Below are 121,271 nucleotides of genomic sequence, written 5' to 3'. Positions count from 1 at the left end.
AAAAAGCCCAAAGCACTTCTACATATACTCACATGTTCTCTGGTTGCTGCACCAATTCCTAGCACTGTTAAGGCCGGCAAGGAAATAAACATTCAAGACTTGCTTCTGGTTTACCGAATTCCCAGTGGAGTTACTCAGTAGCACAAAGGATAGAATAACATCACAGTGTTTTCTATATGTTTTATAGAAAATGTTACACATGTTCTAAAACTTTTTATTGATTTTTTTTTTCTGCTTTCTCCTGTCCACAAGCAATGTAAAGAATTATATAACAGGGTGTGTGCAGCAGTAAAGAAATACACACACAGTAGATCTGGGCTTTAACAGTGCTGCTAAGTATAGCATGTTGGGAATACAAATTCTGAACCAAACTTCCAATTTCACTGGAAAGCACACATTTAGAAAAAAAAAAGTCCATTCCCATTCATACTAAATGTTGGCTGCCTTCCTTATGCAAGCATTGCAGTCCTTTCACATATTTTTCTAGAAAGGAGCTATTTATTTAAACTTAAAGGAATACAGGTGCAGAATATGTATTAAAATCCTGTAGCAAATACATTTAATAGTATTCTGAATCACTAGTTCAAACTGAACTCTGAATATATGAAGGAACAGTACCAGCATTACATCAGTACTGGCGTCACTGTAGTATTATTGAAATAAAATATTAAACCTCCAAGCTTTGAAATAGTTGCATGTCCCATCTGGATATGTATATGCTCATCTGGAAAAGTTGGCTCCTTAATACCTGAGGGTTTAAACTCAGCTGGTTCCATGACCCGCTCTATTGCTTCCTTTATTTCCCATTTTTGCTTTGCATTCAGCATCTGGGATAAGAAAAATAATAAATAGAATGAGGGTTTCTAGAGAGTTATTTTTCCTGACAAACTGCAAAATTTTTATGAAGTGGTAGAAATTCAGGGAATAGAAAGCAAATGAAAAGTTGGAATTGCTGTTCTGTCTGTATTGTACTTTTGGCTATGCTTATGCAGTGTTGCAATGACTGTGTCAATATCCAGACTAGGTTCAAACTAAGCAGATCAGGACCTGTAGGAAGTAAAGCAGTCTTCTGTGGGAATGAGTATATCTTTGGCAGCATATATTTAAGTAAAGCACCCTAAAACATGGATATGGCTGCCTGAAATTTTCAGCAGAAAAGCTTCCTGACAAAAAAAAAAGTGCAATGGTTTAAATAAGATGAGTTTTTGAAGCAGCATTTCTCTCCCACACAAGGGAAATTTTTTTCTATAAAAAATGATTCATCTGAAAATTACATCATAATTCCTCTGCAGGCTCTTCAGGTCTTTGCCATTCTATATTGACAGAGTTCCTGGTTCAGCATTCCATGATTTATGGCATCCCATGAAAGCTTTGTGCTGCACTGCAGCACTCAGGGTAGCTCAGCAGTGAACATGTGTCAGTGAACATGTGGAGCAAAGAATCTGACCCATAGCAGTCAACAGAGTAACCTTTCAAAATAAAAATTAGTGACTTCCATCTGCTTTTTCATTTTCACTCAAATATTTTAGTTTGAATAAGTTCTATTCCAGCTTATTTTTGGCCAAATATTCGTTAAAAATTATTAACAGGCTTTACTCTGGAAACCTCTCTGGGTGTAAAAGCCACTTTAAATCTTCTACAAGACAATCCTGGTAGTGGGGCTCCCCTGCAGACTCAAATTTCTGGCACAGAAATACAGGTTAGAATTCATAGTAATAAATCTACTTCAGCCATATCCAATACTGCTATTTGTTGAAATACCTCAACATTTGTTGATATCATTATTCAGGATTTGAAGAAGGAAAAACCCAATATTTGTCAATAAATGCATGTAAGAGATATTTCACCTAATGGTTTTAAATAGTAAATAAACATAGTATAGCAGCAAAAATTGATATTCACAGTTATTTTGTCTGGCCAATAATTTCTTGTAGAGATCTCAATCTGTAAATATCATCCTCTAGATGATCACCCACTTTTACTTTGATATGCATACTTGGAACATGAAATAGATCACTTCTGAATGATTAATGGGGCCATAAACTGGAACCCATAAAGTAGATTTTACAATTATAGCATGACTGTCTTACAGAAGGAACTTCCTTGTTACTTCTCCTCCCTTGTGAGTAAGCTTCATCCTACTCTGAAAATGAAGCGGCGATGGCGTTTTGTAAGTCAGCGGAAACACGTTAATCTTCACTTGTGACCAGCCCTCAGCTTTCCCGCACCACTCCTGTTTTCCTGCAATGCAGCATTATGCAGCAGTGGAAGGGGGGAGTGTCTGGGAGAGATACAGAAGCAAAGTCATCACTGCCCATGTCACAGACCTGCAAGAGTTAGACTAAGCCTGGTTTGTCCTTTCAACGCAGAAGACACAGAAGTAGAACACTCAATTGAAGCATTTACTGTACATTATCCAGCCTTCTCTCAAGGCCTGTGTGTGCAACTGCAAGCAAAGTTAGATCAATAAATTATACATCTCCAAATAACTCCACCACACTGCATCCAGAATAATATTAATTTACATGTAATTAGAATAAGCTTTTTATTTCTTCCTCACAAGTAGCTAGAAGAAACCATCAGAAAATGAGATCAGATATATCAGTAACTTACAGCTGAACCAAACTCCTCATCCCAGCTAACTGTTACAAATAATAAATTTTTCTAATCCAGGTATGAGCATCCCGTAACTTGGCAACAGTATTTCTAGGTATACCAAGGTGTATATTTTATGAAGGAAAAACACCAGCTATATCAACTTGATCTGACACCAATGAACTGAGACAGGGAGTCAAGCACATGCAGCTCTCTCTGGCAATAGGCATGCTGTTTATGAAGGACGCCAAGGCTCCTCTGCTCCTGACAGTTCCCGAGTATCCCTCAAAGTGATGGCAACCAGAATTTCTAGATTAAACCAGAATTTATTAAATTTTGAGGTATGTTGACTCTGAAGAAGATATCCCTTTTTTCATCCATGAAGTTACCCCAGGATAAGGGTACTGTGCTTCTCAATGTATCTATCCAAGCACGGATTTCATGTACTTTCATTAACACTCCTAATGATCATACTTTTGGTTAGTTCATAGCATTCCTCTGATAATCCCTATGTGCATAAGCCCCTTGCATAAACCAACAACAGCTGCAGCTATGCAAACTCACTGTTACACAGAATATACCAACAAAGAAATTTCCATTTCTATGTTAGTTCCATGGATATATCTTCATTCATAAACACTCTGCCTAACTGGGAAAATCACTGAAATGCTATTAAGCCCACTTTTTTACCTCCCCAAATGGTAATGATAGATTTTCAGTCAATCCAGAAAAACTTGTAAGTGTTTAGGAGCAAGCAGTGAGAATTGATCATCATCTGTTAGCATTTCCCACATCACATACTATTTAAAATTTTATGGCTGTAAAATTGAACACTGAAGCCTGTTTTAACTGCTGGTCTGAGTTGCCCAGCCAGGAATAGGATCCTGAATAAGCCAGATATCCATACTTTAACATTTTCTGTTCTGAAGCAGATAATAATTACAAGTGAGGCTGTGTTTTAGTCAACAGCATATTATTAAATAATGCATCAAAGAATGTTATTTGGGTAAACTGAAGGATTGGATATGGTTTTACTAATTTATTTTTACCAAAACCTGGCATTTTAATCAAATGGATCAATTGGGCTAAATAAACCCTTCCCTCTTCTCCCTAGCTATCTTATTGCAAGAGAACAGCAGAGCAGATAAATCCTTGGAAGATGCAGAGATCAGCACAAGCTCGTTGCTAACCCAATGCAAAGAGTTATATGGCAAAACATCACCACTATGGCACAAATCTAATGTTTGACATTGCACTCCTGGGACACACAAGAAGATGCCAGCAAACAGCAGGCTTCATCTCACACAGTCCCCTTCCCACTCTCTAAGAGATGCAAAGTAACTGTTTTCATCAGGTACAGATGTATTTAAGCTCACACCTTTCTTTTTCTCCCAAGCAGACTGTTTTGGAGTTTTTCTGCAGGGGAACAAGAATGAATGTCAAATTACACTGAACTGGATCAAATTCTCCTCACACTCCAGGTTTCATCATTACTGTTGTTCCTCCAGCCTGTCAGTCTCACAGGCTGATGGTGTGTTCCTGACAGAGTTACTCCCATCAAAACTGATGAAACAAATCCAGGATTAGGAAAATGAAGGGTACCAAAACTCCAGCTTTGAAGGAAAGATGACTTACCACAAGCTTCCTCCTCTGGTAGCACACCAGTAATCTATCTGTATTCCCTGCAGAATAGCAAATGCTGGCAGCCTCCTTCAAGCATAACATATAAAATAAAAAAACCCATAGCATGATAAAACAGTATGATGAAAAAAGATTAAGTAATGCTAGTCACTTGAGGATTGGCTGTCAATCTTTTCCCCATTTTTCTGAAGCAAGCAGGGAGTTGAAACACCAGATATTCTAAACCTTCACAGCCCCCTCCCTCATCAGCTTGTGTTGCACTGCCAAATGTGTTTGCCTAATTTCATGGCTGTGAGTAGTTGATAATAAGCCCTTTTCAGCTTCTTTTTAAACTCTATCCAAGCAGGAGTAAAAGATTAAACAGGAAAGCCAAGTCACACTATCTTGGCTGTCAAATTAAAACAGAGAAGCCCCCCTATTCTCATAGCTCCTGTTCTCAGAAAAGGAAATACCTAGTAATTTTAGAGCAGGACCTTTTAGATCTTAATACTGAAGGGAATTCCCCCCCGCAAATGACTGATCACTTCAGCAAACAAATCAACACATGAAGGCCAAGCGTTTACTAGCAGACCATGGTAGCACAGGCAATTAAATTACCAAGTTTGTAGTTTTCAGTAAGGAGTTGTTTTTGTGAAAATGCCCCCAGCCATTAAAAAAGCAAAAACAAATTCCCAATTATCCCAATTAGACTTAAATAAAAGCAGCTTCTTGTCCAAACCCTAAACAAAGACCTACAGATTAAAGCACATTCTTTAAGTGCACAGCTTCCTGTCGCTGTAGACATCAGTCCCCACTGCTGGCTGTGACTTGAGAGAGGGCAAAGACCAGCTGTAGAGCTTCCCCAGGAGAGGGGCTAGTTTGCATCTCTGCTCGAGAGCAGACACTGGAAAAGGGCATGTTGGGAGGGAAGGACTTCTCTGGGCAGAAAGCAGCACTCCCTGCCAGTGACACAGCTTCTGTCTGAAATGAGCTGTAAGACCATTTCAGTTTCGACACCAACTAAAACATTTACTCTTCTAAAAGGGCCCATTTCCTTTAGACTTTCTGACCATGTCGACCTGTAACTTTCACATAAACTTGAAAAGAAAACAAATTAAATAACTGGAACCACAGTGATGCCATAACATGCAGATGCTTTTTTCTTTATGATGAAATGTCACACAATGCAAGTAACATTTACATTTGGCATGCAAAATTAGTTCCTGACACCAGACCAAAATGGTTCTCAGCACCAAGCAAGAACATTTGACACTTTCTCCTGAAAATCATTAAGGATTGAGCATCCTTCTTAGCCTGGTTTCATTATGGAAGCAATGTTGGTAGAGTGATTGTTAAAAAAGGTGTGGAGAGATAATGACTGTGGGTTTGTGGGAGTCTGTAATTCATGAGGACATGAAAGCTTTGCCCACTGAATTTCTTTCCTTTATTACAGATTACAACAAACACTACAAAAGTTGCCAGTGGAAAACATATCTAAAGTTAATAAAATGAATATGAATGAATATATATAAAGTTATTACAAATTAATATCTGCCATCAATAATATATATTATCAAAAAAGAGCATGGTATCAATTAATAACAACATGAATCAGTACTGTGGTACAACCAATGGCAGCAGCAGCCAAGTACTTATATACCATTTTAGATTACTATTTTAGGTTACTAAAGCAGACTTATCAATTATATAACAGCAGATATTTTTATGATTACTTATATTGATATTTATGCTGTTGATATGAAGTCAATTCAACGAATTTCAAAAGCAGCAAAACCATCTCAAAAGGTGGGAACAGTCTGGGGGACCAATCCTTCCTGAAAGAGAGGAAGAAAGACCTAGACATTAACAGAGCTGGTAGAGTCCCATTTCCAAAATGATCTATATCACAGACTTTTTTTAGCCAGGTGTCCCTGGGGAGAGCCCAAGTGTTCATGAAAGGTTGTGTGGGATTCAACCAAGAAGTTCTCAGGCTCATTTCTGGATAAACATAGAGTGATTTAATAGCACATAATAATAAGAGGGAGTGGGGCATTCAGCAGACAGCAGATCCTGTTTAATTTCTATTTTTTCACAGTTGGGGATGCTGGTTTTGGTTCTTTCAGAGTTATTCTTTTTCTCAGACTGTTTTCCACCTTCACATGACAAATTGTTGTTACAGTCTCCTTTTTTGGTGCTTATCAGTGGTATCTCTGGATGTTTCTGGTTTCTAGGTACCTCAGCTGCACTTCAAAGAGGCCAGCTGCCCTTTTCAAGGAGGTTTTTCTCTAGTTCACAGAGCTGGTCCCCAGGCTTGCAATTCCAGGCAGTTCTCTCTATATCAGTTTTTTTGGAGCAGACATATCTTTTGTTCACTAATTTTCCTTTCTAACCAGTCTGTCTTTATGATGCATCACTGCCTAAAAAAGCTGTTTTTAATAAATAGTAACATGTCAAGTATGAAAGATTTGGCTCCCAGATCAACAGCATATTCTGTAGGGAAGCAGCTAAAAGGTGAAAATCTCTGATTATAATATGTGAGGAAGAAAGATGAAATCAAGAGAAGGGTATATGAAGAAACAGGACTCAGCAAAAATATTTTCTTTCAGAAATGCCAGAGTTCCACAAAATTACTCTGTAATGTTCCAACCAATTCCACCACTAAGCACTGTGCTACAACCTTCCACCCTGCAAAAATTAAGCAGGGGCAGAGTCTCCAAGAACTCAGCAATGACTGTATTTTATTTGATATTTTAAGGCCAATCATATGTATAGATTATTTCAAAATCAAGACCACATGCAAATGAGAGCAACCAGGATCTCTCTGAGTGAATGAGCATTTTTACACTGAGGTCCTATGAGTGTCACCTTTTCCTCTTGTTTGGCCCACAGAGCTTTCAGGACAGCAGCTACAGCCAAGTGGACAGTGCCCTTCTCTGGTCCAATCTACTGAGCAAAAAAATGTAGAGCCCTCAGTGTCATTCACAGTGGTTTGATACTCACAGTTTCTGTTAAATGATATTTTGTTCCCCATGGTTTAAAAGACTGCACTGTTGATAACACAGCAAGGGAAAAAAAGTCACTGATACTGGGAAAAAAAACAAAACAAAACAAAACAAAAACAACAAAACAACCAAAACAATTAATATTGGTTAAAAATTACAAAAAAAGAGAAGGTGCAGAAATGTGCAATTTGTATCAAATACCCCTCTGGAATTCTGACTAGTCGCTTTCATACTGGCTTGCCTGAGAACCACGTGTTCCTAATTTCTAAGAACGCAAATGGAACTATTTTATGAAAATTCACAACTTACATGTTTGTTACCATCCTTTTCACAATGGCACCCTAAAATGTGTCTTACAGCAGAGTTGTCTGTTGCTGGTAAGTTGCCTGTTGCTCTCTGGAGAAGACTTCAAAGTTGTTGACAATTTCTATTGACCACATGAATAAAGAAAGGCTTGACAGCACATATGACTGCCAAGCATAGCCAAATTTACTGCCTCATTACATCCAAATGCCTGTAACAGAAGGGCTGTGGGTCCTTTCCTCAGCTGGTACTTTGAGAATTAACCTTTTCAGACAGTCTGTAAATTTGAAGTAGCAGCATGGCACCATTCATTTTGCGCCCAGACGTGGGTGGCCACTGTCAGTTTAGTTGAGTGGCCATGTTTCATCTTACACTTCCTGTTTCCAGATGCTTACCCCTTCCTCAAAAAAAAAAAAAAAAAAAAAAGAAGAAAGGGCTTTCAAGATGAAAGTTATTTTGTATCACCTCCCCACTCCACTGGCAGTCCAAAACACTGTTAAGGGGACAGAGGCCATCAGATTCCCTTATCCTGTGAGGAAAACAGCATTTCTTCAAATTATGCAGCCTTTACAAACCATCTCTTTCCAGCCACTGATGCATCTCCCTGAGTTGTTTTGGTACTTGCAGTCACATTCAAGTTCTCGTTTCCTCATAAGGCATTCTGTTTCTGGCAGTGAAGTAGTGGCAGTTGTGCTCCAGCTGTTTCAAGTCCCCAACACTCAGGGCTACATCAGAATTGTGTTTTTTCCAGTCCCACATACCACTACTCAATGTCAACATTTATTCTGAGCAGAGGGTTTTGCCAGGGTAAACCACATGCCAATCTTCTTCAGCAAACTGCAGTGTCAGAGAAAGGACAGAGAGCACATGAGCCTTGTGCCAACCATCATTTTCTTCAGCAGCGAGGAATAAACAGTCTTGAGAGTTAAGAGGCAATGATTCCAGTTCTGTGAGTTCTCCCCTGCTAGGGATACTTGCTTGAGGTATGAGCAACCAATGCCTGAAACAGTTTTGTGAGAACTCCTTTGCGTGATTCTGGCTAAGACACTTTCCTTGCCTGTTCCTCTGCTGTTCCCACCCGCATTGTGGGAACCACATCCCATCCCACTTTTCTTGGATGTGATGAATCATGTACTACAGTGCCTGAGGTCATTTATGTATCTAGGCAGGTTGTACTACGCACATTTCACCCATGACAACGGGGAGGGTTTTCGGCATCTTATAACAAACCAGGTGATACACAGACTCCAGTCTTAGGCTGACTAAAGACAATGGTTTGTTCCTAAAGAAGCTTAAAATAACTGAGTATGTACTTGCTAGATTCTAAGTAGGTAAAAAAAACCAAACCCAACAAATGAGACATTTCTGTGAGAAATAATTGCAAAGGTAGATTGAAGGAGGAAAAGGCATGATATCATCAAGTCAGAGGTTTTGTGGGTGTTCAGCTGAGTGCTTAGAGGGTTTTGATATATTTGAAGTGTCAGTGAAATAGACTGGAATGAATGGCAAAGAAAGAAGTGCTCATTTTATGGTCTAGGGCTGAAAGGGCACTGCTGCAAACCAGTGATGTCTGGAACCTACACCGAGGTACAAGAAGGGAGCTCATGAATGTGCTCACTGGGCAGTGCTTTTGGAACAGTCACAGAAGCTGTGTCCTGTCCAAACTGCCTAAAAAAAACCTCCTGCCCCCCTGGCGGTGTGTCTGAGATGTGGCAGCTCAGTGACCTGGGAAGGCAGATCCCATTGACAGTCACTGCCTTTCTCAGAGGCCAAGGTCCAGCACTCCCCACACGTGGGCTGTCTGAAAGGTGGCTATCTGCATACCAGGGCCTCCTGGGCAAGCCTCAGGCTAGAGATCCATGCTCCATGCTCTCTGCAAGGTGTAATTGGTACAGCAATTTTTGTGGCAGCCAAATTGCTGTGCAGGACAGACCCACAGGGTTTTTTACAAGTTTCTCTCTCTCTCTTGTATTTTGGGTTTTTTTCCTATTGCTCAGGTGTCCATTGTGAACAATAATGGGAAATTACTGCAGCTTTTCTTCTCCAACCTCAAGACCAGGGGTCAAAGTTGGTAGGTGATGCTAAAAGTTGCCCATGTTAAAGGAAATGTTCAGTCAACCAAATGCTGGATTCTAGCTGCTGCTTGATCACAGTCTTCAACTTGACCCTGGATGAGTCAAAACACCACTCTTCTCCTTGGTAAAGGATCATGACAGAGATAATGACACTGATCTCATTTGTATGAGAGTGTGTAAGAAATGCTATGTATTAGGCAGTAAGGGCTGTTGGGCAAGATGGTAAATGTCTTGGAAACCCCTGGGAGAGATGCTGCCACTCAGTAGGTTTCTGTTTATTGCCTGGCATAACAGTGTCTGTCTTGGAACAAAGAGCAAATGAAGCCCAAGCTATTTTGTCAATAGATCAAGAGCATTTCCACAAGATAGGCTGACCTTTCATAGTGGATATGTATCCCACTATCCTCCTGACTGCTCTTTGTCATCCCCAGGTTACAAAAAGGGTCATTCCTTCCTACTTTACTGATCAATTGAACTCAGGGACATATCTATTGCTAAGTATGTACACACTTGCTCTTCAGAACACTTAGGAGCAGTCTGAAAAGGATGGGGCCATTCTAATGACAGTGGCGCCAGAGCTCATATTTAGCCTACTTGTAATCTGCTCATTGTAACCTTTAACTCATTGAGGCAATTGATTGACCTTCACTTCCATGTGAAAAATAAAAAATCCTCTCCTTGCAAATGGCAATTCATTGATAAAGATATCAAGAAAATTCAATGGAGAGATTTTGATGCAGTCACTTTAACTAGTAACACTAGACTAAAATGTAAAATGGAAATTGTTTCTCTTGTACTTCTAGTCTTTTAGCAGAATGGAATAATATACATTTATGATAGTCATAAGCCTCTTTGAAAGACAGAAATGAAGAAGGTAATACAGAACAAAATCAAAACTCCAGTGAAAGGGGCACAGATGTAACCTTGCTTTTATAGAGCTGCTTAATTTGCCAGGCACTGTACTTAAAAAAGAGAAAACATTAACCTGTGGATTCTCATATGTGTCCATGCTATTACTGCACAGCCACAATGGAGAAATAAAAGCTGATTGGTTGCAAACACCCAGGCCAGAACTGAGAGGAGAGGAAGGTGGATAGAAACATGTAAGGAACCCAAGTCATCTAGTCACCAGCTTTCACTCTCAGGAATGTGAACCAACACTCTTGCCTTTTTCTGGGAATTCTCCAGAAGGACAGAATCACTTGGCAGGACTGACCAGGGGCTGCAATTTAAGATGGTCATTCCCTTTAGCACAGCACACCATGAGTATCTCCCTGAGTGGCATTTTCTACACTTGCTGGAGAAGCAGGGAAAAGTCCTCACTGATCTCATGAAGAAACAGTCAAATGATTAGATGTTCTCTTCACATGTGGTACTTTTATCGTAGGAGTCATACTGAACTGAGATTTATCATATTTTGATTTTGAAAGAGCAGAAATCCTTCCTTATCCTTCCTTACCCTTCCTTACTTCAGCAAATACACCCCTGGCACTGCCAAACACTGAAGCCAAGAGAAGGATCAACAGCCATTTAGCCCCTGGAAGACTGCCCCAAATGTGAATAAATGTCTGTATGTGTGTGTGGGGGGGGTGGGTATTGAATGAATGGTGAATCCAGCAGCTGGCACCTGTGGAGGTGCAGGAAAAAAAGGTGCATCGTTAGCACGCCTGGGATGGATTTTCAAGAGCAAAGGTAAAAATTCACAGATTTATCCATTTCCCAGTATGTACTTACCAGCAGCCTCAGCTAGAGACTCAATAACCTAGCAGCAGGGCACAAAGGAAGTGCTCCCACTGGCAGTAGCTTTTTGATTAAAGAAAGGAATGCTTTCACAGCAGTCAGCTTTCCAGTTGGTACATGACTAATTAATCAAGACTGCTTGTACTCAGGTATCCCTTTTAGATTTCCAGTCTGTTTCTGGACCCTGCTGAGTTTAACTGGGTATCTGTCCTGTCTTTAAGAACAAAACAAAAACAACACAATGGCCAACACGTTTCTCCTTGCCTATAGTAAATTAAATACTAAGAGAAAATGTTCAGTGCTCTGCAAAAATACACAAAAAAGAAATACTTTAATACCCCAACAACAGTGGTTGTTACAATTTGACAAAATCTATGCCTTTAAAGAGAATGCTAAAAAAACATTATCAATGTACTGCCTACAAAAAGCACATTTGCATGCATAACAAAGAAGGAAAATAAGCTCAAAGAGTAGGACTAGAGAAAAACATGGGTCCCATGGCTAATGTCTGAACTCTGTGAAGTTCCTAGTTACATGGAGAGGAGGGAAACCTGACAGAAAATCCTGCATCCACATACATTCACTGGGAAAGGAATGCTAAGCTACCTCCCAGAGTCTGCTGTGCTGTCTGTTTGGGATCCAGGGGCCAGTAACTCTCTCGTCAGGCTCTCAGTATCTTGTTTTTGTTTTGTTTTGTTTTTTTTTTTTTTTTTTTTTTTTTTTTTTTTTGTTGGGTTTTTTTTTTTTTTTATTTCCTAAGAGCTCATCAAGGTTCATTCTTAGATATTTCTGAGAGCAAAGCAATGCTTGGGACTCCCCAACTAATATGAAGCAAATGTGCTAGAAACCAGGCAGGGTGGGCTGCCCAGAGCCACCAGAGAGAACTGAAGCAGCACTTGGCATTAGCCTTGCTCCATTTCCACTGTGCACAAGGGAACAGATGCTCTTCAGTTCCCCTGCATTTCTACCTCCTTTTCAAAATATGGCAGAGACAAGAACGTATGACATCTGCCATGCCACAGCACTCAGCCTGCTTCCCTCTGCCCAGTGATGAAGTATGGTACCTCAGCTGCTAGCCTCCATCCTTCTATCCCACTCACCCCCTTTACCTCCCCTATGCTAACAGAGAAAGAAATAGGGAAGCTGTTTCTGTTTCTGTAGCTAACACTCTGTGTCACTAGGAAAAAGTGCCGAGAAAATAATCTGGTCCTTGAGGAAATGCTAAAGTCTGCAGCTGAGGGCGAAGTTCTTTTGTGGGTTCTGCTTCCAACTCTCAACACCCTAGCAGTCTCTCACAGCTGACACCCAGCTAGCCAGGATTCTTGATCGGAACCCAAGTTTTACACTCCAGGCTGTTACATCGGAAATAGATACAACCACCTCATTTCCTTCTCCTGACTCTTCTCACCCTATCTTGGAAAGATGTCTGTCAGAGATGTATATTTAGGGGGATGCTCCCAGCCCCACACTGACAGTCACTCTCCTGCAGTGCCTGGAAGGTCAAAGGCAGTTTTGTTCCTGTACTACAATGAGGTTGAAGTGCAAGCAAGATGTGTGTCTATGAAGGTGTCTCTTTCAGACATTTGCACAGAGCCCAAGTACCTACTGCACAAGGCAATAATTATTGGGTGAATCACAGTTCTGGACTGAGGCACTTATCCACCCAGACCTGCTTCTGGTGCCCAGATCAGTTGTTCCAATCCAGCCCTACATTCCTTAAGCCAGGTGTGAGGAATTGAGTCTCCTGCTTGCAATGTACTGCTTAGCTTATGTTGAGTGCTCCTGTGGCTTAAACCCAACGTGACTGCGTAGCTCTAAGTCGTGTCAGGGGAATGTTGCCACAAATACAAACATTTACAGCATCTCCACGGAAAACTTAAAAACTGAGAAGTTTATTGAACAGTTGAAAATAAATAACAAAAGTGGGGGCTCATTAAGTTTACTTTTTTATACTCATTTATACTCACTCCAGCTGCAGAAAACGTGTTTTAGAATAAGCATTAGTGTTGTAGATGAGTGTGGGTAAGACAGCATTCTGCTTTGTTTCTGCCCATCAGCAAACTATAGAAGTCTTTCTTTAAACAAAACAAAAAAACCCCAACCAACCAAAATAACCCACCAAACTCAACAAAACCCCCTCCAATCCTTTCCAAGGCTACTTTTCAGTTGTAATGGCTACTCACAAGCCTAGTGAAATGAAAATTCAGTGGTTGCACAGATAAGAACACATAAGGCTCTTATCATAATGCTTTATGCTAAAGTAGGAATGTACTTTTATCTAAATAGTAGGATCGTACACATGTTTATGTTTGGAAGTTTACTCAAAAACACTATGAAAATATTCTTAAAATACTACAGAGCTTGAAACAATGCACGACAGAAACAGTCTGCAGGCCTAGCATGCAGAATGGGAATCACACAGTTTGGATGGACAACAGGGAGAAGTACAGATTACCAGAAATTACATGATTGTTCTCATTAAAAATAGTAAAACATTAATTACATTACAGGAGATACTAAAAATACAGTAAACGTTGCAATTTGTAGGTTCTGTAAGAATGGTTTTAGTGCTGCGTTAGTTATTATTGAAACTCAAACAGTACTAGCTCCTTGAATTAGAGTGGCACTGCATATACATGCCAGAATCTGCACTTTGAGTCGTACTGGTTGTTGAGACAGGTAACATTCAATGAGGTTAAGATAAAACATTGGCTATCACAAGAACAAATGTATAAAATTCCCTGAAAAATTAGGCAGAAGTGAACAGTGGCTGCTAATCCCAGAGAAAGCAAGAGGGAGGATATGTGCTTGCCTTACAGCATGACAGTGACTGCCAGCTGAGAGTTTAAGTTGGACTTGCTCTCACAAGAATCTGAAGTCCATCTGTCTGTCCACCAGAGGGGTTGTTTTAAGCCCAGGCAGAATTATTCTAACCCATTTCTGCCAAGGACCTGTGAACCAGTCTAGAAAATGTCTCTGTTTTAACAGCAATAATGCACAATGAACTCACAATCCTGCATGGAAGTACAATTTGCAGAGCATAAAAAGAACCTCATGAATGTTTTATTCCCGTCCTCCTCCCCTCAACGTGAAGGCAACTCTGCTTTTGTCCCCCTCCCACCTTCTCCCCTCCCCCACCTCAAATAAGCAGATGCAATCAACATGAAATTTATTTTGAACCAATTCTGCAAAACAGTTCAACAATGCCATACTTTATAAAAATACTTAGTTACATAATTAAACTTATTACTATTTATATAAAAAGTGTGAATGTGAATTTTAAACTCTGTTAGGGTAAGAACCACATCAAGGTCTTCAGGTGAAACAAATAAATTTTCATAAACATACAAACTCTTTTGGAGAAGTTTTATAATACACAACCATTTACAATGAACACGTTCATTAAGTTAGTGTTTTATTCCTTTACTATACAAGTGTTATTACAATGAACTGTTCCATTCAGTAATTAAAAATCCATACAATGCCAGTGTCATTTTTGGCATTTTTTGTTATGACTGTATTAATACATAAACTCATATGATTGTGTTATTAATTTTAAAATATTTAGAAAAATTAAAATTTAATCATATTTTTTGGGTTTTTTGAGTATTTTGTGTATGTGTTTTTTTGTTTTGTTTTTGTTTTTCTTACAGAAAGCCCTTTTAAAATTTGATAACCACAGATGTACAGTTGATGAGCAATGATGAGGGAAAATGAAAAATGATGGCACTGTTCCTACAAAGATCTGTTTGGTAGTTGGATTCAATGTAGTGTAAACCCATGAATGTTAAGTTTAGTACCAGAACTATATTACCAGCTTTTCTGAATTCATTTGTTGGATAGCTTTACAATGATAATATGAATTCCAAGCTAGTAACTAAGTAAGAGTGTTTCAAAATTAAAGTATATAAGCTTGATCAGAAATTCAAGAACCTCATGCAAATTGTTGAGTAAAAGACTTGACGTTATTGCTTGATATGTCAGTAGCCAAAGAAAATAAATCTAGATGTAGTGTCAGCTGGGCTGAATACCAGCAAATTTTATTACTTGGACAATATTAAATATATTTTATCCCTTTATTTTTTAAACTTTCACATTTTCTTTCATTTATTTTTAGTTAAATAATTCTGTAGGAAGGGCAGAAGTGGGAAGAGCAACTGTGTGTGTGCCTTAATAGCCAAGAAAAGCAAAAGTGCAATCAAATCCCTGAACTAGTGACTAGCCACAGATAGCACTTGTGGCACCCACCCTTGTTAACACTCACAAGCCACATACAACAGTACCAAACCTGTCTCTGAAAAAGGATTAAAAAGTGGCCATTTACCAGCTTCAGTCTTGCTTTCCTGGTGAACTCTGTAACTTTGTTCAGGTAGTCTTCCCATACAAAAGCTCACTGTTCCACTGGAGCTTAAAAGATTAAAGGCTTTCCCCCCGTGATTGTATTACATAGCTTCAAGTTCAAATATCATCATACTTTATCAACACAATTTTATAAAATATTACCTCATTTTCTAGTTACCTTCATTATTCTTAATTAGCTATGCAGAAAGAAAAAAGGAAAAATCTCTCATGCTACTTTCCAGTTATATTAACACAAGTATTAACACAGTGCATTATGCTCTCTAATCTCACTATTGAGGTCTACCATTTAGATCAAGTTTCTCATTCACTGTTCCAATTTTTCTCCTTTTACCTGCCTACCCTAATTAAGTCCATGAAAGTGGAAGCTTAAAGATGAGACTACAAGTCAAATACAGTTGTACCATCTTTTGTTTTGCGGGGGTGGGGACACACACATGTAGTTTTAAACACAGGGAGTTTTACTGAACTGGAATAGAACTGTTGGTCCCACAAAGTTCTTCTGCTTTAAAAAGGCCTTACCCCAAGATCACTAATTCCAGACAATTCCCTCATTAGTAGAATGATAAGCAAATACTGGGAGAATAAAGGATTTGAAACATTGGTTTTTCTGCTATTGTTCACACCAACACTCATTTTTTCTGCCCCGTATTTTCAGTAAGCTTCCTTTGGACCCTGAAAATAAGTTGGGAAAGAGGAAAAAATAAAAAATATGTCATTGGTAAATCAGAGTATAACACTTTAAAAGTGGTTTTGTGCAACTGCATTATGAAATTCCAGTTTGCCATTAAGAGCATGCAAAGTAGCGAAGATTTTCTTTCCTGTGATTCCTTAGAGACTTCAGGAATTCTTTGCAAGTCTTTTACATTTGGCAGATTTGTGCATGTTATATAGACTGTTGGCTTATAAATTGTCTCCAGGCTGGTACTGTGGTTCTGTAGCAGTAAAGTAGTCCTCCAAGAAAGACTGTATATACTCAAATGTTGGTCTCTCATCAGGGTCCTTCTTCCAACACAGTTTCATTAATTCGTGGAGGGACTCTGGGCAGCCTTGTGGACAAGGCATCCTGTACCCACGTTCCACTTGTTCCAGAACTTCTCGATTCACCATTCCTAAAAGGAAAGCATATTAGCTCTGAATGATATTATGCAAAGAACAGTTTTCCAAAGTTTTCCAAGAACCTCTGCAGCTGCAATGCATGTGGTTCTACCAGGACAGAATTTTTAATGAACATGCTTTATAGTGGATGAATTTTTTACATTTTGCATTAAATACACTTTTTGAAAATTATTTCAGTACACTGGTAATTTCTCAACATATAGTCCTTTCCCCTTTCTCCCTTTCCCATTGCCTTGGACCTGTCCTTTCAGAGCGGAGACTCAAGCCCAAACAGCTTCTCTCTGCCTTAGGTTCCACTCAAGGACCACTTAATTTGAAATTAGGCCAAGAAAAAGGCTTTATATATCCCTAACAGAACTGCATTGCACATTCCAGATCCATCAAAATATTTGCTGAAAAATGTTTAGTTTCAAAAACCGGTTCAGCAGGTTCAGTGTAGTGATGCTCTCTGCAGTGTGGGAAAATGTCAAAAGTAGAAATATCAGGAAGAGACAGATAGAAAACATAAGGATACCCACTAATCTGAAATAAACTCAGTCATGTTTAGAAGTGCTATTATCTTAAAACATTTTTAAATATACAATATTTAATCTGAAAATAAACCAAAGTATCTTTGTGAAAAAAGGAACCAGTGAGGTGTGACTAAGTTTTTGTCTCTGCTTGTCAACTGTGGGCTCTGAATGAAGGGAAAAAGTACAAAAGGTAACTTGAGAGGCAGAGAATACAACAAAGAAAACAAAAATCTATTTAATCGCCCTGTTACCTGGATATGGCACTCTTCCCTTAGTTACCAACTCTGTCAGTAGAATTCCAAATGACCACACATCCGACTTGATTGTAAACCGACCATACAACGCTGCTTCTGGAGCGGTCCATTTAATTGGAAATTTAGCTCCTACAAACATTGGAAAGACAGATTCTCAATTTTCCCTTGCTAATCCACAATTTGCTTTCACTTCAAAATATTTTGAAAAGAATAATACACTAAAAATATTTTTATACTTTGCTTTACTGATAAAATTCAAGGTGGTATACTATTTTAATATTTCTCAAATTAGGACAGCAATTATTGGCTACAATATACATAAGCAATAAAGATATCTGAGTCTTACTTATACGCTTCAAAAAGTGAAACTGATGAACAACTTCTCTGGAATCTCATCTGTCTTCAAACTGTAGCATGTTTTATCCCCCAAAAATAATTAAAAGTGCTTTTTGAAAACACAAACAAACTGCCACATAACTTTGAACAAAGGAAGTTTACTAGGATTACATTTAGGTGAGGGGCTCACCTAAACAGAGCTGTGAAAGCACACTTCCATGCATGATCTTTATCCATTAACACAGAACACACAGGCATGTTCTGCTAAATGTAATAGTTCTAAGCAATTGAAAGGCAACTGGTCTTATTAAATAAATTAACTGGCCTTACCTTGTCTTGCAGTGTACTCATTGTCCTCTATTAATCTTGCTAAACCAAAATCTGCTATTTTACACACAAGATTGTCTCCTACAAGAATGTTAGCTGCCCGGAGGTCCCTGTGGATGTAGTTCATTCTTTCAATGTAAGCCATGCCATCCGCAATCTCAAAAAGAAAAATGTTATAAAAGCTTATTTTTCATGACTATAGACATTTCTCCCAAGCATTAAGCTGCACCCCCTTATTTTAGCCCGATTCCCATTGTGTAAGTATAGGAATTACAGCATAGCAACCAAGAGCTTGGCGCTGATTAGCGTGTCTGGCTGTTCAGTACCTGCTAATTGCAAACCACACTGTTTCCTTTCTGACAAATTACAAACCCACAATAGAAGGTGTAACACAGAGCAGCATACAACAGCCAAAGCATTTGATATTTATGTTTAGTTGATATGTGATAACTCTTCTCTGAGCACAAAATACAGTTTTTTTGGTACCTGAGCAGCCATGTCGACCAGCTGTGGGAGTTTTAAGTATTTCCCTTCCCCTTCTTTAAGGAAGTCTAGCAAGCTGCCTGTAAAACATAACATATTTTAGAGAAAAAAGGGAAAAAACAAAATCATTAACTTGACCTGAAAAACACAAATGAGATTTTCTTTTTAAACATTACAATTGACATATTTATCTCATGAAATCTGTATTTGAAAATCCATAATTTACTAGGATATGTGACCCAATGATCATGCCCATAGTTACCTATGCACTGGTAACTAGTTAGTGCAATTCTATCCAAGTGGTTTGGAATCCACTTCAATGATGCAAATAACTAAATAATAACAAAACAGACTACTGTTTCTGGCAATACACTGGAATTTTTCCAGTGTTGTTGGTATTAGTGCTCCTCCTAGCTGGACTTTCTTCTCTTGTGAGATTTATAATTACAGAACAAAAAAACCTCTATCCCTTACATTTTTTTGCCAGCTCAAATCATGTATTAGAGAAATTATTCTGAAATTACTGCTTTTATTTTGTTGCTTTTTCTTTCTTACAGGGAAAACGATCTTCCATTCTTTACAATACCTTATTTTCTCCCATTTATATAATGCAATTGTACCCAGAACATTACACTGAGCAGTATCTGAAATCAGTTCCAAGGACCTGAGCTTCTGTTAAGATTCCAACCTCTACTTGTGCAGAAAAGCTTTGTCTCTACATAAGGTTTCCCCTACAGGTGGCATTATGTCACATGAAGTAAGAATAGGACCCCTTTCCTAAGAAACTGGTGAAGACTGGTAACTAATCACTCTTGTCACCGTCCAAATTACAGTAACAAAATTACAAATGTGGCCAAGGTGGAGAAAGAAATTACTTGACTGCATATCCTGAAGTGGATTCATAGCAGTTCACAGCAGTAACTCTCAATTAGATTTCTCCAACATAACTTTAGTGACTTGCTGTATTTTTGCACAGTGAAAGTAAAAATGTGGCACGCCAGACCCACACTGCTGCTGCTGTTTGCTGTGTGTGTTTGCACTGACATTGGCTCAGGGGATCAAAGGACGGAAGAGGAGCAAAGATTTCACACTGATTTCTAGTAACCTGTCCACACTGTAAAAAACATTTGGATACTTTGCAGTTTGTACCTACTTCTTTTCCTTGTGAAAGAGGAAATAAAAATAAATTGTTCTAGTAGCTTAGAACAAGGAAATTCTATGGGTTTTGTAACATGAGAATTTTGTCAAAGGAAAGCTATAAAGAGAAGCTTCCAAAAGCACTCTGAATCCATAATTTATACAAATTACAATTCTGCTTTTGCAAGGTAACCAGTTCTGGTAGTGAACTTTGCTTTTCTTTAGGCAGTTATAAATACTTTTTTCCTTACTGCCTTGCTGAAATCTGCTTTCTTAACAATGAAAACTGACTTTGCATAGCTGTCTAGTATTATTTAGGAACAAAAATGCAGAAGTTTTTACATTTCCTGTTCATTTTTATCTTTTTGATCTTGTACAACCCTTTAAAAAACCCATACAAACAGAAAAAAAGTAAACCCATACATTTGTAGTGCAGTACTGAACATAACTAGCCACTCCCTTGCTTCTGCATCTTATGAGGATAGCAAAATTTCTCCATGAGTTCAACAGAAGTCTGCATTTTACAAAAAATGCAATAATTGATTTGGAAATCTGCTGCTTCTTAACAGTCATATGCTTATGATGTTTATTTCTACATTCTGCCTAAATCTCTAAATCTCTGTTTCAGCAGCAGGGGGAGGGAGAAATGACATAGAGCAAAGGAAGAAGGATCAAAGACTGAAAACAAGGGGATAAAGGAGGGAGTCTGGAAAAAAAAAAAGCTCAACCTTTTTAAAATTATTACACTGCTGGGAAAGAAACACTAAAAAACCCAAAGCTCAACCTGTTTTGTTGTTAGCAACAACAGGCAGGCATAATCTCATAATAATACTCCCAGCTATGTCATTCCATTTAAATGTGATGGACAGTACACACTAAAAATGAGGAGAAAAAACCCCCCAGTCTTGTACTTGGAAGATTAGAAAGGGTGACACAGATGTGCAAAAGAATCATGCCTCTGCCCATAATCTAAATCAGAACTGCTCCAACTAGGTCAAGCGTCGCTCATTTTAATTTAATCAAAATTAACAATTATACTCCAGTTAGCTTATACGTAACATTAATTAAACATCTGATTTGTTGCTGAGGTCTTAAATAACCTTTTAAATGTAGTATTTCTAACTATTCTGTCCCACACCTTTTGTCATGAATTCAGTGACAATGTAGATTGGTTCCTCAGAAACGACTGCGTACAGCGGAACGAGCTTGTCGTGTCGTAGTTTCTTCATGATCTGAGCCTCCTGCAGGAAAGCTTCTGGCATCATTGTACCAGGTTTTAGTGTCTTGATTGCTACTTTTGTGGTTCCATTCCACGTTCCTACAGAAACAGATCAGGTTTTATTCCCCACTGTAATACTGAAGACATTTTCTGCGGAAACTTTTTTTGCTTCTGTTTTCTTAGCTAACAGAATAATTATAAACTAGAACTATACTGAATATTAATTTTACCATTACATGCATGATCACAACTGGTATTTTCCACCTTCATTTCTCTATAATATTATCTCTTCAGATCCTGATACCAATTTACTTAAAATACTATTAAAACATTCACAGGAATAAGTGAAATGTGTCACATTAAGCTCTTACCCATCCACACTTCACCAAAACATCCTTGGCCCAACTTAACTTCCAGCCTCAAAGATTCTCTAGGAATTTCCCAAGCATCTTTTGCTAGTCCCTGTGTTTGTGGTTTCACAGTGGGACACACAGTTGTTAGCTTATGACACAGCCCATCGGCATGCTCTAGAAAACAGAAAAAATAGTCCAATAGCTTCACAGATAAGCAAGGGTAACACTGTAACAAAAGTTAACTTCTTAATCTTGATAAAAACCAACTAGTCCATTTACTTTTTGTTGAAATCAGAAAGAAATTTTATAGTTGTGAATTTTAAGAATAAGCTATGGAAGCAGTTCTTCTTCCTCACAGTAGGCACAGGCTGACATTGGGACACTGGAACTTGGGCTTACCTCTGTAGTGTTTCACCAGTTTCTGCAGAGATTCAAATTGTGCTCTGGTTGTGATATAGTATCCACCATTGTCAAGTTTCCTGATTTTGTAGTGTTTTACATTATCACCTCTGACTTCATCCCAGTCACGTATAGAAAGGGAATAAGCACCTAGGAAAAAAGTCACATCTGGTTCTTCATCAAACTATAAAAAAGTATTTAATGTTACCTCCCAAGTGTCATGGCACACATATATGATGTGCACATTCATTTGTATCATGGGACAGGCATAAAAATGTTCACCTTGGGGAACACAGGGGAGAGCAGGGAATGGGAGAGAGAAGAGATACACAGACACGTACATACCTTTAGTGGTTTCACTCTCTCTTACTAAGAAAATACCACGCTGGTTCCCAGGATTTAAAAGTAGCCTTTCTGCATCCTTCCTGCCCATCTTACCAAAATACCACCTAGAAAATTTAAAAGGAAATGTTAAATAAAAGCTTCCTATGCTTTGCTACTCATATAAGCAAATGATTTAGAAATCTCAAGCACTGACTGGACTACTAATACTCCAAAACAGTTGCTGGGCTACAAGTATCCCAAAGCAGCTACAGATCAACAAAAGCAATGACATCCATATAGACAAAAGATTAAGGTGACCTATTTCTGTATGAGTCTCATTTCTGTTATTTACAAAATACATGTAAAGAGGCCTGTATCTGCAAACACTGCGGTTTTCTGCTGGTTTAACAATGGACATTGTTAAACCAGTTAACTGTTCTTAACATTGAAAGGAACACCCTCCTCAGGCTAAGTTTCAGGCCAAGATGAATCAGATTACACACTTTGGTAGCACATTCAAAACTTTAGCAGCTGAAATTCCCTTCTTTAAAAAGTTTTGGCTTTATGTTAGAAAACAATATTTAATGCAAAGTGAGTGTGTATAAATATCATTTGATGACAGGTTCATTCAGGTCGGAAGGACTCTTGGAGTTCTGTGGTCCAGCCTCCTGCTGCAGGCAGGGTCTGCAGCGACATCACACCTAATTGTTCAGGATGTAGTCTACTTCAGGCTTGAAAACCCTGAAGGACAGACCACCAACCTGGGCAACCTGTACCCCTTCCTGGCTGTCCTCAGGATCAAAAGGTTTCTTATATTCAGCTGGAAACTCTCCTGTTCCAATTTCTGCTGCCTCCCATCTTTCTCTACCTCAGCAGAGACAGCACTTTCCTATTGATCACTTAGGAACAACCCTAAGGTAGGGTCATTTACTTCTCTGTGATTAACATTCCAAATTGCAGAATCATTCTGATACCAAAGAGAACACAGATGTTTTAAAAGACTTGCATTTTTTCTTGCCTTCAGCTCTTTCAAAAAAGGAGTTTTTCCTCTACACTCACACAGCGTGCTCATCCTGGTGAGTAGCCTGCACACAGTGCTGTTCTGAGCCAGTGATAATTTTAAGATCCATCTTCATATGAATCCCCAGACTTTGGAATAAGACTTATTTCTAACTACATTTTATTTTTATTAGATGCTTCAGAAGTTACAAAGTGATGTAAAGTGCAAATTTCAAACATTTTTGTCTGTCACTATCTTATTGACAAGTTAATTTGGCTTCATGAGTGATGGGAAAAGCAGTACTGGGAACTGCTGCAAAACAATGGCTTTGTGGGTGAAACATTTTCTGGGGAAAAAATGCAGATAAAGAGGGATCACTTTGTTGGCCACAAACAGAATGGCCTGTGCAATCACATGGGAATTTGAAACTTATTCTTCCATTTTGTTGTATTTATTTGCAGTTTGAGTGTTGAAAGAGATGTGCAAAGTTAGAAATGGATATGAGAGTAAACACACAGGAGACATTTGGATGTAACCTAAAATCTTACAGAAGCAAACTTGAATCCTAGTTCATAACTTCACATAAAAATGCCTCTTCCCCAGACTACAACAATTTACAAACTATATTATAAAGTGCTGTTATATTTCACTACCTATAAAATACCAGTAGGGTTGAATTGCTTTCTTTTTTAGAGACAATTAAATATTTATATTATGGTGTAATTAAAAAAAAGCACACAAACAATATGGATCCTGTCATGAGCAGTTTCTGCTATAAATGCCTCCAGGCTTAGAAAAGGCCACAGACAAAATTTTAGCAACTTGGGGTTCTATATGGCAATTGCACTTACATCTCTAATTGCAGTCACTACAGAAAATCTACAAACTCTGTCAAAGCACAGGGCTAAGAAACTTTAAGCAAATGAACTGTATTCCAAATGCTGTGGGGATATTTGATATAATTAATACTGGTTCTTTAAAATAAACAGTTTTTAAAAGCTTCCTCATTCATCACCCTTTACTCTCACCTCTAGTCATCATATAAACCTATGACAAATCCCACCACTTTGTTCTAGCCAGTGTTTAGGAGCCATACTTTCTTTGTAAGGGCTGTCATTTCCATTTTACCACCACATAATGACATAAGACTTTATGACATAGTTTCAAGAAAAAAGAAATATTTGACTTTTTTCCCCCCAAAATAAACAAAAGTTAGTACTTTCAAAACCAGATTAAACTCAAGGTTGTAAAATAACAGAGCATCTTTGAGGCAATCATTTTTTGATAGCAAAGAGCCAAGTGAGAGCAGCAGCAGCAACATGTTAAAGTCTCAGCTTGATATTCAGGAAACATCTTGAAAATCAGGCACTTTTCCCAGACATGCAGTAGCAAACAGAGAAGTGCACAGATCACATATCAGTGAACTGCTGATTGGCAGTATCATGCCTGTATATCGAAACAAGAGCTGTGCAATTTTACATTTCTAGTACAACAAACACAATCCCTTGGAACAAGGATAATCAAAACTCTATTCCAACCTACGGGTTCCACAGTCATTGTATGTGACTGTCTAAGCACTACAGGATGTTAGGAAATAAATGTAGGAAGTACTGGTACACAAAGCAGTATAATTTTCCAAATTCATAGCAGTCATTAGCATATCTAACAATTTTGTCATCAAAATGTTATTACAGATTAATAGATTAAAAATAATTGTGCACACAAATGCTTTTTTAGAATGTAAGGTTAGGTAATACCAAGTATATAGCTGATCTTGATTCAGGGTTTGGCAAGCAAAAATAGGGATAAAGCCCTAGAGTTGATGGCGTGTGAACTCTTTACTACAACTCATAAATTTTTGCTTTATATAATACACAAGGCATGCCATCCAGTTTTTATCATTACTGAATTCTCCCATCCTTTCTCCTTTAACCCTGCATGTAGCAAGCAGGGTGTCCACCTCATGCTTACTAATAATTACACCTTTGACATAATCCAAGTAGCATTGCTATCCTTTCATTAATAGTATTCTTCTACTTTACCCTTATAGGTTACATATAATGAATTTAAAAACGAATACCACCACAGGGTAGGAAGTGTGTACAATTGACAGGATACAGTGTCTTACTCTTCTGCTTGAATGGAGTCTGCAGGAGCTACATAATTGCTTGGGATGTAGCCTGTCTTTCCCGTAGCAATGGATCTTGCTTCCCACCAGTCTCCTTCCCTGCAATGAAACATCATTACCTCTTTCACATATAAACACAATTCCGTAGCACCTGTAATGTACTCACATCAGAAAGGCAGGTAAATTTAGGTAACGTGTTATTTTACTTATGAGGGCATCTCAAGTAGTTTGTGCTGCACCTACGTACATTTCCTGTTGTGAACAACATAAATGTCTCTTAGTGGAATTTTATATTTTAAAGATTTGGGACCTTTTTTTTTTGTGTAAAACCAAGATGCTTTACAGCAGAGATGTGTCAGTAAACTTCTGAGTTGTCTAGTCTTCATCTGCCTCTCCAGATGAGAGAGTAACTCCAGGTGCAGAGTCTGGGATGGAGCAGTATCTGTCCCCACCTTTGCTGCCCCAAAGGGGGTAGCTGGACCTTGCTGGAGCAGAGAGGGGAAGGAAGTCAATCAAGTGAGAAGCAGCTTGGGGTTACCACAGTTGCTACAATCTGCACCCAAATGCTGATCTCAACCTGACAAATTATTCTGTTAGTGGTATTACATATTTTAATCCCATTGAATATTGTTGAATATTGAAATTATTTTTAAAAAAATTAATTACCCTTCACTAAAATAGGATACATGGATTTCCAAAAGAACTAAGGATCTAATTATTCCAAACAACCCAGTAAGGTCTATAAATGAGAACACTTACGTGTTATTTATTATCTGGAACCGTTCACCTTTCTTAAATGAAAGGTCATCTGTAGTTCTAGCTTCATAATCATATAAGGCCACAAATACAGTAACACCACCTTAGGAAAAAGAAAAAAAAAATCACATATGATTCAGCAGTAATGTTGCAACACTTGATTTAAGGACTTGTCCATGAGATAAGAAATCAGTTTTGATTTGGAAGCAACTAAACACTCTGGGTTGCATCTCATTTTGCAAGACAGATCAATAACCTGCTAATTTCTTAGAACAGATCTATGCCTATAAACAGACATTCTGAAAATATGCTTCCACACCACAAAAGGCCAGTAGACACATCTCTGGATCTACATTAATAATTACAGCACTTATATACAGAAACCTGCATGACGCATCATCAGTAAAAAAATCCAAACCCATAGCTTCTTTATTAAGCTTGCTTCTTGTTAAGAAATGCAATTCTGGAAGAACCTACACCACCACAACAGTGAACCATCAGCCACTAATTTTCACAGAAGTGAAAGATCCTGCTGCACTTAGCTATAAATAACTGATGTATTCCCAAATTTTTGAGGTTACACATCAAGAACTACCCAAGGAATTGAACCAGAAATTATTCTCTTGGGGACAAAGACATTCCTCTGCTTTAGCACTGATGATTTTTTTTTGATGCCACCAAGTATCCCCACCTGTAAAGCAGACCCTTGCTGAGGATGATCCATCAGTGCATTACTCCAGAGAACAAGGATCAAGACAGGTCACATGAGGAACAGCTGCACTCCACCAACCCTAAGGAATCCGCTTTCCCATCCCACTTCTGGTACAGTGCATGCTGTTGAACATGTCCCCCAAATAGGACAGACAGAGAGGTGGATGGTAGGAAGGCTTCTGAACTTACCAGCAGAAAGCATTTTTCTATACTTCAAAGAACTAATCTATAAAACTGGGAAGACGGAGGAGAGGAAGAGGGAAAGGAGAAAAGGCTGTTTGAAATGTACAAGGTACTAGCAAAAATAAAGAACTGTGTACCATAACCATGAGAAAGTTAAAATAGAAAACAGTAAATAGACAATTCAGAAAGACTTTTTAAGCCCTAGAAATGCTATTTCTTAGTCTAATTAACATTTAGGAAGCCTAATGATCATCCAACCAATAACATATTTTTAAATGTATAACACTACATGTCCAATATGGATATGTACATATCAGGATATACATGAAAGTCCACCAAGAGAAACATGTTGCATATAATTTAGGTTTTAAAATTAGCATGACTGTGATCAGAAAGGAAGAACACATAATGCAATGGGGACAATCCATATGCAATATTCTTTTGCAATGTAGACTTTCTGACATAAGAGCTCCTAATCACCTAAACAGTTTGATTTGGAGTCTTCCTGTGGTTACAGTCTCTCAGCAGGCCTCAGCTGGAAATGAATTTAGAGTCTGCTGGGAAAACAGAATAAAATCCCCACAGGAGGTTAGAGTAATTGAGGGTTTTTTGCTTGTAAAGTGTGATTTATGAAATGAAAATGAATTAAAATATTCCTTATAAGTTAGCAGCTCCTAATTTAAGTTAAAAATCAAAACAGTTCTACCAATTTTTCTCTATATTACTACATTATTTTGACGACACAAACTGATAGGTAGAGCAAGAAAATATTGAGTATACAAACAGTATTCACACGAACAGAAAGCAAGTGTTATGGAAATAAGCCACCCCCAGAAGGTTCTTCAGCAGATGAAAACAATCAACACTCTCAATTCACAATATCACAGAAGTTTTTAACTGCATATAAAGAAACTCAAAAAACTTTAGCTACCATAAAACCTCTTTTTATTCTCAGTCACAAGTGTTATTTTTTCATAGTAAAGAATAATAAAATACTTGAAGAGAACAGCATCAGCACAGACTGATTTAAACAAAGATACTGTCAAATGATATTTCAAGTCTCTTACAGCTGTATTCTTTGTGAACCACTGTGAGGTGATCTATGTTAGTTGCTCAAACTGTATGTAGCCACAAGACTTCCCTTCAAGATTTTCCTTTTATAAGGTCAGTATGCCATTCTCTCATCTATGACTGGTTTTGGAGAGAAGACTTTACCTTCTTGTTCAGCAAGGGGATTACAGAGCACTAGCATAGCTTCATGGAAGGCAAGAACAGCAGTCCATTTTTCTGTTTTGATTTTCAGCAATATTATATGAATTCAAAGTATCTGAAGACAGACAGTGTGTAATACAGGAGCAGTGTGACTAACTCAGATTTCTTTTCTGCTCTAGAGGAATAAAAGATGGCTCAACTTTTCAGCCTCACTACAGGCCATGATGACAACCATATCATCCTCTTGTCACTCATCACTGATCAACTGGATAAGTACTACTGACATTTACATCCTGTTTGACAAGCCCATCTATTCTCCTCTCTTGTGAAGCAAAGGGTGACAGAATGTGAACCAGTGTTTTATTGGTCACAAATACAAAAAGCTTACAGCAGATGATGGCTGTCATCTCATTTGCTCACAAAAACACCCAATTCTGATTGATCTGAAAGGCAGTACTGAATGTGCCGAATAATTTTTAGTGCAATTTTATTTATGTTTGTATGGGGTTCTTTTTGTGGATGGGCTGGTTTCACAGAACAAGGAGGAATAATTTAATATGCAATATCATTTTGCCTAATTGCAAGACAATGGGAGCATTCACACAAATCAGCCTGCCTGCTGATAACTGATTTCACACTGATGAGATATCAGACTCTCTTTTCATGAGAAATCTCTCTTGTTGACTGGTTCAAGATATAACATGCTTAACAACCAACAGGAACAGGCAAGAGAACGTCCCTTCTGGTCTCTGCAGCAAAGGATTGTGGTACCCAGTGGGGGGGCTACATCCCTGATGTCTGGTTATGCCCAGGAGTGCCTGCATGCACTGTTGGAGATTCCCACATGACCAAAGAACCAGATCTAGTAAGAAGAAATGTTCCAAGGTTCTTGGGAGAGATGAAATACAATAAACTTTCCTCAGCAGAGCTAATAAATATAAATAAATGCTGCCCTTATTTAATTTCTGCATATGTTCTTCCAAAAGAGGGAATCAGAGTTGACTCACAAATGATACAGGCTAGCTGTTCATTTTAATTATTTGGTTTTTAATGCACTCCCAAGAAAAGGACCATAAGGTGATTATTACATGACAACTCATACTTGGTTTACTGAATTGCTTAATGCCAAGGTCAGAATGTGCTTTCATGGATCTCAGATTTCTTGGTTTTTTTTAAAAGACTTTAAATGCCACTGGTACAATGCAAAAATTTCAGCACTGTAATTGTGCCAACAGAGGTTTGTGGAAAAACTAGAAATAGACTATTAAGGAATTATTTAGTTTGTTTTCTGATGTGTCTGTACAGAGCTTCTAGAATAAATGAGTCTGTATTCTGAGTGTCTCTCAAAAAAATAATAAATCACAGCTTCCTCTCAAAAATATCCATCAAAACAATGAAATTAGTTACATGAACAAAATCAGTATTTTTGTAAGTTTTAAGATTTTCATACTAAGGTGAGTTTACAACATCAAATATGCATGTTGCTTTAAAACCTCAGCCAAAAAGGTCTCTGTGTGCTGCAAATTCTATCTTACATTTTCCATTCTGGTTTTCATATGACCACCAAAAATGGGAATTCTACTCTTTCATTTCACACATATTGTTCCCATGGTAAAGTACCTAGAATATAATGCAAATACTATTTAGCTTTATAAATTCATTCAATGTTGTATTAATGTAATTTAAAAGTAATCAGACTTAAAACCAGTTTAAAAAATCAATTTCCTAAATCTGAAGTGTTTTTCATTTTGTGCATCTCTCCAAGTTTAAAGCCATTATCCCACAGACATCCTTTCAACAGCTTACAACTTCTAATGTAATTTTATCAACCATTCCCATTACTGTCTTTAGTAACTCTTAAATTTCTCTGTGCTGTGATCCTAATTGTCTCCACAAAAATAAAAGCCTAAACACCCAACCTTCATGTTCCAGTCACTAGTGAATACAGGCTGAATTAGGCTGAATTACTACATGAGCAGTAAAGATACTGAAAATCAGGAATCTCTAAAGGGCAATTTATTTTAAATTTGCAATTTATTTCTGTATGGCAAGGTGTCACAGTGTTTTTTTACTATGACTGCCAAGCAGCTATAATACTAAATAATAGCATCATTTTATGTAACACTCACCTGTTAAAGTACTAGGATATGTACTTGGCACAGCTGAAAATGAAGATGATGCTCCTCCAAAGGGTGTCATTCCTGAAGGCCCTCCAAAAGGAGTCATGGAATGACTATTAAAATTAACTGCTGATCCCTTTATTGACGGTGACTGTGTTGCTTGGCTGGAATCTGATCCATAATGACTGACATGGGAAATAACAGGTTCTGGAGCATTTTCAGTTCTGTATTTCATGGCTGGGCCTTTACCTTCTTTGCTCTTAATGCACCCCATCGTTGCTTCTGTAAGGATAAAAGGGAAAAAAAAAAGAACAAAGAGTTCACCTTCATGTTGTCTTAAAATAGCTAACACAGGATATTTCCAAAAAGTTAATCCAAAGGCAAATTTATTACTGTTAAACCCCACACAGAGTGTAAACTCTGATGAAAAAGTGTTCTGGAATAAAACTTAAACTATTACCAGACCAGGGAAGCCTTAATTATTTTCTCCTACAACTTCACATAATAATAGCACATTTGGATTATCCTTCATCCTGGTTATCTGACAGACTGTAAATGGTAACAAAGAAAAAAAAGGGGAATCAGGCAACAAATGAAAGACATTGAAGTCTTCCACAGCAGGGTGGAGGGGGAAACATATGTGACAAATCCAGACTCAATTATAGGAAGCAAATCCAAAGCAATTATACAAAGAAAACGAATGGGGAATTCCTGCTTTCTTTTTTAAGCATCTGTCCATGAAGTCTTGACCGACCGGTGACATCTTTAAAGGCAAAGAGAACCTTTCATCCATTGCCAGCCCCCCAAATACATCTCACAAACAAACCTCAGACATTCACAGCCAGAGGATAGGGTTAAGCTCTAGAGTAACTAAAACTGCAAAAAAAATCAAAAAGTAACTACAATATCCTAAGGGATTTAGAAACTGAATCGTGCCCAGACAGGTGACAATTTATATCCCTGATGGCCCAGGACTGCCACCAGCTCCCACTACAGGCAGACAGTGCCAGAGCTATTTACCGTGGGGGCACCTATCACCTGCTGCTGAAGGGAATCAGAGAGAAGACCTGTCACCAGCAATTAACACCGACTGAGCCTTAAGAAGTCACCACCTGTCATTTATCAGGTGGTGACAACTGGTAGCAGGCATCTTCTGGCTTACCCCAGTTGGGAAACAAATCAGGAAGAAAACAGCAGCGTCTATTAGATGCAGCACTAGTCTGGCATTAAAATCCCTGTGTTATTTGCAGGAGGGGGTTTAAAAATCTACTCTAACTACAAAAGTAAAAACTCTGCAGACACAGGAAATCAACTACTCCACATTCTCTAATGAATCAATTAAAAAATAACCAGCAGGAGCCTGAAAGTATGAAAACCACATATTTTGGTAAGTACAACAACAGTTTCATGCACTCCAACTAACAATTAGGGAAACACAGTATTTCCCAATGTGTGTCTTTTTTTCCTTCTCAATTCCTTCTTGCCTTGTTAACTATTAGACACAGAAATATGGAACAAAGTAAATTTTGCTAAACAAATACTGCTGTAATGTATTCACACTGAGAGAAAATAACACCCTCCGTATAACTAACTGTTACAATAATAAAGATACTGTAATTTCCTCAAGAACCATGAATCAGAGTTCCTGGAAAGAACAAGGTCCACAGACAGTGAAACAGCCTATAAAATTTAATGCTCAAAAAGATTAAGTATATTCATCCTGTCATTTCAGCCCCTAATACTGCAATGTAATACAGTTACTGATGCAGAAACAAGCAGCAACAAAGTCAAATAACTGCCCTTTTACAAAACACATTTAAGGTTTTCCACAGAATAACGAATCATCACAAAGCACACCTTTTCAATTATTTTTACTTATTATACTATTATTGCCAACTTATTAACTATGAACAAATGTTAACAGAGCAAGGCTCAAATATGTGAATAAGAATGCAATGTGCCTAAATTTTTCACAAAAAACACGTTATTATGTACAGTAGAAAAGCCAGTTATTAATTCACAATAGAAGTCAAACATCCAGAATCACATCCTTCTAATTTCTTTACTGCTGCAAATAGACAGTATAATCCAAAACACTTTCTTCTGGCCATGTGGCTGCCTATTGTGAATTCTTGTCTTCCTCTGAGGCCTACTTGACTATTTTTAAAAAACTTCAATTCTTTTTTCTGATAGCATTGAATAAAAATCCAACCACCTTTACAAAAATGTCTTTCCTAGTAGCACTGATTCCTTGCCTTTGGCTGGAAGTTGAACACACAGTTCAAAAGTCCAGCACACTACTAATGTTAATCAAGTAGATTAAAAGGGAAGCACACAGACATCTGTCTAAATGTCGATCACAAATATTTTTCCTTCCTTCTGGCATTTGCCTAACTTGTAGCAGGATGATAATACCTCAAGATTAAAAACAAACAAACAAAAAAAAGGCAATAAAAAAATAGATAAACAATTTACCAAGTCCAGTAAAACAGCTGGATTCTGCCCAAGCAACCGCTGGTTTATCAAATGGCTGTAACTAGTATCACCCGTATGTGCTCACCTTCTAAGGCTGTGTTAGCAGCAAGAACTTACTATTGGGACACTTGAGTGTCACAAAGCAAAGCCCTTACTGAAGACCTGAATTCATTCTAGAAAAACAGAATCAGCCTCTCCCTTGCTTCTCCCCTCCCCAGCCACTTCACTGTTAAGGTAATCTTCTTTCAGGGGTTAAAGAGATTAACAGCAGAGATTCAATCAGCACTTCAAAGAGAAAGACATCCAGAAATAAGCAGACAAAAATGTAAATCACTTTAATAACTGCATACCCACAAAAGAAAATTGGTGCAAAAAGGAGCAAACTCCTTAGCTTTCAAAAGCAAAAAAATATAGGCGCAAACTCCAGTAAAATTCTGTATAGGCATTTGTGAGGACGAGTTAGAGGCATGAGGGAAGGGAAGATGACATAAATCAAGAGCGAGCAGTAAAAAATCCCTGACTGCCCATCCTGAGGGGGGAAACCCCCAACGACTTAGTACTGTTTAGTCTTATAATAAATTGCTGGATAAAGAACAAAAAATCCCTAAGCAGCTGGTGTGCAATGCTGGACTTGATTATTCTGGCACTACATTTGTTATCAAAAACGTATGTAACTGAAATAACTTTACACCTATTTTTATCAACCTTTGCCTGGCCAGCAAAAACATATTAAGGAATACATTTCTGTCATAAAAAGCTAACAGCTCTCTTTCTGATGCACTGAACTCTTTAGAAATAGATTCAGATGGGAAATTCCTATTTGCACGGCAGAAATCCATCTATTTAAAGAAATGCTGGCCCAAGGTATCTTATTCACAAGCCACTGACTTCCCACTAATTAGATCATTATTTCACACCAGACTCGTGTCTGAGGTAATCTATTTGAGTAACTTCAGCATCTTGTTCTTTCTTTGAAACAAACATTCACCTATTGATTCTGATCACTGTGCCCACACATTTTGGGTGGGAGAGGGTGGCAGTCAGCCTTCTGGTCTATCAGGAAACCATGCTCAGAAAGGCATGGATTATAAGCCCAGCTGTCTTGTTCTGCCTTCTAGATGAAAACAAACCTATGTTAGAATGTTTTCAAGTAGAAATAGAAGCTAAAATGATCACTGTTAAGGGCAGCTGAAGGTTAACAGGATGCCCACAAAAATCAACAGAAGAATGAGAGTACCCCAGGATGTAGGAATCAAATGAAATTTTAGTAGCATCTCACTGGGTTTGCGCTTTTTGGAGAAGTCGTATAAAGAGCAACAGATAATTGTTGTTGAATACTCTACAAACATCTCAGACAATGAAGAAGATCCTTAAGAAACACTCTGACAAGATGAGAGCTCCAAGAAAGTCAATGCTACCCTCTTATCTTCCCAACTCCTTTTTATAGCAGAGTGCCAGATGAGAGAAAGCTTTGTTCAACAACAATTGAAAAGTGTGGCCAGTAAAGTCTTAGTTGGCATTTTTTTGCTTTCCTTTAAGGATGAGCTACCAGACCAAGAAAAACAAGTTTTTCTTCTAAACCCCTTGTATCTTAGCATACTGACAAATTCCCTCAGGGTGTCTGCAGCCTTGTCCATCCAGCCCAGAGATGTGGGTGTCACAAAGAACCTACTCCTTATCTAATGTGTCTGTGCTCCTACCACTTGGTAGTTACAGAAGTTACTCCTTGGTTCCTTGGGATACAGGATTGTTAGGAGTGCCTCAATGCAGGTCTCCTTCTGGCATGAAGGAAGATTATGTAAAGTTTTCGTTGAAAGAGGGGATTTCAGCTCGGTTGGACAAACTGTGTTGCAGCCACATGCCTTAGAGCAAAGCAGCCTGCAAATCCCTCTAAACACTGTGCTCCCTTTCCCCCATACTCTACCCATCAGCACTGAGATTTTGAGGGCTAGGTGTTAACACCTGAAACCCTAAACCAAAGGGCTGGGAGAGGCTCATGTTTGTTTCACTTGCTGTAATGCACTTGGTAACAAAACCCATTCACTATTGAAAAAAAAAACCCAAAAAAACCCCAAACAACAAAACAAAATACATCCAAGAAAACTGGTGTTTCCTTTTGGGGCAAACTGAATACTTCTCTGATCTTGCTGTTGCATTACAATGCAGCATGTCCCAGTTGCCTTCTGGAGACTTCATCTTGAGTAAGGCCAGGAGTGACAGTCACATGTAGCAGTTTCAATGTGCCACAAGGGAAAGATGCTCTAGGGACTTCCTCTCTTTTCAACTTCTCATATAAACCGGGTACTGTACCACAACTAAGAGGTACAGCAAATGAAAATCACTAAGGGAAGGGCAGTTTGCAACATTTTGATTTCATTACTTTTGATTACTGAAATTGTTCATAAAGCTAAAAAAGAGCACAGATGTAATTTTTCACTACAAAGAGTAAGTCAAGTTAGAACAAGCAAATCAAGTCTCTTTCCAGAAGGATAAGGCAAGACTGCAAATATTTTCCCACCTAAAACATACAAAAAATCCTCCAACTAAAAAAGTAACTCCCCGTACTACCTAATACAGAAAAATAATTTGAGGTTCACAAATGACTAATAAAGAAGACAAAAAAAAATTTGATGATTTCCACTGAAACAGTAGCTTCACTTCTCAGCGTTAGCATAAAAAATAATTGTTTCTGTCACGAAAAGACATGCCTTCACTTCTATGAAACAAATGCCTTGCAAAAAGACCTTACAAACAGGTCTTCTTAACTTTCAACTAAAGTAATGTTTAAAAGTTATTAAAATTTCATGCAGTGATAAAGACAGGATATACTGTGGGAAGTTTGCTAATGGATCCATTAGCTGGCAGCTGTCTATTTGCTCCAACAAGTGCAGAGCTGATTCCACATGTCACTGGAGACACAGAACCTATACTGGCTTTTTGTACACTGGGCAAACAGCATAGAGCATCTGCCAAACAGCTGGCTTCAGCTGGTGGCATTGAAAAATCATTTATTAGATGTGACACAGACTGAAAAAAAATGAAAACCACTAGTAAAGAGGCTAACAAGCCTTCAGCCCCTACAATAATATCCAGCCAATTCAGTCCATCCTTATCAGGTCACTGCTTTGGTATGAAAACAAGAGTGGGCTTTCTTGTCTACAAAACAACCTGCCTTGTTTTATAAAGGACAGTAAACTAAAGAACTACCCTGTGTTCTTTGCAGACTACATGCAATTTTTAAAAATTATGCGGTTTTTATCATGGGATATAATTTATCTTTTATAAGCTGTCATAAATTGCAGGGTTTGCTTATTTTACCATGAACAATCCATGACATTTCAAAGAATGATGTTCTACTGTATTCAGTTTTATAATTAGCAGCAACATTAGTGTAATGAGGCCTTAGAGAGTCTGCATCATTATGCATTTAAAGTGCAACTGACATGACCTTGCAATTAACGATCTCATAAGGAACAAAAAGTGAAGCTAAAGGAAGAAGCATTAAAAAAAAATCCACTGAAGCAAGCATTTGGGTTACTTGAATTTCAATGTTTACCACACATCTTTGTGGAGTTCTACACCAAAAAATAACTATAAACTAGTAATACTAGACCTCATCTTGCCCATACACCAAAATTCACATTTAAAAGGCAATCTGAACTTTTGAATCCTAATGGTTGTACAGACCTAGTGCTTCTTTGATCATGATTATACAAACATATTAAACAAAAAAATCAGGGGCTGCTGTGATAATGATTTTGATTTCACAGCAACAGAACAGACTTCAGATTGTTTTCTAATAAAGCTACAGCTAGCAAACCCATTGTAGCAAATAGGGGATTCTGTACAGAAGAAAAAACTGAGTATAAAAATGATTTTTTGGTGGACATTTTGCATTTCAGTCAAAACATATTGGAAATATTACATATTGCTTTTCTGGTTTGTGTTTTTTACAGGACTAAGAATTTGGAATTTGCTTTAAATTACTGATTGATACTGATCCTTCTACTGGAGGAGCCAGTTAACTGGCTCCTCCAGATCACAACAACCGTGCTCTGAAGGAATACAAGATTCCAAAATGCTACCTGAAAAACAAGGATAAGCAGAAATTGCTAAAAGAATAAGGTCCTTCAATTCTTCATCTTCTTCCTTGATTTCCTGACTTTTTTTTCTTGGAATGAGAGAAGTTCAATGGAAGTTTGTTTTCTCTGAGGTTTGAATGGTTTAGACATGGGAGATTTACCCAGATATATCAGACTTTGAACATTGTACCTATGCAGGAGTCTAAGGATTTACAGTCCTCCAGTCTGGGTCGTCCCAGAAAAAGGCTTCTCTATGAAGAAACACTTACTGTCCCTGTTGGAACTAACAGGTAGGAGATGGAACTGCCCCAGCAGGCAGCACAATCCTCATAACAGTGTGCAACAGGCCCTAGCAATCCAACTGCAAGGTCCCACTGGATGCTAGGTTGCAAAGTTGAAGGAAATATTGACTATGGCAAAGAAAATTTCTAAAAACAAAAGTGGAAGTAAGGGTTATCACTGAGGCAAGGTTAGGAGAGATGTGAACACTCTCTATTTTTCATCTGTTACATTCTTCCTTTTATCTGGGCCAAACACATGTAGGATCTCCTCCCACTCACTGTGCACTGAGACAGCTGAATCTGTAGAGGTACAGATTTGTGTACCTCCAAAGTGTCTTTCACTTTAGAGACAGGCAAAGGCTCCAAGAGCATACTGGAGACAATCACCATGTCATGGATGATATGCAGGTGGCTCTGCAAAACATATATATTCATAAACTTGTGCCTATTTATAGTCAGAGTTTCACCTACACTATCTAGGGCAGTAGGTTTTCTTTGACCAGATATTATATGCAAGAAAAGGTGGCTCTTCCAATCAGACTAGGAAGTGGCCAAGAATGACAGACTAGAGGTAGAAGAAAGCAAGCCTACTGTAATTCTGAACACACTTCTAGTCAAGGAAGACCTAGTTTATTATTTTGTCTTCAGTAGTGGTCTTTGCCTCTGACCAGGCATTCTACCTCCACCGTGGGTCCGGACTCTGACAAAAAAAAAATGCTGTCTCTTTTTATAAAGGGCCATCAGCAGGAGAGGCCTTGGAACATGAGACAAGCAGGATGGGTGCAGACTGCCCTGACCTCCATCAACCTGTAGCTCAGAAATTCCACTCAAAGACTAAGGACTCAGCTACCTGAATAAAACTCCAACAGGTAAGTCCCAGCTTATGAATTTAAACTATTGGAACATCTGCACAGGATTTGCATTCTAGTATGTCTTCACTTGAATTGTTTTATGCTTACTGGTTTAAGTCAGAATAATCTTATCCAAGAAAATAGAAGTAATTATTACTATACAGACACTAACATAAACATCAGAAACATTCTGATGCAGACAAGGCTTAGGAAAACCCACAGGGAATGAGTGTCACAGCCAGGGCCTTCACTAAGATCTTGCAAGAGCAACTGTAGCAGCCTGACTTTTAGTCTGATACACCAGCACAAGGCTGCCTCATCCAAACCGTCCAACATCTGAAAAAGCACATTCCCACCATCAACCTCCTTGCCTTCCAGCTGCCCACAAAAGCAATCTCCACTTCCAGCTGGAAGCTGCCTACCTTGTGTGCAAGACAATGAAATGCTCAAAAGAAAGAAATTGGTGTATGGGAAAAAACTCTAAGCAAACGAAAAAATACCTAACACCCCAAACCCACCTGCAGCAGGCACAGAACCTAGCTGGGTACCTTACATCAAGAGGGAGCTGTTTCTAACTTCCAAAGAAGAGCAGAAAAAATATGGCAAAGTTAAATAGTTAAAATTAATTTTTAAAACCCCTACCAATTGCCAAACAGAGCTTCTATATAAAGAAAGTTTGTTTTCAGGATGTATACTGAATTTTGAGTGAAGTCAACATATTTTTCACTTTCAGAAAGGGTGAAAAGGTAGATGATGCAAAATACATAACACTGGTGGATTGATTTTCCTTATTCCAACAATCAAGATCACAAGGGAGAGACTAACTAAAGTATCAGAATTGCAAAAGCAGTTTTATATGAAGAAATACATAATACATATACATGAGACCATTTTTAAAACTTAGAGTTACAATGTCTAGCCATACAATTTCAAGCCCTTACCACACAAAGACATCTTCTCTGACAACAGATGATACTAGAGACAAAACAAGCAATATATTGTCTAGACAGTATTACTGCTGCTGTGTTGTCTTGAACATTTAAGTAGATAGTCAATAAATAAATGCAGAAAAGAACAATTCTGCTGGGTTTTTTAAAATAGCATAATGGCTATTTTTATTAACATGCAACTAATTACAAGTATCTTAAAAGCTAAAAGTTTGGTATGTTTAAAAAGTCTGGCCAAAAGACTGTTTCAGATTTTAAGGCATGTCATACCTTGTCAAAGATATCCAGGATATTTTCGACAGGATGTCGGAATCAATTTATAAATAGAAATATTTTGTTTTAATTTAATTTGGATAACAACAAACCTATGCCCGGTATCATAGACCATTTTCAATCAGTTTTCAGACATTCTATTTAAGTATATTAAAAGTAAAAACAAAAGTATCCAAAAGTTATTTAAAAAGCCACTTCTAAATTTTGTTTACTAAATTAAACTAACATTGTCTTGCTGGGTCTCACAGCATGAAGCATGCAAAACACATTCCCAAGGGACATCTGCCTTACAGAAAAACCAACATAAAACTTACATGGTAAAAGAACAAATTGCAATTTTGTTCTAAAAAGATAATTTAAGAAGCATTTTATTTCAGTGTTCAACTATGAACTACATATGAAAAAGGGATGACATTTGCAAGCTCCCAGAAAGTCAGAGATACTGAAATTCTTTTGAATAATTTTCATCTTGTCAGCTGGGCATACTTTTAGATGACAGAGGAATTCAATACCAGTAAGAATCCTCTTGCAACTTCATTAGTCAACTTACAAATATAAAGGAAAGGAACAGTTGTAGCAACTTAAAGAGATAAATCAATGAAAGACTATAATAATGTTATATCCATCCAAATTATAGCACAGGGTCACTGATAAGAAATCCCATGGAACTTAAGACATTATTTGCTGTGTGTTTGATATACTGTACTTTACACTTGTACATTCCTGCTTTGCAGACATGAATTTCCCATATACTCTGCCAAACACCATCCTAAGCTGAATGCAAATGTTCCTTTATTCTCAATGCTGTTTTACCCTAATATACTTGACATGATTACCATGTTAAGAAAAATCAGTAAATAAAGTGTTTAAGTCAAATTATTAAGTCAAATTACTGACAAAATGTTGCAGCTCATTTATTCAAGGACCATATACCCAGACCTCCTTCAATTAGCTCTCTGCTGAACAACAGCAAATATTTCAAGAAGACAGCTGGAAAATATCAACCTTTGGACTAAGACAAAACCAATTTTGGACAACCTTTGGACTAAAACAATAAACAATTACAAACACACATGTACATTGTTCTTCATTAATCAATAGCTTTAATCAATAGTGTTTTTCCTTTGTACATTAAAAAATGTGAAAAGTACAATTAAATTGTAAAGAAATTAAAAATGAAACAAACAAAAAACATGACATCTGCTAAATAACACCCTTATGAAAAGGAAAGAGCTGGGTGATTTTTAAACAAGAATTATTACCCTAATAGCTATCATTAGTGCTGTTCTATTGTTTCTCTACTGACAGATAGAATAGTGTTCATAGGCAAGAAGACCAGGAGAAATTATCTTAATTAGCTAGTCAGGCATCTTGCACAATAGAGGCCATAGGGCTGCCCTAAATTAATTTTTCCTTTTATGGTCTTGAATGTACACACATGCCCAAACTCATTTGGAAAGACTGTTATGGAAAGCTCACCCGCAGTCTGGACAAGTCCTACATTTTGAGCACAGTAACCACTAAAAGTGCATGCCTCACATCCCATCTGAGTTTAATGCCAACACCCAGAAAACACCTTTCCCTTGGAGTCCTATCACTACCCTGTTCCCGTTTCCAGTGTAATAAAGATCACAGCTCGCTGAAACCCTCCCTTTGACAAGACTCATGCAGTCCCACGAGGCTCCAGTCTATCAAGTGGCTCTTCAGTCACTCAATCACCTCATTTCCTCTAAGACCCCTCAGCTTTTTCAGAAACTCCCATTAACAGTGATCACTTGGAACAGACATGGCATTCAAGGTAGGGGATATTTCTTAATCCTTCTTTCACATAATCACAGAATGTTTTGGATTGGGAAGGATCTTCTAAGATCATCTACTTCCAGCCCACATGACTCTGACCAGGGGTATCTTTCAGGTTGCACAGGACCCCACGCAACCTGGCTGGGGATGGGGCATCCACAACTCCGACTGATTTGCTACAGTGTCTCACCACCCTCATCCTGAAATATTTCTCACTTTTATGTGATACCAAGCTATGGTCTTCCAGTTTAGAACTGCTACCCCTTGATCTGTCACTACAGGTCTTGGTAAAAGTCTCTCTTGGTGCTTCTAACACGCTCCATTTATATACTGAAAGTCCACAATAACTCTTCCTGAAGCCATTTCTTCTCCAGACTGAACAATCCAAACTCTCTCAGTCTGTCCTGACACCCCAGCCCTCTGCTCATCTTTGTGGTCTCCTCTGGACCTGCTCTAACACTTCTACAATGTTCTTATGTTCAGGGCCCCAGAGCAGGACACAGCACTGCAGGTGGGGTCTCACCAGAGCAGAGGGGCAGAATCACCTCCCTTGACCTACTGGCCACACTTCTGACGCTGCCCAGGATATGGTCACCTCATGCCAAATTTTTCATGCACCAACATCTATCTTTTTCTTTGCAGGGCTGCTTTCAATTAATTCCTCCTCCAGTCTGTATTGCTACTGGGGAATTCCCTGATCCAGGAGCAGGACCTTGCACTTCATTTGTGGAAAATCATGATTCTCCCTGGGCCCATCTGAGATCTTTAGTATTTATTTCGACAGCAGCATTATGATTCTTAGGTCTTTTTCAGCACTGCTCTTGAACAGAATTTTCCATATCCTGAAAGCATGGTGCACATCCTTCTTGCTGAAAGTAAATAATAATTTTTCTTTGTTAAACAGATATGACTCTCAGTTAATCCAGATAAATCTAATCCTGGAGCTGCAAGACAAATTTGGAAAAAAAAAAATTCAAAAGTCTATCACTCATCTGAAAGCAGAGACAAAAGGACACAGTAAGAGTCTCACCACTACTCTACCTAGAGTTTCTTATGGTTATCTCCAATACTGCACTGCCTTGTTCATCATCTGCCCTGCCAGCACATGGCACTGTGTTTTGCAATGTGCATGGATCTCAGCCATGGAGCAGTTCTATCTTCCAACTTCATCTGCTTCTGCAGGACAAAGACATATCTGCTGCACCTCAGCAAGCACACCACCACAGGAAAGCACTCACATTCTTCCTGTCTTTGTAAGCAGAACTGGCTCATTTGTAGGTTACAGCCACTTGTCCTAAACAAGGGCTGGTTCCTGCAAAGTAGGTGTATCCTGTGTCCCCAACAGAAAAGTTTTGTTCCAAATGTGGGCACTCCAACTAGTGATTTCATTAACTTGCTACTGAAAAAAAAATAATATTCATTCTTTGTTTTCTTAAACTAGGATACTACCTTCCCTTACATTCATGTTGCCTCATCTGCTTAAGGGACCAAAATATTCAACCCCTTCCAGCTCGGGACTAGCAATCAGAGAGACTTGTACCAAGCATACCAAGCCTGCATGTAATGTGGAACCACATAGTATTTGCTTCCCATTCTCTGTTTGCTTTTCTTTTGACTCCCCTTCTGCTGATTTTCACTCTACCACTTAAAACCACTGAAAGGGCTTTAAAAACAGTTCATAAAAGCATTTCTGCACAAGATGTCAAAGACAAGCTTTTCCTGAGGGTGTTCTTATTTGATGGAGTGAAACAGAGGGAAACCATCTTAACATTTCCTGTGATGGGGAGCTTTATCAACATACAGCTCAAAAACAATGCTGAACTCTTTTAATGATATTTTAGAGATGACATCAGTTTTGTTTCCCTTTTTAAAAGGTTTTCCATATTAGTCAGTGGGCCTTCCCTCTGACATAGTCCCCTCTAATTTATGTTCCAAGCATGAACTGGCCAACAATCACATCATCAGTCACTACTCCCTGAACATGAGCGAAGTGAACACAACAGATAACTTTGGTAAGTTTTAGCCATGGTACAGGATACCAAATAAAACAGTAATAGATAAGAGAAAGGTGAGTAAAGGAGAGAAGAGATGCTGGAAGAACAACTAGAGGGCTGAAAGTTATCTTTAAAAGAGAAACAAACCACTAATAATCAAAAAGCAAGAGGAAATAGTTTTGACATATTTCACGTAAGTAAATACTGTTAACTTCCAAAAGGGTACATCACAACACAAAGATACCCCTCAGTTTTTATTGGCCAGTTCAGGCAATGTTTTTCTAAATAGGTAAGTAAAGTCTTGGCCATTTTGTATTCTCAGTCATCTGGCATCTTCTTTTCAGGAGTAAACAATGTATGTTTAAGAATTCTCTTTAGGCTAATTAACTGATGTTTACTAACAAATTTTCTTGTTCATAACCAGTAAGCAGGGCTTTTAGCAATATTCTTTTGACTCCAGAAGTACTGCCAGAAGGAAGGACCATTTCCATTTCAATTAAATGTTAAATTGAAGGGTGGAAGGAAGTTGTTAGGGATTTAGCAGAAGCATGCATGCCAAACAATTTACTGCTCAGTAACCTGCATGAGTTTTTAAAATTTTGGTCACAGGTCAGAATGATTTCAGTCATGAAGGAAACATCAAATTTACACTATTCAAAAAGAATTAACGTTGCCTGATAGAGATATTTCAATGATAGAACTGCTGATCTTAATAAGCAGCATGATTAAAACAGCTTAAATGAAAACCATTTTGCTGTAGATTTGAATGTCTGACTGAAAATTTCAATAAGCCCAAGTATTTATTGAAAACAAAATAAAAAATATAAGCATTTAAAATAACTTATATAATAATTTTATCATGTCACCATAAAACAAGAAAAGGTTTTCCACTGTTCTATGTCTCTTTAGGAAGGTGGGGGAGACATATTTTAAGTCCTTTTATATAGCTTTCTTACTTATTTCAGTGTTTTAAGTCTTCTTATACTGATGGTTTACAGATGTGTAAAAACTTGCATTTCTCACTTCTCATAAGTTGAAGAAGAAAGATATGAGAGAAGGTTACATGTCATCCCTATCCAGCAGAAATGGGATTTCTTTGCTAAGCTCCTAAAGTTCCAAAATTCCCTAAGTCCTTACCAGCTTTATAAACCTAATACTTCTAAATGTCATCTTTCCAGCAGGAAGCAATGCAATACTATAATTCCACAGGTTAGCCTTAAGAATTAATTTTGCATATTTTTGAACACTGTCTTTTGGACTAAACACAAAATGGATCTGCTGAAAAATGGGTTCAGCTGTTTGGAACAATCTGTGGATTGCTGGCCAGAATCTACTGCTAGTCACAAAAAGTAGTACTAAGAGGGACAACTCTCAGCCTGAGCACAATTAGAGGTAAACCTGGCCCTGCAGCCACCAAAGGAGTGACACAGTTCATTGGTGACTGTCTAAGGTAAGACTGACATAATACAACACTAAACTCCAAATACACAGTCAGAAGAAAGGAGAAATACACAGAAGGGAGTAACCCCTTTGCAACTGTCTACAGGGGAGCAGTAGGTAGCACTCCATATTTCTACCAAGTACTGGCTGTAATTCAACAGGAAGAAGGGACATTGTCCCCAAGCAAAGTCCTATTCAACATCCAATGGAGAGCTCAGCAATTGCTCCTTATCACACAAACTGACAGGTTTGCACTTTCTGCTGATACAACACCCAGCATTAAACTGCCAGGCTAGGAATGGGAAGAATTACCCAGCCACTCCCCAACTGGTAGAGACTAATGGGCTTTTTTATGTCCCCTCTTCGAGGGGATATTTTTTTCTAAAAGTGCCTGGCATTTTCTATTTGATAAATTCTCTGCTACTGCTAAGGGCTGGTGATGTGCTTTGCCTGCCCTCATATCTTTCCATAGTTTTGACATAGCTACTACTTCTGACTTTTGCTATTTTTGTTCAGAGAGTTGAGAACTGCTTTACATCCTTGTAAGTACAAGTAAGGAGCCCAAACAAGATCTGTGCAACATCCAGTTCTCCCAATTAGGAACACTAATAACCTTTTGGGTCCAAGTTTACAGCCAATGATTTCCTCTAAGCTCCTAGTGAGGAACTCCTCTCCCCACCGTGGTTGTATCTGGTGGAGTATGATGTTCAAAGGATACACTTTTCTATTACATACATAACCTCAAATGTTCTTGGAGTGATTTTTTAACCCCAAACTTCTTTTCTAGAACATTCAGGCTGATGTAGGAACTAAAATATGATCATTTCAATGCAAAAAAGTCCCCAAATCTAACAGACCTGACAGAACTCCACAATCCTTGATATATAACTGGACATAAGAACAGTAAATGGTATAGAAAAATAAAAGTAATACAATAGCAATGGGATTGTAATAATTATTTATATTTGATTCAAGTATTAGGATAGAATCTGATGGCAGGACTTGATCAGTGTGATCATGAGGAAAAAGTTGCAACAAATCATGACACACAAAAAGCAGTGTTTCCAAAAGGAAAAAAAAAAAAAAGAAAAAAGAAAAAGATATCAACCATGACAGGAATAAAGATCTATAAACAGGAAAAATGAAGGGGGGAGGGGTTGTCATTTCTCTGTGTGTGTGAGCATGGCACAGTATGAAAAGTACTTTAAAAGGGTACCAGTCATACCAAGTGTCTGTTCCAGACAGAATCAGAAGCAAAAATGGTATTTGCACTGCCTATCTTTTGTACCTGAAAATTTGAAGGCTGGATTCTTCAGGTCACCTCATACAAACTTTGTGTATAACCATTGTAGAGACACAGGCTCCTGCAGAGGAGCAATGTTTTTAAGGACACTGGATTTTTTTTTTTTTTTTTAACTCCTAAGATTTAGCAGAAAGTTCTGAGCAGAAGGACATCTTTCTGATAACAGGGGCTAGCATAACGAGACAAGCAGGGCACATAACCCTGCTGTCATCTCCTTACACCAGCAATCAAACCAGTTGTCAGGAAGAGTCAGACAGCCTGGGAGAGTTAGATACTTAGAAATTAAGCAATGTGAATATATCTGACTTGTAACTTTCAAACCTGCTGTAAAGGCAGAGCAGCTCCAAACAACACAAAATATGAAACAGGCTTCAGAGTGCTGATTTTAAACCTCTGAAATACAATTAACGTAAGAAAAACAAAGACTTCTACTCAATTGTTGTGCCAGTCAAGCTAGTGTCCTTTAAAAATAATTCCCTAGTTTAAACTAATGACATTTATATTCAGTAATGGACTTCAGGTGGAATTCATCTTCCAAATTTAGACATCCATCTGGGGGTGAGATGAATCATGCAGTGAAAGTGCTTATTTCTCTCCACTGACTATAACGGGAGCCTACAGAACCAGCTCATGTATAGGCAGCCAAAGCTGGCGTTAACCAACCTGTCTCCTGACAACAAATGTGCCAGTTTAAGTGGCATGGCATGCCTAATGGTCATCTCCTTCCACAGTCTCAAAAAAATCAGGGTAGAAAAATTGTCCTTCAACAGGGTAAGAAGCAGCACTGCCAAAAATTAGAAACTGGAATTAGCTTAAGTCGTATGTAAATATTAGCACCCATTATTTTCCCCCTGCACAACATATAGGTGTTTGTTCATGGAAAAATAAGCACACCTTTCAAGTAAAATTACACATGCTTCTGACATCTTTGTACAAATATTGATATCTGTTGAATACAAAAAAATTATTTTAAAATAAGGCAACTATATAAGGAAAGCTATCAGGAAATCTGTATCTTCAGACAATGATGTGTACCTGGATGAAAATATTTTATGAAGTTTACTAATTCCTTAACTTCAGCCTAAACTTCAAAGAAGTTTCTACAGATAGCAGGAACTAAAGATTTAATAATCAGTTACATAGTAAAGTATACTACTAAATCAAAATGATCCATTATAATTGAACCAAACAGTTAAAACCAGTTATTTGCAGAGTTGCCACCTTCACAAGAGGAACAGGGCAGCTACACTAAATAGCAGACTCTTGTTTCAAATAGTGTGAAGATTCTCAAATGTAATACTGCCATCCAACACAGCATTACTTCTTAATTTACAAGTCGCAAGATCTCTTGATCTCAAATAATCTCTTGATGATTATTTCAATAGTCATTAGAGACACAGAGACGTGTATTTTTACCAATAAGCATGTCTGGAGGAGGAAGTGCAACACAAAATCACTGCAATGGAGTCAAAAGAGAGAGCAGAAATAATCTGCCTACAGTCAGCCCAGGTCATGCATTTGTTTGACCTATACACACTCAAAACCACCTCTTCCTTAGAACATCCATTACATGACCAAAACGTTCTATGCACCAGTAAGAGGATAAAGTCTTATGAAATTAAGCCATTGACTGACACATACCTGCAGTCCTATTCCTGGTCTGAACATGATCAGATTTTATATTTTGGAGATTTTATATTTTGGTGGCACGCACAAGGTCTCACAAAGAAAAGAATATGTAACCAGTGGCCTTAAAACCCTCCTTAAATATCTTAGCATCCCACTGTGGGCCAAATTTTGAGTACTACTGTTGGAAAGGATTCTGGAAAACTAGTAACAGAGAAATAAAAATAAAAAAGGGGCAGGCTTCGAAACAAAGTAATGGCTGTACTAAGCAAGATCCAGAGGTCCATGTCCATTGAAATAGCCTCTAACAAACAGCAGCCAAGAGTGGAGAATGCAAGAATACAATAAATACACAGCAACATTTCCCAAGAATATTCTTTGATCCCCCAATGGTTTGCAGAAGCAGGATTTCCTGAACAAGAATAGGTAGGTATTTGATGATTCCTCCACGAAACAGCAGTTTCCCTCTACAATGATGTAATGTTTAGACTCCTTAAATTCCTGGGGCAAGAAATTCTATAGCTTAATTACACCTTCTGTTGGGAACCACCTCCTTTTGCCTGTTTTCAATTCATCAGCTGCTATTTTCATTAGATACCTCTTAGTGTGCATGCACTAAAAAAAGACAGTGAATAAACACCCCATATTTTTGTCCCATTAGTTGCGGAACACTCAACAGGATGCTGTCACACCAGTTTTGGTCACCTCTTCTAGCTTCACAAATTCATGCTGCTCCTCTTACAGAAATTGTTCCATATTTCACATTTTCTCTTTCTTCAAATTTCAACTATGTTCTTTTTACAGCAACGACAGGGAAAGGTATAAGCAGGGCAAAACTGCGTAAGATGATTAAAATTCTTAGAAGTTATAATCATGATTCTCCCTTTCTTTCCAAACCATTTCTAGTGGCAATAGTCAGCTTTGAAGTCATCTTTTGAGATGAGAAGGCAAGCTTGATTCTTCCCCACCTCCAAATAGAACACATGAAGCAATTTAAGGGAAATTTCATCTGCCAATTTAATGTCTGGTTGCGGAGCAATGTCAGGCCCCTGTGTAATGCTAGGGTCTGCCTTTGCATCTGCTACCCATCAGTGAAGTCCGTGAGATAACTTTTCTTCCATACACCTTATTAACTTGAATATGCCCCATTAACATAACCCTGGAGAATTATTACCTGGAGCCCCTCTCTACTCTATTTACTCCAACCCTTCTCTTATATTTTAGTCATTAATTCAACCACATAAAATCCTTTCCCCCTATCCTGTGACTGCCTGGTTTCTTCAAAATTCTTTGGTGGTGATCTTTGTCAAATGCTTGTTGGACATCGAAGGAAACTGCTTCTGTCAGATCTTGCTTATTCATGTACTTCAAAAAACCTACAGCAAGTTTGCAAAACATGACATCCCTTCACAGCAGGCTTCTAACTCTTCCTCAATACATTATGTTTATCCATGTTATTTTCATTATTATTATTTTCACCGATATACTTGGAACAGATGTCAGGCTTAGAAGTCTGTAGTTGCCCAGATCTGTCCTGAAGCCTTTTTTAAAAATAGTGTCACATACAGATTAGGACACTAGAGATCACACACACAAATTTCTGTCTCATCTAGGTGTTGCATTTGTTGCTTTACTGTCTACAGTACAATGATCCTTGCTTGCTTGCTGTTTGGAAAGCTGTACCTCCAAAGTGCAAAGCAAGCCTCTCTAAATACATGAAAGTGGTTTTCATTTTTTCAATAGAAGGTTTAAGCATTATCTTTAGGAAGAACAGTACATAATAAAAATCTACTGTAACAGTAACACTACAAACGTTTAATTGCATCAAAAAGTCACTCGTATTTCCAGTCTGTAAGTAACAGTTCCATAAATATATGCTCCTGTGCAGCACTGGCCATTCAACTATGTAATAGCTGTCCTAATTACCAGAAAACACAAATGAGCTTGTGAAGACACACTTATTCATTTGCAAATGAGACAGCATTTAAAGAGAAGTAAAATTTCTAACATCTTTCTGGATCTGAGAACTTCTGTGGAAATTATAAACAAGCAGGTAACTTGAGATAAGGACTAAAACAAAGCACACAAGTATTTTTAGGCTCACCAATTTTGTGTGAAGTTGAAGTTTTACAACACGAAGTTTTTAAAAGCCATTTAAGTTTCAGGTTAAAATTCACACAAATTTTCTTCAACATACTGCCAACTTTCATCTCTTTTAACTCACATATCCAAAGACAAAGAACTGAAAATTAGTCTTACAAACAGATTGAGTGCTTTTTTTGTGGTGCAAGCTCAAATGCTATGTTCATTGTGACCATATTTCTACTGGCAGGATGTTACAGTTACACATAACAGAGTGTTTAAATCCATATGCAACTGTTTCACCTCCTTCTTTACCTCCATATTTTGCATCAGTCTATCTTCAAATAGAAGCTTGTAGTTCTAATACCAACAGAAGAGCAGCATGGATGAATCAATTCAGTATGTTTCAATCAATTGTAAAGAGAAAATAAAATTAAAAAAACACCATCAAGATTGGTAAAAAGACCACTGGAGCAAGCATAGTGTTCACATCCTATGTTTTTACATCATGAAGAAGAAAAAAATAATTACCCTAATTACAGATGTTGAGAAAACACCTTTCCAGATATGAAATGAAAACTTTTCCTTGTCTTACAGCCTCTGGTGGTGCTCAGTCTTCTGGGCAACAGGGAAGTTAACAGCAGCCTCATTGCTGCTGCTGCAGGAGTGAGAGGACACAGCTGACAATAAAGCCATACACAGCCTTGATATTAATAGCAGAAAGCTAAGATATCCCAGAGAACAATGCAAAGAGCTCTCTCCCCTCTTCCCAAGCTGTCGTAAAAAGACTGGGAGGAACAAACAAACAAACTTGTCTGTGAATACAAACAAAAATATTCTGCCTTTCAACACCTGTATTTAGTTTCATTTCAATTGCCACACTTATTAGTTTGGCCCTCTTAAATAATTTAATGAAAATCACAGAACAGCTGAAACGGGAAGGGACATCTGGAGGATGCCTACCCCAACCCCCCTGCTCAAAGCATGTCAATGACAGCAAGTTGCTCAGGGCTGTGTCCAGCTGGGTTTTGAGTTATTGCCAAGGATGGAGAATCCAAAACATTTTCTGGACCACCTGTTCCAGCGATCTATCACCCTTAACATAAAAAAATCCTCTCTTTTTTTCTGATGTTTAAATGGAATTTCCTGTATTACAATTTGTGCCCATTACTTCATTCACTATCAGTGCAAACTACGGAAAACAGCCTGACTCTATACTCTTTATTCCAGCTCATTAGGTTATTTACACACATAGGGTGCCCCTGAGCATTCTTTTCTCCAGGCTGAGTAATCCTAGCTTTCTCAGCTTCTCCTCATAAAAGAAATTCTCCAGACCCTTAGTCATCTTCGTGGCCTTTTGTTGGACACTCTCCAGTATGTCCATGTCTCTCTTGTACAGGGAAGCACACAGCACTTGAAGCATGGTCTTACCAGTGGTGAGTAGGGAGAAAGGATCACCACCTTAATCTGCTTTTAGGTAGTTTTTCCTAATGTATTTAGCACACTTCTGGCCTTCTTTGTTGCAAATGCATAGTGATGGCTCACACACATCTTTCCCACCAGGACCCTGGGTCCTTTTCTGCACTTTCTTTTCAGCTGATTGGACCCTACCACATACTGGAGCCTGGAGTTGTTCCTCCCCAGGATCACTGAATTTCCCTTTACTGAACTTCTGGAGGCTCCCATCAGACAATTCTTCTGTCAATGTCTCTCTGGATATCAGCACAACCCTCTTTGGCCTATCAGTTCCTCCTGCAAGCCTGCTGAGGGGTGCACCTCTGTGGGACCCCTAGGTCAGCAGCAAAAGTGTTAAACAGGATTGTCTCTGGTACTGAGCCCCAAGGTACACTGCCAGTGACTGGCCACCAGCTTTCAAGCCACTTGTGATGTTGTGCCACTGGTGCCAACCCTTTGAGCCCATCAGGTCAGGTCCAGTTTCCAGTTGCTTTCACTGTTCACCCACCTGGCACGCACTTTATCGGTGCATCGGATTTTATTTGTTTATAAGGACGCTAGGGGAGCCCAAGCCAAAAGCCCCACTGAAGACAAGATAAACAATGTTCACTGCTCTTCTCTCATCTACCTAGTCAATCTCATCACACAAGGTGGTTAAACATGATTTCTTCTCCATGCTATGCTGACAGATCCAAATAACATCTTGTCTTTCATATTTGAAAGTTATTCCAGTTCCTGTTCTTCATCTTCTCCAATCTAAGCTTTTGTTTAGTTTTTTTTCTTCTGATGTCTACAATACACTTACTAACAGTTGCACATCTACTAATGGAGATGTCCCTAAAACAACTAACAATCTCACAGTACTGCTTAACAAACTATTATTTCAGCCAGGCACTGAAACAACAATGCTTCTTTTTTTCTCCACAAATGTATGTAAGCTAGTAGCAATGTTGTTGCAGCTGTAATGGCCTAATGACCTCAGAGAGGCAAGGAAAACACCCTCCTCCCTGCCCCCAAATATACTCATTACTTACTGCCATGCCCATAAGAAATTTTCTCTCCTTTAAACTGAGTATTTTGTTAACAGCATCCTTTCTACACATTTAGGATAATAACCATATTTTGTCAGGCTCCTGACAGAAATAACTTATTTTCTCAGATTTCCTGGCCTCCCTGAAAAAGAAACACAAGGAATTTCAGGAAGCATCTTCTCCACAGGTTTTTTTCTTAATTTTTTCATCCTCTCTCTTCCCTTCAGAAGTGCCGTGAAGAAATATCAGGGCCCAAATTATGCTTAGGAAAGGTCCATCCTTACACTATCAAGAATGAAAGCAAGCACATCACTCAACCCTCTGCACTCAAGTGGTGGTGTACCTAGAAGGTACACATCCTTTCAACCTGAACTAAAACTAAAAATGCATCAAAAAATTTTAGTCAGCAAAGAAGCAATAAAATTTTCATAAATTCTGTCCACTTTTAAACACTTCCAGGTAATAGATAATCCTAGTAGCTGGCTTGGCTAAATAGTAGTTCAGCTCTGTAGGCACTACAGTAATGACAGGCTACAGTTGTGGTTTTACACTGTATTATACACCCTACTAAGTGTTTCAAACACATGCTGTGGCATTAAATGGAACTGGAAGAGCAGATTACAACATAAATCCTGTATTCTTTCACCAATTTAACGATGTACTGCCAAAAAGGAGTCAATTTTAAAAGCAGTGTTGTACATTCAGCCGGGACACGTCTGCTACAGTTCTGACAGACCACGGACGACTGTCTGACAACCATTTCTGGAGTACTAATGCTCTCTGCAGCCCAGTGACTGACTAAAATATTTTTAATAAATTTTGATGTAAAATCAGATTATAACAATTATCACAATTTTCAAGCAGCTCTGGGCCAGTGCTAGTTGACAGCGCCCATTTAAAAACTCTTTCACACCCATACCAAGTTAAACCAACTTGGCACACTCTCTCTCTCTCTGGTAGACAATTGTCTCCTTAAAGTATGAGCACTATTCATCCAAGTGAATTGCTGCATTAAGGGGGCAGTTGGCTGGCATGGGGAGGACTGGACTGATTGACAATGCATCTTAGTCACAAAGAAGTTGCAGCAAGAGTTTCTAAAAACCAAAAAGCAGTCAGGACCGTGAATAGATGAAGCAGGCTGAAGACACAAAAGTACAGGATGTATCCAGGAAGATGCCGGTGCTTCAATAAGCTTCCTAACTATGACTAATCTTAAAACAGTTCTCGTGTCTTGTTTTGTAAATTTAGCATTTCAAGTGTTTCAGAGAATTTAAGTTCACTACTTAACCCCTTAACATCAGCTAAATATTGCAGCAACAGTTATTTGAGGAGGATTTTTTTCCAGAGCTATGTATGCTAAACAGCTAAGAGCTCTGTAAAGCTTCCTAGGGAGCGGATTTTATTAACCTCTGAAATGTTAATAAAGAAAAGCGGGGCGGCATTTAAGGGCTCATTCTCAAATTATTCTAAGGAGATTACAATACTCCCATCCCCCTTCCCCTTGTGAAATTTCAAAGAGGAAATACAAGAAACCCATGCAGACATTGTTCAGGTCATAATAATCACAGAGACAGTCAAATTAGTTCCTGATTCCAGCAGATACCAGAAGCACCAGAAGAAAAACTTGATACAAAAGAGCACAAATGACACATTTTATGAGAAGTATAGAAGAGTATTACATAAGTAATCACTACATTTGAGTTCATTTGTCAAATATTATTTCTTCACTATTTCTTTACACAAAACAGATACTGTTTGTGTAAAGCATTAGTGGAAGATGCTGAAGGCACTACTGTCTACTGTGGAACTCCATGGGATTACTCCAGACACCACCAGCAAACACATGAGATAACATCCATTTCAATTTTCGGTGTAAATGAATTACCCACTTCTCACCTCAGCAAGACTACATAAAGACACTCAAGATGCCAACCTGGGGCTGAAAATACAAACAAGGCTCCCCAAACCTCACACAAGTTGTCATATAAAGCCTAGATTTAAACAGCAATTCAGATTCCCTTTCATCTACTTAAGGATAAACTCCTCAAAAGTTTGCTTAACATTTACCAAGTGCTTGTTTTCTCATGATAATTCTTATGCCACAAAAAAGGTTCATAAAGAGATTCTAGTTTCTGTAAAATATAGTCAAGGTTAAGTGTGATATGTTATTCACTGCTCAATGCAGTGAACTAATACAACTACAATCTAATTGAAAAAGGGCTAAAATCTTTGATTCAACTGCTAAATTAACCTAGCTGTTTGAGCTAACAGATCCAATTTCACTGCCTGTTAAGGCAGGCAACGCTTTTTTTGTCTTCATTTTATACTCTAATGAAGTCTATTTCAATGGAGTTGCCTCCACTTATCCCAGAGGACGATTTAGTCCTTTTGTGTACAGCTAATCCAACTCTCCCTGAAGTCAAGGGGAATTTTGCACTTGACTTCAGTGTGAAAAAGGATCACATCCTAGAATAGCAATGCTAAAATATCTGTGAATAAAAGCAGGTTCTGATTTTCCAGTTCCTAATTAGCCAAAAAATGCCCCAGACAAACAAACTATCCTAAATCAAACCTTTTAAAAAATAAAAAAAAAATCTAATGTCTATTTTAGTTTAAAGCATGTGAAAAGTTATTTTACATGGCAATGTTTTTAAAGAGAATGATCCCATTCCCATATTCTGACTATAAAACTGTACTATCTGCATCTGCTTTGGCTTTCAGGTTCAGGGGAACTCGAGGGAAAAGTTCCATCAAAAATCCATCAAATCTAGGAAACATTTTGCGAAGCAACAGTTTTATGGCATGGTTTCCAAGCTGTAGAGATCCTGCAGCAGTAACACCAGCAAGCTTTTCAATTTTCCATCAGAGCAATCAGGGTTTCCTCAAGAACTTACACTGAGATAAACAGACAGGGTCAGAAATTTTTGCAAGTTACTCTGTTGGCCTAAATATGATTTGATTCCATCACATAAATTACCTGGTTGCCTGGCTACACTGTACTGCACATAATGCAGTAAACAATGTTTACTTCTAACTATTTGTATAACAGCATAAATGGAGTACAATAGACGTATGAAGCCAAAATAAGTCATACAGAGACTGGCCACATGTCACATGTAGTTATAATAGTAAGTTACCTTTCTGATGGCATTTTTTAAATATTTAAAGTGGAGAAAGAATTTTTTAAACTGAAATTTCTAGAAAGACACAGGCTTACTTTTAGGATAACCTATACTGAGTTTTAAAACATACTCAAACTATGTTGCTAGCCACCAAAACTTTAAACAACATTAAATCACCAAACTGGCAGAGCTAATTCATAATGACCTGAAATCAGGTGAATACACAAATCACATGAATACACAAATATATAAAGTAACATAGGCTGTTGCATGTGTAAAGAATATTCCGCCCCTTAATGTCACCTAGATACTGCTTCACTAGAATTTTAGACACATTTAGGGAAGACAAGTTTAAATCACAGAGATTTGTTTCCATTTTCAAAGAAAACAAAAAAGTGGAAGTATGGGATCTATTCATTCTAATGCCTTAGAGGTTGTAGTGACCAAAAATTATCCACAAACTAAAGCTAATATTCTCTTTTGTAAATAAATCTAGCAGATTTAAAGCAAAATGCAGTTTGCACTAGAATTATTGCCCTCTATATCCTTATCTAGAAAGCAACACATTAACCTGTACTTTAAAATGTAACACTGGTTATTTATATGAATTTCAATCACAATTTCCATTCAAATGCCGTTGAACACACACTAGGAAGAAATAAAATGTCTTGCATAAAAATTGCACTGTCATTGCTTAAATAATTATGTGTATAGCTTAAAAGAATTATTAAGACACTTTACTATTACATTAAATACACACACAGAAAATCCATGCCCCTGGCAAAAAAGCTAACAGGATTAGTGCAAACCTAATATGTAGAGTCAATATATTTCACTGACTAGTAAGGCTCAAACTGTTTCTTTGGGAAAAGAATGAAGAAGCCCAAATGTAAATCTGAGGCAAAATAGTAATTTAAAATAACCATATAAAATAAAGGTATCATACTTGATAATGTAAGTCACGTATTAACTTGGCTATGACTTCACCATGTATGCACCAAATTTAAATAGTATTGATGATATCTGATGATATGTCAGACCTAAGCAAAAGGCAAGGGGAGGTAATCACAGAGCCCTAGATTTCATAACCAATGCAAATGAATTCCAGAATATTTAAATACACCTACTATGCATGAACAAGTCAAACGTTTCCAGGGAAATAATTTTTCATCTATAAACTAACACTTGTCTCATTTTACGTACATCATGATAGCCTGAATCAATCAGTTCTACAATTTCTACAGTGTACAAGATAAGAAATAATTCCTAAAACGAAAAAGATTGATATCTTTAGCAAATTACATAATGTGCAATTATTCAGCAAGATATTTTGAAAGCTTATCACTTTAAATAGCCTCAGTCGCTATGATTTATGAATTGTTTTAAGTGTGTAGCTGTGCTTAAAATACAGTACAAAATTGTACTTGAAAGTAAAAAAAAGGTACCCATATTACTATTGCTTCCTAGCCATATACAGTCAGCATTTAATTTTTGTGTGATCTGAAGCTGAAAATTTTGTACTTGCATTTTGCTCTCACTCAGAACCACAGAAAAACAACAAATGCCAAAAAACACCCCTTAAAACCCAACAAATAAATACATGTAACCCTTATTTTCCCACCAACTACAGAATGTTAATACAATGCCTACTTCTCAGGCTTCAGAAAACAAATATTACTCAAGAAAATCTCCCCAACTGACAAGTAGTGACATCACAGGAATATCCTTGTTTTCCCTTCTCTTTTCTTCATGGGAAATTGTTTTCAAAAGGAATATTATTTTGCTCTATACTCTAAGTGTTCCTGAATATTTAAATTTATTACTAAAAAATAATTCAACATGGCTGTCTACAGTGAGACTAACTCTTTTTCTCTCTCCAGTGAATGTTTTTCAGTTAGGTATGGACGAACTGATGTGGCCAATGCTATTATAACCTTTAATCATCCATTAAATAAATATTTAACACCACTATCAGCTAAACAAGCCCATCCTCTCTTTGCTTTAAGGGCTTTGTCATTCTATAATGCAACTTACATTCTAAAATATATGGCAGGGAGAATCCCAAAAAAACAAAACCAAACAAAATACTTTGGCAAAAAGCCCATATATCACATGTCTCAGAAGCCAGAGAGCACACTTACATTTTAAGACATTGCTGCTGGAAAAAACCCGAATACTTTTTATTTCAAACAGGCAGAATAAGAAGTAGCATCTGTTGGTCAAAGAACCCATTCTGAAAATTAGCCTCTATCTAAACTTCCCAAGAACTTTTACTTGAGACATTAAGAATTTATCCTGAATCAAGTAGATTGGGGAAAAAAAAAAATCAAGACAACACGCATCTGCCTAGACAGACTTTTGGTCTGATTTACAACAACTGCTCTTTCAGTAGGCTTCAGCTAAGGAACACATGCATCAAAGAGAAGCTTTGTTCAGATTTAGAATAAAAAACCCCAAACAATCAAGAAAACTACAAGTCTTCTGTCCCCATTCAGTAAGGGAGAACCTTCTTTTAAAATAGATACACAACTCACCTGGGCTAGTCATCACACAGAGCAGAAAATGGTCTTTACCTCAGAAAACTTATTTAAGCCTTGCATAAATTTGCATCAGGAAAAAAGAAGACAGCAATCTGTATTTTCACATTCACCTGTCACTAAAGTATTGCAGGATTTTCTGTTAGGAGAGATTACCTACAAGGCCATAAGATGCATCACTAAGTATGTTCACAGCTTCATCAGAGCATCACTACAAGTTCACATCTCTAAGGAAATGTGGAGTGTTTCAACTGAACTACTGCAATCGGAGCTGGTCACAAACATTAAATACCACATATCAACCAAACACCAGAAGTCACAAAATGTTTCACTGGCATGCTCTGTTTCCAGCTCAAGAAGGTCCAGGAAGAAGGACACAAACCACTTGCTTTTATCACCATAAGCTTTCCTCTCATTCGTCTCACTCTCGCTTAGTCTTCACATGAATACAAATACCGTGTCTCTACAGATATGAACTTTGCTGCTAGGTTTGGTGCAGATCTGTAATTTTTTAAGATGTTTGGAGACCCCTGTTTTACACAAATTTCAGACATAAATGTCACACTTAACTCTGTGTTTCTCATAGACTAAGTCTGATCAACTTCTAACTGAAGCGCTACATATTTTTTCTGTTAATAATTTTCTGAAGACCTCAGTTTGGGAATCAGTACTATAAGGTTTTAATCTCAAACTGCAGACCTCGAGAAAAACAGATCAAAATCAAGGCAAAAAAAGGAGGTACAAGAGAACTAAAAAGATGTATGACTAATCATGGTGATTTGTTTTAACACTTTACAATGAAATACAGAACTTTTGAATTTATTTTTAAATTTCCTCCCTCAACCTCAGTTTTGATAATGTTTTCTTTCTTAAGTTTGGCAAACAAATGCTAGTTTCAGATAAACATGCATTTCGAAAACAAGAATATTTTCTAGGTATTAATTCTATATTCATTTTTCAGTGAAGCATACTTTAAAAAAACCTTAAAAGCATTGTTCATCTGTATGGCACACGTGTTAAGTTAAGCCTATAGAAAGGCCAGTTTTTATGAATTAGACCAGAAGCCCATCAAGCCCAAACACCTGAGTCAGACCAGAGGTTCACCATGGGCCCCCACCATCTGAAATGCTGGGCAATACTGGATGCTCAGGAAGGGAGCATAAGAATTAGGAAAGCCTGTGGCCATGCTGTCCTTGAAGCAATCTTTTAGCTTCTGTACTTTGGAGTACTATTACTGGCAAAATAAAGTATTTATGTTGAACAGGCTGAGCTAGTAAAAATCAACCAGAAACAGGAAGAGTATGTAAATAAAGAGAAGGATTTGGAGGGTTTTTCTTCTACTCTTCTGTGGTTACAAGTGTCAGTCATGATATTAGTTTCCAATAAAGTGTTCTTGAAAAGCAAGAAGATACACATAACAACTGAGACCTGTTTTTTCTTTGTCACATTTCAAGCATAAATATTAATGTTGTTATCTAACCACACTTAAAATAACTTATTAGAACTGGATTGTTCACTATTAATTTGTTTTAAGTCTCCCTTTCCTGGCTGACTGCCAAAACAGTTATAATGCTATACAACTGCAATACACAAGAGATCCATAGCACCCTCTAATTACTCTTTAAATACCTCACATGAGCACTGCCTTTTCTTACAATTGTGAGGCCATTAGATAGGGTTGAAAACCTCAAAACCTTTAGCCCAGATACTTTATTTTATTTCTGAAGTATGTATGTACCATCAAAATATTTGCCCGAACTATGGGCAAACATTTGGAACATGAACACCATCCTCCAACCCTTCTTTTCTACAGGGGCTGTCAGTCCTGGGAAGCATACCTGAGGCCTGACTGCATTTATACTCCATAATTCACATCATGAATAAAACTGTCTCAGTTTTGCAACACTACAGAGTGCTTTGGGCATGTGCAAAGGAACTTAACCCTACTAAATCAAATTCCTTCAATACGAAGACTGAGTTTAAATGTCTGATTAATTCCACCAAATTCTGAAAGTTTCTCCAAAATAAGGTTAAAGGCCCTGATCTACAAAGATTTACTTATGTGGGTGTGTTTACTCCACTGTCAATGGAATTAAACAGTTATTCATTCTTGTAAGCCTCACCTAGATAACCCTAAAATTTCAACGAAAAGGATTCATCACTTCTGAAGAACCATTTAGTTTTCCAAGTCTTCTCTAGACTTCTGGTGTTAAGAAAATCACAGAAACATCTTAAGCCATAGAAGTTTTTCACCTCCCTGAAGTTGAAAGACAAATTATTTGATCAGTATCACCATCAGAATTCAAAATTTACATGAACACTTAAGATATAGGTGCAGTCCATATTGATACTTCTTGAAGTCTCATGTAACACTACTATAAAAGCATTTACCTTCCAAAACCACAAAGATAAAACACAGCCAGGTTAACAAAAAAAGTTATCCAATTCCCTACTCAACAACTAACAGTGTTCAAGAAGCTAAAATACAAATTATTCCAGTCTGAGGTTTTACTTCCTCAGCATTCTCCAACTATGCTCTATAACCTTACTTAATACTATACAGTCAAGAAAAATTGAAACAAAACCCCAGTCTTGGCCACAACAGTCAACACAGCCTTAAATGCAGTTAGTGATGATCTCTACAGCAGCAGCCCACTGAGCGGTGGGGCTGGGATACAAGCCAGGACCAGCTAGAAGTCCAGCTTGAGGGCTTGATTTCAGCTGTGCATGGCTTTGCTCCACTGACTTATGGGACACAGCATGAAACCCAGTGCTCTATGCAGTGCCTATCCAAAATGACAACAGAGAGCATTTCCTACCCTATTTCCAGCTACCCTCTACATTTTCAACGAATGTGTTTAAAAAGAACAAAACTCATGCATAAGTAATAGTGTTTACTTACTCAATTTCTAGCATTAAAGTTACTATCATCTTGATCTCTGATCCTGCAATCAGCCATGCATGTTAACTTTACCTAAGGGTGCAGTCCCCCTCATTTAATTAACTTACTTTGGTGCCAATTTCTGTTTTGATGCACTGGCACCATCAAGGATAAACCCCCATAAATGCAAAGGGCAGTAAGAATGACCTCTTATAAGCTAAAATTAAAATTGTCCTACAGTTTGTTGACAGCATCTTTTCAGTATTACATTTTCTCTACTAAACGAAGCATACACATGGGAAGTTGTCCAGGTTTACCTTCAAAACCTGGCAACTGGCAATACAATCTGGAACTCTACAGCTCTAATCATTGGTGTGAATGTAGCCAGGGACTGTAGTGATTGAAAGAAGTTCCCATATGGCAATTGTAAAGCAGCTAGTATTGTAAAAAAATATAAAAAATAGTGATTATCACATCATAAAATCCCTCACTATAAAACAGCCTCCTACTGGCACTCTCAAGGAGAACAGAAATTAAATAAATCCCGAGACTGAGTTACCTACTTGTATTTGGAGGTAGCTCCTCCAAGACAAAAGCTAATCCATTCTGTCACAGTAGAGAAACTGCAGTTCTCCTCATGGTTCAATCTGTTCCATCAACAGGCACAGGACTTCCAGCACCAGAAGCCTGAAACCTTTCAGGAGGACTTCAGAAATCACAGGCTGTGTAAGTATGCACAGAACGTATCCTACCTGAAAAAGGCAGCTTGATGCGACACAGCAGAATAAGGACGTGTTCCTAAAGTCATTTTTTGTGTTAGTACTGACACCAATTTTTAAATTAACATCAAGGTACCTTACTCAAACTGTGATCAAACTATGTGGCCAAACAGTTGGATGCAAGTAGGGAATATGAATGAAAAGAACATATTTTTTTTAACTAATGTTTTGAACACAAGGAATTATCTATTGAAAATGTACAGCTTTTGTCCACAGGTAGTGCATACGGAAAAGTAAAACCATGCAGCCAGTTTGTTCATAAAGTAAACTTTGACCACATAATCTCACATGTGCCACACTGCAGACTTTTGCATCGCTGTCACATGACAGCCATGATTTATCAGACTGAACAGAGTGACGACTTCATTCTTCAGGAGCTGCAGAAGTGCACAAAGCCCAAAATAAAGAACATTTCTTTGCTGCAGAAGCATAGTTCTCTGCTCTCTTGCATGAATATTGATAAAAACCCCTATAATGTGAAGTTTTTCAATAATTCCGTTACACAGCATGCAGCACACCAAAAATGTATTAAGTATTTTTCCAGCTATTTCAAAATAATGCAGCAATTTAAGTATACTTTTAGTTCCACTCATTTGTTTTGTACCCAAAGAGCTGCTGTTGAGTAACAAGTACTTCCTTGAAAATCTCTCATTGTAATACAAAACACAGATTAAAGCTACCTTGGGCTCACCAATCTCATTCAAGATAGAATGGTACAGGGGTTCAGTTATTAAATTACTATTGAAAACTGGACCAGTAGCTCTGCAGGCAGCAAAACCAGGAAGGCCCCATTTCCTGCAGCAATTTCCAGCTTGAGGTAAGTGTTGCCATGAACTCTCTGGTGTGCAGGTTAAAAGCGCCGTTCTACCTGGCTTCCTTACTTCCAGATATTTTGTAGAAGCTGCTCATCTGAGAGTCCTGCACTGCCAAGTTTATTTGAAATCTTCCAAGAGCCAAAAGAGTTATTAGAGGGACTGAAGGCACACAGAGATTATAGTTCTATTTGAGCTGCACCTGTTAAAGAAATAAAGCTAACAAAGCACATGGAATAATTAATTACTGCCATTTGCTGTTACTAACTACTGTCACACCTGGTACCTCAGGACCTTCTTCTTCGAAATTCAGCAGCAGCACTGTGTCAATGCTGCTGTCCCTGTTGCCATCACAGATGCTACCTTGACCCAAAATTAACCACAACACCCTGGCTGTGCAGAACACACACAGAGTCTCCACTCTGTGCTTATGCTCAGTAGGAACCTCCTACAACTAAATTAACAGATACACATCAGAAGTAAGAGTGGAAGTGCGAGGTTTTGTTGTTTGGAAAGGAAATGTCCTTACTTCTGTGACGCCAACAAAAACATGGTTATGGCTGAACTACACCACAAACAGAGGTACTGCAAAGATAACTGACAAGGCAATTCTATCCCTCTTCAATGCTTACTTTCCAAAAAGGAAAGGCTCTGAAGTAAACTTTTGTATCTGGCTCCCCTGACTTAAGATCAATTTCACTTGAAAAATTTGCCTGAAATATCATTCAGCTATCTATGAATTATATTAAGTGAAACACTTTCCTTGTCAACACACTCCAGGCTTCAAAACTGGTTTTGGAACATTCTGCCACCTTAAGTAAATCCAATCATCTAATTTTTAATTAATGACTAGCCTCTGCCTAGGGTTAAATCCAGCAGGTACACCTGAATATACCTTTACAACATGAGCTTCAGAAATATTTCTGTCCTAGTTTTCCCAGTGCCAAGAGGATCATGCCCACATGCATACAAGACACACAGAAGCCCATATATTAATATAATAAATAACCACATCATAAACTTCACATATTTGTAATAGTTAATACTGGAGAAGTCACACTAGCCCTTGGTCTGAGCACACAACTTGGATCACATCAAGCCTGCAGGTCCACAGAGAGCAGAAAGTTATGTGCAGACTCCACAGGAACAGGGGCCTGTGTGTGTCCAACACGTTTTTTTTAATTGTAAGGAAGACAAGGAGCCTTGATGAAGTGTGATGATTGAACATTTAAATTAATGACTCAGAAACGTACAGCGGTCATGTTCCAGGCTCGATAATGGGATATAAACCAGAATAGTGGGGCAGGAGGAAGAAAAATTAATAACTATAAAACCACGCAGGCCAAGCTACAGGCGACTCCTGAATTTTGCCCTTTTACATCCTCCGGCCCCGCGCCGGGAGCGGAGCCGGGAGCGGCTCCCGCCGAGCACCAGCCCTGGCGGCGATCGCCGCCTCCGCCGGGGGACGAGCAGCCGGCCCGCAGCGCCCGCGGCGGGCAGGGGCCGGCAGGGGAGCCGGGCCGAGCGGGGGTCACGGGGCCCTCCCCCACAAACTCACTGCCCGCAGCCGCCCCACGCAGCCCGCCCAGCCCAGCCCGGCTCCCGCCCGCCCAACCCCTCGGCCCCGCGGGCGGCAGCTCGGGCCCGGGAGAAAGTTGCCGAGAAAGTTTCTGCGGAGGAGAAGGGGCCGGGGGTGCGGGACGCCCCCCGCCCCCGGGGCGCGGCGGCGGGGCGAGGCCGGGGGCGGGCGGCCGGGGCCTAGCGCCTCCATCGCCGCCGCCATCGCGGCCGCCGCTCCCGTGGGGCGGCGGAGCGGGGACGCGGCCGGGGCCTCACCTGCCTCTCCTCGGCGTGGCGGGTGGGAGAAGGAGGGGGGGAGGGAAGGAAGCGGGGGCCCCCCCGCTCCTCCCGGAGCCGCGGCGACCCGGGGAGGGAAGCGGGGAGGAGGGGAAGGGAGGAGGGACGAGGAGGAGGGAGCCGAGCGCTCCGGTGCGTGCGGGGAGCTGGAGCCTCGCTGCGGGAGGAGGAGGAGGAGACTCCCCGCCCCTATGGCCGGGATCTCCGGTGGGCACGGCGGCCCCTCCTCCGCGCCGCGTTTCCCTCCATGCGCTCCGGGTCGGGATCGCCGCGCCTCCCGGCCGGGGCAGCGCCTCCGCGCCCGAACCGGAGGCCGCGGGGAGGAGCCGGGCGGCCCCCGCGGAGCCGGGCTGGCGGCGGCGGTCCCTCCTCCGCGCCGCTGCGCACCGAGACAACATGGTGGAGGCGTGCGGGGCGGCGCGGGGGCGGCGGGGAAGGGAGGGAGCCGGGGCTTGCCCTGCCCTGCGGCTCGCCCGAGGGCGGCCGCCTACTCTCGGCCTCGGGTCGCGGGGACCCCTCTCGGGGTAGATCCTCCCGCCGTGCCGTGCCGGGCCGGTGAGCTCTGGCTAGCTTCTCTAGCCAGAGAAGCTGAACGTGAAAGATTCCGGCAGCGGAGCCCTTCAGTGTTGTGCGTGAAAAGCGAACAAAAATAACTTTTAAAACTCCTCGCCTAGGCGTCTTCAGGTGGGCCACGGCTTAGGCTCGGTACATTTAATTTCCTGCGGGTCGAGCAGAAGGAAGATGGCCCTCCGGCAGCTCGGGAATGCCGGGGGCGGCACCGCGGAGCAGACCTGTGGCCGAGCACCGAGCGGAGAACGAGCCTGTGAATTACGCATCGGTAACTCCGGGGAATTCTGCGTTACGGGTTCCCCACTCATCGCTGTTCCATAAGTCAGTGTTTCGTGTTTTAAGCAATAAAAAAATGGATTTGTGTCAAGGTGGGCTTCATGGAAAAAGGTGGTTTAAATGCACGTAGCCTTCAGAACTGCAGGCTGCAGGAAGGAATGAAAGAACATTAAAAAAAATGAACCTAAAGAGCCAAAGTTTACATGGGCAAATCGGCAGTTCTCATGCAACATTATCTTTTATTGTTCCCAGCTCTCTAGTAATCAAATGTACATCTCTCCCTGCTTTATTTTATTTGAAGGCTGATCAGAAAATAGTAGTTGAGCTGATCACTAATGATAACCTAATATAGTTTGTTCTTAAGAAAAAGAATTGAGTCATGATTTCCAGTTTATTTTATAGGCAATGCTGCAGAGTAATGCCATTTGTGGTTTTTTAATTTCATATAAAGCAAATACATTTAGAAGACCATAGATAACACTTAAACAGTTAACAAAATAAAAAAAACCCAAAAAGTGTTCTAGATTTGGAGACTCAATACTATAAATTATTCTCATGTAACCCTCTTAGAGTGGTGGAATTCATCATATCCTGTTCAGTCAGAAATCTAACTCACATTATACACAATTGATTTTTAATTTAAACAGCAATTGTAAGTTTTACAAATTGACCTTGGCAATGAATTACTTAACAGTTTGCAGACTGGTTGAAGCTCTAGGTCAGCCATGGCTTCAGAACTCCAGCTGGGCTTCTGGTAGTCTTGTGTGAGAGCAAAGTTTGAACTCCAGTATCATTTGTGCTGTTTTGTATACACAGGCAAGTGTTGCTAACTGGTTAATTTTACAGCACCATGGTAAAACTTGCATATCTGAAAAACACAATACCTAGTTGTGTTACCATCTTCATGACGTTTCAAAATGACTCACATAAGGAGTTTTGCAGCATTGGGCTAAAGCTTCATAGTTAGAGACGTACTGGCTCTTGCCAGCTGTCGCTGTAATTTGACGTCTGGGTTTCAGGTTCGGTGTTGATGGATGGGATTATATGCTAGTCCTTTCTCACGGCACCTGGCGATGCCTGTGTGGTACCGAAAGGTTTGTTGGGGTTCTCAGTTCATCACACCTCTCCTGCTGCTTTCTCTCCTAAAGAACAGTGTAAGGAAAGATTTGGTGAGTTTCTGAAAGGCTGAGCTGTTAACTGTGTCCTCTGCTGTCTGTTTTACATGTATGTGTGCTATTGGCTGCCACAGACAGTACTGGGGCTGCACCAGTGATTGACTCGGTCGGTAGTGGAGAGACTGTCATGCTTAATTTCAAGCACAGTGTGATTAAAATAGCAGAGCAGTTGGGGAGAAGACAAGCTGACCAGTCCCATAGCTGAGAGCAGGCTCAGACTCACACCATATGGGTATGAAAGAATAGATGAGGGTTTGAGTTGGGAGTCTTGGAGGCTAGACATGCTTTCATTGCAGTGGAAAAACTGGCTGCTACTTAAATTGTCATGCACTTGTCACTGATAGTCTGAGTATTCCTCAGAGCGTTCTTTTTATAAGGAAATGTTGAACAGGTGACTTAAAATGATCAAACTGTTGGTAGTTCAGCCTGATTAATCCTGCACAGGATGGAGTGGAGGCAGCCTGCAACCTGTGTGCCACATGATACCTGGGTAAAGCTCCCTTACCAGGGCCGTTCCTGAGTGGGCTCTCTAATGTGTTGCAGTGCAGGTGAACTGACACTGCTTGGTATTCACTCAGGAGACTGAGTGGATCAGCCAAAACTACCACAAATCTCAGCTACTAGTTAGGCAAGGCCAGTGCCTGCTTCTAGGAACTTCCCCTCTCTTTCATACTTTTGTTTTAAGTTAATATTTTTGACCTTGTGAGGGAAGGAGAAGAGAGGAGCTGCCCTCGAATGCTTTAGCATGGCTGGAATATAGTGTAAGAAGCTACTGATGCAGGGGTTCATTGCTGCCATTTGCTGAACAGTTTCCCAAATAGCCCTTCAGACAGGCTCAGCATTCACTGACTCCTCATCTGTGTTGCATGGTTAGTTAGCATTAATTTAATCTTGACAATTTATGCAAATAGCCTGTGTTTAGGAAGGCATTCTCCATGTACTATCTTTGAAAATTCTCATATATTTGAATTACTTTCTAAAGTGATCATGTATACTTATACAATCCTTAATGTGTTTGAGTAATATGTTATAGGATCAAGTACATATTATGCCAAAGAAAGTATTTTTAGGGTGATATGGGGAAATACAGGTGTAAGAGCGGGAAGAAGGAGGAACAGAGGAATAGAGATGGAGACAGGCAGATTAAAATATTTCAAACACAGATGTGGGTTCAGTGGTTTGTAATTGGGGAATACAGGACTTGAATCCTGATATATTGAAGGAGATGGACAGATTGATTCTCTGAAGAGGTTTGCCAGTACATGCCAAAAGTTAATCTATGGTACACATGGTAGTAACCTGAAAACATCAACAGATTCTTGAAAATACTTGATGGGATTACTTTCTAACAATTCAGAATAAATAAAAAAACGTAACAGTGGTTCATGGACAAATAATTTTTCTTTTGAAAGAAATAAAAAAAAAATTCTGTACCTAAATTAATTCCCTCATTTTGAAAAATAACTGAAGTAGTCAAGGCCTCATCCTAGCTACTGCTCTTTGAAAGTGTGGAAAACAATGGTATTTTATAGCAGCACCTCATAAAATTCGTATGCAAAGTTCCCATTGCTCATTGTACTGTGTGATTGTATTACAAAAAAGAAGTTCATCTTGGAAATAGTATTAGTCACTTGCTGACTTTGAAGCTCTTGGATCACTATTTTAAGAACATGGTGTTTAGCAAAACATAGGTTTTTCTTTTTAATCTCAAATACATTTCTTTTGAATCTGAATATTCTAAGCATTAGTTGAATAAGTGAGTAGTTTTTGTCATGTTAATTTCTATTTAATATTCCAGAAGCTATTAATAAAATCATTGATATTTAAAAGTGAAACATCTTCCGTGGATATAATGCAAATTACATACCAGTATAGTAGTTCAGTGAGGAAATGGAGTGCTCAGTCACTGTGTGGTTGATCTGTAATTATTTCCTATTCTGAAGCAAGTATCCTGTTTAAGCCTCATGTTAAATGTGTCCCATTTTGCCTTAAAATGCATCTGCATCTCCAAATGGCCAGGATCTTTGTGTTTGGTGCCCGCATCTATTTGTGAGGTTCAATATTCCGTTCTTTCGCAAATAGCACTTCTGTTTGATCTTGCAAAACATGTCTAATTATTTATGCATATTATACTTCCAGCAAGTATGCGGAGGGTTCTTTTTGAAAAATGTTTCAAAGATTGTTTTTGAACTTACTAAAAGTTGCGCTTAAAAGCATGTTAGACTTTGAAAACCCTGTATTCCCAAACCTGTTGCTATTTACATTTGTGTCACATCCAGTTACATCAGACACGCTGGATTACATTGTATAATGAGAGCCGTATTGCTGTACTCTAATCTTTATCTCTTTATATCCGATCTCCTTTGAATTGCACATGAGTATTGCTTATGGTTACTTAAAATAACTACTGCTTTTGTTTCAAGGGCAGTGCTATATATGATGAACACTTAACACTCAACCCTGCTTTGGCAGCGACTTCACATCCTGTGTCTTTGGTTCTTGCATTATTTAATTGGGAAGCTTGCACACATTCTTTTTTTAATTTTCATTTAAATTTCATAGGTGAAAAATTTGAAACCTGTGAAGTCATACATGTTCAGAAAAAAAATAATGTATTTACCTGTGCCACTGTGCTCTTCTGAGAGATTTGGAATGTATGCCTTCCTCCTCACAAAGCAGGTCATGTACTCTTAGGGAGAGTAGAAAAGGACAAAGAGTGGGAGGAAAAGAAGTTTGTGCAGTAAAGCTGACCTGAACTGGGGTTGGTTTTGACATCACTGCCAGAGTCATTCACAGCCTTTAAGATATTTCTGACCTCATTTGATAGCCCGTATAAAGAAGCAATTTCTGCTGACTTTGGGAGACTTGCACATGTTCATAATGGTTATACGAATTTTGTTTTTCTTGAAGTGACTACCTAAGACATTATTGTGGGAGTAATGCTTAATAATGTTAGTAGCTGCAGAATCCAAGTTAAAGTGGCATTTAGGGAGCACTGGAAGGGGATTGTGCATCAAAATTATTTCCTCTTTTTCAGGTCATCCTGTATTTTTACTGTTGAACACACATGCTGTTTTGGTGCTTTTATATATGACTTCATACAACAAAACCAAGTGAAATAGAATGAAGAAAAAAAAATCTTACTCTCCTATCTTCAGTAGTTAAACCTTACATGGGACTCTGTATGGTCGTTTCCTCTCAGCTACCACCTTGCTTAAAGATGAACAAATTCCTCAGGCTGTGTGAGTGCCCTTTATTATACTTTGATGCTTAACAGATCTTTTGAATTTTCTATGACAGGTTGCTTTTCCTGCCCTAATGTTTTGAGAATAATTGTTGATCACAACCTTGCGGATCAGAAAGCCTTCCTCCTTAATTTAGAGATGAATGTGATGAAATTTATTACTTTGGGAATAGTTCCAGGAGCAAAATCATCCCCTCAATCTGTGATGTCAAAAAAATCCTTAGAATGGAGCTTGGATCAGAATGGGGCTGTTCACCATTAGAGGTGGACATAAACGCCGTGCACCATTTAGAGATGTGAGAAAGCTGGACATCTGTCCCATATGTGGGCTTGTTTTCCCATCATGCCCTCTATTTCTATTGTTTTCCTCATGACTTTAATTCTCTCAGCACCATTCCTTCAGGTGGAGGTTACAGTCCCCTCAGGTCTGCTGGCGTAACTACAGCTGTAGTTTTTTCCTATAGTTTTTCAGCTCTGCCAACATGAACTTAGTTTACTTCTCCTAATAGTTTTCTACAATCCAAGAACATGTTGAGGCAATTTTTCTAGGGAATGATATATACATACATTGTTGTGCTCACTGGCATGAGGAAAGAGGTGCAAACAGGGACACCAGTGACTTCTTATCCCACCTACAACCAGAATGGTCTGAATTTTCTGAAATTTCAGAATTTAGGAAAATTCAATGTGATTGCATTAATAGATGAAGAGAGAGCAGTGGTGGTGGGGAATAGGGAAGGCTAGAGGGCTCTGTTTTCCTGATACTTAACTGCTCCATGGTTCTGCATGGATGTTTTTCTGTTCCCACCCCACTTCAGGTAAATACCCTTTGGTTTGCTTATCACTATCTGCTGTGTTCCCTTGAAGCAGCCACAGTCTCCTCCATTCTTCCCTGAGAAGAAGAATCTCTGTCGGGGCTGAATGAGGGAGTCATGGAGCCAGCTGAGGTAACAGCTACTCAAGAAGCTGCACTTGTAGAAGGCTTGATTCTTAACATCTGAATAAGACATGGAGAGATGGAAGAAGCCTAGGTTTATTAAAAGAAGAGCGTGTATCATTTTCTTGTTGTTAATTGTTATTATTGAGTGTAAGAGTTTACAGTTACCTATAACCACCCAGCTTCCACTTTTTCTAGGCAAAGATTGTTCCTGGCAATTGCCTGCCTCACTGCTCTGACATTTGCAAAGTGAAAGTCTGCTGCTTTCTCAAGTTAGAAGGAAGCAACTTTGCCAGCTAAGTTGTAGAGCAGCACCTCTGCTTCCAAACTGGACACAGTCCTTTGAAATGTCTCAAGTCTCCCATGCGGATGGCAGGAATATGCATTTTGCAGTAGATATTAGTAGTACATCCGTACCTGACCCAAAGGCAAGTAAGCCTCTGCACAGTCTCACATCTCATGCAGAGGCTTGGTAGATCTAAGGTGAGTTCTCCAAAAATTCTATCTGCATTTCCTCTCACCAGGAGGTTGGAGATGCTCTGTTCAAAGGCTTCCAAGGCTAAGCCAGCATTTCTTTACAATTAGGTAGGAACACAGAGCTGGAACAGACCTCACACCATGCAATAACTATTGTGGGAAAATATTAGCAGCTCCAACCTTCTCCACCTCTAGCTGAAAAAGAAAAAAATACACAGGAATTAATAAAGAAGGCAATCTACTTTTGAGTTACTCTTCTCTTTGTTCTGCAGGCTCCTGATTTGTCCTGATGTTTTATCACTGTGCTTTTTGGGCATCTGGCTTTCAGGAGAAAAAAAAGGAGCAGAACAGAACCAAACCTGAGCCTGTCTTCATGAGTGCTGAGGCTGGTGATGGTACGTCACAGTCGTTCAGAACCTTTTTGTTCATATTCTTCATAAGAAAAAAGACTGCTATAAAGGTTCAGAAGAACTAAGTGTATGCCGTGAATTCAGAACTGCAAGCTACAAAAATGACAAATTCATTTAGAAAGGACAGGTATACCAACATGTGTTTATACAAATTTTGAGTTATTCTAAGAAAGACAGCTGGCAAATAGTCCTTTCCCCCCTCTGCTTCTTTGAACATGCAAGTAATTGATCCTGTTGTTTGAGATAACTGTAAAACTTGGGAGGGAATGTAAAAAGTATTTGGTTTTTTGTTTTTTCCAAAGTAATGTCGTATTCAACTATTTTATATTGTTTCATATATTTCATTAAACAGTTTGCTGAAGCCAGATGCCATTGTGTGTTGATATTTAATTTCTAATGGAATAAGTTGTAAATGATGGGGTAAAAATATATGTTTATATTTCTCATAATGGACAATAGTCAATATTATGCAGAAAAATGTAGCTAAATGAAAGAAGAAAAAATAGCTAAACAAAGATATATGACATTAAGGATTACATTAGTATGGGTCACACGCTGCTTCCTTCTGCCCATTTTTCCTTTCACTTTTGGTTAAAGTGGGATTTTCCAAAGCACAAGAATTTCCTACTCCTCTTTCCTTCAAAATGGAGCCTATTGAAAATCAGACTGTGTGTTCAAAATTGTCCCACATTTTTGCTTTTGTTTTCTAATTGGGAAGAAAAACAAAACACAGAACGTTCCAGAGTATTTTGGTTTTAGAATGTGGGCTTGGACATCTTTGATGCATCGTCGTAACAGCTGGAAAGGACATTATTGTTCTTGATGGAAAATTCAATCCATTCAGGAACCCCAGATGATGGGGGGAAATGAGGGACCTAAACCATGACAAACTCATGATGAGTAATGACAAACCATCCTGAAGCCAAACATTTAGATTTGCTTGGACAGTTCAAAACATTTTGGATTCTTTTTTTATTTTCCCAAAGGGACATGACATTGTTTTGACACAACCAACTTTTTCCTGTGGAAAAAAATATTACAGAAAACACTTTTCTATTAAAAACCATAAGCAGAAAATTCTGGAGCAGCAATAGAGAAAAATAGTCAAGCCAAAACCAAATGCATTTGAAAATGTCCTCTCAGGAGAATCTTATGACTGCTCCAACCTAGCAATAAGAATTTTATTTGAAGGTAAGTTTATTTCCTAGACAACAAATATAACCTCATGAAATCCATGTAGCATAACTTGGTGTGTTGAACATATTTGAAATATGTTTCACAGAGTTGCTTGAGAACTGTAAAAATGTGAAAGAGCTCTGGTGGAAGGCTTGGGTCTTTGAATTGAAATATCACATCTGAGATTTCACAACTGTTTTCCTAGGACTGGGCATTTTAAAAAAACTGAATACTTTTTAAAAAAAAATGTCTCGAGCAAAAATTTGTATGTTTAAAAACATACTTTTAGCTTTAAAACATGTAGCTAAATTAATAGTTTTTAATGCTCAGAGGTGTACTCTTAAATTTGTTTTTAAAAAATGGGCACAAACCTCTTTTTAATGACAGCAAAGTATTTTCAGAAAAGATAGGGGTTGCCATACTCTTACTGAATTTTTAGGATACCGATAGTTAGGACAACCTGCCAGAACATTTTATATCCTTATAAAAGTGGCCATAAGTTACTGACTTGCTAGAACTGATGCTATCTCAATGCTTATTTGTCAAGGGAACCTGTGCTTTAAATGTGACAAACTGTGTGCTGGCTTCCACATCAGGACAAGCTTCATCTTGTCAAGAGTGGGTAGGAGACAGAGCCTGTTATTCCCTATTACCCAAGTTAATCACATGCTTTTCTGAGTATAAGCAGGTGATTCACCAAGTTTAAGAACAGAAGTGACCAACAGACCAGCCAGCGTCAAGCACTCTGAATATCTTTTCACAGAATTCAGAACTCTGAATATCTATCACCACTTCTCAAATTTCACCCACTCTTGGACCCTATTTCTTGTGCCAGGCTGAAGTGTCCCATAGGGATAGAAGACTTTTGGAGATGGGGATTGCAGAGTTTTGGGTAGAACAGGCTTAAGGGACCAACAAGCAAGGAGAGCAGAGCAACAAAAAAAACCTGATGGGCATTTGAAAATGATTGCTGATATCATGCCTGTTGGCACATGCATCATTTGGTCATTGAAGTTATGTGAACTTCCACCTGATTCTTGCAGGAGTGTGTAATTTTAAAATATTCTTTTTGTGTGCAGTTTTCACAGTCAGATGCTGGTCTTACAGCAGGTCTGTTAGGGGCTGTCATAACAAAAAACATGGTAAAATAAACAACCTTTGCTAGTCCAATATGCAAAATGGTCACTGACAACTCTGAGCTTCACCACAGCACAGTGGTGTGGAATTCAGGGTGAGCTATTGAAGGGCCCAGGATCACTTTAGAGTTATCCTGGTAAAATCAGCAAATGCTCCGTCTGCTTCATGATGTCTCTGGGAATGTCTGGGAAGTCAAATTAAAATTGTAGAGTGGATTTTATAGCTGGGGGGTTCCCCTTGGAATGCTTGTGGCACTAGCTCAAAGAAAACAAATTACAAATGAAACCCACAGAGGTTTGAAAGGCTAGGTTTTTTATTTAACATCACCTGACAGTGCTGTTTATTAATACATTCAGTGTGTTTCAATATAATTTTTCTCATCTTTCACCACATTTGAATTTTTTTTCTATAATTGTTTTATTAGTCATTTCTGTAGGCAGCCTGGCAGCTGTTGCTGCAATCCGTGTATTAACTGTGGTTGGCTCTGGATTTAACAAAATGCAACTGCACCCTCTTGTGGAAGCTGCTGAGTAGATGATTTTGGTTTCCTGGTACCACCTGGTTAATCTTTTTCTGAACTAGTCAAAAGAAAACAAATAGCACAAGTGTCCTAAGGTCACACAGCAACAAAGCTTCCTGGAGAACTTCAAAAGAGTAAGCTGCAACTTTAGAATGCCTGAACTCAGAAAACCTTTGAAGACAAACTTCTGTGGGGAAGACCTTCAAAGGCACCCTGGGAGACCTTCCTGCCCGTGGCTTTTGTGGAAATCTCTGTCATAAAATATTTTTCAAGAGAAACAGTTGGTATGGCTATTTGCATAAAAATGTTACAAGTAAGTCTAAGAACAATAATTATATATAAGTATCCAGCATGGACCTGAAAAATATTCTTTCTCTGTTTGTACAAATCCATGAATAGAGATGTCAATCTGTCTGTATGTGCTAATGGAAATAATGCATGGTTTTGAAGACAAATACACTTGTGAAGGGAGTAGGTTAGGTTGCACAAAGAAGGTTTAAGTTTGAACTCTTGTAAATCTCAACGTGTCACTTTTTTCATGCAACAGCTGCAGACACTTTGGATAAAAGGAGTGCCTTTAAACTCATGAATGCATTTGTACTCTGTTCTGTGAGGAATAGGGGCAGGGGAAGCCAGAACTCCTTTAACTGCTGAAGCAAGTATATTGGCATATCCATCTCCTACTCTGCATTATATGTGCTTGCACAGAGTATCATACAATATTTACCTTAGTTAAAAAAAGAAAAATTGTTTACAGGAAATAAGTTTTGCTGAACAAAAAACCTCCAACTTTTTTTTTTTTTTCACTGTTAGTGTGGACACAAGGACTTTCTGACTAAAATAAAATGAAGGAAAAACAGTTAAAAAAGTATCCTTCATAAGCAGAGACACTCACTGACAAAAGAGTAACAAGGCATTTGTGAAATTATCACTTTCCGTGAGTAATTTTAAAAGAAATTACATGGAAAATTTTTATATAGTTTCTAATACACAAGGTATTCAAATGCATTGAAGTCTGATGTAAGCAGCACTGGTTTTTAGGGGCCACAGCACAGCTATTCTTTCTCAGAGCAAAGAATTTAACCAGAATTTGCTTTGCTGTCAGTTAGAAAGATGGAAGCATTTGTCTTGTTCTTTGCAAACAGCTAGTTAAAAAACAAAACAAAACAGAAAGAAACTGTCATACAACATGTATGTATGTATCCTTTGTGCAGAATTTAATGATTTGCATTTTTATGTCTGAACACGTTCTTGCACTGGCAGCATGTCTCACTGAGCAGTGGAATACCACCTATAAACACCTTTGGGCAGGGTAACCCAATTTAAGATGGTGGTCTGAAGCCGAGTTTCAGAAGTCTTGGTGTGATGCTAACATTGTCTCTCCTGTGACAGAACTTCTACACTTTTTGAAGTGCCACAATGCTTAAAATTTGTATTTCTGCTTGTTTCCCTGCTGCACTTTTGCTCTGTGCTTTAAAGGACCCTTTGCCATTACATGTTGCTGCAGTCAGTAACACAATACTTTACCCCAGACAAGAGTAAAGCCTCATTTTACTCTCTGTTGGGTATCTGCTGCACTTTGTGTATTTCTGGCAGAACAGTGGTAAGCCTGACACTGTGCCAGCTGACCCAGCAGGAGCAGCTGTGGTTGCAGGTCTCCAGAGGGAGAGGCTCACACAGCCTGGCCGACTTTGGTCTCCGTGGGCTATAACAGAGTAAAAGACACTGGCCAAGTACCCTCATAATTGTTGACATTATGATTTTGTTGCATCTTTCCACAGAGCATGGAAAGGTTGGTGGGAAAGAGAATTAAAAATCATCCTCACACATGAAAAAGCTTCTTTCTGGATCTCTGTGTGCGCACTTCGTGCTGCCAAACTCAGAAGGAATCCTCTTAGCACACTTCAACCACAGGAGCTTGCTCCTTCTCTAGGGCAAGTATGGATGTGAAGTTTATGCAGCTGCATCCCCCTTTTAAGTTAATTATATCACTCTGAGCACTTCAGCTATGATCCCACACTGCAGTGCCTTGCTCTTGAACCAGCCTGCCTCTTTCCCTGGGTGCCTGCCATGGAGGTTGCTTCCCTGCTGAAATCCTGGCACATCACCTAGTGCTCCTTAATCCAAGTTTCTTTCAAGCTCACGTACCCAGAATTCACCACTGTAGCCATGTCTCATGTCTCTACATGACTTCAGATGATTTCCTGGTCTCCCTTGGGGAAAGGAGTATATTCAGCCTCATTTATAAAGAAACTTGTTGCTGAAAACCAAGAATCTACAAACTGCATTATACAGTACTACCTTAAACAGTTCCTGCAGTGCTAGTAAATAATATAAAGCCATTTCCAACTCCTGGTATTGATCTCCCACTTATAATCCTGAGCATCTGTAACAGATACAACCCCACACGCCTGGCCCTGGCCCCTTGTCCCACATTTCAAGTGTACTGAAAACAGTGTTGATAGCACAGAGATGTCTTAGCTGTTGCTGAGCAGTGCTTAAATCAGAGTCGAGGTGTTTTCTGCTCCTCACACCCCACCAGTGTGCAGGCTGGGGGTGCACAAGGAGCTGGGAGGGGACATGGCTGGTACAGGTGACCCCATGTATCCAGTGGAATATTCCATATCATATGGCAACATACAGAGCTGGGGGAACAAGAAGGAAGCAGGGGAGCATTCAGAGTGAGGTCATTTGTGTTCCCAAGTCACTCTTAAGGGTGATAGAGCCTGGCTTTCTTGGAATTGGCTGGACACCTCCCTACCCATGGGCAATAGTGAATTATTTGCTTTGCTTATGTGTGAGACTTTTGCCTTACATATGAAACTATCTTTTTTCTCAACTTATGAATTTTCTCACTTTTATTCTACCAATTCTGTCCCCCAGCCCACTGGGGGGAAGTGAGAAAGAAGCCATGTGGAGCTTAGTTTCCAGCTGGTGTCCAACCACCACATCCAGTTAATTGGGTGCTCCTAGTATTAAGCTTTGCAAATCAGAACAATTGCCACCCCCCACCCCTGCTCATTTCTTCTGAAACACTAACTTGAATATTAAACCTTCTCTGCTAGATGCAGCCTACCAAATCTTGCAGGCATAATTCATTCCTTACAGCAGAAGCTCTTACCTAACACCATACACTTTGCAGGGACTAGAATGTATATTCTTCATTAGTCTAGCATTGCTGGTAAATTTCAGCTCTAATTGTAATTGTGCCTTGCTTCATGGGTGCAAAATCACCAACACCTTACACCTAAACAATCTCCTTTCTGACAGTAACCTCAGCCCATCTCCACATGGATGCTGCAGGATACTGTTGGATTTCTTCATTCCTTGCTGTCACAGAAATGGGACATGGCTGGAGGTGGCAGGGATGAACAGAAAAGGTTCAGTTCTGAGCCTAGTGTTAGGATTAGGGTAAAGATTTGTGTTTGCAAAAGAAAGCTTGAAAAAATTGTGCTTATTGTGCATTACAAGAACATTAGAGTTAGAATGGGGACTAGGGCTCGTAGGGGACAGTTCAGGGTAACTGGGCAAGACAGGATGTGGGTACCTTCAGTGAAGGCTGGAGCTGCAGCTAGAGGTTCATATGGGAAGGGCTGATCCAGAGAGAGAGCAGGGGATAAAGATGCTAGTCACAACTGCAGATTAAACTCTGAGTTCTGATTAAAACTAGGGCTAGAGTTTGACCCTAATCCAGGGTTAAGGGGGCCAAAGAGTCAAATGACTGCTGAATTGAAGAGATGTGTTGAGTTGGGCTGCAGATGACCCTGACAGAGGAAATTAATCCACTATTTGGGCTGTTGATGCAGGGATATATGTCAACTCTGTGGCTGGATTAATGCTAGAGTTTGGTTCACAAGAATCTGAAGAAGTCGGGAAAATGCAGGAACTTCTAAAATCTAATTCTAAAATGGGATTATGATGAGGTTTAGTTTCTTGAAGAACCTGGTAAGTGTAGATGCTAAGATGAGAAGTATTAAACTAGTTCAAGATTCTTTTGGTTAGTGCTTGCTTCTGGCTATATTGACTCTGTCAAAGGGGGTAGGGGCCTCCTAATAAAAGTTCAGCTATGTTATTTTTGGGGAAGAATAGGAATGAGTATGTTGGACAAAGCCAATTTTGATAAGCTTAAAGTTAGTGCTAGTGCTGAGTAAAACATTGTTTGACTCCACTAATAAATAACACTTGAGAGTTCAAAGGTTTTACTCAGGTGTCAGGTATGCTGGCTAAGACCAGCAGGAAAACAAACACACCTATATAAAAAGTGTATGCACAAATCAAACATTAACTGGTGTTTCCAGTGTTCTGTACAGGAAATGCACACATACACGTTGTTAAATGTATGGGCTCTAAGAAAACTGAGGAATTGAGGTATGACTGTGCAAAGGTTTCAGAAAAACAGAATACTTCAGCTCAAGTTCTAGTTATCAATTTTACCAAAGATGGTGGCTATCACTCAAATTCTCATTAAGTCCAGTAGTTACCATCATAGAACTCACATAGTAATTCCAATTTATTTATACCTTTTCCACAGTTAATTTGAAAGTAAACAATTCACCCATTTTTCTAAGTATTTTTAGTTACGTATTTTTTTAACAAACACAGAACATTCTGAGTTGGAAGGGACCCAACAAAGATCACCTGATCCAATGAGTGAACAGCCCATATGGGGATGAAATATGCAACCTTAGTGTTATCAGCACCATGTTCTAATCAACTGAGCTCATCTCAGATTATTCATGATGGATAAGGACTAACATACATAAATAATAAATTCCATAATGCACATTGCATAGAGGAATGCAGTAGCCTATGCACTCATACAACAACTTTTGTGGGTAGTATTTATAGAAAACCATAGTGGTTCTTCAAAATTGTTGAATCAATATTTCAAGAATAGAAATTTACAAAAGTGCTCAGAGTGATCTTTCATACTAGAATATTTAATAATGTACTTTGGAGGCATTTATTCAATTTCACATGAAAACCACAAGTCAGTTTATGTGTTATACCTCAGAACAGCCTCTGGTATCATTTAAACATCTTATAAAACCTTATTTAAAAGCCAGGGGGATTTTCCACTTGTCTTTTTTGGGTTATATTCATCAAGAGGTAAATCCTACAGCCTGAAAAGCAGTCTCACTGACCTCAGTGGAGCTGCTCATGAGAGAAAATGCTGCTGGAAAGAGAATGCCCTTTAATCAAAATGAACATGGAAAAAGTATTGAGGTTAATTTCCACCCTTCTCATTGCAAGTGACACTTTTGCCTTCAAATACACCATTACATGTATCACATGTTCTTCTAAAAGAGCTAAGTAGCAGACAAGTGCATGAAAGAGAGGGGGCCTTTACCATCTTTAAATGTGGAGTTTAAAAAAAGCCAATTGCTGGGACAGGTGCTCTAATACTGAGTTCCAGGGCATTCAAGGAGGGGTAAAAAGTTAGTGTCCTGTCTGTCTGTAGTGGCTCTGTTTTTAAGCACAGCTTTAGACTGAAGGCTGCCATTCCCAACACCTGCTTATGCCTTAAGGCTCCTGTCCTGCAGAACTTGCTGCTTGAGGAAGTACCATGACAACCACCCTGACACTGATTTCAGGTGAGAAATCTGATTCAGAAGTCTGTGCAGGTCTGTTGATCTACTACACTGCTGGGAATCCTGAGAGCAGGGTTTCCTCCACTTCTGTGATTTGCTTAAGTCCTGGGAGTTCTCCTGTCAATCTGAATAAAGCAATTAATATTACTTAATTTTGTTTTGCATGCCTTTGTGCCTTACAAGTTGCAATTAGAAATTTTAAATTAAATTACATACTTACAAGAGTGTATCATTTAGTATGACAGATACTTTCAATTGTAAGCACTTGTTTCAGTATGAGTTTCTTCCAGCAAATGATAATTCATAAGGGCAAAAATATTTGTCAGGAGATTTCTAAAGACTTGTCTAGATTTTTTTTAATTCTCTAAACTTTTTTTTTTTTTAAACAGTGTGCTGAATTTCTAAATACATGGTTTTCCCCCTTCCTTTTTAATGAAAAATTTTAGAAATATATATTCTCAAGCTCTAACTGACTAGCTCTAACTTCTGAGCGGAAAATCCAGTTATATTACATGTTCATTCCTAAAAGGAGAACCAAAACTAGAAGCAGAGCACTGCAAGGACAAGTCTGCTCTTCAGTGTGACATTCAAACATAGATGGAGGAACGCATTAACCAAAACCTGCCACATGATAATTTTTTTCTGGGATGCTCTTCTCTTGGGTGGGAGATGGGATGTGCATTGGGAAGCTCCTCTCAGGCATTTCCTGGAGGCTGCTCCCTGTCTTTCATACACCTCTTTAGCCTTTCTGCCAGCCTTTTGCTATTTCCATGGATTACAGGAGACATCTTGTGGTCACGAAGCAAAATCACAAAGGATGCAGAGTGAAGGCAGCGAGGGCTGAGCAGTGACAGACTTCCACTGTCTCACAAGTGTTTAGTTTTCCTGTCAGCTACCGGGAATAAGGGAAGTAGGAGTCATCTATCTGTCTGAAGGAGCCTTTTGAACTAGGGCAGCCTGGCTGAGCTAGGACAGAACAAAGATTTGAGGCTGTGGAGGTGACATGTGGGACCTTGTCAGCCTTGTATGTGAGTGACCTGTGAAATCTGCTGCAGCTGGCTCAGGCAGATGTTTCTTAGCCGAGGCCTTGCTGGCAGTATGTCTCCTTGCTCACAGCCACCTCTCCCCAGCAAGGAACGCTAATGCACTTTACTGCAGAGCATGGGAAATGAGGAAAAGCACAACAAGTGAGAGCACATTTGTATTTAACTTCAGCACAGCAATATTTCTGTGACACCGTGGAAATAGACATCATTCAGCCAAACACCTGAACCTTATAAAAGTCTGTGGAATTAGGATGCTGTCAGCATTCTTACTAGATCAATGCAGAGGGAGAGTTCCATTGAGGGAGCCTTTTATTTGAAGGTATCTGTTCAGGAAAAAAAGAAAGTGGATTAAAAAAAGTATAAAGAAAAGCAAGAAGGAAAAAAAAAAACCACAACAGGGAAGCAGAAAGAGAAGGCTAGATGCTGTTATGATTAGTAACAGGCATCTGTCTCTGATTATAACTACAATTATTGGGCAATTATGTAACAACATTTCTCAGCTGGGCTGGACTTTTACTGTGGTTGGTGCCATGCTCATACATTTGGAAAAGGACAATACATGCCTCAAAGAGAGCACCAGCTATGACACTGTTACCTTATTGCAAAAGTTCCATACCTTTGAGTGATTCCTCATGGGCAGCTCTTTGCAGCACTGACTCTTACTCCTTATCCACAACACAGCTAACAAACCACTGCTCTCGTCTCAATTAGCTAACCCACTCTTTTATAGCACTCATCCTATTGGACACAGCTGTGGCCTATTAAGGGCAGGCTTGTTCTTAATCTTTGGTAATTAGCACAGCTGCAGCTCCTCAGGGGTGAGATTGCCTTCTGCTCTATCTTTATTCTCTTACATTCCATTCCTCCACATGACACAAGCTAGAGCAGATGAAGGAGAAAAATAAGTGGGTTGTGAAAGGGTGATGGAAGACATGCTACCTACCAGTAATAAAAGAATAGGTGCAGTTCTAAACTTACCACCATACCATACTGTGCTATTAAAGACCTTCTGAGAGAGCAGAGAAATAATGAGTACCCATGCTACATGAGCTGGGGACAACAGTAGCAGCAAAAAGTAACTCCTAGAAACCAACTCAGAAATAATTCAGTAGAAGTTCTGTCAGGCCAAGCAATCTGGTATTGAGACTGTATAGCAATCATTTGTCCCCAAGCTGCTGTTATCCATGGTGAGGAAATGATTCTTGAAAGTGTGCAGTGAAAAAGAACATGATCTTCCAGACCCCATGGAGTCACAGTTTATTAGCAGAGACTTTCACAAGATGGAAATTCTATTTGGTAGAAGACTGCCCACTCATCCTCATTAGCTATGGCACCAGGAACTCCACAAGTTCTATGCAGAAGGGTATTTCATAAATGATTAGTGTCAGGTTGACCTGGATACTTTGTTTTGAGATGTGGAAATTTAATATTTTTTTATAAAATAGAAAATTAAATGAACAGTCCTTTTGAGGAAGAAAACAAAATAAAAAGAAAAAACCACTTCAGAATGTTTCTACAAATGACAAAATAATATTGTGAAAAATTTTCACAACTCCTCTCCCTTTCCTTTCCCCTTTGTTGAATGAAATTATGCTATTTTGCAAATGTGTCAGTGATAAGGAAAGTTATTTCTCTGTTCTGACATTGTTTTCCCAACAATCTCAATTAACCAGTTCGCTTGTCTTTCAAAGATAAATTTTGCCACCTTCCTTGAAAATTTTGTACAATTAATGCTTGGCCCAGCTGTCACAGCTCTGCACACACTGCCTCAAAATAGAGCAGCACTTCTGTAACCAAATGTCAGCTACAAATGTTGGGGGCCAGTGCATCTGGGGCAATATATCCTCTTGGAGCAAGACTGGGGAAATGGCACAAACACAGTCTGGTCCTTCTAATCTCCTTGGAACTTGCAGTGGCTCTATGTGCAGTGTACACCTGCCCTAATTTAAATCATAGAATCACAGAGCCGTGGAACAGCCCAGTTGGAAGGAACTTCAAAAGTTCATCTGGCTCAAGTTTTCTTGGGAAAGGGAGCCTCAATGACATTGTCTAGCAACCTGACTTGTCTCAAGTTGAAAACCTTTGGTGATGGGGACCATTTTCCTGGTAAGGTTGTTCCACTAAGTTATTATACTCACCATAAAAAATTTCTTTCTTAAATCAAGATGATACATCTCCTAGCACAACTTGTACCCGTTGCCTCTTGTCTTTTCCATGTGTCTCCTTGTGAAGAAAGAGCTTCTGTCCACCTTGTATCTGCTCTCTAAGTACTGGAATACCGTGAATACCTGTAAGCATTCTCTCCTCCATGGATGAAAGATCTAACTCCTTCAGTCTTTCCTCATGGAGCAGGTTCTCCAGTCCTTTGATCATCTTTGCAGCCTTTATTTGAACTCTCTCCAGTCTGCTTCTGTCTTTCCTGAAGTGTAGTAACCAGAACTGGACACAGCATTTCAGATACAACCTGACCAACCCTGAAAAGAATGATCTCACCTCCATCACTGCCAGTAATGCCCCTGTGGCTGCAGCCCAGGATCCAGTTTGACTTTGTTGCTGCAGCCATGAAAAGCCAAGGCTTTTCATTAGTTTCATTCCATGTGCCTCTTGGCCATGATTTTCTTTGTAGCCAGCACTGGCATTGAAATGGTCTAATACATCTGAAAAATGCTATTCAGCCCTCATCCTTACCTGCACAACAGTGGGTAGATTCACATCAACTCCGGGCTTTCCAAGGACATTTTATAAATTGCAGGTGAGGAATTCCTGTGTCTCAGAGATGCCTGAATGTGCTCCAGGGCGTCAGCATAGAGCAAGAACCATGTATTGCTCTGATGCAAAAACTGAGATGAAGTTCTTTGCCATTTGCATAGCTGGCTAGTCCAGAACTAACATTATAATCTACAATATTGAATGAATTTTGCTTATAAACAGGCATTGCTGATACAGTATTATCTGAGAATCCTTAGTCTGATCAAACAATTAGCTTATCTGTTCCTCTTGCCTGATGAGGTGAGTGTAGCCACATCAGTGTGGGATGCTTGGACATACTTTGCTCTGATATTTCACATCTGCCTCACTTGCAAAGCTGTAGTTTAAGTCAAACCTGCTTGGCAACAAGTTCTGAGCACGTTTGTCTTCAGGTACCTACTCCTACAGGTACCCTTTGCAGTACTCAGTCTCCAAACTTCACCATGGCTTCTGGTTATGTTTGAGGGACAAGTCAGTGATGTTAATATGTAGATGAAGCACATAGCTGTCATCCACAGGGAGCAGTTTCGAATTGTCCAGTTTACCAGAGTGTCACAGCAAAGGGATGAAATGGGCAGAAGTTCTCATTTATTAAGTGTTGAACATTGAAATTCTAGTCATGTTTGAAGTAAGATTTCAGCAGGGCAGCAGGGGCAGGGAGGGGACAGAAACTTTAAAGTCCAGCCCAGAATAGACTCTTGGTTTGGCATAACTCCTAATTAAGCTGTGAAACTCATTTCACATAGCTGATGCAAGTCAAAGGTATAAAACTGTTCAAAATGCATTTAGACGCATTCATAGGGAAAAGTCAAACAAGGACAGAACATCAGAATGAGGATTCATTTAATACCTCAATAATTCCTTAAGCCACAAACAGCCAGAAGTACTTGGGGGGAAAGTGTCAATGCAGGCAGGTGCTATTCTTGTAGTCTTTCCTAAGCATCTGTTAGCAGCTTCTGTTGGAGGTAGGCAAGCAGTTTTGATGGACCACTGGTCTGGGACAATACAACACAACAGTTTTTATGTTTTTACATCTACAGCTCTTAGATCCTGCAGTCCCAGAGACTTCCATTTGAGTGTCCTGCATTGCAAAAAGACACCTCAAATGTGGGGCTGTATGCTTTTTCATACAAGCATTCTATGCAAAAGAGTTTTCATAAAAGAACAAAACCAAAACCCCACAAAAAGTTACAGCATCTGTAAGGTCTTGTGTATTTCCTCCTGTGTCTGTACAAGCAAATGCCAGAGTGCTGCTAGAAAATCAGAGCAGGGTATCAAACTTACATCTCAGGAAAATGCTGTTAATGTCTGATATTGTTTCTGCAATAAATTCCTCTCACCAAAACTTTGGCTTAGAGTAGGGGAAAACCTAGATTTTTGTCAGCAGCCATTTTCTGTTAATGATTCCTTAAACACTTTAATTAGAAACACACCTGATAGTTCCTTTCAAACACATGGTGAACAGCTGTCACATAAGCACAGTAAAATTTCTGCACAGCAGTTTTCTCACAAGAGATCTATTGCTAATATAGCAAAAATACTGCTAAAACTGTGGGCCTTGGGCCATGTAAATTGTACTAATGCTGGTGAAAATTAGTTTTATGGGTTTATGTCTAATAATACCAACAAAAGAGTGAATCCAAAAATGGAATAAATACTAAATACTAGCTCTGCAAAGTAACAGCAATATGATATGTGTTATGTGTGCATGGAAAAGAAGCCAGCTAATTATTGGTATTGTGTCTGAAAAATTGACCATTGAGGGACTAATTTCTGGTAATATTAATCATATCTTAAGTATATTTGACCCCCACAGATCAATTACTGTTTTCAGGAACTCAATGCCATATGACATAAAAGTGTTCCCAGAGGAAATCTATTCTTCTCTACCCAAATGTCATTATCTAAAAGTGGATAAAGATTATTTGCATAGAAAATGTGAAGAAGATATTTTTCAGCTATTACAATGCTTCTGGGATTAGCGCTTTTAGAAGAAATGATTTCTTCTTCCTTTTAGTTTTCTTTTTAAATGGAAGAATAAGTCAAATACTCATTCTGGATTTTATTTTGTTTTTATTTTCCTGCAGGTAACCACTGGCAAAACCTCCTGCTTTCCACAATTTTATTTTAATGCCAAGGTATTGAAGACAATCTTTTTTTTTAGGAGTGGCAGGAGCAAACCATGGTTTTGTTCCTTTTTTTTTCTGTTTTTAGGACTACCAGAGGCTCATACTGCAAAAGACACATGTGGTTAGATGCTATGTAAAAATATGGATAAGATACTGTTCTTAACTCTGAAGTACAAAATTCCCTTGCTTCTAGCAGTAGAAATAGTAGAATCCTAGTAGAAATAGGAATCATACAAATCTAATGCATTAAGGATTTCAATAAATATTCTAATCTAATTTTTTGCTGAAAGGCATCAAGTGTATCTAGGCCACTGGCAAAGATGTTTGTCAAATAATTCATTAGTGCCTTGAACAAAGGAGGTTACTCAGAATTTTGCTACTCCTTGGTCCTGAGACTCATTGTCTTTACAATGAGAGAATCTACCACATATCTAACATAGTTAATCTTTGCTGAAAAACAAAATTGTTTCTTTTTGGTCTTTTTCCAGCTGGTCAACAGCACTCTTATTTCACTGGACAGCAGCTCACAGCTTGCCCCCCACTCTTCTTGCAAATCATAGAATGGTTTAGTTTGGAAGGGACTTTAAAAGTCATCCTGTTCCAAATCCCTTCCATGGCCAGGGTTGTCTTCCAATAGACCAGGCTGCTCAGAGCCCCATCCAACCTGGCCTTGAACACTTTCAGGGATGGAGCTTCCCCATTTTCTCTGGGCGACTCTTTCCAGTGCCTCACCACCTCACAGTGAAGAATGTCTTCCTAACATCTAAATTGGAACATATCCCCTTTAAGTTTAAAGCCATTCCTCCTTGTTCTATCACTACATGGCCTTGTAAAAAGTCTCTCCCCACCTGTCTTGTAGTCCCTACTGAAAGGCCACAATAAGGTTTCTCCAGAGCCTTCTCTTCTCCAAGAGGAACAATTCCAATTCTCTCAGACTTTCCTCATAGGAGAGGTGTTCCATCCTTTTCAATAAAGCCAGAATGGAGTCACCTCACATCAGCACACTGACACTGCCCTGGTGCCACCAGCACCTTCAAGGGTTTTCCAGCTAGAACACACTTCAGCCCTTGCAGAAGCACCTGTAGGGACCAGAGAAACTCCCTGAGCTCCATCACTGCTTCTCACTGATGCAGCCTCAAAATCCCTGTGTGTTTTAATCAAATAGATTGTTCAAGAAGGTTCACCAAAAAAGTCCAGGAAAAGCTCAAAATGAACTTGTTCAGGAGGATCTGAAAGGGTGGGAGGAGCAGGACTGGGCTTGGATGGGCTCCAGCTGCAGCAGATGTTGTGCTGCTGCTGGGGCACACTGTTGAAAGGGCAGTACAGGGGCCCTCAAAAGCATATCTAGAGTTTTATTGCAGCTTTCTTCAGGGAAAACTGTTGGAAAATCCAGCAGAATTTTTGCATGTTGGAAAATCTAGTTCATCTGGCTGGAGCTGTAAAATTTATCTCCCATCCCATCAGGGCACTGCCAGGGCCAGGAGCTCCCTGGGGCTCCCTAGGGACCAGGAGAGCTCCCTGCTGGGTCTGTCAGGGCAGGGGGCAGGTTCTGGCAGCTGAGGCTCATCCCACTCCACACCAAGGAGCATTGGGCACCTCCCTGGGGTTGGGGACAGGCCAAGATGTGGACCTGTGGGTTGAAGCAGGGCAGTTGGGAGCTGGAGATGGCCCTGCTGTGGTTTTGGGGCAGGGGGCTGATGGCCATGGCAAGCTGACATGAAATTCTGGGCTGTGGACAGGGTAGGGGGAGCCCTGGAGAGATGGAGAGGAACAGGCAGGGCTGGAAGAGTCACAGGGCTATGAGACTATTTTCAAGCTTGTCCTCTCCATCTTTCTCAACCAGTTGCACTTAAAGCACAAAAATCTGGTGGATATGATGTGCTGATAAGTCTTTTGAGACTAACCAGTTTGATACAATCCTTTGGCACAAGTGCCATGACTAGTGCACTCTTTTTATCTGTGTTTTGCAAGGCAGAATTGGCTTCCATAGAGCAGCAACTTGGTCCTTCTGAGTGCACAGCTATCAATGAATCAATCCAACTTTGAAAAACATGAGGGTAACTTGTTCAAAAGTTCTTTCTAAGTGTCACAAAATATGTAGAGCTGAAGAATGTCATGCTGATAAAATAAGCATCTTTATAAGCATATTTTGTCTGAAATGGGTCATGGTCCAGTAGCATGCAAAGTGCCAGAGCAGCAGATGCAAGGGCTGGGCAGCATAAGTTCTGTGCACACCTGAAGACTTGACACTTGCCTTCTTCTCTAAGTTGTCTATGTGCTGCTCAGATGTTGTCACCTCTCCATGTCTCTGCATGAAGAACTGCTGAAACTAATGTCAAATGAGGAGCTCTTCAGATAGTAAGGAGTGAATTCCATCATCTTTCTCTCTATTGTCTGGATAAGTTTTAGATTGTGTCAGATTTCCTTCAAGCTTTTTCTAGGATCTTTGGGACAAGCTGTGAGAAAGAGACAAGTTTATGTTCCTGAATATCTTCAAACCAAACTCAGAACTGTATCTGTTTCTTTGGCCAAAATGAGGTTTAGACAACTCAAAAGTTATTTGGTTCAATATTTAGCTAAATGATATTGAATAAGTAAAACTAAACAAATGAGTTTTCCCCTCTGGTGTGAAACAAAAAAAGTTTAAAAATGTGGATCAGAACTGGCAAAAGCAGAGCCACAGTTCCTCCTGCTCACTGCTGTGGGTGTGAGTCAGTCCTTCATTCCCAAATAAAATGTGGGCTGAAGAAATTCACTTGTGACTACAGAGATGAAGCCCCTGGGTGAAAGCAGAGCCTCTCTCAAAGTCTGGTTCTTAAATTTCTGAAGTCACAAATCAAGGTTAGACATGATATGCTGTCATCTAACAATGACAATTTTCTTCTCTCCTCCCTGGCTTTTTTAGTTGAAATGAAGTATGACTTGACTAAACCCCAAACGGGCTGTTTTTATTTACTTGTAAATAAATATCTTGCCATTAGAGACTATTATATGTCTGCAAAGAAGTCTATTTTTTTCCTGATGTCACAAAAGTAATTTACCAGAAGATTTTTTTTTTCTCGGAATGGTGGTGCTTAATCCTTTTACGAAAATGTGGGAAAGAACTGTCATGTGTCCTTTGCCTTGTAAAGAACCATTAAGCTTTGGACCTATTAGCTGGTGTTTGGAGGTTTCATTTTTCTCTCTTTGTAGTTATATAATGAAATATTTATTGAAAAAGAAGAAGGAACTCCCTTCCATCAGTAAACAAGTGTCTCCTTCACCTTGTGAAAATGTAGGATGGACAACTTTTCAATTACACTACAGTGGATACATGGATTTGCTGAAGACATCTTATCTGGAAAGTGGAACATCTGTTCTGCCTCTCACATTTTTCCTCAAGGAATTCCTCTTTTAAGCTATCACAGTTTTACATTCTGCCAAGGATTTTATTTATCATTCTGAAACGTTCAAAACTACTAACTTGAAATACATCCAAACTGTACCAAAGTAACTATGGTAGCTGAAGGATTTTGTGCTTGGTTTTCTGTCTTAAAGTTTGTAAGCACCTGTTTTTCTTGTAGGTATGTGCACAACTTACATAATTCATTCTCTTGTGCCCTTTCTCATCACACTTATACAGGAGTAATTTGTTAGTAGTGTCTCATTTTGTCTTAGGCATTTCTGTTTTGTGATCCTTTATATATTTTTTAATATGTGGCTTTCATTTCAATATTAACTGACATTGTTTATAAAAGCCTTTTAGGCTTTTATAATGAAATTAATATAAAAGAGTAAAAAAAAAAAAGCAAAAAAAAAAGCTAACCCCTGACAGTTTAGTAGCTTAAGAAAATCACAGATGCTTTTAGTGCATGGCCATGCAAAATTATTTCTCTAATAATGTGTTATTACTTATCTTTCCTGACGTACTCTTTTGGTCATATTCATTTTCAACTACTTACTAAGAGACAGATTATCAAAGAGACTCAGCACCCACCTGCAAAGGGATAATGATTGTCAAGCCCTTAAACCTTTGCAGTACTTTTAGTTCAGATATTAAAATAAACCCAGAAGCCACTTCCAAGTTTGTGAATATCTGGAACCTCTTCTGATGCCCAAGTGAGAGATGAATATTTCTGAGAGTCTACTCACATGCACCTTTTCTTTGACATCAGGCTCCTAAAATATGATGTATAGTCCCGAATGAAAGTTGACTTGCAATGTTATTAAACATAGTCAAAATAAGTCCTGAATTGCATTAAAAAAAAATCTGTTGCCATGCACGGAAATCTCCTAAAGCTCTGACAGTCTAAGCCTCTATTACATCTGACTGCTTTCTGGTACAGGAGTTAGCAGCACTAACCTTTCACCTGACAGGGCAGATGAGTCTATTGCATGAACTCCTACCCTGTCAAAACATCTGAGCCTGACCTTCAAAACACCCAGCCTTCAGCTGTGACTCCTTTTCTCACCAATCCCACTATTTGCTGAATTTCTAAATTTCATCATCCATCTTCATTGCAAGCATTTTTGGCTAGGGGGGAATGGGAATTGAATTGAGCTGGTGGGGCATTGAAGAAGTATCTCAACTAGAGATAGGAATTAATAGTACAATAGGACCAAGCTCTGTTCCTTTCTTTGCCCGCTTTACTTGTTGCACTTGATGCTTGAAGACTTTATTCTTTTTAATTCATATATTTTAGCTAAAATTTTAAGTAATAAAATACAAATAGAAAATTCAGCATATTAAAATATTTTATTTTTATTACTTTAGAACCTCAAAACAGATTCCAGGTGGTCTAAATGTGGGAACTGGGACCTCTTAATTTATAAAGTGTTGGAGGAAAATGTTGAATCCTCATTTTCGTGTGTTAAGCAGAGACTTTTCAATTCTGCTTACTTAGCTGTTTTTCTCCTCTCTCAATATCTTCTGCCAGTAATGAAATTAAGTGCACATGAAAGTGACATGTCTGATATTTGAAATATAATGTATAGAGGAAAATGTTCTTTTAAATTAGAAAGTACCACACTGTCAAATCTTCCTCTTGTTCCATCATGTTTAAGGACATCTGATTTCAAATTGCCTTAATCTGTAGTCTCTAAACAATAACTTTCCCAAGAGAACAGGGAATGGTAGCAAGTATAATGTTTGTTATTTTGGCAGTATTGGTTAAATAGGACTTTGGAATGCATTCTTATTCATCAGAAATTTGCAATTTGAAAGACTATACCAGATATTTACAGTTTCATAAAAGTTGTTTCATTTCATGACTGCTTTTTCACTGCTAGGTCTGATCTTTTATTTTGCTTACCACCATTTAGCCACTCAGGTCCCAGATATAGTTTCATGTGTCAGTTAAACACAGTATTTGACTTGCCCAAAACACCAGACACTGCAGATCTGAAATGAACCATAAGGAGCTGGATTAAAGCAATTTGAAACAGGATTTCAGCTATATGGACTTCATCCACGTGTACTTACCCAGGCACTTCTAGAATCTCCAAAATAAATGACCAATTTGCAGTATAAAATCAAGCTTTTATGACAGTTTAAACAAGAAAACTGAGAAGGAATTTTTCATGCTGCCATTCATGTATCTGCAAATGTGTTCCCTTCCTAATTTTGCCCATATGCAGCTGCATGTTCTCCCTAATTAATGAATTGCCCTCAGGTTACTCACCCAGACATATCTAATCTATCTCTGTCCAAAATGACTAAACTCTGCACTGCATTAAAGATGTAAAAGGCCACAAATTACTTTCTTGATCTTTTCAACTAGATGGCTGCTTACTGAATGGCATTCTCTCCATGTGGCATTCAGGGTGATTTCATCACCTCAGGGCTGAAGCTTTCAGTAGAAGTGAAGTAAAACCTCTGCTTCTAAAAAGCTCCTCAATTCAGATTCCAGTTCAACAGAAGCACTGTTCATTTCAGGTTTACCCTCATAATAACATGAATCCAATAAAATCCAAGTATGCATTTCTTCCATGCACATTAAGCAAAGTTTCTTGAGAAAAATTTCCAATTAAAGTTATGTGATTGGGATGAATTTGTTACAGAAAGGTATTTTTTCCACACCTTACAATAACCAAGTGTGTGCAATTAGCATATAAAGCATATAAAGCAAATAAGAATATGTCAATTTAATACCAACTGACCCCCACTGTGGTGTATAGGTGATGCAATAAGGGTGTATGCAATTGTCAAGTGAATTTTACTGGTTTTTTCCTTACATTTCTTGAACTATTCTCCTGAGAGCAAAAAAACCCACTTCATGCTCTTCTGCCTGCTATGAAATGAAACATCAACAGTACTTGGGCTAAGGAATTGAAAATTATAGTGCTGGATGTGAATTCCCTGCAGGAGTCCAAGCAGCAGGCATGCTTGCTTATCACACTGAAGACAAGAAATTGCCCATACAATTTGACCTCTCTTTCAAGTGTGAACACCACATGAGAAGAAATTATCAGCACGGTAATATTGAGGATTCAGTAGCAGGCACAAATTTGGCTGGAGACTTGCATTTAACAGAACACATTCCCTGTGATTTTTAGCTGGAATTTGCCATTGAGACCAAGGCTTATTAATGCCCAAACCATGAAAAAAAGGAAGAGAAAAAAACTGGTTGTGTACTTCTTAGTAATGTGCTGAAAGAGAACAGCAAATATGGAGTTTATTTCCCACTTTGACACCACTTTTCCTGTATAATCACAGGAAGCAATCTCTCTAGTTACAGTTTCTCATTCATGCCTGTCCTCTCTTTTCAGGTTGTGAAATCTCTGGGTAAGAACTGTTTCCAACAAGTGCATACAGTGCCTGACATAGTGCACTGCCAGTACTAGCCAGCACATTGTGATTTGACCATAGTAGGAACAAAAATGTGAGGGGAACATTGAGGAGCTCTCTGTCAGTATAATGAGGTAATATTGAAAAACAATTCTGTTCTTTGTTTGGTTTAATGTAAGTTAGAAATGTGAGTGAAATGAACCCATCACTTATTTAAAATGCTTAAAGGCTTTTGCTGGCTTCAGAAGTTTACTTTTCAAGAATCCTTTAATTAAATCATGTGTGCCCTATAAAACTAGAACTTTTTCTTAAAAGTAGATTAGAAGAGAATGGGTTCTGGAGAGTGGTACCTGAAGCCAATTGTATGAGATTCAACAGGGCGAAGTGCCAGGTCCTGTGAAGCACCAGGATGGGAGGAAATGGCCTCAAGTTGTTCCAAGGGAGGTTTAGAACAGATATCAGAAAAAAAAATCTTCACTGAAAGACATAGGCATTGGAAAAGGCTGTCCAGGGAAGTGGTGGAACCATCATCCTTGAAGTGTTCAAAAGGGGCGTGGATGTTGCAATTGGAGATGTGGTTTAGTGGTAGAATTGATGTTGCTGAGCTCAAAGCTAGACTCAATGATCTGAGAGCTCTTTTCCAACTTTAATGAGTCTATGACCATACAATTTTTTTTTTCATTTAACTGCAAAAATTGTCAGTTTGGGAAAAACAGATATGATAGTGCCATACTTTCCAGTTTCCTGAACTAGAATTTTTTTTTTCCTCCTATTGGGAAAGGTGCCTTTAAAATTCCAAAGTCAGCAGCTGGCACGTTATATCCTTGTTTTGCTACCCCTTCTGCCTGGCAATTCTGAACTGTTGTTACTGTAATGCCATACTGGATACTGATTACCACTGTATGCTTCTGCTTTTCTAATTGTGTTTGGGTTCTTGAGGAATAACTTCAGTGTCAAGAATTCTGGACCTCAGCCACTCATCCAATATTTAGGACAGCATAATCAACCCCCTGAGAAGATAATACAGGAAAGCTTGATTGCTGGTGCCAACAGGGTTTCTTTTCCAGGTCACTGCACAAAGTGAGGCCTGGAAGGTGGTTATTTTCCATTTTTTTTTTCTTTTTCTAGTCATTAGAGAGGCTATATTAGTCACCTCCATCTTTTAGACCTTTCTGCAGGATCCAGAATTATGGATGCAGAATGTTCCATATGGGTCTTTTGTAGTCTTCAAAGTTTAGTACATTGCAGTCTTTGTATAGATCTTCCATATTGACATTGGTGAGGTCAGTTTTGCTTATTTTGCTTATTCTTTGAACAGGTTTTAGTCCTAAAAAAAGAAAAAGAGAAGAAAACAAGAAATCAGCACAGTTGAATTTTATATTATGCACGTTACAGTTTTATAACCATAAATTGTCCTTGCTGAAGGATATTCTTCAGTGACTGCCTTTGAGTTCCTGATATAAGGTCAAAATATTGAAGTTCTTTTGGGATCTGTTATTGCATAGCACTGCAATGTAACTCTTTCTGGCAAGTGTCAGGGTTGGCAGTCAATCTGAGCTCCCTGTCTTCAGGGGATTGGTTATAAATAGCTGAAATTTCATTTTTACTAGCTGTCTAACCAAGTTGGCTAATCTCTGCTGGCCAAGGTATTGATGCAAGCTGTGGATTGCCATTTCTTAGAAACTGAAAAAGTTTTGCAAAGCAACAGATGACCAGTAGCTTTATCACTTGTATGATTACATCTGGAAGCAGGATATTTTGGTGCAGAGTGATTAATTTTAGCATCTTTGATGCTTCCTATTGAATGAACAAATAAAAACCCTTTAAAATTAAAAATAAGTTGCTCTTTGGTACTATTCCAAAACAGTGAACACTTCTTTACTGTAATACTTGTTTCTCTCAGCACAAAAAGTGACTGCAGGACACAATTCCTTCTCAACAGTACCAACACTAAGATTTTCTATTTTTTTTTTCTTTCTTAACTGCAAGCTGCAGTGGCCAAAGCTGTATGTTGTTTCCAAAAATACGGAAGACTCATAATTTATAAACTAATTTCTCTGCAAATTTCTGTGCCAAAATTGCTCTATAGGAAACATTTACACAAGTTTTACAGCAATCACATGATCAAAATGAAATCCAAAGAATTTGTGGGAGACAGAACTCTGAGTGCCCATCCTATTTGATCAAAAATTCCTTCTCTAATTGGTGAGAAAGGAAAGGGTGAAAGTGGTGGCCCATCCATACGTTTTCCCAGAGACAGCAATGGCAGCAGTGTACTTGAAGTATATGAGATGGGCATGTTGCTTTCTGTGTGGCAATTTGTCTTTTAATATCATCAGAAGCAGAAGAAAATCTCTGTTATCAAAACCAGATTTGTGCATCCTGTCATCCAGTGCCAGGATGGTGATACACATGAATGAAGGAGTGCCAGGATGGTGATGCGCATGAAAGGAGAAGACAAGAAAAATACAGCAGAAAACTTGGTGACCACTTGGTGACATGATCTGGGCCACGTGCACCACATGCAAATGGGTCTCGTAGTCCTCTCAATATGTCTGATGAATTTTCCCTACAACAATTTTGTTTTATTGCTGAGGCAAAGATCCATGTGTTTTAATATCCATTTTGTGAAGAATACGTTTACAAATTGTTTTAATAACAGTTATGTGCATTAATCTCACAATGCATTTTCTTACTGTAATGTAATTACGGAAAACATTTCTCTGAAGCCTGGTAGTAGACCAAGTCTGGAAAATTTAAAAAAAAAAATAAATTAAGAAGCACATTTCAGAGTTTGAAGACTCAAGTACTTTTAAAGGCAACTGCTGTCAATGTTGCTTTTATGTTGACAGAATCCTTTTAAAAGGTTTTGTGGTGCGAAAAGCACCTTTTAGTGGGTTTTCATAATGCACTGGGAGAGAACAAGAAAATGTTTTTCTCACCATGGCCGGTCACAGAGCGCACTTAGAACATCGCGTACCCGGCCCGGGAGGCGATTTTCCATCGGGCTCGCAGGCGCGGCCGGTGGCACCGGCACTCCCGCCTGCCCCTGCCCGCCCTGGGGACTCTTTGCTGCTTCCCAGCGCACCTCGGCATGACTCAGGCTCCTTAATGCGCCTGCCGGAGATGCTCGGGGGGAGAGAGGGCTCACACCCGCCCCAAAGCGAGAGATGGACGTCCCCACGGCTCGCAGGAGGCGAAAGTGCTTTTATTGCAAGAGCGCGGCTGGGAGCAGGCGGGGTGGCGTCCCCCGGTGCCAGCCGCAGTCCCGCAGGTGGCACCAGGGCTTTGCAGTCCCGCAGCTGGCACCAGGGCTGTGCAGCCCCGCAGGTGGCACCAGGGCTGTGCAGCCCCGCAGGTGGCACCAGGGATGTGCAGCCCCGCAGGTGGCACCAGGTCTTTGCAGACCCGCAGCTGGCACCAGGGATGTGCAGCCCCGCAGGTGGCACCAGGGCTCTGCAGCCCCTGCTGTGTCCCTGAGGCTGCTGCTTCTCAGTGTGGCTAAAGGAAAACCAGCCTGTGCGTACACCTACTCCTGCACAAATGCTCCCTTCTTGTTGCCCAAATCCCCTCAGGACAGCCATCGCTTTTTGTCCTATATTGTAAGAGCTGTAATGAGAGATGAGGGACTCCAGGCGGCTCTTCCAAAACTCAGTTTATTACATCCAAGGTGTTACAGCAGTCCAGGGTCGTGGGCGACAGAGCCTGTGCCTACAGCTGTCAGCTCCAGCTGCAGGCAGGCCTGGAGACCCTGAGTTTAGGTTACAAATGCATTATATACTTTTCTTTGCTGTGCATCTTAATATAGTAGAACCAATCTACACCTTAACTTTTATCTATAGCCTATCATAACTACTATAATTACCATATTCATGTTACTATTCTCCAATCACTAAAAGTTACTACATTACAGTTTAAGCTAGAAGTTGTTTTTCAGTTTTCTTGCAGTGGAAAATTTCGAGACCTTTTTTCTACTTGCAACATTTGCCGACTTGTTTGCCTGTGCTATCTTTCTGCTTGGCAAAAACATTTTCTTGTTTGAGGTGGGTCTATCCTTTGCTCTAAGTCATAAAATCCCCTTCTAACTAACATACCCCTTGCCTCCTTGGTTAGCCAGTAAGACTGGCTCAGCAATTCTTTTCTTCTATATCAAAACTTGCTTCCATCTCTATTCCTTCCTCAGCTTCTACATTCAAAAATCTTTCTGCTAAGCATACATATCTGTGAGACTTCCTTGTCAAACTTTCGTCCTTCCCAGCACTATATGGTCAGTGGCATCAGAAGATGCCTCTCAAACACATCAATGTCAAGCCCTTGGCTAAGATGGCCAGACCCCAAAGTGTACCCCATGCTCACAGCACTCATGTGGCTACAACAGGTCATCTGCCACAGGGCCGTGAGAAATCAAACAAACAGCAAATATTCCCAATTCGACTCTTCTCGTCCTGCTGCTCTCAGCCTAGTCTGTAACAGATCTAACAGCCAGGAAAATGAGAAAATCACTTACACAGGAGTCTGCCACAATCTTCTGCACTGGCACCTTGGTGATGCTATAGTGGGAATGAAATTGGGTTTTCTCTCACAGATGAACCCCTCCTTGGTGTATTTGTGATATCTTTGTTGTATATGATGCATCTGTGACACTTACGGCTTTCTGGGGGTGGACAGGACAGGACAGGATGGATGGATGGATCTCATGCTGCTGTGGCTTTTGCTCAAGCAAAATTGAGTGATGAGGATGTGACAGAAAGAGAGAAAATCTGGTGCCGAGTTATTAAAAAGTGCACTACAGATTTTCTTTGCAATATATCTGTGTGAACTTTGGTGATTTCTCTGCAATACTGCTTCATTCACAGACAGGGTTTTCCTTATAACATACTTTCAGATGCTTTGTGCAAAAAATGTTTAAGGAATTTCTATCAGAGGTACAGCTTCTGCTGGTCCTGTTGGGAAAATAGTGTGAAGGTGTCACCTCTAAAATTTTTCCTTTTACTCTTCCTTAACAATAATCTAAAGGTTTAAGATACTGTGAAATAAACAGTTTCTACACCCAGTATTATGCAGATGCCATTAACAGCCCAGTCCCAAGGAAGGCTAACATTCAGAGCTCCTACTTGTTGTATTCATATATTTAAAACTTGCTGCTTTTATAAATAGGACTCCAGGCCATGTAAGGGTATTAGTGACATGTAATAGTTCACTGGGAGTTGCAGGTATGCAGTGCTCTGCAAAAGGAAGGCAGCAACTGTGAACTAAAGGAACTGTAAGTGCTCACCACATAGACCTCTGGGGAGCTAAAAAGTTGTGCCTGACTTCAATCCACCTTGCTTCTTCAAAAAAATCATCTGAATGGAGACCCCCACCTCCCCCTCACCTTTTCTCTGTTTCTTAGTAGTTACAACAATTGGATTTTAATACCTCTGTGACCTTTCAGTTTTTATTACCTATCTGGTGCAGAGAATACGTTTTCTTCTTCAAGTGCAGCTTCCCTTTTGTTGCAGACTCATTTAGAACTAATTCAGCACAGCACAAGATACCTCTGGGATTTAGTGTTTTGCAGCACTTTTCCCAGTTAACACCCCCGAATTTTATAAACATGGATCATGCATTCTGGGGTGGTTTGTTTCCCATCCTGTGGAATCTACACAAATGGTGAGGAGCGATCCTGAAAAAGTATTTACTATAGGTTTAGCTACTTAAACTAAATGCAGATGTTGAAAACAAGAGGAATCATTGGACATTACGCTTTTCTTCACATCTTAATACCAAGTTTATACTTTTTGTCTGTGAGTCAATGCTTGGTAACTTTTGCCATCTTTGTAGTGCATTTCAGTGACTGTGTTGACTTTACCTGTCGCTGTTTTCCAGAGCAGCTGTGTGCACCATTGTTCATTAGGAAAAAATATGAGGAAATCTTGTGATTCAGCCCTCCTTACTGTCTCTTCTTCCCCCACGAAAATCAAGGAAGAACACCAACTATATTGAGTGCAATGACTAGCAGTATTATTCACTAATCAACACTGGAAGATGGGGAATGATTTCTTCTGAAGGACAGCTTTTAATCAGTTGCAAAGTCTTCTTTGATTACCCTGTTCTCAGAGGATGAACAATGTTGTTTTAATTCCTTTTAGTTTAGTTCAAGGTTATTAATCATCTTCAAACTAGTAACAAATACATGAATTCACTAGTGCTTCATGTCACTGACTGCACATTTTCTTTTTCTAGGAGACATTTTCTTTGCCATCTCAGAGCTGCTGATTTCTACATGCACTGGTGGAGACCAGCACTGGTGGAGACCACCACTGGTGGTGACTACAAGTTTGGGGGATGGGACAGGAATTTCTTCCACTAAAATCACTCTTCATAGGGGATAAATACTAATCTCCCTTGAATCCATGACAGAACTCACTGGCAGATAGTTACTTTATAGATTGGTGGCACTGAGTGTTTGGAGGCACAAGAGGTATTATTCCTGAATGGTAAACCTCCAACACTGGCAAAAAATTGGGATTCAGATTACCAAAAGTGACCATCTGACCCCACTAAAGCAATCAGGATCTTTGCCTTTGACATCAGTGGGGTCAGATATTTATTTTAGAACTATTCATGTTTTTTAGCTATATGGTCCCAAGAAAGTCACCAAGTTTGCTGTATTTCATACTTTACTAGATAAAACGGATGTAATATGTTTATAAGAATTATGACATAATTCTCACAATAATAATATGACATAAGAGTATTGTGAGAGTAGTGGTATATTAATTCAGATGAAACTTATTGCATTAATGTACCATATTTTTTAAGTATAAAGAACCCACATTAAGTATGGGTTTATACCCAGATCATATGCAGCTCATTTTCATCTAAAATAAAAGATTTTTTTTCTAAATCTGTGATTTTTTTTTTTTTTTGGGGGGGGGTGTTTAGCACAATTTTCTCAATACTGAACAAATATTTTCCCCTTTCATAAACAGAATTTTATTCTCCTATTCCAGTATTTATCTTGTAGTAAACAAGGTTTACCTCCTTGTACCTCTGTGACAGTTATATAAAAGTATTCTACATTAGGAATGGGAGGAAAAAAAGAGAGGGTTTGTGGAAATGAACAGTACATCAGAAGCAATCTCTGTCTTAGAACAGAACTTGTAGAACCAGTCTGAGGACAAAAGGGTCAGGAGTTGTATTAAAACCAGAGTTCTTTACTTTCCATAGAGGAGATGGTTGAATAAATAATGTTCTTGACAATGGCTGTCTTTTGAACAGGATATTTTTTTTTAATTTCAGAAAGGTATGTGAAACATATAAAGGTATCTCCTTATGAAGTCCTTACTAAAAAAATCAAACCAGAACCAAACCCAAAAGCCAAAATACCTTTAAGTGTTAGCATTAAATGATAATATGTTATTTCTGCATTTATTTGCTCAAACTTGTTGTCTATTGGTTTCAGAGTAAATTAATGTCACACTCAGTTATTTCATCAGAGAAACTAACTGAAGTTATTTATGTAATGGTAAAATATTCTTTACAGATAGTTATAACCAATATACATTTTACAGCAATCTCAAGTGTTACTGAGACTTAGAGAAAAAATGCATTTGCTGTAGAGTAGAACATGTCAGAACATCACCCCAAATGACTTCTGGTTGTTTTTTTTTTTCTTGAAAATACATATCGAAGTCAATAATATACTTGCACTTGAAAGCAAGAAATCCCCAGGAAATGGATTTTCACTACAGTGAAAAATACCATATTTAAGTTTCAGGATTTATACATATCTAGAGAGTATCATAGTTTATCATTAGGTTGTTGCTATCAACATGTGCAGTTACCTCTGGAGACTGAACACAGATTTGGGGGTCAAAAGAGAAAGTTCACTCTTCCAATGTCCTCACAATTTCTGGTTTGTTCTGTACTCTGCAAACTCCTATGAAATTCCAAACTGACTAAAGCTATCAGCATTTACATAATGAGCTCAATAGACATGTACCTGGAATAACGAAATCACATAAGAGTTTCTGCAGACAATCTTCATTCCTAATGAGAGGGGTCAATAAATCCAGTGCAGTTCTGTCTGAAATCAGTGAGTGGCATTAGAAGGGTCAGAGACTGATTTTTGACATTAGAAGAGGCCATTACGAACATCCAGTCTGACCTTTGCATAAAGCAGGGCAAAGAATGGCTCGATAGCTCGAGATCTTTTAGAAAGATACAAGCCTGACTTTAAAGATTTTCTAGTAATGGAGATTGTAATCCAATTCTGTTTAAGTGATTAATTGCCTCGGCTGTTACAGAAATGCATTTTATTAGAAGATAGAGATGGATCGGACCATAAGGCCACACACAAGAAATTCTTTGTGCTCTCTTAAAATATAAAAACTAAGAACCACACATTTTCCTCTAGGCTAAGTAGACTCGACTACTTTATTTAAGTTATGACAGGAGACAAAGATTATGTGCTGTTTCCTGGCCCCTATGTCTGGCTGGTGACCCCAGAGTCTGCTGTCCACCCATCTCGTGGCACAGAGGCCAGAAAACCGAGCTCCCCAGTCTCACCCCACCCCTCATTTCTGGAGCTGTGTGTCTGGTGGAGCACAGGCCCTCCTGTGCTGCTAAGGGATGTGGGAGCTCTCCCTGTTGCTCACCACGCACAAAAACAGGGAGCTAAGCCACGTGAAGGGCTCCCATGCTCAGCCAATTTTGGCTGTGGCCAGCATGGCCTGCAGCCCCTCAAGGAGGAGGCTGCTCTGCAGGGTGCACAAGCCACCAAGGACAGGCTTCTACGCCCAACCAAATATCTTTTTTCCTCTAATGAGAAAGACTTTGTTATCCTCTCATCAAAATATGAAGTTCTGATTGATATTTACTGGGCTCTGCGTGACCCATCTCTATCATCTTTAGCGTGGTTAATTGGAATTATTGAGCGGCGCCCGGCTCTGGCAGGCTGGGATTCACCCCTGTTGGGATGCTCCTCACCTGCCCGCCCCAGACTGCTTCTGTGCAGCCTTGCTCCCGTCAGACTGAATTAAGCTGCACTGTCAGGAGCCAGAGACCCTTCAACAGTTTTCCAGCACAAGCAACACTAAATTAGTGTTTGGTAATAGGCTGCACACTGTTTTGTAATAAGAAAATATGGATGGTTCTATTTATTCCCTCTCGCTCCCTGCGATGATAAGAAATGTTCTAATTCATTATTAATTTGTTCCAACTATTTCTGGTAAATGTAAACTATGAATAACTTTAGCTATGCCATTAGCAATACCTCAGAACTATGGATGGATTTTTGGTTCTGGACACAGGCACATGGCAGTCCCACTGTTTCTAAAGGTGTACCCAAAATTCTGTCACATTTGGGTACAAAACCAAAACTTGTCATTCACCTTGAGCTACAGCTGCATCTAAAGCAACCTGGAACACAAAAAAATACTGTGGCTGTTATTTGTCCTGTATAAATTATTGTATCTTGGCAGCACTTGTGAAACTTTGTATATTCAATCTGCTTAAGGGTTTACCCTACCCCTGAACACTGGGCCAAGTAGAAATGAGAGAGGGGATAGATCTGCTGCCAGCCCTAAAGCCTTTTATTCTGCCCTGTGGACTAGTGAGGTCTTTAGTGGCATTTTATAGGTTGCTGGCTTTAGTGTAGAATATGCCTTTAGAATATTAAGTCTTAAAAGAAATCCTTTATTTGTTGTTGTTTTTTGTCTTTCATAATTTATTTTTCTAGTTTTCATACATAAATGATTGATCAAAGAACCACTGTCAGAAATCATCAAGCACAACTCTTTTCTTCTCTTGCAGCACACAGCTTTATTTGGGTGAAAGATGAGAGATTAAAAATAAATCTATTGGTCATCCAAGGAAATTTTCTGTCACAGGCATAGTGTGGTGGCACCTCCTTGTGAAACCGAGTCCACTGTTTGGTCATTCATTTATTTAGAAAGTTATTTTCTTACCTTTGTGTTTGGATGGGAATGACTCTTCCTTTGCCTCTGTATTGTCGTAGTCATCTGCCTTCGTTTACTGAACAGGGGGAGGAGGGCACCCACGGGGTAGGATTGAACACTGAGCTTCTGTGTGGGCAATTATGCAAGACACAGGCAACCCCCTGGCCTTGTCTCTCACCGTGAGTCCTAAGCAGCAGCAAGAGCAGAGTGACTGCACTGCTGGTGCTCCTACGCTGCTGCCCTGCCAAGTACTGTTCTGCCTCCTCACTTCAGAGAGGGAAAGAAAAAAACCCAAAAACCCAGCCCCCCTTTTTTTTTTTTTTGATTGTTTGCTTGGAAGTAAGGTTATAAAAGGTAGTAAGGAATTATCTTGAAGATTCACAGTGACGTTGCTAATGCTTGGTGGTCTCATGCAAAGAGGCTGGCAAGGGTCCTGGCCACCAAGTGAGGCTTGCCCCTACCATCTCTTGAGAGATTTGTAATCCCAATATTATCCCTGGTTGCTGGGGGTTTTTTTGTAGTTTGTACATTTTGCCCAGAACATTCCTGGGTGACCAAGTTTGTCTGGACTGCAGCTTTGTCCCTTTGGACATGAGAAAGCACACGGATGTTTGGGCTTTTTACAGCATGCCTAAGCATTTTGCTGCTTTATCTAAAGAAAGCATGAGAGGCAATGGTTTAAGAAAAGAAAACCAACTCTGGGAATGAAATACTTCGTTGTGGTAGTTTGATGTTTGTCTGTTGCTTTAATATAACAGTTAGAATTTCTATGTTAGTTAGTTACAATGGTTTCTGCCATGTATTCCATTCTGTTCCCTCAAATAGTTCAGCCTAAAGTTGTTTATCCCAACAGTCTGCCCCTCACTGTGCCAGGGTCCCTGTTCCTCCCCTCATTCCCTTATATGTCCCTGCCAACCCCCGTCGCCCTGTCCCTTGCTCCTGTCACTTACTGTTACCTCTCCCCTTGTGTTCCAGAATGTTCCCTGTCAGTTAGCCCTGCTTTGATGATTTCTTGGGTTAAAGGTCTTCTTCTCTCCCCCGAGTTCTCCCTGTTGATTAAGTTATGTGAGGTAATCCTCCCCTAAGATCCCCTCACTGGTTAAGAGTTGTATCCAGCCCTTGTACCCTCCCCACTTTAAAAATGCTAGCCGGACCCCCTTTTCTCTGGCACTTGCTCCCAACCCGCTTTGGGAAATAAAGTTTCCCTGGAGACTCAGGCAAGTTCCTTTCCCTGCTTCCTTCACTTTGGATTCTTTGTGCTGAGCCCCTGCAGTGTCACCCACATCGCTGCCATCACTGCCACCCTAGACGATCTCAGCAGAGATGGGGGTGGCCATCCTCGTGTGTGCCCTTCGGCCACTGATGATGTTGCTGGCCGGCAAACTTCACCCCGTGGCCACAGACTGCTCCCACCCTTCATCTCCTTCTGTCACTCAGTGGATTGACATCTGGCCTAAGGAGGAAAGTAGGGCTTTCCCACCTCTGCTGCAGGTTCCATGTCTCAGCTGGAAGTGCTGAAATGGCCTCCAAGCTGTGCTTGAGCTATAGTATCTGGTGTTACGTTTGTGAAACTGGTGCAGACAAGTATTCATTGGCATACTGGTTAGTAATAAGTTTCCCAAGCCACCCCAGTAAGAAAGGAGGCCTGGCAGGGATAGGTACAAGATAGATGATAAACCCATAATGTGTGTATGTCAGAGAGAGACAGCAGCTTTGGCAGGATTACTTGCTTTTGAGAAAGAAAATTCATCCTTTTCTATATTGGCAGAAATACATGTGTCCTTTCATGATAAAATTATAAATTATATAAATTCTTCCAGGTTCTTTTAAAAACATCTAGCTAAGTTGGGACATACTGAAAAAATGTGAATATAGTGGCTGGACATCCGACCAGTGTGTATGAGATATCTGGCTTTATGGACCAATAGAATTTCCTGACAGCTTGATAAATTAATCATAGTATATTTTATAAAAAATGCATAAATATAAAAAGGGGGTTTCTGAGGAGTCAAAAAGATGCCCATTACAGTACATAAGGAAATATGTTCCTTTGAATTAGAACTTTAGCAGCAAGGTTTCCAGCAGCCAGTTGGCAGTCAGCTGCAGTCAGACTTGACAACGCTTACAGGACATAAGCTCCCCTAGAAACTTCTATAGAATTATAATGCTCTAGTTAATAAAATGGATATTTAAAATAGAGTAGTTAGATAAATTAAAAGGTCTAATTTAAACTGGTACAGGGAAGATGAAAGAAATTCTGCCAATAAAAAAACCCCGCTTTTCTTTAGATGCTGCATTAAGAATTTGCCCTAGAGGCAAGTATTATATACCTTAAATCCCTCTCAGCCTTGAGATGACAGTTATTGAGAAATGTACTGTGTCGTATGCAGAGACCAGATTAAAACCTTTACTTCCTCAGCCTAAACCGCAGTCATGTCATAATCACATTCACTTTGCACACACACCCCGGTGACGTAGACTGAGATGCTATGAAACTTTTATTGGTACAAACTGTGTGTGAGTTACTCACTCACCATAAGTGAGAGCTTAGAAGATGAATTTTTTTGCAAACCATCCTGACATTGTTGCTGCATGCACAGTACCACCAGGGTGGCACAGGGTCTCCGTGTGGGGTCTGTACCTTCAGGTTTGTTTATGGGTATCTCTGCCTCTGCGCTGCTAATGCCTGCTATTTCAGGCATCCTCATACTTTCTGTAAGGATCTAGGGGAGTGGGGATGGAGGAGAGGAAATGCGGCTGCATCTATCAAAAATAGCTGAAAGTAGCTTTTCTAAAGTGAAAAAAGCCACAGCTTTAAAATGTGTGTGTCCCGTCTCTTTGGAGAGAAGGAATGTTTCGGCGGAGTGTGCCCTCAAGCCTTCATACTGACGTGATTCACACAGTCCTGGCCCCACGGGTTTCTAGAAAAGCCCGTGTTTACCCCTGCTACCGCCGAGTCATGACACAGGAAACCAAAAACACCCCACCAGCCCCAAAGCCCGGTGCAGGGGAGCAGCGGGCCGCCCTTTCCCGCTGGTTTCTCTCACAGCCGGGCGCGGAGGGGGCTCTCCGCAGCCCAGCCGGGGCACGGGGCAGCCCCGGCCCGCCCGACGGCGGCTCCGCGGCGCTGCCCGCAGGCGCGCAGCCGCCCGCGCGGTGGCGCCCTCCGCTCACGGACCGTGCGCGCCGCGGCCGCGGGGGGCGGCGGGGAAGCCCCGGCGTGCGGGCCGGGCCGGGAGCCGCGGGACACCGCTCCAGAGGGAATCGCGGGGCGCCCCCGCTCCAGCGGGACCCGCGGGGAGCCCCCGCTCCAGTGGGACCCGCGGGGCACCCGCTCCAGCGGGAATCGGGGGGCCCCGCTCCAGCAGGACCCGCGGGACGCCCCTTTTCCTACCAGGAGAGGAGGGATGATCCTTTCCCCAGCTTCCCCGGCAGCCCCGCCGGGCGCCCTGCCCTGCCCCGTTCTCTCTCCTGGCAGCCGTCTTTCCCGGCCCGAAAGGCCCGGCACAGAATGACGACGGGGATGGTGTCCCGCTCCGTCCCCTAGTCTTGCATCCCCGCCCGGGATCTCGCGTAGTTGGCCATTTCTACGGGAATCATTCATTCAACGTCAAATTTCCTTTATCTCCGGAAAATATTGAAACCTTAAATGACCGTAATAGGAATGTAATTGTATGGTGTGTTCTTTGTTGTTGTTGTTTTTGAGAAATCGATTTGGGCTCAAATAACTCATCCAAGCATGTTACACCAAACCCATTCAAATAGGAAACAGGAGAACTATATTATTGCTGCTTCCTGAACGCTCTGGTTATGATCCCAATAATTAAAATGTCTAGTAATGGCTCCTGAAGCCTGTATTTCTTTGGGTAATTCTCGGAAATGAAGGGCACATTTTCGGTCGCCGAGGGAGGGGAGTGCGGAGACGAGCAGCAATTGCAGCGGCTGGGAGCCCGCCTGTGGCCCGCGCCCGGCGCATCACTTCGGGGGAAAATTATTCCGGCGGCGGGGAAGTCCCCAGAGAAGGGATTTCCTTCCCGGTCCCTCCGGCAAATCAACTTTTTTTTTTTTTTTTTTTTTCCCTCATGGCGATGCTCTTCCCTCCCTCTCTGCCAAGCGCTGCGAGCCGCACATCTGTCTCTGCACAAGGCGGAGAGAAGAAAGGGTCGGGCCACGGGAGTGAGGGGAAAAGCCGCCCCCCTCCTCCCCGGGCAGCGCCGGCCGAGCGTGGGACCCTCCCTGTGGCGGGGCCGTGGGGCTCGTCCCTTACGCCCCGCGGCTTCAATACACGCAGAGCGGTCACGGCGCTGATGGTTTCCCCGCGAGGAGGGAAGCCTTGTGTAATGGGAACAATATTAACAATCCTTAAAAAAAAGAAAAAAGAAAAAAGAAAAAAAAAGACAAAGAAAAAAGAGAAAAGAAAAAAATTAAATTGGGGGGGGGGGGGGCTGGGAAAAAAAAAATAGCCACTTAATTGTTAAGTCTCCGCGGAAGTGGGGGTTTCCGCGCCGGGGTGCTCCGCCTGCGCGCTCAGCGCCGGGCGGCTCCGCGGGGGCCTGCGCCCAGCGGCGGCCCCGGGCTGCGTGTGGGGTGAGCTGGCCCCGCGGAAAGACCCGGAGCAGAGCCGTGGGGGAGCCTAATAAGCCGGGGGACCCCCACCCCACCCCTGACTGCCCTCCTCCGCTTCCCTTCCCACGTCAGGTAAAACTTTACTGTGGCGAACATCCTTTTAGGTTTGTGCGGTGGGGCTTTTCTGCGTGTTTGTTTGATTGTTAGGCTTTTTCTTTTTTTTTTTTGGGGGGGGGGGGAGGAAGTGTGAGTTGGTGTTTATGAGAAGCTTTATGACTCCTGATAAGCTCATCTTTGAGGACGACACAGAACTGTGTTCCTTGAGGAATTGGGGTGGTGACGTCTTTTCTGATACCCGATTATTACGTGACTGAGGAAAAAAAAAAAAAGGCATTTGATTCATGAATAAAAATCCGGACACCACTACGGGGGCAACAAACAATATTGCCCGTCCTCTAAGGTAACAAGCAGGCAAATGTTTACGAAGAGGGCTCTTGCTGAAGCGGGGTGTTTGCAAAGATTTTCTTGCTAATTGCGTATCAGACGGAAGGCTGCGGAAGGCTGGTCAAGTTTGGAACCACCGAGCAGGAGAAGAAGAGAAGGCTGAAGGCGCTCAGTGAGGGGAGAGATCTGGGGAAGACAACATCGCACGCAGCCAGCCCGCGGCTCCCGCCTCCGCTCCCTCCCGGACTCGCTCGCTCTCTTCCCTCTTCCCCAGCGCTCGGTTCTCCGGCGACATCTCGCTCCATCCCTCTTTCTCAATTCCCTTGTAGACTCCACTCCAGATCCGTGCTGCTGCCTGCAAACTTTTTTCCTTTATATTTTTTTCCCCCTTCCTGTCTCTCTTTTTCTTTTTGGAGTGGATAGCCCTAAAACCAGCAAACAACTAACTGCTGCCGCTTCTGCATCTTCTGCATCCTGCCGGTCCTTCGCCCATAGGAGAGGCGATGTCACGAGGGTTTTAACTCCTTTTGGACGCTACTTGGGAGAGAGCTCGATTTCTCTCCCCCTCCCCATTTTGGGTCTTTATTTTTTTCCCCCCCAAGACCTGCCGTTTTAGTTTCGCAGTCAAACGCTCTCAGTGCCGGGTGTCTAGAGTTTAATGGTAAGGACACGAGGTGGCTCGCCGGGCCATCCCGCAGCGGTCCCGGGGCGGGCGGGCACCGACGGGGCGGGCGGCGGCCGCGGCTCCCTGCGCCGGGCAGCGCTCTGCTCCTCTCCGTGCCGCTCCGCGCCGGCACCCGGCTGCCCGGGGCGCTTGTCCCCCGGGGCCGCTCTGCCTCGTTTTCCGGCAGGCGAGGCCGAGGGGTTGGTGTGTCGTGGGGTGGTTTCTTTGGGTTTTTGTTAGTGCTGGTTTTTTGTTTGTTTGTTTTCGGGTTTTTTATTTTCTTCCCACTCCCCCTTTTTTTTTTTCCTTATTTTTTACAGCAGTTTCCTTTCCCTCCCGCACAGAGTGGCAATGTGTAGCAAAGCGATCTTAGCACTCCTGGTCTATGGCATAATAATGCACTGCAGCGTCTACTGCTCACCTGCGGCCGGACTTCAGTACCCGGCGCTCAGGTAGGTCCGTCAGCTGTCCGGGAGCTCCGTCGGGAACACTTCAGCCACCCTCAGCCCCAGCTTAGCTAAGGGCAGGGGAATCTTACCGGGGAGGAAAACGAGAGGGGATGTGGAGTAGAGTTACCAAAGGACATCCCCTCCACTCGGGCTGTGCGCCCACCCCCTCCACCGGCAGCCGCACTGGCATCCCCCAGGTCCGCTCCTCGGGACCCCGGTACTGTAACCCACGGCCTCTTGTCCCCGATGCAGCCCCCGAGAGTGGGGGGACCTGCTCTTCTGCGTGTCGGCGGGAGCGGGCCGAGGTCCCGGCTGCATGTCGACGGGGCCCAAAAGCTCCTCTCCCGTCTGGTGCCTGTCTTGCGGGGCGCTTGGCAGCCGCTGGTTGCCCGCAGCTCGCCCAGGGTAAGCGCCGAGCATCGCCCGTCCGGTCAGGGAGAGCGGGGCGCGGGGACGGGAGCGCCGTTGTCTGCAAGGATGTGGGAGCTGTCATGGTTCGTGTAGCGGTACTGGAGCTGCTGGGGATTCAGTCTTCCCCTGTTTACCTGTCTGTGTATGACAGCCCTTCTCAAGAGAGAAAGGAGCTGGCACAAGGTTGTTTGGTTTTCTGTGCTCGGAGTTGTCTTGCTGGGCTCCAGCGCAGGCTGGAGATGCCTGTGCTGTCCCTTTTCCGCTGCCGTGGGCGTTTGAATTCCTCTGTGTTTGGGGCAGGAGTGGAGGACACCCAGAGGCACCAGCACAAGGGAGTTTCCTGCGCTGGTCTGCGGCTAGGGGCTCAGGCCACCTGGTCCGGGACGGCCGGTGGCAGTCTGTTCTCACCCTGCTTGTCGCCTGCTCGGGCGACCCGTGCTGCTTGGCTTAGGGGGAGTTTTGAGCTCGGTGCTGTCGTCCTGCTCCACCGGCGCTTGGCTCTTTTCCGGGGTGCCCTGCGGGGGTCACTGCCGTGCGGTGACCGGAGATGAAGGGGCGGGGGGATGCCGGGAGCGCAAGGTTGTCCGAGGTGGGTGTCCTTTCTGGGGCTCCGAGGTGTCCTTGCAGTAACCGGGAGCCCGTCGGAGCTGGCTCGGAGCAGCCCCCGTCATCTTCAGGGGGCAGCGGGCTCGGTGGCCTGAGGGGCCATTAGCCGGCAGCAAGCCGGCTTTCTTCATTCAAGAGCCTGAATTAGCAGGAGTGAAACACTTTAGCGGCATCTATTATTAATACCTCCGCTAAAGCTCGCAGACAAAAATAGCTGCCTGTAACGTGCAGTGACCTACATCGTACTGCAGAGAGGGAGGCAGAGAGCGGGGGCTGGGGGGGCTGGGACACGCACCAAACTGGCGAGATCTCAAAGGGCAGAGGCACCATTCAACGAAAAACAAGAGGCGAAGCCCCCCCGTCCCGGCGGGGAGGAGCGGGGCGCGGTCCCTGCGCTGGGGCTGCCGCTCACCGCCCCGTCTCGGCCGCGGAGCTGCTCGGCTGCAGCCCAGCCCAGCCCGGCCCGGCCCGGCCCCCGGCACACAAACGCGTGTGTGCGCGGCAGGCTGCGCGCCGGGGCGGGCGCTCCGCCCGGGAGCAGCGGGCGCGGCGGCGGCGGCCGAGAGGGGATGTTTCTCGGGCCGGGGCGGGGGCCGCGCAGGGCGGGGGGAGGGGGGGCATGTTTGGGGGGTTTCTTGGAGCGCGTCTGACGGCGGGTGTGTTCCCTCCTCCGCGGTCCTGCCCCGCAGAGGAGAGGGCGGGGATGGGGAGCGGGCGGGTGCGGGGAGGGGATGGGGCAGTCGGACGGGGCTCCCGGGGCTCCCGGGGCGGCTCCGCCGAGGGGTGGCCACCGAGGCAGGCGGAAGCCGGCAGCGGGGAGCGGAGCGGAGCGCCCCGCGGAGCCCGGCTGACTCCTTTTCCTTGCTGCTCTCGTTGCCAGGCTGGAGGATGAAGTCTACGACGAGGACGGGAACACTCTGCAGGACTTCGCCTACGACCAAGAGCCCCTCGGTATAGCGAATCCATCCTCCATGATCGGCGAGATGTACACCTTGTATTACCCACCGGAAAAGAGGTGACTGCAACTCGCGGGGTGTCAGGCGTGAATTTGGACTAGGGAGAAAAATGGGTCTGGCAGAACCGATTGGGGGAAAAAAATAGTAATGATACCTAACAAGCAAAGAGCAACAACATCAAAATAAAAATCCCGAACCCAAGCAAACGACAATACCGGCCAGGTCCCGGTGCCCAGTGTAAAGCTCAGAAGAAATGGAAAAGCCGCCTTACCTCCAGCAGCGCGGGGGAGGGAGCGGGGGAGCCGCCCGCGCCGAGGAGGGCTAGCGATGCTCCCGCAAACGGAGCAGAAATGCCCGGCCGGCGCGGAACCGAGCGAGCGCGGCGGGGAGGGATCTGGGTGGGGACGAGGGGTCCCGGGGGACGCGGGGAGATGCCGCCCTCCTCTCGCTGGCGGAGAGGGATGGTCACCGCTACCGCCCGGGCTCCCGCAACCCCGCCGCAGCCGCTCCCGGGCCTCGCCGCTCACCCGCGGGCTCTTCCCTCTGCCCAGGCACGCCGATGGGATCTTCAACAAAGCCTACAGGAAACTCCTGGGCCAGTTATCTGCCAGGAAATATCTGCACTCGCTGATGGCCAAGCGGGTCGGGTAAGGCTCTCTGCTGGCTCTTTTCCGCGGTGGGCGTTGGTGCTGCTGGGGCGGAGGCGCTGGAAGGGCCGCGGCTTGGGGGGAACAAAGCTGCCCCGGCCGGGGTCGGGAATGCGGGGAATGAGGCTGCTGGAGTCCGGCTCCCCAAGCACCGGCTGCCCCGGCCGCTCCCGGAGCAGCGTGAGCCTGGCTGTCAGTGCGTGTGTTCGCGGATTTTTGTTTGGGTTACTGCGCTCGGGCATACGGATATATATGTGTGTGTATATATATTTATAGAAAAACACACACATGCATGTGTATCTATCTATCTCTATCTATCTATCTATCTATCTATGTCTGTCTATCTATCTATCTATCTATCTATCTATCTATCTATCTATCTATCTACCTATCTATCCATCTATCTATCCCTACATCTATATATCTATATCTGTATATATATCTCTCTATATCTATATCTCTATCTCTATGTATGTCTATATCAATCTACCTATATGTCCCTATACATTTTTATAATCAACCGATTTAAAATTAGCAAGTTGGGCAGCCCTTACGGTTTGCTGGGGGGAGCAGCTTCTCGAGAGCGATGATCGGGGGCTCAGCTGCAGCAGTGGAGGCTCGCTTGAAGCCCTGCGCACCCCCAGCCGCCGGGCGGGGCTCCCCGGGGCTCCCCGCCGCCGGCGGGGCAGGGCGAGCCCGGTGCCACCCGCTGCCCTTCGGCAGAAGGTAACACGTTAATGAAGCCCCGGGGAGAGCAGCTTTCACGGCCGTAATGAATAATTCATAATTCATGGCGGGGCGATATTGTCTCTCCCGCCGCCGCCGCCCCTTGCGCGCACAGCGTCGGGAGCGGGTTTCGGCGCGGCCTTTGTCTCGCCGCGCATCTTCCGCGCAACGTGTTGCGCCGGGGGCAGCGGCCGGCGCGGGGCTGCGCGGGGCAGGGGCGGCGCGCAGGGGCGCGCAGAGGGGCGGAGCGGCCCCGCCTGATGCAGCTGTGCTTCTCGGTGCTTGCAGCGGTGCCAGCGGCGGCCTGGGGGACGATGCGGAACCGCTGACCAAGCGGCACATAGACGGCATCTTCACGGACAGCTACAGCCGCTACCGGAAACAAATGGCTGTCAAGAAATACTTAGCAGCCGTCCTGGGGAAAAGGTATAAACAAAGAGTTAAAAACAAAGGACGCCGAGTAGCGTATTTGTAGCGATGTGAGTAACCAGCCACTCCTGTGTATACAAAGTCCTAAGAGAGAGAGAGAGAGAGAGAGAGAGAGAGAGAGAGAGAGATAAACCCAACAACAACAACAACAAAATCTAAACAAAAACTAAAGTCATTTCCAAACTGACTGAACAATCACCGCTCCTGTGTTATCTAAACATGTATTTATGTATGAAGTAAAGCCATTAAATGAATATTTTGATAATAATATTGTTTTTCTTTTGTACAAAAAGCACTAGAGAAACGCACAGATCTACTTTGTGGACCAATCGTTAAGTTATATATAATATATAAATATATATATATAAATACTACTAAGAATAGTAAGGAACAATTCTTCATGAAAAGCCTGCACAAGAACAAGAATTCGCCTGAGCTGTTTATGTTTTTATATAAAATAAATAGAAAAAAAGAGACAATCATTGTTTTGAATATTACTCCTATTTTTGTAACAGAAATTAAAAGGATAGTATTTTTATCCGAGACAGGGTCGAAGACATTAATTTTCACCATTTGCTACTGTACATAGAGAAGGATGACCTGCTCCCAGGGGGATTATGAGGAAATTGATTTGGGAGAATTGGCGAAGCAGATTCTTCCCCTGGTGAGTCTCAAGGCAGGCTCCTTTGCCACTAGCCTCTCTGAAGGGGCAGCGTCCCCTTTCTTCTAGATTTCGATTATTTTTTTTTTCTCTCCTGCTTTCTTTGATTCCAGTTGTATCTCTATTAGTGTATCCTCAAACAATGAGCTTAGAGGATACTTATCTTGTGAAAATAACAGCTCGATCCAAATTGTGCATCTCTGTTGCCTATTGGAGGGAGAAATAGTTTAAAAACCTAAAACTAAAATAATAAAATAATAATAACAAAAAAAAAATTTCAAAACAAAACCAAAAATAGCCAAACTCAAAACCCCAACCCCAAAATCCCGAACCAGCAGCAAGGGTAGTAAGTACTAAGCCCCGTGCACTGCTCTTCTGGCTGTCTGGGCAGAGTTGCAGAACAAAGCCAAAGCAGAGACAGGACCCGTTTGGAAAGAGTGGGGAAGTGAGCGGGGGCGGCCCCCGGCGCTCCCCGGGGCCGGAGCCTGAACCGGAGCCGGTGCCGCAAGGGTCGAGGTAAGACGAGGCGATCCCACCTCCGATCCGCTACCCAACTGCCCCGGGCAGCTCGGTACTGGACCTGGATGCAAAGTACAGTGTGTTACTCTCCAGTGCTGTCCATGCTTCTCATCATGTGTAATAATGAGCAGGGTTCTCGCCTTTGCATTTTTCGGTCGGAGTTGCTCTTTTCTTTGATTGCTTTTTCTTGTAGGACCTCCCGCCTCTCATCCTCTCTTCGAACTTTTCCGAGCTCTGTTTAACCCACCTGAGTCACCTTTTTGGGTTATGTTCTTTTTGGGAAAAAAAAAAAAAAAAAGATTGTGAACGCTCTCTCACTCCTTTGTTCTGTTTTATGCAAGCTCTTATTGTACAAGTTTAGGAACCCCTGTTGTAGCTACCACTAAAGAATTATGCACTACTACGAAAGTTTTTGTTCCTTGTTTATTGAGTTTGGAGGTAAAATGTATTTTTCTACATTCTGGCTTATTGCTTAGTAAAATTTATTTCATAAAACAAACTTTTGTCATAAAAGAATGTGTAGTGTTCACCTGTGGTCCGGTTTCTAACGAGATAAACCATTTTCACCTCATCTCTCTATGTACGGACTCCTATCTTACCGTCTGCCCGGGGGCTGGTCCGGTCCCCCGCCCGGGCCGGGAGCGAAGGAGGACACGTAGGTACCCGCTTCCTTCCAGCTCACCACACAAACCTTACAGGAGTCTTTCCAAAGACAAAACGAGCCCCGCGTCCAAGACGTCGGAAAGCAACCCCCCAACCCCCCCACCAAACCCTGGCGGGTAAACCCTCGCCTCCCCGGCCGGGAGGAGCGGAGCGGGCCGGGCAGAGCCGGTCGGGGCGGGCAGGCGCTGCCCCGGCGGCTCCGGCCGGGCGCTGCCGGGGCGCGGGGACGCGGGGCGCAGTGTGCAGCTTTCGTGCCTTCTCTTCACCTTGTAAATCGCCACGAGTTCACGGATGGCATTTAGTGGCCCTACGATGCTGCAACACATCGGCTTGCGTTTTAGTCGTCCTTCTGTTCTTTGGCCATGGGCAGAGTGCGCTGTGTTTGTGTCGGCTGTGGTATAATGACATAGGGCTCTCTTGACGTTTTGTTTATGACCTTATCAGTTAGAGTTCAGTGGCTAGTCGCAAGCATTATGAAGTGATCACCTAGGTTATTATCCTTTGTACGATTTCTTTTTTTTTTTTTTCCAGAAACGCCAACAGCCTTACCAAAATTTGAGCAGATTTGAGATACAGTCATAGTAGGTAGATGTTAGTCTTGGAGAACTTATTTTGTGTGCAAATGAATATAAAAAGAACTTAAACAAAGTATTATTACACACATGATATCTATAACTAGGACTTTGATAACTGTTATATAAAGTGTGTAAAGTTTGTATTAATAAATTTTTGTAAACAATGCAATTTCGTCTAATGTTTGGGGGAGAGCAATCTAGAACCTAACAGTGAAAGCTGCATTTCATTTAATTTGTTTTTTAGTTAGTTCATTATTAAGCATAATTCTTCTACAGTGTTTCATGCCTGGGATATCTTTTTCATTAAGTTTCCACATCTTGTCACCTCTACTCTGTTCGAGCAAACTAAACAGAACTGCTGGAGTAAAGAGCCTAGTCCCACACACATCAGCTCAAAACACTCTATAAAATATGCAAACCAAACTAGTCGGCGCCTATGGTCCATTCCTCTAACACTTCCTGTGCTTAGAAGCCGTTTATTTCAAGCGGAATTGCTATGTTTGATGAGATCTTCTCCTAATCCGCTTTTAATGAACATTCTGTATGTGATAATGTGCTTCCAAGTGTCACCCGGCTCGGGCAACTGCAGCATCTTTCTTCGGATTAAAGATGTACTAGCCGTCCTAAAAAAAATTACACTGCAACACGACAGAGAATTCCTTGGGTTTTTCAGGGTAGTAGGTGGCTACAGCAAAAAAGCACAGGGTAGTTTGTTGGCACAACGTGGGGGTCAGAACTCAAACCTTCACTTTAGCTTGGCAAAGGCTGCTTCTGTTAATTATTTTTATTGTATCTCCAGGACTTTACTCAAGTATGTTGAAAAGTAACAGCAATTTAGTTTAAACTAAACTCTATTTCCTTCTAAGACTCTACAATTCAAAAACAAAGCACAGGAATTTAAATGACAATTTCCTAGCAATTTATTTTTCAAAACTCCAAGTCCAGGATTTGAGACAGACTGGTCATATCCTCTTTGCCATGAATTCACCTTCCAAACAGTATTTCACTGACAAACTGGAAAACACTGAGAGAACTTAGCTGATGATGTCAGTGGTACATGTCAGGAGTTACTGCAAAGTGAGATAAAAGAGTTGGTTAAACACAGACCAGGTCAGAGAAGAATGCCAACCCCCCATACCCCCCAGAACACCTGTTGAGGGGAGGGGAAGATGTGAGTGATTTCCCAGACTTACAGCTTAACAAAATCCAGCCACTGTTTCCCAAAATCAGCATGGAGCAAACACCTGCTCTTAACCTTATTCAGGGCTCACACATATAACTACACTACATTTCCTGCCCATCAAAACTGAAAATGTGATTAAGACAACCAAGGTGGGTGCCTTCTTCATATTGGTAGCCAAAGGATGAAACTTAGGATTGGTCCACCTGAAAAGTAAGGTCTTAATCAAGTCCTGGTATTTGTTGAAGATGTGCAAAAGATGGAAATTCTGCTGTGAATCACATAAAGATAGTCCTAGCCCCACTCTACTGAAGTTCCTCTTTACCAAATCAAATAAAATTTCATGGAAAAGCTCAGCTCAGTTCCCAGTGAATTAAAGTGATATCTTAAATGTTACTCTTGGAAAATGTACACTACTTTCTTACAGTATGAGTTTTGCGGGGATTACTGGAGTTCTGTATGCTGCTATACAGATAGGAGCAGAAATGGATAAAACTGGCTGAGGAAACAAGAATGACTAGGCAAGACACGCTTTTGGAGCCTCATATTGTAAAAACTTCGACTGATACTCAGTCAAAGTGGTAAAATCCAGTTAGGTAGTAAAGAAGGCTGCTGTACATTCCACCTCTTGGAAATGTGATACAACACCACATCTTTCACATAGGTCATCAAAACCAGTGCCTGAAACTCCAATTTCTTTAGAGCCCTGTTGTGAACTCAGATACAGCCAGTATCTGCCTTTCACAAGGTTTGATTGTGAGGGTGCTGATCTCCTCTCCATGTGCCTATAGAACATTTTGGTCTTCTTCAAAACATAAAGTTAGTCTATTGTCTGTATGTTTTCAGCTATAATTAAGGAAAATAGGAAAACAGGAGGAAATTTTATCTTTTGAGGGTTTGCTACTTCATACTTTTGAAGCTTTTTGATACTTCATATCTTTGCAGTTTACTTTTCAGTTACAGGATAAATAATTCAATCTTCAGGAAAAACCTTCAGGGAAAGCTCATCCTGGAAAATGTAAAGGCTTCATACTTAGCTTCTAGAACTACATGTCCTCTGAACTACACTCATAGATTTTCAAGACCCAAGTGGACTCTTATGATCATCTACCCTGTTTTAGATAATACAGGGCATAGGATTTCATGGACTTCGTCGTTCAGCATTTCATTTCTGAATGAGCTATTCTGTATGACAGCAGTATTGATTCCAAAGCTAGCAGGGATGGCAAATTTACTGGATAAGTTGTTCCAAATGCAGCAGTTTAGCACTGTTCTTTGTCTCATTTTTGAGTCCAAGAGATTTGTAGCCTGCTGAAGAATCTCTAATGCCTGTAGATTTCCCTCTCCACATAGGCAGTCTTAGGCAGTGTTTTGCTCTCCTCTGTGCCCTTTCTTTGAGGTAGTGAGGTTGATCTTTAAGTGCTCAGCATGAGGGAGATTTTAATCAGGTGGCACTATCTCTGAACCATTTGTATTTATTAACATCTTTGCTCAAGTTGAGACTAGAAATGGTTACAATACATAGCAAAGACCATCTTGAGAATGTGACAAAAAGTAGTAACTTCTTCTTTAACCCCTCCTTCTGCAGGTGCTGCTCATTGCTAAAAAGGGTTGCATTTGCTCTCTTGGCCATTTTGTCATGCTGTGAGATCATGACCTGTTCATAATCCTTTCCCACAGCTAGCTTCTTTTCCACATGATTACTTCACAAGCACAGAAGCCATGGCCTGGAAGTGACACCATGGTTCTTGATTCCTATTTTGTACTATTGTTTTATGTTGTGTTAAAGCATTTATTTTCCTGGTTATTTTACCTTAATGAGATATTACTTTCCAAAACATTCATTTTTTTCCTGCACAAAGACCATTATGTGCCATCTCAGCTGTCACCTTTAGAAGGTAGACCACCTTTAGAAGGATGCCACCTTTAGAAGGTAGACCCTTTCTAGCAATGCTGCTTCTGTATTTGTGCATTGTCATATATGGGCTCAATCCTGCTGCAGTGCAGATCTGTCTAGATAAGGCTTTGACCCACTTGTAAGTGCAAATCCTGTGACAGAGCAAGTCAGAGTGACTCATAGCAGGTTGCTGGCCAGATCTCCTTTTGCACTTGGGTTCCTAGAGGCAATCCCATACTGTCATAGTGGAGGTCCCATTCACTCTAAACCTATGTGGGACACCTGAAAAGTACTTTCTGATAGAACCACAGCTCAGTTACTCACCTGGAATATGCAGACAAGAAAAGTAGCTCATGATGTATTAATGGTAATGTGGTTGAACTGCCAAGGTGGAATAAGTGTAAAACCTAATTCATCTTTCGAAGTAATTAGTTAATTGTCTGCTGATAAGATTAATCCAAATGTAAAAATGGAATTTAGTTTTGAACAAGGATATTTGAGCACCAGAAATAGGACAGTTTACAAGCAGTGTTACCTATGTTTACCATTTATGCAATAGTGTTGTGCAACTTCAATAACGAAATATCTACAAGAGCTAGTGGTATGGTTCTCTGAAAGAGCATAATTCCTTTGTGAGGACCACAGCAAGAAGACTGACTTCTCTTCAGGCTCTGAGAGGAGTTTCAGACATTGCACTTCAAAAGGAATGTAATGGAGATTCATGGCAGTATGAAGTAGAGGAGTGGGACAATAAAATGACGGTCACTTCTGGCTCTTCTATGGTGCTGTCCAGTGTCTCAGTACCAGGATATCACAGAATATCAGAGAGTCATAGAATCATAGAATATACTGTGTTGGAAGGGACTCAACAGGATCATTGAGTCCAACTTGATGATCCTGTTGGGTCCTGATCCTCTTGGGTCAAGGTGGCCTTGTGCAGGACACCTCAAAAATCACACCATCTGCCTGAGAGCATTTTCCATACACTTCTTGAACTCTCTCGGGTTTGTGCTGTGACTACTTCCTTGGGGAACCTGTTCCAGTGCCTGACCACTCTAGGTAAAGAACCTTTTCTTGATTTCCAACCTAAATCTCCCTTGACTCAGCTTCATGACATTTCCTTGTGTCCTGAAACTGGTCACCAGGGTGAAGAGATCAGTATCTGCCCCTCTGCTTACCCTTGTAAGACGTTGAAGACTACAGTGAGGTCCCCCCTCAGTCTCCTCTCTAGGCTGGACAAGCAAGGTGACCTAAGCTACTTCTTGTATGGCTTTTCCTCCAAATCCATCACTATCCTTGTGGCCCTCCTTCGGACACTCTCTGAAAGAGAAATGGTATTTTTATCTTGTAGTGCCTGAAACTGCCTCCAGCACTCGAGTTGAGGCTGCCCCAGTGCAGAGCAGAGCAGAGGGACAATCCCCTCCCTTGCCTGACTGGTGGTGCTGTGCCTGATGCCCCCAGGACACAGCTGGCCCTCCTGGCTGCCAGGGCACTGCTGACTCAGATTCAACTTGCCATCGACCAGGACCCACAGGTCCCTTTTTGCAGCACTGCTTCCCAGCCTCCTGTTCACCATCTATACACACAACCAGGGCTGCCCATCCCAGGTGCAGAATATGTGGCAATTTTCCTTCTTAAACTTCACATGTTGGTGACTGCCCATGTCTCTAATTTCTTGACCTCTCTCTGCAGGGCCTCCCTGCCTTCGATGGAGTCAGCTCCTCCTAATTTAGTATCACTGGCAAACATAGTATTCCTTCCAGTCCTGCTTCCAAGTAATTTATGAAGATGTTGAAGAGCTCAGGGCCGAGGATGGAGCCCTGCAGAACCCCACTAGTGGCAGGTTGACAGTCTGATATCACCCCAGTCGCTGTAACCCTTTGTGCCCAGCCTGTAAGCCAGTTACTCACCCATCATGGTGACATGGTTATCCAGCTGTGTGCTGGACATTTTATCCAGAAGGATTCTGTGTCAGACAATATAAAAATCTTTGCTGAAGTCCAAAAATATTACACCTACTGGCTTTCCTGGATCAGCTCGGTGGGTTACCCTGTCATAGAGGGAAATCAGATTTGACAAGCAGGAGTTTTCCCTCGTGAAGGTTGTGACTGATGACTGCATTGTCCTTCAGGTATTTTTCCATACCTTCCAGAATACCCTTTTCTATGATTTTACTGGGCACCAAAGCAAGATTGACAGGCTTGAAGTTTCTGGGGTCAGCCTTCTCATTCTTAAAAATTGTGACAACCATTTTATGGAGGATATGAGGAACTCCATATATATAATTTGACGGGAAAGGATGTAACATAAATAAACACCTTCCAGCTGACATCCCAAAAATGGAAATGTGAACTGGAGAAAGGAGAGGGTGAGATTAAATGAGAATTAACAGTTTTATGAGAAAGGAAATTTCCATTGCCATCTTCCACAGATATCCAGGTAGGACCTTGTTCTTCTCATTTGTTGGACCAGCCGCTTGGGAGTGAAGGGCCTGCTGATTTCAGGTGCCTGTTGAATGATAGAGATATTTTAACAAGAATTAATACATTTTTCCCTCTCTGATATGCATTTCTGGAAGTCTTGTTGTCTGACTCTTTGTTCATATCAGAAAGATTGGTCAGCATCATATCCTGTCCATGTTAGCAGGATTAATATGCTTCTCTGATAGCATATATCCATTCTGATAAGCATATTTATAGATGGAGAGGGCAGACTGAGGAAATAGTTGCCCAGGCTAAAGGGTTTGCTATTCAAGATTTGACAACAGATCTAAATATATATTCATTTTGGACAGATTAGATTAGACTCAGCCTATGGATGGTCTCTGTTTTGACATTTATCTCCATGGTGAAAAGAATGGTTACTTTTGAGTGGTAGAGTTATGAATAAATGACTGCCTTTCCCCCAGGAGTGAAGATTAGTGTCACAAGAAATCAGCCATCATGTATGTTATGTGCCGAATGTGTACTCTCTCAGCTCCCACTGCTCGGATGGGATTGAAACTTTCCTGACAGTTTGAGAGAATGAAGAGTGCTTGGGCGTTGTGGCAGTCAGGCTGCTCTGAAAACGGTTAAACTTCAAATCAGCTGTGAGCTCTTATGTCACCAGCAAAATAACAATATATGCAAATGAAACTGTAAAAATAGTGCAAAGTCTTTCTCTCCCTTGCTATGTGTGTATATATATATATATATATATATATGTATGTATGTATGCATATGGGCATGTATATACACATCTTTCTTAAGCAGACAAGAATGAGAACACATTAAATTTCTGATATTTATGTATCGGCCATAGCTAAACTTAGACACAACATCTAATTTACACTGACGTCTTTCTTTAACAAGTTTTGTAAGAGGAATGATTTAAGTTCAAGGAAGTGCACTGAGTCATCTGCACGGTGGGCCAGTGGCTGAGCTAAATTTAGAATCAAGGGAAAGTTTGGATCTTCTGGCTCTAAGTTTTTCCCTTTACATCTCTGCTTTTCTCATTCTTAGTTCTTAAAAAAAAAGGAAACTTTCTTCCAAATTTCTGTTCTTTTCTTACTTGATTTTTTAATGTATACTTGGTTCTCTAGTCTTTTATAGTAAATCAGACAGTTTAATTTAATGAGCTATCTGAGTTTTTTATAGTCAGGTTAGCTGATGACCTTGCAAATAGTACCTTGAGACATCTCTGTTTCAGGAGTGCTGAGATTAAAAAGCATAAATGAAAAACATGAGGTCTGTTCAAGTGATACCTGAGCCAAGCAGTGTTCCCCAGTCTCAAGCAAAAAAAAACCCAACCAAACAAACCAGATGAAGCTGAGCAAAGTCAGTCCAACCCAACCTACTC

General features: G+C 40.7%; 2 protein-coding genes and 2 long non-coding RNA genes across 9 annotated transcripts; 1 reads left to right on the top strand and 3 right to left on the bottom strand.

The window, feature by feature from the left end:
* Nucleotides 1-14,487: 14,487 nt before the first annotated feature.
* YES1 (YES proto-oncogene 1, Src family tyrosine kinase) lies at nucleotides 14,488-64,161 on the bottom strand. 2 transcript variants are annotated; one of them, XM_064434685.1, is made up of 12 exons: nucleotides 63,875-64,161; nucleotides 30,277-30,549; nucleotides 26,045-26,144; nucleotides 25,286-25,384; nucleotides 22,179-22,282; nucleotides 21,834-21,983; nucleotides 21,453-21,608; nucleotides 21,001-21,180; nucleotides 18,729-18,805; nucleotides 18,246-18,399; nucleotides 17,577-17,708; nucleotides 14,488-16,806 (listed from the first exon to the last, which is right to left on the bottom strand). In XM_064434685.1, exons 2-12 carry the CDS (start codon nucleotides 30,539-30,541, stop codon nucleotides 16,598-16,600), a joined length of 1,626 nt encoding a protein of 541 aa, XP_064290755.1. In that variant the 5' UTR covers nucleotides 30,542-30,549; nucleotides 63,875-64,161; the 3' UTR covers nucleotides 14,488-16,597. The 2 variants fall into 2 exon arrangements, with proteins under 2 accessions (XP_064290755.1, XP_064290762.1); XM_064434692.1 differs by lacking the exon at nucleotides 63,875-64,161 and adding an exon at nucleotides 61,011-61,032.
* Nucleotides 64,162-80,594: 16,433 nt separating this feature from the next.
* Nucleotides 80,595-81,153, bottom strand: LOC135289215 (uncharacterized). The gene is made up of 2 exons (XR_010351990.1): nucleotides 81,071-81,153; nucleotides 80,595-80,777 (listed from the first exon to the last, which is right to left on the bottom strand). It is a non-coding gene; the product is annotated as an uncharacterized LOC135289215 (long non-coding RNA).
* Nucleotides 81,154-106,584: 25,431 nt separating this feature from the next.
* ADCYAP1 (adenylate cyclase activating polypeptide 1) lies at nucleotides 106,585-113,635 on the top strand. Of its 5 annotated transcripts, none has more exons than XM_064434666.1 (5): nucleotides 106,585-106,739; nucleotides 108,060-108,167; nucleotides 110,062-110,196; nucleotides 110,689-110,784; nucleotides 111,799-113,635. In XM_064434666.1, exons 2-5 carry the CDS (start codon nucleotides 108,067-108,069, stop codon nucleotides 111,983-111,985), a joined length of 519 nt encoding a protein of 172 aa, XP_064290736.1. In that variant the 5' UTR covers nucleotides 106,585-106,739; nucleotides 108,060-108,066; the 3' UTR covers nucleotides 111,986-113,635. The 5 variants fall into 5 exon arrangements, with proteins under 5 accessions (XP_064290736.1, XP_064290728.1, XP_064290720.1 ...); XM_064434658.1 differs by having other exon boundaries at nucleotides 106,589-106,739; nucleotides 108,036-108,167; XM_064434650.1 differs by lacking the exon at nucleotides 106,585-106,739 and adding an exon at nucleotides 106,934-107,712 and having other exon boundaries at nucleotides 108,036-108,167.
* On the bottom strand, nucleotides 112,458-114,735 carry LOC135308948 (uncharacterized). Its single transcript, XR_010369320.1, has 2 exons — nucleotides 114,049-114,735; nucleotides 112,458-113,391 (listed from the first exon to the last, which is right to left on the bottom strand). It is a non-coding gene; the product is annotated as an uncharacterized LOC135308948 (long non-coding RNA).
* Between the last annotated feature and the right edge of the window lie 6,536 nt (nucleotides 114,736-121,271).

Source organism: Passer domesticus, chromosome 1 (genome assembly GCF_036417665.1).
Source record: "Passer domesticus isolate bPasDom1 chromosome 1, bPasDom1.hap1, whole genome shotgun sequence".
Taxonomy (NCBI): Eukaryota; Metazoa; Chordata; class Aves; order Passeriformes; family Passeridae; genus Passer; species Passer domesticus.
This window is presented reverse-complemented; position numbering and strand designations above follow the sequence as displayed.

Coding starts and splice junctions, on each gene's coding strand:
- YES1 (XM_064434685.1), bottom strand. CDS start 30,541: ATGGGGTGCATTAAGAGCAAAGAAGGTAAAGGCCCAGCCATGAAATAC. Junction 18,806..21,000: donor CACTGAATTCATGACAAAAG/GTGTGGGACAGA, acceptor TATGTTTTACAG/GCAGCTTGCTAGACTTCCTT. Junction 16,807..17,576: donor GGGAAGAGTGCCATATCCAG/GTAACAGGGCGA, acceptor CTTTCCTTTTAG/GAATGGTGAATCGAGAAGTT.
- ADCYAP1 (XM_064434666.1), top strand. CDS start 108,067: ATGTGTAGCAAAGCGATCTTAGCACTCCTGGTCTATGGCATAATAATG. Junction 108,168..110,061: donor CTTCAGTACCCGGCGCTCAG/GTAGGTCCGTCA, acceptor TCTCGTTGCCAG/GCTGGAGGATGAAGTCTACG. Junction 110,197..110,688: donor TATTACCCACCGGAAAAGAG/GTGACTGCAACT, acceptor CCCTCTGCCCAG/GCACGCCGATGGGATCTTCA.